Here is a 111,711-nt window from a genome sequence, read left to right as displayed (position 1 = left end):
CTGATTTTATTAGACTTATAGATTCTTTTAACTTAGTCCAACATGTAAAAAATCCAACCCATAGCAGAGGACATACTCTTGACCTTGTCCTCTCCCTGGGAGTTGACATTGATAATGTAAACCTCCTGGATTTCTGTGTCTCTGACCATAAGGGTGTCTCATTCAAAACTAACTTGCATTCTGCCATACAAAAGCTTACATCAAGCAGCCGTACTCGCAGTTTCAAACCCAACTCAACAAACATTTTTAGCACCATGTTTCTGGCTGCATCGATTAGCAGTGTGCAAACAAATGTGTCATCAGTAAATGAGCTCCTAGACAATTTCAATAATACATGCCAGGAAATTCTAGATACTATTGCCCCGTTTAAAACAAAACCTATCAAAAGGAATTTCCTACCCTGCCTTAATCATCATACTCTGACTCATCAAGACTCTGGTCTGGACTAGTTGACCAGAGTCTTTGGATCTAAGAGCTCTGCTAGGTTTATATTCTCTGAACATATCACAGATGTATTCTGGGCCTAAACCATTCTGGGATTTGTAAACAAGCAGAAGGGTTTTAAAATCTATTCTGTGACTGACTGGAAGCCAGTGTAAAGATTTCAAAACTGGTGTGATGTGTTCAGATCTCTTAGTCCTGGTTAAAAGTCTAGCAGCAGCGTTTTGGATGAGCTGCAGATGTTTAGTGCACTTTTTAGGAAGTCCTGTTAAAAAACCATTACAGTAATCCAGCCTACTGGAGATGAACTTTACAGTTAAACTTACCTTCTTTCACTAGCTTCCATACCTTTTGCCGACATGACATACATTGTCAGAAAAGCATACCATTACCTTTGCCGACTGGGTTGTTTGACAACTGTGGGGAGCTGCATATGATTGGTTAAGGAAACAGGAAGTAGAAAAAAGCTTCACAGTGCATCGAAGTAGTCTGCCATGGAACTCTTATTTTGAAAGGATAAAACTTGACAAAAACCATGTTAGTGTAGAGAGACAGATTGTTTATAGGAAAGCTTCCTCACAACAAATGAGAACATTTTAAATTATTTTTACAGAAAAAAAGTTGAATTATTTAGCCTTTAGTGTTGTAGGGAAACACTTGGTTGAACTTTTGTTTCACGCATCAGTCACCAGTGAAAAATGCAGTTTTTTTGTTTTGCTTTTTTTTTAATGTAGTCCACATGCTCTGGGACATTTTCACAAATAGCTTTAGCTTTAGTTTTTCCACAGGTTACCCCTTTATCTGTTGGTGAGTCTTTGTAGATCCCCCAGACAACTTCCATAGTCTAAACTACTGTATGATTGGCGATGCTGGACGGCGTGTTAAACTTTACAAAGTTCTGCAGCAGATATATTGTCATCCTGGTGAGATGTATCTTCTTGAAAAAAGAAAAAAAGTGAAGTGGTGCACAGATTTTGATTGTTGCTCTTGTGCTTCTCTGTGCTAGCATGTCGATCGATGGCGCTTTTACCTTTGCGTTTAAGTCCACATCACAATGACACAGCATAAAACATGCATTACAATCATCCTTCCTACTTTTGGAGATGAATCCATATTCCTTTGTCCATTCATGATTTAAATGTAGTCTTTCGTTGAGGCATTTTTGCATTTTGCAGGTGAAATGGGTGAGCTCACGTGATCTACCTGGCTGACCTGACATCAATTACGTCCACACAGCTAATTTGATTACGTTCAGCACTGTTAGCCAATAAAATGTCTGATATTTATTTTACACCAATTTCATCCAATAATCTGTCACAAAAACATTTTAAGGGGATGCCCTCCAAAGCTGGCCTGGCTACTAGCATGCAAGCTAGTCTTTATTTTTATTTATTCTTTATTAAATTTATTTTTTTAGGTGCATCTACTTTTTCATTAGAGACCTTATGCAATGTTTAAAAAAGATTATATCAGAAGGAGGACAAATGAGCATTTGTCTCAAGGTATTTGTCTCTTCCTTTTTATTTTTAAGTATGAAGCTGCTCAAAAAATTACTGACCATCGAGCACATTGAAACCATACAAACTGTTTTCTGCAAGTTTGCTCATCATCAAGCTGAGATCAAAATAAATGTCGCCCTCATGTGGTAAAATACTGGCATTGCAGCCTTACTGAAGAGGAAAACATCTGAGTTGAGTTTGTATGTGTTGTATTGGCCAAAATAAGTAATAATAACAATAAAACTGTAAATGCGTATTTTATTTTAGTGATTTTTTTCTATGATTAAACTATCCATTAATTTCTCCTTTAGGTTAATAGGCAGCCATAAATGACCTTTTTTAATGATAATTAAGATTCTTTCTTTCAAGATGTGTTTTTTTTTTCATACATAAAGACCAACATATGCGAAACTACAAGTCAGGGAAATATTATCACAGTATATAAACATCCTTTGTTGCATTATATTCTCCTGTTTGTGGTAATTATGTTTTCTTCCCCTCCCCCAAACTAATTCCTGCCTCACATGTTTGGCTCACGGCATGACACAAGGTCTAAAGAGGACAGGCTGATAATCCTGTCTTTCACAGGCCATACTAAGTCAGGCCACATAAATGCACATATAAATCATGCACACTCACCTTTTCAGAGTTGGCTCTGTTTGCTTCGTTTGCCAAGAAAAAAATATATAAAGCATTCATAATTGGATTATTTTCACTTACCAATGGCAGCGATTAATTCCACTTCCAAAATTACAGTTAAACGTGTATAGGGCTGGTAATGTTACCACTTTTTATATAAGAGTGCATAATCCCACTCTGGAGTACTGTTATTAATTTATATAGTATTTTAAAAGCTCTGTGACGTTTTCAGCTTTTAGTAACACACCTACCTGATTGTGTGAGAAGCTTTCAGCTTGTGTCCAAATGAAAGGATAAAGTGAAGGTATTAAAAAGTGTGTGCACACAGACGTAAATCCATCCATCCACCAAACCATCTGTTATTTGTTTTTATTCTGCTATTTATTTACAACCACATCATATGAATAGAAAGTGAAACCACATACAGATTTACATTTTTATGAAACATACAATAATACACAAACACACACGCATCATTAAACACTCACATCGCAAGCAGTATCCTTCCATCCAAACAAGACAAATCACTAGTAACTAGCACAAACATTCACCCAACAACTAAAAATTTGATTGGGAAAGTCAAGTTTTGATAGTTTATAAGATAAGTTATAAGGGCAAAGTAAAAACTATTAGGTCAAAGGAGCAAAAGAAGCAACACATTGCAGTTTAACAACATTTTTTAGACCAAACCAAACAGAAAGTATTAACACATGTTTCTACTTTCTTTCACTTGAAAAGGACAAAAAATTAGTGTGGCCTTTTTTTTTTTTCCTTGTAACTAGCTAGTAAGTTAGGCACTTACTAGCTGGTTACAAGGCTACAAAAATGGACCATACTAATTTTGTCCTTTTCAAGACCAACAGAAAGTATCAACATGTGTTTCTACTTCCTTTCACTTCAAAAGGACAGAATTAGTATGGTCCATTTTATGTAGCCTTGTAACTAGCTAGTAAGCTAGGTACTCACTAGCTAGGTACTTACTAGTAAGCTATTTACGTAGCTTACTGGCTTGGCTGTACAAACAGACAAGCTATAGGCTAATAAGACAAACCATGAGGCAAAACTTGATCCAGTTTTGAAACTTGTGTAAGGATTCATTTAAATTGACAATTTATCTAATCTCATCTGTTCTGTTAACATTCATTCCACAAACTGTATAATTTTGGGGTTTTTGACTCAATCACAACATTTATTAGCATGTTTTCCTAGATTTTAGAAGGATCAGATAAGTGCATCTCAAGGCTCTTTCTTAGATGAACCTCTCTTAGGGCCCTGCTATATTAAGCTGGTAAAAACAAAACCTAATGAAAAATACTTTCAGACACACAATCATTTTGATCAGACAATGATAAGAAACATGCCAACAACTCTTGTTGGTGACAGATGACAACAAATATCCAGCTTACATTGAATAGTCAGGAGAAGAAAATTATTTTCTGCTCTTTTTTAGAGAAATACTAACAAATTTTAAAAAAAGAAAAAAGTTCAAATGGTTTGATATTTTAGTATGTTGATGCCTTAACTTTGTGGCATGACAGAATACCCCTTTTGTATATTTATTGTGTCACTTAATTAGTCACTGGAAGTGTGAATGAATATTAATTCGCACTATGTTTAAACAAGTGTGATGCATCTGCAAAGTCCCCATTATGCAGATTATGCATTCAGTACATAGAAAGCACATTTTCATACAAAGTGAAATCTTACAAAAGGAAAAAAGAACTGTGTGAAAATAACAACGCATATTGAAAGTTTCTATTCAAGTTAAATGTAATTTAATAAAACCTAAAGTTGATTTATTTCAGTATTAAACCAACCACATAACATAATTATGCATGTCTGTGGAAGTGTATTTAGCGGATGGGGGCCTTGAGAGCAGCATCCACCTCCTCCTCAGGCAGCAGCGTATGCCACTGGGCCACTGGACGTCTGGGATTGGCCAGCATGTCTGACCAGTGGCGAAGGCCAACGCCAGAGGCACCGTAACCGATCCAGCACTTGCCAATGGGGTCATTGCTGCCCAGTTTGTCGTAGTCATACACTGTGATCAGCACCTGTACTTTCTGTGTAAGGAGAACGAAACGAGTCAAATGTATTCCTTGTACACGTTGGTGAATTTGAAGGTTTTGTATAAGTTGGTAAAAGATTTACTGAGGGGTGTGTTGTTTTAAGCCAAATATGTATGCTAACCAAGAAAGTGCTTGTCAGCATTACCAAGGAAATCGAGGTAAGAAATTGTTTTTTTCAATCACGCAGTGTTCTCATTGTGCTATCATTAAAGCTTCTACCATTGTTATGTTTAATGTTTTCACCTTATTAGCTTAGCACGTTAGCATACAGGTGTTTGCTGTTAGCACTAAACACAAAGCACTGTGGTGGCTGTTGAAGAACTTTTTGTTTTGTTCAAAATGTATTATTAACATCTCAGCCAAATTTCATGACTACAGCTGAAAACTAATTTTAAACAAAAAATAATAACAAATTTTACTTTGATAATCAATTATAACCACAAACAGAGTAACGGTAACTGTGTGACAGTCATTTTGTAAGTGCTAGCACAACCAATAAATCCAACTTCAAAATATACAAACCTGAATCTGAGAGAAGGGAATCTCAAAGCTAAAGCTTTCATTGAAATAAGGATTCAACGTGTTTTGTTTGACTGATGTCTTCTTCTTCTTGAGTCGCTTTCCATTGTGTTGCAACACCACCTTCACAAAAGGATCTGGGACAGAAAGACATCATATGAGACAACAGGTCAGCAGAACTGGCTGTTGTTGACATTCACCTCTCTAAGTATTCACCTGACAGTCCTCCGACGTCCATCTTTTTCAGATTCTTGGCTTCCATGATGTTAACAGTTAGCTTGCCAGCTGTTGGGACGTAACGCAGCGAAATACAGATATCACCCAGCTTCTCTTGCTGGCAGGAACAGAAAATACATGTTATGTTATGTTACTGATTTAAGTTACAATTATATGTTTGCAATGGGAAAAAAGTGTACCTCTTCTTTTTCTCCTCCAACCAGATCCTTCCATTCATGTATTGGTTGAGCAAGGTCTATAGAGTTCATGGGGATCTTAATTTCACCGATGACATCATGTTTACCAAAACGGTCGAAGTCAAAAACTTGCAGCACCAGTGTCTGACCACCCAGCTCACTATATGGTATCTGGAAAGGGGAGTACAATAAAAAGTAAAAGTTTTACTATAACGTGCTTGAAACTCTTTTTAAAAAAAGGTCACAATCTGATGATAATAAGAAAATGTCTCTTGTAAAATTATCAAAACCTTTCCACGTACAGACCTTAAAGGTAAAAGTCTCATTGAAGACAGGGCAGAGGTTCTTGCGCTGGATTTTTGTCTCAAATTTCTTTTTCTTGTCTGGCAACATGTACACTTTGACATAGGGGTCAGAGGTCCCACCGATGTCCATAGCTGGAAGGTCCTGAGCTTGGAGGATGCCCACAATGAGCTGGAGAGGGAAGGAGACAGCAAGAGATGAGTTAACCATGACATCTGACACATTCCCTTGTAATCTAATGTAATTTTAATCAAAGCAATCTCATTGCTGAGCTCAACAGATAATTACTTAAACATAGGGGTGTAAGCATTGTTGTTTCACAACATCTTACTAAGCAGGTTCAAAAATATGGGTCTTTCAGATGAACACCTTCCATGCTTCAAAAGTATTATCTCCAGCCATGTGCACTTAGTGCAAGCTGGGGGTTACCAATCTAATCCTCTGCCCCAATCTATGGGTGTTCCTCAGGGGTCAACTTTAGATCCATCCCTAATAAAGATTCATATAAAAACATTGTCTATGCTGCTGGCAGTTCTCGTATTCATTTATATGCTGATGACACAATTTTTTAGATTTTACAATTTTAGTCCCAATCTGAATGCTGCCCTGACTTCTTTGCAACACAGCTTCAACAGTCTCTAAAGTTCTCTCTCTATTAAACGCAATTAAAACCCAAATTCATTATTTTTCTACTGTAACTCACCTCAGCCTGCCTGTCATCTCAATATCTCCTCGTTGGATGGTTGCTTGTCAGATAGCTCACTTCCCTTTGACATTCACATCAGTATATTACTCTCAAAAGTTAAATCAAGAATCATATTCCTGTACCAAACAAATCATCCTTTATCCATTCTGCAAAGCACACTCTGCTCAAAATGACAATACTTCCCACCATAGATTATGGTGATATAATCTACAGGACTGCCTCAAAAAACCCTCAAATATAACTGGATGTTATCACATTTTAATCTCTTTTTACACTGCAGAAGCATTTTGTGATCAATTAGTTTTATTCTTTCTACTATTAATTTTAAATTAGTAATTAATTTTAAAACCAGTTTTCTTTTCTGTGAAGCACACTGAGCTGCAGTTTTGCTTGAAAAGTGCTATATAAGTAAATAGATTACTTTACTGGTGACCATTTCGTCTCATCATTTTCTTTACTCAGTTGTTCCCTCCATTCCTGCAGGCTGTTGCATTGGTAGCAGTTAATTTATAAAAGATCATTTGTAAACCTTCTGCATCTTGTCTACTAATTAACATTTCCAGCAACAACCACCACTTAAGGTTCAGTCATTTTAAAATATGTAAATTCACCCCTCTTTTGGTTTTTATTCATTTCCGTTTTCCACTTCTAACAACTGGAATCTGTTACCCAACACATTTAAACTTTGCACCTCGATCCAACCATTTACTTGAAATAATTTATTGAAAACAATAGTTTCTGATCAGTGAACCTGCTTTTAACTTGTGATGGGGTTATTTTGTTGTTGTTGTGTGAGTATGACTATGTTTTCAATTATTTTTATTAGGTTTTTTTTTTATATAATTCAAGTTTTTATTAACATTTTTGACATAAATGGTAAATGGTCCGTATTTATATAGCACTTTTCTGTACCTGGGATGATACCCAAAGCGCTTTACATTATACATCACATTCACCCATTCACACACACATTCACACACTGATGGCGGAAGCTGCCATGCAAGGCGCTCGACCACAACCCATCAGAGGCAATTAGGGGTTCAGCGTCTTGCCCAAGGACACCTCGACATGAACTCGACTTGGCCGAGGATCGAACCGGCAACCCTTGGGTTACAAGACGACCGCTCTACCTTGCTGAGCCACGCCGCCCCTACATGACAGAGTAACAAAACATTCTGTTGAACATCTTTTAACATTGGAGAGGTTGACATAAATTGACCTTGACATATGAGGCGCTATCGCGTATAAAGTATAACACAAATATATAAAACATAAGTAAATAAATAAATACACATGGGGTGTGACAATAGCTACCAGATATAAAAACATGAGACAGTCATCAGTAAGGGAGCCTTCAGGAGTTATCCTGTTGGGTGGCTGTTATAGTAATATGAGACCAAAATGGTCCCCAGACTGGTGCGATAGTGTTGTCCCTGCTATTTAGTTTGTAGAGCATACACTCATATGAGGCCATTTTAACCATCAGGTTGACCCATTCCTTAACTTGTGGGGTTTTTGGAGTTTTCCAGTGTTTAAGAATAACCCTGGCTGCTACAGAGATCCCAACTATAATAACGGAAAATGTCCCTTTTGATACATGAGACATCGTCCTCTATCACCAAGCAAACAGAGTCTTGGACAGAGTGACACTGTTTCACCCAACCAATCACTCAGGATTCGTACAATAATCAACCACAGGGGTCTTATAACTGGACATTCCCACAGACAATGTATCAGTGTACCTGCATCCTTTTGACATTTCCAGCACATAGTCAATTTAAGACCCATTCTATTCAGTCTCACTGGTGTCCGGTAATATCTCTGCATAATTTTGTACTGTGTAAATTTACCTTTACATTCCCTTATGTATTTTCCAGTCTGTGAAACAATTTTCATCCATTCCTCATCGCCGAACACGTACCCAATGTCCTTTTCCCACAAAACCTTTAAATTTTTACAGTCACTGCTGAGGGCGTAGCTGATTGTTCTGTAAAAAGTGGAAGTGCGATGATGATGAGGTGGCCTTGTAAAGTAATCCAGAATGAGGTTTTCTTCATTTTGCTGTTTGAGTGACATGACACAGTTCCTGATCTGCAGGTATTTCCAGAATTTTTATTTTTTTAGTTAATTTGTGAGACTGTATAATTTGCTGCTGCCTCTTGGCCATGTCTTTGTTGTCAATAAAAATTATTTCTCAGTTAACTTACCTGATCAAACAAAGGTACGAATTTGAGAAAATAAAATAAATCAATAAATAAAAATCATAGTGTACCTGATTATCAGTAAAGTTATAATCCAGTGTGTACTCCAGTTTGCCAAAAAATTCCTTCTCCTCCTCCTTTTCTTCTTCCTGGAAGAAAAAGAGTCATTAGTGGTTAATGGTGTTAATGGTGATATTTCTAACCTCGCACAGTTTAAATTTATTCTCCAGTGTTTGTGCAAAACCTTCAACAGGCATCTTGACTCAAAACAAATTCCAGGAAATATTCAATAGAAAATATAAATAGACGCAATTTTCTCTCTTCTATAGGGTGTTTTTTATGAGTTATGTTTTTATCCTCATACCTTTATTCCCCATCAATGCTTGTAGCTGCGTCTCCAAGCTGCATAATAACAAGTGGACAGCAGCTCTGACTCTTTCATTATCTTCTTTGTTTGATTTGCCGTGGTGCACTATAGCTGTTGTGCACAGTTTAAACATTGATTTCAGTCTTAACCTGGATGAAAGCCAAACAGCTGTGGACAGTTAAGCAGTGACTACAATCTGATGCAAAGCACAGCAAAGCCCTTGTTGCAGCTACCTCCACTTGCTGACTCACAGAGGGTGAAGATAACATCTGATGTCCTCTTACTCACCTTAATGTTATATTTTAACCCACTCAAGAAAAAGCACAAAATTTAAAATAGTACCCATATTATACCATCATTGTTTTCTTGCAAAAAGCATAAGTTTTGTCATTGCCCCGTTTAGTATATTGGATGATAAAACAGCCAGAAGTTGTTGTCTTAGCACAAATGTTATAAATTAATGATAAATGTCAGGCTAACAGCCCTTTTGAATAATATCAGGCTTATTTATTTCACTGTAATCGTCAGGCTTAACTAAAATATTTATGCAAACAAAATGGTGTAGGAGGATATCTGCTCCATTTTTTATAACTAATAGGATTAAACTATGTGTATACTTTCACCAGTTCTTTTTAATATGTACATGGATAATCTTTCTATGACACCAAATAAACTGGATCTAAGGTGTGCAGATGACTTGGTCGTTCTTTCTACTGATAGTGCCAGTAGTAACAGCAGTTGTTTAGAGTCTGTGCAAGTTATGGTGTACAATATGACATCATATTCAATACTAGAAATAGTGTTGTTGTGATTGCCAGAACCAAGAAGGAACAGAAGTTAAAATTTCCTTAATTTTATTTAGCAGGCCAAGTGTTAAATATGTTGAACAAAGCCAGATAACAAAGTCAGATGTGATGATGATTATGTTCTCTGTCAATACTGTAAACTATATGCACAAGCAAATATGCTGGTGCAAAGGTTTTATGGGTTTGTTTTGGACCACAGGCTCTGGACACTTTGTAGTCACTGAGTGGATGATTCTAGAGTCAAATGTGAAACCATCTCTCTGACAGCTACAGCTTAGCTGAAACAGGATAATGCAACAGGATTGTTTTATTTTTTTCATACAAGCTAAGCAGGAAAGTATTTGTACTCATGACATCTTCATTGTAAACAAAACCCATCACTCATAGAGTGAATCTCTAACTTGGAGCTCAACTGATTATTTTCATCAACATAACTACTGCACAAATGGACAACACAGCCTCAGATACAGCAGTGTAATACTGTCCAAGCATTTCAGATTTATAAAGCAGCTTATATTATTTCTCACCTTCTTCTCTTCTCCATCCTCTCCTTCTTTGTCCTTCTTCCTGCGTCCCCGTCCACCTTTCCTTTCACGGACCTTTTTGGGCTTCGATCCCTTATTGAAACACTTCTTGTAGATGCAGAATCCCAGGCAGCCTACAAGAGCAAGGACCACTACCACGATGGCTCCCACGGCCCACATGGGCACTGTGAAGAGGTGTGAAAGGAATAAGAAAGGTCGGCTAGTGCTGCTTTACCTGATGACTTAGCTGATCCTGATACATTTTCTGTGAATACAGAGAGGTGTTCTTTTTTCTTTCCTACGTATTTCTTACATATTTTAGATATTTGTATTTTACTTATTTATCTATGCTTAAGCCAAGAAACTTTTCAAAATTTCATTATATTTCAATAATGACAGTAAAGATCTTGAATCTTTAATCTATCACTTATGCTATGTGTAAGACCAATTACGAACGTCAAGTGAAGTTTGGTATATTTTTCTGTTTCCATTGGATTCCCTCAAAGTAATTATATTAACTTTGGCCTTTCTGTATGTTTTAAATTAAAAAGTAATTCTCAGTCGGCTAAATGGAAGCTTATTTGAAATGCTAACTATCGTTTCTTAGCCGGCTGAGTTAGCATGTTGCTGCTGGCTTTATCAGCTCAAATATTCTTTTACAGAAAAACATGTTTCACAAGTGATTTGTGGTTTTGCACATGTGGAACATGTGGATTTGGAACATTTTCATGGTAATAAAATGTAAATGCATGTAAATTTCCTAATTAAATCTTTATAATCTCATGTGAAAACTATGGGAATACATGTGGAACTCGTGTTTGGTCACGTTTCATGTTCGTTTCACATGTAAAACATGATTTCACATGAGAATATGTGTTTCACATTGGAATTTACATGGATTTCTTAGGTGATTATGGGTTGGACATGGGCTTTTACATGGGCATGGGTTCTATGTTACCATAAAAATGTTCCAAAACCATGCTTCCAATGTACAAAAAAAACACAGCATTTTGTTTTTTTTTTTCTTTAAGGGTTGACTTAAAACCAATGTATGTATACAGTGTGTACTGCTTCCTTGAATTTGTCAAAGGAGCATAAACAAGAGTGTTAAAGTTTATAACAAGTGCATTCACATATCACATTAATTTCTCTTGCAGTTCCAAAGCTCCCTCCCACAGCAGAAGAAAAACATCATTTCTGTTCTTGAAGGGTGGAAAATTAGTTGTATGAAAATGGACTTACTCTTGAGCTTATGATCTTGAAGAGAAGAGCAGTGGTCACATGAAGATGACATAAAAGGATGGAAAAATGAAATGGTAAATGAAGTAAAATTAAAAGACAGGATGGTTAGATGATGGCATGGTGTGAAACATAACAGGTCAGAGTGACACTTTCTTCTTTTTTACCCTAGTTTATATTCTTTCCCTTTATAATAAATAATTTGGCTAATTGTCTTTCTGTTAATAAAGTTGCTCCACATAACATAGTTTTACATTACAGTTTACATTACATAATGTCCACTAAGACTAGAAAGTTGGGATTTCCCTTTTAAACACACTGATTGAAACAAAATATTTTCTGTCTATGTTACTTGGTGCTCACTTGGCAGGTGTGTGAGCTCATTGAAGAACTTGTTTTTCATGCTTGCAAACTGGTGACTGGAGTGGTGTGTGGCGGGTGGGGGCGGTCGGGGCTCCCTCTCCTCCTCCTCTGCCGCCCTTCGGAACCGCGTCCCTGCAACATCGACCAGTCGCATCGTTGCTCTGAAAAATCAAAGAACACCAGAAGATGAATGGTCAGCAACATACAACTGTTTTCTCTTCTAGAAAGATTAGATTTGATGCACCAGGATAAAATTGCAATTAGGTCTTCTGTAGTTCACTCACTCATTCTCATTATTATATCCAACTGTCCACAGACACGGCCGCAGCCTTTAAGCTTAAAACACATTAACACCATCCTGTTTCTTTCTTTTTTCTTTCTTTCTTTCTTTCTTTCTTTCTTTCTTTCTTTCTTTCTTTCTTTCTTTCTTTCTTTCAGGTGCTTCTGCAAAACATCCTTTAATTACATCTTTCACCTGGCTCTAATCTTTTTAATCCTCTCCCTCCCCAGCTGAACAGTCATCAGTCCTCCATTTCAAGTTTCACTGTTTGACTTAAATTTGTAGAATTATGTCATATTCAGAAATGAGTCCAGTTACCTTTGATTCAGTCTCTTAAGCCAAAATTCTGTTTGCTGCATAGCCTTTACCCTCTTGTTTTGCTAAATCTAAAACATGACCACCCATAGGGGAAAAATACCTATGGCTGTCTCCACCTTATAATTTACAGTTAGAAATTGGAACACATGTTATTTTTCTATCCTATCAACAATCTTTTGGTAGATGAAAAAAAAAATGCATGGAGTGCTACTTGGGTATTAAAAATAGTAGTATTCCTCTGGTGCTCTGGTGCTTCTTTTTCAAGGATTCAGGTAAACTCATAGAAAGATTACTGAGGCACTCAAAGGTGGTTCTACATTCTGCTTTTAAAAGAAGGGCCCACATATTCACTGTCTGTACCTTCCATCACAAGGTCAGCTCTTTGCATTAGCTTGCTTATGGCAGATGGTTGCCCTTGCTGAACGTGTTTCCTTCCAATTAAAAGGGATTTGTTTTCTTTCCCACTGCTCCATGCATGCTCAGGATGGAGATTTTATGAATTGGCTGCATATAAACACAGTTATTATAAATTTGACTAGTATCATATCATATGGATCATATAATGGATGTTTTTCTTCTTATTATTGGCTAATAATTTGATTACAGTGAAATTTATTGAATAATATTTGGATTGGATTGTGTCTTTAATGGGGCCTTGTGATGGTTTTTGACATTACACAAATACAACAATCAATTTAATTCAAATTGCCATTGCTAGACTAGCTTTGCAGCTAACACTAGCTAGAGGAGAAGAGTATTTTTTAAATACAGGGCTTCAAAGAGCTTTGAAGATTTTTGTGGAAATTCAAGTATTTACCCAATGTGCACATTTATGCTTTAACCCCAATAAATTCCAGTGTGTTTGTTTCATTATTTTACATTTTTATATTACAAAGATTGTATAGGCAAATTTGAGTATCTGAGCAATTAGGCCTCCACCCACAGTCCAATATCATGCAAGTTGAGACATTTCCCAATTCTGAAGCAATTGTAGAGATTAATGTAATGCATGTTTTTCTCTCTCTCTCTCTCTAAACAGGAGAAAATGAGTTTAGAAAATGGTAGGTGAGTGAACAGGAATCAAAACCACTCATTTATTTCAAGCATAATTCAAAATATTTATAATCTTTTTTTAGCTTTTCCTGTTTGTTATCATCATCTTTCTGGTCATCATTTCATCCCTTTGGTATTTCTTTCCATGATATGCCTCCTCACCTGATATCTGCTGCTTTTGCACTTTAAGATAGCAGGTCAGATAAAGGTACATTTTTATACATGGTGTTATAGACTGACTTCCATATGCAATATTATATACTCTTAAATTTGTCCTTCTCTAAGATGTTAAAGTTCAGAACTTTAATCAGAACATTGACAATGAGCCTGTTTACATGTACACAAGAAATCTGATAATGTTCTGATTTCTGGAGTTGTCACATTATTCACAGCATAGACAGCATAATCTGATATCCTTTACCCGGTAATGGCAATTAACTGATTATGAGAAACTGGATTAATAGATCTAGATTTCTCCCTAATCTTCCAATGTTGTTGTATCTGTAGAGCCATATATCTGATTTATTTAGTCGTTTTACATCTGCACATACGCATAAAACGGTGTCGCATCTCTTTTCAACATCTTCTAAAACAACAGGAGCAACACTTTTATAACATGAGCAGAAGACAAAAGAAAACTTGATGCCGAGCAGCAGTGGGAAGCTGGAGAACAAAAAAGTATAACATTTACATGTAATCTATTTACAGGCTTGTTAGCGCCCACATTAGCAAATAACACTAGACTGTGGGTACTGCCATGTTTAAAAAAGACCAGAGTTTTAGAAAATAACAAGCAGTTATGCCACTACGTTTGTATGTACTCCGAGGGAAATACGATCATGGACAGGAAAATGTTGCGCAGTGTTATTCAAATATTGCATTTTAGAAGTGCATGTAGACTCATCTCGTCAAATAATTACAGTTGAATCATTACTTCCCAGGTATCATTCATTGTTGATATCGTTTTGGATTATTTCTTATTATCTATAAACATGTTTTACGATTTCTTGTATTTGATTATTTATAAAAATTTGGCATCTGGGAGTAGTGATGGGCATTTCAATACTCTGGAATCAAGTTTTAAGTTAATTTTATTTTTATTAGATTTATTCATTTATATTTTTTATTGAAATTTTAAAAACATTTATTTCAAGTTTTTTTGTTCATGAGTTTTACTTTTTGAATTTTGCAGTATAGATAATAATGCTCACTGTACAACAGTATGACATTAAGTATTGATATTAAAAAAGTTTGATAATCTAATGGGATCATTTTGTAAGGATATCACTGTCTGTTCAGTTAAATACATTTTATATCTTCTTATGCACACACAGCCATAACAAAAACAAATAATTAACATGGCTAATTCCTGTCTCATTCAGTTTAAACCAGGCTTAACAGTGTGTTAATAAAGTGAATAGAAAACTTGATTTACCTTTTATTTTTGTCCCAGTAGGAAAAATGGAATAAATTGGTTCTTATACATCAGTTTTTGATTGTCATGCCTCTAGCTTCAGGATGTTTGCGCCCTATAAAGAGGTCCAGCTGTCCAGCTAACACTCACATGCAAACAGTGGCATTTAAGCACCCCCCTCCCACACTCGGCGCCCTCGCTGCTCTGCAATGTAACAAGATTAATTGCCTGAGGTAATCCAAAAATCCTGGGCTTAAACAAATCAAGGACAGTTTGCAGCTCTGGGTTTCCTCCCTTTTCCCCGCCCTTCCTGCCACCATCTTCTTCTCTCACCTCTTCGTCCTCTCTCACTTCTTGACTCAAACCTCCATTCCTGCACAAACAGATGCAGCATATTTCCAGAATTTGATTTGATTTAACTCTGCAAGATTTGTAACAGTGCCTCTTGTTGCCCCCAGATTGAATATGCAGAGGATTAGAGGGAATAAATGCCAGATGTTTCTCTTTCCCAGTAGGCTATTTTGCATCTAAATTCAATTTCATACAACTACTCCTTTATTATCAGATGGAAGTTGTAACTTTACCAACTGAAACTATAGTTAATTAAGTTGATAAATAAATTCATACCTCAGCTGATGCTTCACACATTTGTACATCAGAGGTCAATCACATCAAAAGGCTAAAACCTGAAGTCACGTAAATGTCCACAATCTGAGTCAGCTGATAAGTACTTTAGATAAAAGCATCCTTTGAGTCCTGTGTCGTACTTTTATCATCATACATACTCTGTGCTGCATAAAGACCTTTTAACCGAAGCTTTAAACACCCCGAGATCTGGATGATAACTCCTTGTCATTTCTGGGTCACAGCAGATTTAGGCTGAACTCCGACCGAGAAGTCAGAGTAAAGTCACGCGGATCAGGACTGTCTCTGACAGACAGGCGACCTGTTTGAAAATTAAATGCAGACTGAAGCAAAGCCAGGAAGACATTTTAAACTAAATGAAATCTGCATAGTCATCAGCTTCTTCTGGTACAGATAAAAACGTCTTACCAGCAGAGGACTGGTTGGTCAAAAAAACTTTGTATTTATTGTGCACTCTCATCTGGCATATTAAATGAACCAGATCAGGAACAATAAAAAGTGTTATTGGGTGGTGAAGAACCACTAAAGTCTAATCACAAGAGAAGACAGCAGTCAGTTTCAAAGAATTCAACAAGTAGCTTTTATATCTTTTTAACATTTAGTGTAAAAATAACAATCTTCCATAAAGAAGTACAGCTGTTTTAAAAGCCATGTTTCTACAGATGCTGCCACTTGCTCCGATGGTAGGATGTGCTCAGATCAATGGTGACCCTATCAGGTTCGAAGGTGGTCCTTAAACATTTTATTAGTTTTCATCTTCAGGTTAATGACAGACTAAGGGATGGAACCAGAGGAGCACTGGTCCCTGCTGAAATTTAATTCTCCCAATAAGTAGATGTTTTAATAAAAACATCTTACAATGAATAAATTAAATGAATGAAAAAATACTTCATTAATCCCTACAGGAAAATTATAACAGGTATGACTTATGTATCATTTAAATCATAAAAACTACTACAGTGATGCCGTAGGAAATGAGACAATGAAAGAGAAAAGGAACTAACTTCGATATTGAAAAAATTATTTATAAATCAGAAATTGTGAGACAAATGCATCAGTGTGGAATGGTCTGGAAGGTATCATGATGGTGCATTTTTGGTGACTTAAAAGTAGGAAATTTGGAGTTTATATATATATATATAGATCTCTGTTGCCACATAGACACAGAAAGGCATTGGTAAAGGTACCAGAGGAGCAAAACACTAGCTGCTGGTTGACAGAACTGTCGCCCAAGACTGCAAAACCAGACAGACAAACCTGTGCACTTCCTGGATTGTTTGTCAGAAAGCCTATGACTCAATGCCACATACATGGATCCTGGAAAGCCTAAAGCCATATAAGATCAACAACACTCTAAGAGCCTTAATTGCAAGCTCAAAGAGGATGTGGCAGATCCCCTTCGAGGCCAACTTCAAGCCAGTTGCACAAGTCTCTATCAAATGTGATATATACCAAGGAGATGCTCTGTTGCTACTGCTGTTGTGCTCAGGCCTGAACCACTTAAACCAGGGCTACTCAATTCGGTCCTACAAGGGCCGCAATCCAGCAGGTTTTCCATGTATCCCTGCACCAACACACCTGAGTCAAATTAATGAGTCATTGTGTAGAACCTGATTGGCTGTTAGAGCCACCTAATTTGACTCAGGTGTGTTGGTGCAGGGATACATGGAAAACCTGCTGGATTGCGGCCCTCATAGGACCGAATTGAGTAGCCCTGCCTTAAACAAATTAATCAACAATACTGGCTATGGCCACCGACTCAGGAATGGGGCCGACATCAGTCACTTCCTCTACATGGATGGCATCAAACTGTACATTAAGAGTGAGGAAGACATTGACTCACTGAACCACACCACCAGGATCTACAGCAGGGACACTGGAATGTCATTCATTCATCCACCAACAGACAGCTGAAGTGGCAGAAATGAACAAGTCCTACTAATATCTAGAGAGGTCTGAACTGAAGGACAGCACAGAGGTGCTAGTCATAACAGCACAGGAGCAAGCCTTGAGTACCAGGGCAATCAAAGCCCAGAACAACCACACCAGGGAGGACCCCAGGTGCAGGCTGGGTAAAGTGGCCCCTGAACCAATCCAGGACCTCACAGCACGGTGTAAGATACTGGCACACAAAGAATACATGGAACACCATAACCAAGTAGCTGGCATAGTGGACAGAAACATCTGTGCAGAATAAGGACTGGAGACCCCATAATAGGAAACACCTCCCAAGGTGTGGAAGAATCAGAGGGCTGAGATCCTGTGAGACTTCTAGATTTAGACCCATAAAATGATGGTGGCCAACCAACCGGACATTGAGAACATGGGTAAGCAGCAAAGGAAAGCCGTAGAGATGGTTATAGCCATCCCCAATAATGGAAATGTCAGGAAAAAGAAGCATGACAAACTGGAGAAATACCAAGGACTTAAGGAAGAACTGGAGCACGAGTGTGAATGGTTGGATGTCTCTCAGTGTTGGCCCTGCAATGGACTGGTAGGCCACCAGTCCAGTCCAGTCCAGGGTGTGGACAGCAGTGTTTTAACAAGAAACTAACTACAATCTTAAAAACTAAATCTATTAAACAAAACATAATACGTTTCCCCAGATAGTGTCATTGTGTTTATATAAGGTTAAATAAAATATATTAGTATAATAAATAATAAAAATAAAGATGCAGTATTGTGTGTTATTAAGGTGGGCTATCCAATAAAAAAGTCAAATTAAATCTTTCCTCATATGGACCACAGTTATCACAACTGTATGAAAATAATCCAGCTTTAAATGTTGCAGCTGCAAGGAATCATGGGACAGTTATTCCCTTTTATCTGCCGAAAAAGATGGTCTGTGTTTAAGGAAAAAAACCTACATGCCACTCAGATTCATCAACATTTAACATTAGAGGTTGATTTTGGATGGATCTCTGAAAATGGGAGCTATGTTTTCTGTATGTACCCTAAATGCTGGGATCATGTTTTAACTCGAAGCTAACGGCACTTGTTTGCTACAGTCTGCTAAAAAAACAGTTGTGATCCTCATCAGTCAAAAAAGAGATTAGACATTCTCTATTGAACGTAACACAACCAGTACTCAAGAAGCTGCAGCTAATTTCCTCGATAAGCGCTCATAGTAACATTAATATTTTTATGTTTCTTTAAAACTACTCATGGCTTATACATGGTTCATTTTAAAGTTTAATTAATTCATTTCAGCTTCATGAAATTTAATTTTTACTGAAAAAAAGTAGTAAAATATAAAAATATATTATCTATGTTGGGTGTTTTGTTGGTCCAGCAAGAAGTTGAATGTTTTTTTTTTGGGGGGGGGGGGGGGGGGTTGACATTAGATTTTATCTTTAACTATTTAGCTTATTCATTTATGGCAGTCCCGCTCCAGAAAGCATAAAACTTATGTTGGTTCACAACTCAAAAACTTCCAAAATTTCTACACCTTTGGCACTTAACAATCGTAGTGTGGCTCTTTCTGCCTTTTTAAACCCCAACACGCTGACCTCTTTGTTTTAAATAAAAGTGTCATGTAGGATCAATAATTCTATGTCGGTTCCAAAAATGTTAAGATCATATTTTTCTTTGCAAATCGTAACATAGCTTCATTCTGCACAACATAAAACTGCTACGTTCAGAGAGGTAGGAGGGGTGGTGGTGGTGTTACACTGCTGAAGCTTCACACCAGAATACCGAGTTTGATCCAATGTTCTCCAAGCATTTCTCCCTTTATGTAATTAAAGTTAGACATGAAAATATATTTATGTGACATTTCTGCTGCTCTATACAAAACCACAGTAAGTAAAATGTTACCATCTCGTGCTAATATTTCTGTGCTTTTAAGTTGTGATACTACTATATTTTAAACACAAGTACAAACAAAACCCTCTTTTAATTCCTTTGGTCAGACTGGGCTGGATTTATTAAGAAAATAATCTCCAGATGATTTTAAGTTATTGCTTTCCTCTCTGATTTGTTTCAAGCTCTTTATTTTTCCCTGAATATTACACATTCAAAACAGAGATATAAAGTTATTTGCCTTGAATATTTTTACATCGCTACAACATCGCTGCAACATCCATTTTTAAATCTCCAGTATCCATGTAATAGAGCTGCAGACCAAATAAAATAAAAATGCTTTATTATTCATATATTAATGCAAGGTCAGACATTTGATGCTTACAGGCACACAAATGTTAGTCATTTTTTCTGCTAATTCAGTATTAAACTACATGATTTTAGCCAGTGCAAGTTTATAGTAAGTGCAAACAGCATGAAATCAGTGGAATTGTTTCTAATAAAGTCTGCTCTTCTGTTATTTACTTGTATCTCAGCAGCAGCAGCAGCGAAGACTGATTAAAACAAGCATCCAGTTTCTAGGCTTTATTCTACTGTAATGCAGGTGGCTTCACATGAACACAGACGCTAGAAATAGAGGTGCATTAGCCTCCAATAATCCACTTAAACTAATCTCTGCCACTTTGGGAACATCCTAACACAATGAGTAAAATCAAATGTTTCTCCAACGGGCAAACTTTCTCAGGAAAAGACGTAGAATCCCTTCTATAAAAGCAAATATTGGTATTTAAAACTGAAACATTGACCTGTGGTTGTTTTATCATGGCTGCTTTGCCACAAATTTAATGCAAAGCTGAAATACTTCTATAGTGAGAGGAGGAGTCATTTGCAGAAATATTTAGAAAGAATACCAAATATTTCCTGGTCACACTTAATTCAATGCAAAGCATTTATGTTTTTGTGCATTTCAGATTCAAAATGTGCAACTTTATTCACTTTTCTTGCTGTAATGTAAGCAGTTTTATCACAACAGTTTTACTTTGTTAACAATAAGGGTGACATCATGTAAAACAGCCATAACACAGAAGAAAAACTCCATTACTTACCTGATTTAGTCCTTCTTGTTTCTTCCTCCTTTATTTTTTCCTTTGCATGCAGATGTCCTCCAGCACAAATCCACCGTCACTGACTGATTGGAAGTTGTTGTGTACAACTCTCCTCTCCTTCTCCCCCTCCCCCTCCTGTGTTAATCTTCACAATATCCCTCACTACCAGCTACTTACTGTCCACTCATGTTGCCAAAACCTTGTCTTTTACAGCATATTTGTCCACAACGGAAGCATCAGACTTGTTTCTCTGCCGCAGGACAAGCAAAGGTATCCTCCACGTATTGAAGAAATTATTTAAATACACAGCAAAGGTGTTGCACTGAGGAAAATCTTATTCTTTTATTAGAGAAAAATTATGTCTGAGTGGAGCTTCAGCTCAAAGAAACTGTTGATTTTTTCTTGCAGCTGCTACAAACAGTATGTATGGTGTGTTGCTGCATCCTTCAGGAGCATGGACAGAAGAAATCTGCTTTAGCTGTCAGGATGGGTCTGATCTTAATTAAAGTCTTGACCCAAGAATAAGAAGACAGGAGCAGAACTGTGCAAATGGGCCTTCAGCTGCTATTTTTAACATGTCTTTAAGGCTCCACTTCATGAAATCAGGGATGTGTTGCTGTACTAAAGGTACAAAGAATTGACTTCCAAAGAAAATTAGATCTTATTGTTGAGAGAAGATTGTGTTTTATTGTTTTAAATATCCACAACTGCCAGTTGACATGTTAAATAATAATAATAATGATAACAATAATTATTATGGGTAAGGCGCTGGACCCTGTTAGAACTGTTGTGGAGCAGCAGATGAGGAGGAAACTGCAGGGCATTATAGACAATAATAAACACTCCCTCCATATAACCCTGACAAGACAGAACAGTGAGAGGCTAATCTCACTCCACTGCAGGACTGAGAGGTTCAGGAGATCCTTGATCCCCACAGTCATCATTACATTGGACAAAATTGACTTCTTAAATCTTTGATATTCTTATTTAATTTATTTTAATTACTTATTGTTAATACATGTGTGTATATGTAAAATTCTATCTATCTATCTATCTATCTATCTATCTATCTATCTATCTATCTATCTATCTATCTATCTATCTAAGGAATATTGTTTAAATTATTTATATGTATTTCTTTAAACAGTGAAATGTGATGTTATTCAAATCGAATGAAGCTGTGGTATTTGAATAAGGTTTATTGAAAAGGCAAAGATGCAGAGAATCTGCCTGATATGTGTAAAATAAGTCCATAAAGTATAAACATAACAGCATAATGTATCAGTTTAATATAGTCATTGAATTTTACAACTGCGGTGTCTTGGTGATCAAACTGTCACTAATTCACGCACCCATCAACAGCCTGCAAACAGCCTGCAAAAATGACTCTATGTGGATCAACAGGCTGGTAGTCGTCGCTGTTGTTGAGTTTTTAAAGTTTGTTACTTGCAAGAGCAGAGGCCTTTTTATCAGTAAGATGAAGAAAAATGAGCATTAGCTTTGCACATCTACATGCCGTTCACACCTCGCTCCGCTCCTTGTGAGGGGGGTGCTTTTCATGGCAGGGGTGCTTTTTTTGGCACAACACGGGCACTGCGATCCATGGTGCTGGTACATTCAAAATACAGGGAAGCTAAGGGGAGCGCGGTTCCCCTGATAGGCCGAGAAGCTCCCCAAAAGACTTTCAGCTGATACTTTAAGAGGAAGCCCTAAAAATAGTCCACTTTTAGGTTACATTTCATTTGTCAAAAAGATTCCTGATGTTTATTGAAAAGAATAGCATTAATTTGCCAGGGCTCAATGTTTATTTATTCATTTATCTTCATTAGCCAAATAAAATCTTCTTTATTGAAATTAATAGTATTAATATGTCAGATTTGCGTGTTTTAATTTAATGTAATTAAATCTTCCAAGCGATGTACTGAAAAATAAAACCTGCACAGATGTAAATGTAACTTTATTAAATCTGTGATGTTGACAATAGAGAGCCACATTTTTATCTTTACATTATCATATCTTGTTTTTAGATGAAAATAGGCAAAATTTGTTTTTTTTTTCCCTAACAAGATGTATCTTCAGAATCCCAGGCAGTCTTCTTAAGTTCACTCACACAACAAATAATGACCTTGTTGTAGCTACTCTGTTTTGATTTGATCGTGAAGTGGGAGGAGTTACAAGTTCCAGGCTTCTTTAAGCAGGCAGCAGATGTTACAAATGATTTGGAAACTAGTATTTCTAAATCATTTGAAATACTAGTCAAACAAATATATTTATACCCAGTGTTGGACTAGGGGGGTATTGTTCAGAGTACATACTATTATCTCCCAGTTAGCAGACAGTGTCGGGACCTTGTCCATCTGTATTTTCAACTCTTCAGCTCCATGGCTGAATATCATGACACATACTGGATTGTCATATAATTTGCTGAGTTACTTATGTTTCCCATGGTATGGTCTCTCCTAATGAAATAAACTCTCCTAATGAAATAAACAACTATTTGAGTTGATATTGTAGTGTTCTGAGCTAACACAGCCGCAAAGGCTCATGGGTAGGCATGTCTTAACAGGAATAGCCCTTTGATTGATTGTTCTTAGCAGTTAAGTTCAAGGGATGTTATCAAATTACTTTTATCTATTGTTTATCAAAGTTCGTGTTAAGTTTCGCTTGTAGCTCTGGTTTCACCATGACTCTTTGGAGATTGTACCAAGATAGACTCCCCCCTCTGCTGTTCTGTGTTGGTGTTCAATAATAAAGGACTATTATGCTTCAACATCAGATTGTTGTCCAAGTTGCTCCTTACACTATGTTCAGGATGGAGCAGCATGGCTCTGTCGGTACAGTGGTCATCGTGTATTCTGAGGGATGCTACTTTGATCCTGGCCTGGAGAGCTCATGTTGTGGTGTCTCTGAGCAAGACACTGAACCCCACATTGCTCCTAATGGGTGAATGTGGTGTATAATGTAAAGTGCTTTGGGGATTGTTTCAGGTACAGTAAAGTGCCATATAAATGCAGACCATTTACCATAAGGAAAAACAAAGTTGATCATTAGAAAGTGTGAGTAAATTTAACTTTAAAATGACACTAACACATTTGGAAAAACAAGTAGATCCCACTTAAATAAGTAATATTGAAATTAAGAAAATAATGTAGGTTTCAATTAAAAATAGCTCATTCAAACTTTTAAAATTAAGTAGATAACACACTCAAAAAATGACTAGAGGACTGATTAAATAAAGTTGACTTTACTTGAAAATTGATCTTTTGTGTTAAAAAATTAAGTTGTTTATACAACAGTTTGACCTACATAATAATTTGATGCAAAAAGTTGCCTTGATTTTATTAAGTAGATCAAGCAGGAAATTTATATCAGTGTAGCTGCGTTTCCTTCAGCACGTGGACAGCAGCATCGTTGGTTTCCTGTGAGCCTGCTCCACACAACAAACACTTGATATGCTTCCTTTTGTGCTTCTTTAAAGAACATTCCCTGTTTCAGATTAAACAAGCTGCACACAGTAGGAGAGGGTTGTTTTCGATAGTAACTATATTTTTAACCGCGCAAGACTCACCTGAAAGCCTTGGGATAATTTGAGCACTGGTTAAGATTATTAGACTGACTTTGCTAATCATGTTAAATGTAAACTTTCTTGTTAAATCTGTCCGGTTGCAGCTGATATCAGCTGGATCCAGTTTTATGTTGTATCGAGGCCAGTTTCCCCGCGAGATCTGTTCCCCTCCAGCTGTTGAAGCCTAATCCCATCCACAAGCGGAAAAAGTATGTTCTCGACAAAAGGACTTTATGTTTATATCTCAACAAACTTGTGTCGTTAACGGTAACAAATACAGTAATCCAAATAAATAAATAAAGCCTTAATAATGGTTTGAGTTTTTAATTTGAATAGTTTTGAAGTAAAAATGATTGCTTCATAAATTGCATATAATTTTAAAATAAAATATAATAAAAAATGTTGTAACCTTTTTAGCAATTATTTTACTAATAATTTGCTCATTTGATACCTTTTTAATAAGGAAATCTGACATTTTTGCCACTCTGAGTCATAACTGGTCAGGGACAACACACCCTATAAGCTCTTGATGTTCTGTGGAGTCTGCATCCATCTCTGTCATGTTTTCCGGCTGTGACTTGAGCAGCAAGTGTAGTACGGGAACTAAAGCTTTCCATGTAATCTAAAATAACATAAATGTTCACATCAACTTCATTTGTTCCTTACACTGAAATAAAAATAGCTTCTTCGGTGACAGGAGTGAAGCTTCTTTCCTGTGCAGTACCGAGCTTCTCCAGCAGATGGCAACATTACATCACAAAACCTCCGAAAATAAACCAGCAATGTCACAAAAACAAACCTGTTAGTATCTACATGTCACAATGCTTTACGACGTCGGAAAGTAGTTGCATTTACCGGACTTATGAAGAAATTCAATTATTAACTGTTTTCAGTTTTGTTTCCCCCAGTTTCCTGAATCTTTTAGCTGCCTTTGTGTATTTTACTTTTTGTAAATATTTTCTAAATTCACATCTGATGTTTAGATTCTTTGTTTAAAAGCTACTTTTAACTTCCTGATCAAAAAGCCTTTTGCCAGGCCACAGTTGGAAAAGATTCTTAATCTGTCTTGCATGGTTAAATGCATGGTGATTTTATAGGTCTACATCTGCTTCACCCAACTTTGTAAGAATTTGTAAACTTTCCTTTGCACCATCTGGTATACAATTACTTTAAATATTTAGATTAAGGGCCAACTATAGATTTACAGTCAGCCCTTAAGAACATTTACAGAAACAGTCAAGTGCAATAACAGGAGTGATAATTGGTAACGCTACCATGGCTCCACACCACTTATAAAAGATTACAATTTGTTAGCCGAGTAGCATAATTGCCAAACTCATGGGACTAAATTGTGATTTCTACCTGTACTCAAATATAGCTGCTGATTGTACATCATTTAATAGGACTCAGGTCACTAAGTCCCAATTGCAAGAGTGAGTGAATTAAAGTTTTGATTCAAATTCTTTTAGACAGCCAAGAATCACTAAAATGTCAGAGCTACCTGCATGGTTTAACTCTTCAAACAGACATGAACAAGAGATCAGAAATCCAGCACAAACTGTTTATTCAGAACAGATCAGAGGTCACAACAAGCGTTCACATGACATGTAGTTGCCACCAGATCTTCCAAGACCTTATGATACAACTTCTTTAAAAATGATCAGTGATGTGAACAGCTGGACCAGAAAGGAGTTCCTTCTAAAGCCTGCAGATAACATGTAGACATTTAGCTCTTGCCATCCAGGGAGTGTTTGTCAAACAGGTACTCCGCCATCTTGTTGTTGTGGGCATCCATGCGGGTCAGGTTAGTGATGTGATCACCAAGCTTCTTGATTGCTTCCACTTGTTCATTCAGGTAGTGGGTCTCCAGGAAGTCACACAGCTGAAAAGACATGCTTATTAGATGGTATTAAGGAGTTATTAGACTTTACTTATACCCAACTTATTAATACAACTTACATGAGGGTCTACGTGAGCAGAGGCCAGCTTGTGCAGATCCAGCAGGGCCTGGTTGACGTCCTTCTCCAGCTGCAGGGCACACTGCATGGCCTCCAGACCGCTTCCCCACTCATCACGCTCGGGTTTCTGCAATTTCAAACAACATTTAAGTCTCAAGTGACACATTTCCACACTGATATCTTTCAAAAGTGTGAACGATACATTAAATCATGAATTTGTGCCGACCTTCACATCCTGGAGGAAGATGCGCCCTCCTCTCTTGTTTTGGAAGGAAAGCAGCTTCTCAGCATGCTCCCTCTCCTCATCACTGTTCTCCTTAAAGAAGTGGGCAAAACCTGGAAGGGCCACATCATCACGGGAGAAGTAAAAGGCCTGCAGGAGGGAGAGGAACAAAAGCAGACAAGTAGTTATTAGGACACCTCAGCCATCATTTAGCTATAAACAGTAATAGACTCCTCGTCTGGCAACCAACTAATCAATAACAAGTTACTTAATGGCTCACAGCCAAAAACAATGCTGCTGTCCATGGTGCTGAAGGAAGCAACAGATCACCTGCGTTTGGAAGATTTAATTTAATTAATAAGAACACAAATCTGACTGATTAGCTATATTCTTTCCAATAAACAGGAACCTTAATAAAAAATGAAATGTAACCTGAAAGTGGACTATTTTTATGGCTTCTCCTTAAACTATCAGCTGAATGTCTTTAAGGAAGCTATTCTACATTTCAGGGTAGCTCCCCTGTAACTGGAACCCTGGTCAGCTTCTTACCATGGAGGTGTAGGTGTAGGAGGCGAACAGCTCCATGTTGACCATCCTGTTGATGGCGGCCTCGCAGTCGCGTTGGTAGTTCTGACGTACTTGGGACTCCATTTCGGCTGGCGGTTTTTCTGCTATTTCTTAACAAAAACGGTACAAAAATAGAGCTCTACGTCGACTTAATTAGTAGTGTTCAAGTAGAAAAAGATTTACGGATGAAAAAATGCTGAATAGTCGAGAGAAAAGCGGGTCGAAAGAGGAAGTTCCGTTCAAACACTGTTGAAGCAAGAACTCCTTGTAGATTTCTTCCCCGGTGTGAGGCGGTGGTTGTTTGTTGTCCTTATTTATACGCAGACCTCGTGACTGACGCAACGTCCTTCGGCACGTTTCGGCCAATCAGCAAGTGCAAAGGACACACAGGAAAAAAGCCACGAGGGATCGTGATATCTTTTTTGGAAGGTGTAATGTTCCATCAGAGTCATCAGGTGACAGTCAAGCACAAACAATGACGAAGCATTTTTAGTACATGAAGATTCAGTAAACTCAACTATATATATTGTAGATATGAGTCTATCATACATGGAAAAATGCATCTAAATTTCTTAATACAAACAAAAGAACCGTCCAAATTTTGAAATTCGGGAAAGATATTCACAACTTTCTAAACACAATTCTTTATATTTAGTCTGGGCTCTACCATGGTTAATCTCCCAAAATATATAAGATGGCTAATGTTATTTAAGTGGAAGGATAAGAGACCACCAACTACAGTCACTGGGTTGGAAAGCGAATGCAGATGTTACATCTGGTGAAAAGTACAGTAGATTCACTTTGAGAGGTTCTATTTTTATAAGACCTGTCAACCATTTTTCTTTTTTTTATTCTCTCTGTATATGATCTCAATATTGATGGTAAAAATAAATGTTGTCTAATAAACATCTTTATGTATTTCACTGTACAATAAAGCATATTTAAAAGTATAAAGTGTTATATAATGGTTTATATATGAGTATGATACACGTATCTTAAAACAACCTCAGTAAATGTTCTCGGTTAAGTTGCACTACGGGTTTTAGAAGTTATTAGTGTAATCAGTTAAATTCCAGGTAAGTTATATGATGCAGGTGCTGCAAGGAGATTAATGGTGACAGTCGTAGATACACAAACTCCTCAGTATGAGCTCATGATTCTCTCCACACACCTGGGACAGTGGAAGATAAACATGTGCCTTTAACTGGGCTTTACTCCGTTTTCCCACATATTCTTGAACTTTTGAACTCAAAGTGGCTCAACAGTTTCCCTTCTATCTGTGCTGTGTCATGTTACACAATTAGCCGTACAGAATTAGCATGAAGCTCAGTGGAGGATTGTTCTGTGTCATTGCTGTGACTCAGCATTTCTTTGTTCCTGTTTCCTGTAACTTTGTTCTGCTTTCATGGAAGTGGCAGTGAGACCGAGGACACTTGTGGACACAGATATGCTGACCTCAGCTGTTGCTGGCTGGAACCACTTTGTGAAGATAAAAAAAACAAGGAAAGGAAACAAGATCTGGCTCACTGAGAGTGTGTCGTGACAGAAGTGTACTTCAAAATTCCTGTTTCAGTGAAGAGCTAGTATAACCAGGTTAGACTGCATTACATTATTTAACATGAACAAGTCCTTTAAATATTGAAGATGAGAGAACATTTCTGATCATGTTTATTCCAGCATCCGACATGCAAACAAACCTGTCTCTGTTCCCCATCTCGGGCAGTCAGACCAGCGTCCTCTGCTCCTGTTTCCAGCATATACCACCATCAGAAAATGTTCTAAGACAACTAAAACTACCTTCACAACATGGCCTGAGGAGGCTGTATCACAGCTTCAGGATTGTTTTTATAACATGATGGAACTTGTGCCACTATGACCAAGTTCATGGACATGTATTAGTGTACAAATGTTAACAGCTGTTAGGATGTTTAAATTGGGTCATTATGAAATTTAAGTTTGGGCTGATTTGACATCAAATTATTTTAGATAAGTCAGAACTGATACAGATGTTTGCTAAATTCTAAATTTCAACCCATAATTCTTTGCACAGCATCTGCTTGGAGAATGGTGTTCCAGAAAAACATAATCTAGCCAAATCCCAGCAAATATGCCCCTTTCTAACCCGAGTTGGGACCATAGACTGTATATAAAAGGTGGATAGAGCCTCCGTGACATCACCCGTAGGTTTCTGAAGAGCAAAAGTGAAGCTCACTGGGCGGTTCCCACCATCGCCATCTTGTTAGCATCACGCATGCTGTTAGTCTCGGAAAATGGGCAAAGAGGTCTAGCTAAGAGGGGGACTGTGAAGGTGGGGGTGGATGATTGACAACCATAAAACTCCGAGCTGCCTGTGGCTAAGAGCTAACCGAGCTGACCCCGAGAAACGGTAGCTAACCGGCTAATGGAAGTAGGCAGGCTAAAGCTAAAGCACGCTGTTAGCCAGCTAAAAAATGCGGTTGTGCTGCACTGTCCCATCTTTCCGAGGATATTGGATACCTGTCATTTAAAAGGACACGGCTTTAATTATGCCTAATTCAAAGATTAAATAACATCCAAACGGATGAGTTAGAAAACAAAAAACACCCCCCTCACAGTAGTCATGAAGTCAAACTTGACCTGTTAATCCTAAAATGTTTTTTGTACCAGGCTTTAAACATGTTTATTTCTGCTGTGAAGTTGGTCCTTTTAACATTGGTGTCTATGGGGATTTGCTCTGTTTTGGAGCCAGCCCCTAGTGGATGAGGGGTGAACTGCAATTTTTGCACTTCTGCATTGGCTTCCCATTTTACAGGTGGAGGTTGCCACTTGGTTGGAACCCACATTGGACAGATTTAGCTGAAGGTGGCGATCCTTCATCCATGCAGAGATATCAGCAAGGCATGCTGATATTCGCATTGAGACGGTTGTGTCGTCAGGTGGGAAAGAAAGGAAAAGCTGAGTGTCATCTGCATAGCAGTGGTAGGAGAAACCATGAGAGCTAATGACTGCACCGAGTGAGGAGGTGTATAGTGAAAAGAGAAGAGGGCCAAGCACCGAGCCCTGAGGCACCCCTGTTGTCAGCCCATGTGATCTGGACATTCCCCCTTGCCAAGATACTTTGAATGATCTCCCTGTGAGGTAGAACGTAAACCACGAGAAGACAGATCCTGAGATGCCAAGCTCCAAGAGTTTGAAGAACAGTATATGATGGTTGACTGTGTCAAAGGCAGCAGACAGGTCCAGCAGTATAAGGACTGAGGATTGACCAGTGGATCTGGCAAACCATAGGGCATCAGTAACTGACAGGAGAGCAGTTTCAGTAGAGTGACCTTGCCTATAGCCAGATTGATATGGATCAAACAGGTTGTTGTCTTGGAGGAACTGTGAGACCTGACTGAAGACGGCACGCTCTAGTAATTTAGACATGAATGGAAGCAATGAGACTGGCTGGTAGTTTTCATCCTGGGCTGGGTTGAGTGTGGGTTTCTTCAGCAGCGGGCTAACCCGAGCTTGCTTGAAGGCAGAAGGAAAGACACCGGATTTAAGAGAGGAGTTGATAATATGAGTTTCTGCAGATTTGACTGTAGGTAAAATGCTCTGCAGGATGTCAGAGGGAACAGGATCAAGAGGACAGGTTGTGGGTTTTGAGCTGACTAGAAGTTTAGAGACTTCGTCCTCATTTAGACAGCGGAAAGAGCAGAGTGAGGCACCAGTAGCTGGTTTGGTAAGGCTGAGTTGGTCAGGCTCAGTGAATTGGTTACTGATGGTAGCAACCTTTTCAGTGAAGTAGGAAGCAAACATTTCTGCAGTCAGCACAGTGGGAGGCTGAGCAGGTGGTGGCGATAGAAGAGAGTTAAACACCATGAACAGTTGTCGTGTGTTGGGAGCATTGCGGATCTTGTTCTGATAAAAGGCTATCTTGGCCGCCTTTAGGCTGAATGTGAAAGTTTCAAGTTTTTGCTGGTACTCAGACAAGTAAGTGTGCTCTTTTGATTTGTGCCACTTTCTTTCTGCAGCCCTGAGTCCGGCTCTGTGCTCCCTCAGAACCTCTGTGAGCCATGGACTGGGAGGGTTTTGTCTGGCTGGTTTTGACACCAGAGGACAGACTTGTCCAGCGAGGAGGCGAGAGAGGAGCAGAGTGTTTCTGTAGCCTCATTAACAGACAGTAAGGAGAAGTCTGAGTGGGAAGGGAGGGTAGAGTAAACCTCATCAGACAGCTGTGTAGGTCTGAGGGATCTCAAGTTTTTGCGGTAGGACACCATTTTTGGAGCCGCTTGATTGACATGAGGAAGGAAGACAGAGAATTTAACCAGGAAGTGGTCTGAGAGATACAGCGGGGTGACGGACAGGTTGGCTGTGGAGCAGTTTCTGGTCAGCACCAAGTCAAGAGTATTGTCAGCTTTGTGTGTTGGAGGAGTCTTTACCAGTTTGACATTGAAAGAGTAGATGAGAGCCAGAAAATCAGTTGCCTGTGGTTTGCCAATGTGAATGTTCATGTCTCCCATGACAATTAGCGGTGTGCCATTATCAGGAATGTCAGAGAGAATCATGTCCATTTCAGAGACAAAGTCATCTATACTGCCACCCGGAGGGCGGTAAATGACCAGAATGTATGCAGTAATGGGTGTAGAGACCTTTACTGCATGATACTCAAGTGATGAGCAGTTAGCCATAGGACGGACAGAAGTAAAGTTCCACTTCGTAGAAATAAGAATGCCCGTTCCACCTCCTCGTCCAGCTGAGCAAGGTGTTTGGGTAATTCTGCATTGACAGAAAGGGCAGCTGGTGTAGCTGTGTTTTCTGGACGGATCCAAGTTTCAGGCAGGGCTAGGACCTGAATGTCAGAGAGATTTATCAATGAACTGATGAATTCTGTTTTGTTCACTGCAGACTGACAGTTCCAGAGACCAAAGGTAACAGAGGGTGTGGCTGACGTGCATGCCATTGGAAAGGACAGGTTTTGCGGATTGCGGTGTCTATGGGTGACACGCCTTGGTCTGTACCCATGTCTGATAGGGATGGGTTTGAAGCACATTGTGCGTTAATATAGTTGTGAGGAGGTTTGAGCTCATGCCTTTACTCGGTGGATTTGCAGGTCTTTACCCTTTGTGATCTTTACCCGACGTGGGCTGACACCTCGCTGACGATTAAGCGCACCATGTGTAGTAAAGCACCTGGAGCTGACACAGCTGAGCTCACTTTGCTTGATTCCAACCGGCTAAAACCACCTCTATCTGCTTTGCCCTGAGCAGTACACAGTGGGTGTGACCTGCATCACGGCCTCAACTGGTTGAAGAGAGAAGGTGCTAACGACAGAGCCCCACACCAGCAATGTAAACAATAACCCGAAACCAAGACAGAAACTCAAGCAGTAAACTCACCTAACTGACTGTACCAACCCTGACTGACATCAGTGCTTGTTCTGCTGAAGTTAAACAAATTCTCTCTTTTATACGGGATTTTCCTCAAAATCACCGCCTCTATCTGCTTTGCCCTGAGCAGTGACATGACATGAAAATATATTTATGTGACATTTCTGCTGCTCTATACAAAACCACAGTAAATAGTAAAATGTTACCATCTCATGCTGATATTTCTGTGCTTTTAACTTGTGATACTGCTACTTGGTCAGACTGGGCTGGATTAATAAAATAATCTGCAGATGATTTTAAGCTCTTGCTTTCCTCTGATTTTTTCCAGCTTTTTGTTGATTTTTTGTTTTTATTTTTCCTGCGTTGATTTACAGAATATTACACATACAAAACTGAAATTTACATTAATTTCCCTTGGATATTTCTTTTACATCGCCAGAAAAAAATTTACAAATGCAACGTCCATTTTTAATCTCCAGTATCCTTGTAGAAGAGCTGCAGACCAAAGTGGAAACGTATCACTGAGCATTTCCTCATTTGTTAATTAAAATGTTGTGATTGGCCTATCCTGCTCAAGTTAAGTGGGAATTTAAAGCAAATGAAGGACCAAACTATTTACAATGCTTTAACAAAAAAGAAGATATAAGCAAAAATGTATCAAAATATAGGAAAAATATGAGCATTAACATAAACAGATTAGTCTATATCTGCAGGATCCAGAACCAGTTAGTGTAGTAGGGGAACTAAAGCTTCCCTAATATTCTAAAATATCACAAATTTTCACGTCAGCTTCAGTTGTTCCTTAAACGCTGAAATATCTTAAGACAGGAGAGAAGCATCTTTACTCTGCAGTACCGAGCTTCTCCAGCAGATGGCAACATTACATAAAACCTCAGAAGAAACCCAGAAATGTCACAAAAACAAACCTCTCAGTATCTACATGTTAAAATGCTTTACAGCACTGAAAAGTAGTTGCATTCACTGGACTTTTGAACACTGCTTATAAACAGTTACTACTTTTGTTTCCCCAAGTCTGCTTATTTTCTTTCAGCCTCGGTATAGTTTAGTCTTTGTAATTATCTAAGTTTACATAATCTGAAGTTTTTTGTAACACTTGAAGCCTTTTGTTCTCTATCAAAATGCCATGCCTTTTACTTTGAATATACAGATTAAAACTTCCTGTCAGCGCTTGCATTTTCAAGGTCAGTCCAGCGTAACAGGAGTGATGTGTTTCAGTGGTTCTCCAAACCACAACTGCCAAATGTCAGACACCCAGTTGTAAAGTTGATAAAGCCCTCAGAATAAAATAAAATAAAAAAAATAAATAAATAATAAAAAAAAACTCATTTCATTGTGAAATGAGTCATCCCACAAAACATTCTGGCCTCTGAAGCGGATTCCTTTCCTAATCAACTTACAATTACAGTGAGTAAATTAAAGGTTTGATTCCATTTTGTTTAACTAGCTGAAAAATCACTAAAATGACAGAGCTACGTGCATGGTTTAACTCTTCAAACAGACATGACCGAGATCAAAATTGTTGATTGTGCAGCATTGCTTATTAAACCTTAGAATAGGACTTAGTCATTAAGTCACAACTGCAATGAAGAAATAAAAATTTTGATTCAGTTTTCTTTTATCCAGCTGAGAATCACTAAAATGCAATCAGAGCTACCCATGTGGTTTACACACTTCAAACAGACATGACCAAGAAGCCAAAATTCCAGCACAAACTGTTTATTCTGAACAGATCAGAGGTCACAACAAGTTTTCACATGACATGTAGTTGCCAGTAAATCTTCCAAGACCTTATCATTTAACTTAAATTGAAAATGCTCAGTGATGTGAACAGCTGGACCAGAAAGGAGTTGCTTCTAAAGCCTGCAGATAACATGTAGGCCTTTAGCTCTTGCCATCCAGGGAGTGTTTGTCAAACAGGTACTCCGCCATCTTGTTGTTGTGGGCATCCATGCGGGTCAGGTTAGTGATGTGATCACCAAGCTTCTTGATTGCTTCCACCTGCTCATTCAGGTAGTGGGTCTCCAGGAAGTCACACAGCTGAAAACACATGCTTATTAGATGGTATGAAGGAGTTATTAGACTTTACTTATACCCAACTTATTAATACAACTTACATGAGGGTCTGCATAAGCAGAGGCCAGCTTGTGCAGATCCAGCAGGGCCTGGTTGACCTTCTTCTCCAGCTGCAGGGCACACTGCATGGCCTCCAGACCGCTTCCCCACTCGTCACGCTCGGGTTTCTGCAATTTTAAACAACATTTAAGTCTCAAAGTTCACATTGCACACTGTTCTGAACCATTTTCTTAAAGTGTGAAGGATACATTAAATCATGAATTTGTGCTGACCTTCACATCCTGGAGGAGGATGCGCCCTCCTCTCTTGTTCTGGAAGGAAAGCAGCTTCTCAGCATGCTCCCTCTCCTCATCACTGTTCTCCTTGAAGAAGTGGGCAAAGCCTGGAAGGGCCACATCATCACGGGAGAAGTAAAAGGCCTGCAGGAGGGAGAGGAACAAAAGCAGACAAGTAGTTATTAGGACACCTCAGCCATCTTTTAGCTCTAAACAATGATAAACTAGTAGACTACTCATCTGGCAACCGACCAATCAGTAATAAACAAGACACCAAAATGCACTGAAAATCGACATTATGCAATATTTCTTATTAAACACTGACTTCTGAACAAAGCACATGCACTTAGACAATAGTCTAAGACAATAGACCTTAGTAGGAGGCCTATTTTCGAGTCCGCATGGCGACTTTTACACTGCACGTGCGTGCGCACATATCTATTAGTGCACATTGCATGGTCAAAAATATAGTTACTACTGGGAGGAAAAAAAATCTCTGCAACTGTATGTAGCGCGTTTAATCAGAACCTGGAAGCAGTGATGTTAACGTCTGACACAAAAGCCCCAAAGCCTGCGTCGAGTAAAGGGGGCGTGTCCAAAACGAAGCCAACGTCTTCTGCGCTCTGCGTAATTCCAGGTGACAGCGAGGTGATACAACACATTCAGCACAAACTAAAACAAAATACATCAGCAGTTTGGTAATGATTGTATATGATACATTCCAATAATATAAGATTTAAACTTTAAACTGCTGAAACGATAGATAACTTTATATATTTATAGATTTACAATACAGTTGCATCATTGTGTTTACATTTCCACCGATATGCAGTTTACAGACTGCCGGACATCAAATGACCAGCAGATGTCAGTAACACCAAATGAGCTGTTAAATGGTGCCTCGAGTAATAACACACTGTAATAACACGAAGCAATTGTCCAGAAAGACTCAACACATTCACGGGGCTTCATGAAACCATCACTACCAGGGAGGGAGTTATTTAACGAGCACAAAAGGCAGCACATCGAGTTTTTGTTGTTTGGACTCTCGCAGCACAACAAACAAAGCTGCTGTCCACGGTGCTGAAGGAAACAAATAGTTCTGTGTCACTGGTAATATTTAATTAAATTAACACACAAATCTGACATATTAACGCTATTATTCAATAAACAGGAACCTTTATGAAAAATTAAACGTAACCTGAAAGTGGACTATTTTTATGGCTTCTCCTTAAACTATCAGCTGAATGTCTTTAGGGAAGCTATTCTACATTTCAGGGTAGCTCCCCTGTAACTGGAACCCTGGTCAGCTTCTTACCATGGAGGTGTAGGTGTAGGAGGCGAACAGCTCCATGTTGACCATCCTGTTGATGGCGGCCTCGCAGTCGCGTTGGTAGTTCTGACGTACTTGGGACTCCATTTCGGCTGGCGGTTTTTCTGCTATTTCTTAACAAAAACGGTACAAAAATAGAGCTCTACGTCGACTTAATTAGTAGTGTTCAAGTAGAAAAAGATTTACGGATGAAAAATGCTGAATAGTCGATAGAAAAGTGGGTCGAAAGAGGAAGTTCCGTTCAAACACTGTTGAAGCAAGAACTCCTTGTAGCTTTCTTCCCTGGTGTGAGGCGGTGGTTGTTTGTTGTCCGTATTTATACGCAGACCTCGTGACTGACGTAACGTCCTTCGGCACGTTTCGTCCAATCAGCGAGTGCAAAGGACACAGGAAAAAAGCCACGGTGAATCATATCCTTTTTTTTTTTTTTTTGTAAGGTGTAATGTTCCATCAGAGTGATCAGGTGACAGTCAAGCACACGCAATGACGACGCATTTTAGTACATGAAGATTCAGTAAACTCAACTATATATATTGTAGATATGAGTCTATCATACATGAAAAAATGCATCTAAATTTCTTAATACAAACAAAAGAACCGTCCAAATTTAAAAATTCGGGAAAGATATTCACAACTTTCTCAACACAATTCTTTATATTTAGTCTGGGCTCTACCATGGTTAATCTCCCAAAATATATAAGATGGCTAATGTTATGTAAGTGGAAGGATAAGACACCACCAACTACAGTCACTGGGTTGGAGAGCGAATGCAGATGTTACATCTGGTGAAAAGTACAGTAGATTCACTTTGAGAGGTTCTATTTTTATAAGACCTGTCAACCATTTTTCTTTTTTTTTATTCTCTCTGTATATGATCTAAATATTGATGGTGAAAAGTAAATGTTGTCTAATAAACATCTTTATGTATTTCACTGTACAAAAAAGCACATTTAAAAGTATAAAGTATTATATAATGGTTTATATATGAGTATGATACACGTATCTTAAAACAACCTCAGTAAATGTTCTCGGTTAAGTTGCACTACGGGTTTTAGAAGTTATTAGTGTAATCAGTTAAATTCCAGGTAAGTTATATGATGCAGGTGCTGCAGGGAAACTCCTCAGTATAAGCTCATGATTCTCTCCACACACCTGGGACAGTGGAAGCTAAACATGTGCCTTTAACTGGGCTTTACTCCGTTTTCCCACATATTCTTGAACTTTTAAACCCAAAGTGACTCAGCAGTTTCCCTTCTATCTGTGCTGTGTCATGTTACACAATTAGCTGTACAGAATTAGCATGAAGCTCAGTGGAGGATTGTGCTGTGTCATTGCTGTGACTCAGCGTTGCTTTGTTCCTGTTTCCTGTAACTTTGTTCTGCTTTCATGGAAGTGGCAGTGAGACCGAGGACACTTGTGGACACAGATATGCTGACCTCAGCTGTTGCTGGCTGGAACCACTTTGTGAAGATAAAAAAACGAGGAACAGAAACAAGATCTGGCTCACTGAGAACGTGTCGTGACTGAAGTGTACTTCAAAATTCCTGTTTCAGTGAAGAGCTAGTATAACCAGGTTAGACTGCATTACATTATTTAACATGAACAAGTCCTTTAAATATTGAAGACGAGAGAACATTTCTGATCATGTTTATTCCAGCATCCGACATGCAAACAAACCTGTCTCTCTTCCCTATCTCGGGCATCTTGGGCTGAGTTGAATATACTCAGACTGTGTTATTAATGCTGCAGAGACAAGAATAGCTGCCAATAAACAAAATGATTGAACCATTTAACTGCATGTTTTCTTAACAGAACTTCATGGACATGTATTAGTGTACAAATGTTAACAGCTGTTAGGATGTTTAAGTTGGGTCATTATGAAATTTAAGTTTGGGCTGATTTGACATAAAATTAATTTTGATAAGTCAGAACTGATACAGATGTTTGCTAAATTTTTCATTTAGACCCAGAATTAGCATCTGCTTGGAGGATGGTGTTCCAGAAAGTTATAATCTAGCCAAATCCCAGCAAATATGCCCCTTTGTAACCAGAGTTGGGACCCTCATGGGGCATCAGGAGAAAATCCCACAGTGGCTGAAAGTGGGCAGGTAGGGAACTCAACATACTGACGGGGCTGAGTATAACGTGTCCCATTAGGGCCCCACAAGTGGCCCCATTTTGTAACAGTGACCCGTAATTGTGTCCTTTCTTGACCCAAGATTTCATGCTGGCAGAGGGGCCCACAGCAAAGGAAACGCTAGATTGGGGCCAGCTACAGTCCCACAACATACCCTTTGGTCTACATATGGGGTGTCCCACTTGGGCCAGTTTGGTTTGCCAACAAAGGGCCCAACATTGGTTTTTACGTGGGTTTGTCCTGCCCACACTGCCCTACAGAAAGCCCACCACAGCTCACAGGAGGCATGTTTGCTGGCACAGCTATCTATAATGTAACCACGTATAATCTAACAAGAGTACTTTCTGAATTAATTCTTCATCTCTCCTTCTAAATGTATATTGTACAGGACTTTTTATTCTCACTGTCTCTGTACTGAAAGCTGTGGGAATCCAGACACACATGTTTTCCAGAAGAGATGCTGAGTACAGTCCATCGTGGGACAGAATTATTTCCTTTTATATTACTCTTTGATAAAAGATTGTGTGTATGAAAGGAAAAACCTACATGCCACTTACAATCGTCGACATTTAAGATTACAGGTTGATTTTGGATGGATCTCTGGAGAGAGGAGCCATGTTTTCTGTATGTACTCTAAATGTTGGGATCATGTTTTAAGTCGAACGGTGCTTGTTTGCTATAGTCTGCTAAATAACAGTTATGATCCTCATTAGTCCATGAGATTAGATATTCTCATTTGAACGTACCCGACCAGTACTCAAGAAGCTGTGGCTAACTTCCTCGATTAAATGTCTTATGTACATTAATATTTTTATGTTTCTTTAAATCTGTTCATGGCTTATACATGGTTCATTTTAAAGTTAAATTCATTCATTTCAGCGTCACAAATTTTAATTTTTACTAAAAAAAAAAAAAAAAACTGTGATTTTAATAAAAAACATTATCTATGTTGGGTCTTTTTTTAGTCCAGCAAGAAGTTGAATGTTTTTTTATTTTGTTTTGATTTTTTGTTTTTTTTTGACAATCCTGATTATTATAGATTTTATCTTTAACTATTTAACTTATTCATTAATGGCAGTCCCGCTCCAGAAAGCATAAAACGGTTGTTAGTTCACAGCTCAAAAACTTACAAAATTTCTAAAACTTTAGTACTTAAAAATCGTAGTATGGCTCTTTCTGCCTTTTTAAACCCTGACACACTGACCTCTTTGTTTTAAATAAAATTGTCATGTAGGATCAATAATTCTATGTCAGTTCCAAAAATGTTATGGTCATATTTTTCTTTGCAAATCGTAACATAGCTTCATTCTGCACAACATAAAACTGCTACGTTCAGAGGGGTAGGAGGGGTGGTGGTGGTGTTACACTGATGAAGCTTCACACCAGAATACAGAGTTTGATCCAATGTTCTCCAAGCATTTCTCCCTTTATTTAATTAAAGTTAGACATGAAAATATATTTATGTGACATTTCTGCTGCTATATACAAAACCGCAGTAAATAGTAAAATGTTACCATCTCATGCTAATATTTCTGTGCTTTTAACTTGTGATACTAGACTGGGCTGGATTAATGAAATAATCTGCAGATGATTTTAAGCTCTTGCTTTCCTCAGATTTTTTTTCCAGCTTTTTACTGATATTTTTATTTTTATTTTTCCTGCGTTGGTTTACAGAATATTACACATACAAAACTGAGATTTACATTCATTTCCCTTGGATATTTTTTACATCGCCAGAAAAAATTAACAAATGCAACGTCCATTTTTAATCTCTAGTATCCATGTAGAAGAGCTGCAGACCAAAGTGGAAACGTATCACTGAGCATTTCCTCATTTGTTAATTAAAATGCTGTGATTGGTCTATTCTGCTCAAAGTAAGTGGGAATTTAAAGCAAATGAAGGACCAAACTATTTACAATGCTTTAACAAAAAAGAAAATATAAGCAAAAATGTATCAAAATATAGGAAAAATATGAGCATTAACATAAACAGATTAGTCTATATTTACATGTACAGTATCCTGTGCTAAAAATTTCTGTAAAATCAAAAAGATCTTAAGCATGTGAGCATTAATTTGTCTATGACAGAAGCTCTTCCAGTGACGTGCTGTGGCGTCGTGCCTGCATCCATCTCTGCTGTGTTGTCTGGCTCAGTGTAGTAGGGGAACTAAAGCTTCCCTAATAATCTAACATATCACAAATTTTCACGTCAGCTTCAGTTGTTCCTTAAACGCTGAAATATCTTAAGACAGGAGAGAAGCATCTTTACTGTGCAGTACCGAGCTTCTCCAGCAGATGGCAACATTACATAAAACCTCAGAAGAAACCCAGAAATGTCACAAAAACAAACCTCTCAGTATCTACATGTAAAAATGCTTTACAGCACTGAAAAGTAGTTGCATTCACTGCACTTCTGAACACTGCTTATAAACAGTTACTACTTTTGTTTCCCCCAGTCTGCTTATTCTTTTACCTGCCTTGGTATATTTTAGTCTGTCAATATTCAAGTTTACCAAGTTTCTTGTATTAAACACTTATTTTAAATCTTTTATCCTCTATCAAAATGCCATACCTTTTACTTTGAATACTCAGATTAATGCAAAACTTGTCAGCAATTGCATCTACAAGGTCAGTCAAGTAACAGAAGCATTTTAGTGCTTGTCCAAACCAGTTAGCCAATTGTCAGACACCCAGTTTTGAAGTTGATAAAGCCCTCAGGGAATGAAAAAAAAAAAAAAACAAAAAAAAAAAAAAAAAAAAACACACACCTTTCATTGTGACACGAGTCATCCTGCAAGACATGTTGGCCTCTAATGCCGATTTCTTCCCTAATCAACTCACAATTAGTGAGTAGATTTGTTTGGTCCAGTTTCCTTTAACCTGCTGAGGACTAAAATGTAATCAGAGCTACCTGCATGGTTTTAACTCTTCAAACAGACATGACCAAGAGATCAAAATTCCAGCACAAAATGTTTATTCAGAACAGATCAGAGGTCACAACAAGCTTTCATATGACATACATTTGCCACTAAATGTTCCAAGACCTTATGATTTAATTAAAAAAAAAAAAAAAAGATGCTCAGTGATGTGAACAGCTGGACCAGAAAGGAGTTGCTTCTAAAGCAAGCAGATAACATGTAGACATTTAGCTCTTGCCATCCAGGGAGTGTTTGTCAAACAGGTACTCCGCCATCTTGTTGTTGTGGGCATCCATACGGGTCAGGTTAGTGATGTGATCACCAAGCTTCTTGATTGCTTCCACCTGCTCATTCAGGTAGTGGGTCTCCAGGAAGTCACACAGCTGAAAACACATGCTTATTAGATGGTATCAAGGAGTTAATCGACTTTACTTATACCCAACTTATTAATACAACTTACATGAGGGTCAACATGATCAGAGGCCAGCTTGTGCAGGTCCAACAGGGCCTGGTTGACGTTCTTCTCCAGCTGCAGGGCACACTGCATGGCCTCCAGACCGCTTCCCCACTCATCACGCTCAGGTTTCTGCAATTTTAAACAACATTTAAGTCTCAAAGTACACATTGCACACTGTTCTGAACTATTTTCTCAAACTGCATGATACATTAAATCAAGAATTTGTGCTGACCTTCACATCCTGGAGGAAGATGCGCCCTCCTCTCTTGTTTTGGAAGGAAAGCAGCTTCTCAGCATGCTCCCTCTCCTCATCACTGTTCTCCTTAAAGAAGTGGGCAAAACCTGGAAGGGCCACATCATCACGGGAGAAGTAAAAGGCCTGCAGGAGGGACAGGAACAAAAAGCAGACAAGTAGTTATTAGGACACCTCAGCCATCATTTAGCTATAAACAGTATTATAACTGGTAGTTATGTAGCTCTCCAGTCGTCAGGGACATGAGTCAAACAAGTGGCCTGGACTTGATGACCAGTTGGCTAATGTGGAGAGAAGCAACCTAAGCATGACACAGCACTTTTTCAGCAAAAAAGGATGGGCGGCGGCGGGGGGTGTCAGTGTTGGTTTCTCTCTACTCTGGCAAAAGACCAGTCAGCGATAAACAAGACGCCCAAAAATGCATTGAAAACCGATATTATGCAATATTTTTGTTGTGAAACAGCATTTCATCCCAATAACGGCCTACTAAATAAAATTAAGCACACGACACTAAAATTACTGACTTTGTTAGCTTCTTACCATGGAGGTGTAGGTGTAAGAGGCGAACAGCTCCATGTTGACCATCCTGTTGATGGCGGCCTCGCAGTCACGGTGGTAGTTCTGACGCACTTGGGACTCCATTTCGGCTGGCGGTTTTTCTGCTATTTTTTTAAACAAAAACGGTACAAAAATAGAGCTCTACGTCGATTTTATCGGTAGTGTTCAAGTACAAAAGATTTACGGATCAGGAATGATGAATAGTCGAGAGAAAAGCGAGTCGAAAGAGGAAGTTCCGTTCAAACACTGTTGAAGCGAGAACTCCTTGTAGATTTCTTCCCTGGTGTGAGGCGGTGGTTGTTTGTTGCTTGTATTTATACGCAGACCGCGTGACTTACGTAACGCCCTTCGGCACGTTTCGGCCAATCAGTGAGTGCAAAGGACTCAAGGGGGAAAGCCGCATGAGGGACCATGATTTTTTTTTTTTTTTTTTTTAGCTACTGTGTTCCATCAGTGTAATCATATCACCTGACAGACAAGCGCATGCAATGACGAAGCCTTTTTAGTTTATGAAGATTCAGTAAACTCAACTTTATATAATGTAGATATGATTCTATAATACATCTAAAAATCTAAATGTCCGAGGACAAATACAATAGCAGTCCAAAGTTTGCAATGTTAAATTTAATCTGCGTAACCATTTTTAAGATATATGAAGATGAGCAGCTAATGAAAATACTGCAATGCAAAATGACCTATAAATTCTGGTTCTGGTTCATCCTCCTGATATGTGATTAAAACCTTATGGGAAGACAATTCAAAACCATGGGTGACAAAATTTGGGATATGACTGTGAAGGGTTCATTCTCCCCCCTTGAAATGGGATTCTACAGGTCAAGTTCTTTATCATTTATAGTGTACAAAAAGTAATTAGTCAACATTTATCTTGATATGAACACCATGGTCCAAGGTGTTAAAAACAAGTAGGAACCCTATTTCTGAACACTTTCTGGGCCTGCCCCAGACTTTCTGCGTACCGGGGAGAGATATTCACAACTTTCTCAATGCAATTCTTTCTAATAACTTCGTTATGTAGCCCAGTAATGTATACACCCATCCAGTAGTGGATTTGCTGACACTTTGACAGGTTCGTACAAGGCAGGACTGATTTTCCTAAACTGCACCTTGTTTATCATCCTGCAAAGCTGCCATAAAGAGAAAACTGCTTCTAAAAACTGCTGACATGCTGTTTGCTACCAGTGTGATCTTTTTATTACTCAGCGCTGGAGTAGTGTTGCAAGACATTCAGTAAATGCTCTCATTTAAGTTGCACAACAGGTTTTGGAAGTTATCAGTGTGATCAGTTGTTGTTTGGTGAATCATGTTGGCTCTCAGTGATCAGCTGATAAGCTTTTCTGTTGCTAGTACGTCTCTCTTGTTGCATTTATTTATTTTTTATTTTACTTGCATTTTACTTATTGAGAAGGAGGAAACCTTGTGGTTCACACTGGTACATATTTATCCCTAAGTATTGTTTTTGGCAGGACCCTCTCTGACAGGTGACAGGTGGTAGAAAGGTTTTATATTTCAGCTATGCAGCGGCAGGTCTAGGGAAGTTTTGATGGGGGTCCAGGCAGGGGTAATGACCAGGGGAAGGGAGACTGAACCTTTATTTTTAGGTCTAGATTTTCATGAAATATTGAACTGATTATGACAACTAAAGTGATCATCCAATGTAAAAAAAAAAAAAAAAGAAAGAAAAACCTGTAAAACAAACAGCCAATTTTACACATTTCTTTATCAGAAGGTGTTTACTTTGGGTGATGCTGCTGTAGGACTTTTATCACCACTCTTCAATGATACACACTCACACTTGATAAAAGGTAAATGTGTTTTTAGCCAGATCATCAGTTTTACTAGAGTTTCTTCATCAATACTGGCTGTTTAATTTCAATGTGGTGGTTTTATGACAGATATTCACCATGGAGACGGTTTGTGAGATGATGCTGGATGAATTCTGCATATATCTTATGACATAGAACATAGTAAAGATAATACAAAACAACATTACATGGTGCATTTACTGACCCTTGGACATCTGATGTTTACCCGAGTGAAGGTCAGTCAACATTAAATATTTGTATGCAATGGCTCTTTCGGTTGATATATTACAGTAAAAACAGACATATGTCAGGCAAAGTTCCAAAAGGTGATTAATCATCATTAATAATTTGTAAGCTGTGATTAATCTGGTTAAAATTTCTAACCATTTGACAGCCAATAAATATAATATATAAGGACAAGGGAGCCTGCAGAAAAGTGGACCTCTCACCTCAGAAGACTGTGCGTCCCAGGAATAGGGTTGTGCTTCCACATGAGAAGTCAAGTCTAATAAATGTGGTTATTGGTTGTTTTTGTATAGCTCAGGAGGGAGAGCAGTCGTCCACCAAATGGAAAGCTGGTGGATCAATTCCAGGCTTCCCCCATGCCGAAGTGTCCATGGGCCAGACACTGAAGCCCACTTTGTCTCCCGATGTGTCAATCGGGGTATGAATGGATGAATGTCATATGTAGTGTAAAGCGCTTGGAGTGGCCAGCATGACTGGAAAAGAGCTAAGTACAGTCAATTTTTATTTTTTATTTCACTTTAAAATATAGCATATAAAAGAAATGTTTTCAGTTAAGTTGCACTATGGGTTTTACAAGTTATTAGTGTAATAAGTTAAATTCCAGGTAAGTTACATGACACAGGTGCTGCAGGGAGATTAATGGTGACAGTCATAGATGCACAAACTCCTCAGTATGAGCTCATGATTCTCTCCACACACCTGGGACAGTGGAAAATAAAAACGCACCTTCAACTGGACTTTACTCAGTTTTCCCACATATTCTTGAACTGTTAAACTCAAAGTGACTCAGCAGTTTGCCCTTCTATCTGTGCTGTGTCATGTTACACAATTAGCCGTACAGAATTAGCATGAAGCTCAGTGGAGGGTTGTGCTGTGTCATTGCTGTGACTCAGCATTTCTTTGCTCCTGTTTCCTGTAACTTTGTTCTGCTTTCGTGGAAGTTAGAGTGAGACCGAGGACACTTGTGGGGATAGAAATGCTGACCTCAGCTGCTGCTGGCTGGAACCAGTTTGTGAAGATTAAAAAAAACGAGGAACAGAAACAAGATCTGGCTCACTGAGAACATGTCGTGACTGAAATGTACTTTAAAATTCCTGTTTCAGTGAAGAGCTAGTATAACCAGGTTAGACCGCATTACATTATTTAACATGAAGAAGTCCTTTAAATATTGAAGACGAGAGAACATTTCTGATCATGTTTATTCCAGCATCCGACATGCAAACAAACCTGTCTCTGAAGATCACTTAACAGATAATAACACTTGGTGGTTATTGCAGGGCCTACAGCAGATCGCCGAGGTCAAGAACAAGGTAAACTTTATTATCCCACTAAGGGGAATTCATGTGGTCGTTCCACTGTACAGGGGATGACCACATGAATTGAACTTGTAGTATTATGATGGTGCTTGCACTCTATCAGCTCTAACAGTGATTAGATATGATCATGCAGGATCATACAGGCAAAATCATTATTCACGGGCTAGATGTGGCCCACGGGCCTTGAGTTTGGCATACATACACACATATACATATATATATATATATATATATATATATAGAGAGAGAGAGAGAGAGAGAGAGAGAGAGAGAGAGAGAGAGAGATGCACTGTGGAGGGTTAAACATGCAACATAGATTTATTTCTTGATCAGCTGTTATTCTACTTTTCTTTTTTTATTTCAAATAATCTGCTGATCTGACTTAAATAAATTAGGACTGCAAATTACTTTGTGCTTGAGTCTGTTTTAAAGTTTGTACAACACTGTAATTAAGTTATAAGGAAATGAATGGGTGAATTTTTAACAATATTCTTTAACAAAAGTAACTAAAACGTTACTTTTATTGTAATACATTACTTTTTGGTGTAAGTAATCAATGAAGTAACTAAGTTACTTTGTAAATGAAGAAACTATTAACTGTGATTTTCTTTTTTTTTACTGTAAGAAATATAACACTGTTCGTGCCACAATTTTCAGTAAGCCATATCTTTATATGGTTCCTTTTTGAAAATGTTCTATCCTTTCTCCTATTTTATTTAGTTATTACTCTATTTTCTTATATTATTTTCCGTGGCCTTTTTGCACAGTTGCTTAATTTTTCTGGCATTTAATTTGGTGTTCTTTTATTTGTTTACTTCCACATACTGTGAAACAGATAATTACTCTCTGTGCCACCAATTGCCCGTCATGGACAAATAACAAATTAAATTGAATTGAATTGAAATTGATTTGATTTGATTTGAATTTAATTGAATTGAATTAAACTGCACGTTTGTTTTCCACTGTCCCAGGTGTGTGGAGAGAATCATGAGCTTATACTGGGGAGTTTGTGCAACTATGACTGTCACCACTAATCTCCCTGCAGCACCTGCATCATATAACTTACCTGGAATTTAACTGATTACACTGATAACATCCATAACCTGTAGTGCAACTTAACTGAGAACATTTACTGAGGTCATTTTAAGATACATGTATCATACTTGTGTATAAACCATTATATAATACTTTTTACCTTTAAATGTGCTTTATTGTAAAGTGAAATATATAAAGAAATTTATTAGAAAGCATTTACCATTAATATTAAAGTTATATGCAGAGACAATAAAAAGCTGTTTAATATAATGTCAAAAATAAAGTTCCATTCAAGTTTTTGGGTCTTTGGTGTCACAATTCAAATGTGTAAAAGTTCAACTTTAGTTGTTTGTTTTCATATTTATTTAAACAAGGCAAATGCATAAAATCCTATAAAGTAAAAACCAGTCAAAAGCTTCACTGAAATATTCTTTCTCCCACTCTTTAGCAAATAGAAATAATTGTGGTAATCCTAACTGAACTAAAACAGGAGAGGTTTAGTCTGATTTCATTTCCGACTGAGAAAAAAAGGTTTATGTATTTTATTTACATTGTATGTAAACTTCTGGTTTTAACAGTAGAAAGAGGTGTGTCTTTAAAAGGAATCACTGTTTTTGGTAAGGAACTTTAAATATCACAGCTGGCTGATGATACCACCATTTTTTTAAAGAGTGAGCTGCGTAGCTGCTTCCGTATAGGCCCTTCCCCTGTTCAAAAGCACTCAAAAGCCTTGGTCCTCACACAGTATCAGCCCCAGCTCCAGAGCTGGAGATCTTCATCTTTGCTCCATGACCAGACTCATAAGCTGCTGGCTGATCCCACCCTGGCTTACAGTCAGATATTAATGCCTATTAAAGGTCCCATATTATACATTTCACATGGGTGTCAAAGGTCCAACAACATTGTTTTTAATGAGCATTACCTCAAATTCAGCCTTGGTCCCTAATTTCAGCCGTTCCAAATGTGGCTCTAGTGAGCTCTACGGAAAACGGGCCGTTTCTGTGTCTGAATCTTTAAATGTTCATGAGTGGTGTCTTTCCACGTCCCTCTCTGGAAGAAGATCTGGCTTTTGCTGGCGCCCGCTCGGTTATTTTAGAGAACAGACTCAGCTAGCTGTGGGATGGGTCAATGACAGTATCCACTACCGGGGGTAGTGGTTATTTCCCTTCGTGGGATCACAAAGGTAAAGATCACAGACTCACACATTTGAGCACACATTCACTAAAAAGTGGAGCAAGCAAGAGAGAGAGGAGACAGAATTTTCTCATTTCGGGCCTCATACACAGCTATGAGGACACATGTGACTGAAAACTTTTAGAAAGTAAATTTTGCACAATGTGGGACCTTTAATGAAGAGTGTGGACAAAAAACATCTAAAAATTTTGCAGCATGTTGTAGACTTTTACTCAGCTGGAGCTATTAAAGCACATAAAATGGTATTTTAACTTTAGTCAGAGGTGTTTTCTATTTCTTTTCCTACTTATTTGAAATGCATCACAAGAGCTTGAATTTACAATAGTAATCTCTGTGCTTTTAAAGGGAACTATTGTTATGCAATTAAAATGCGATTAACTGAGATAAATTAATTATAAAGCCTCTAATTATTTAGATGATTTTTTTAAATTGACTCCCACCCCTATAAAATTTAGATTATTTTTTATGTTCAGCAAGGTTAGGACTACTTAAAGTTGTTTTTTTTTGTTTGTTTTTTTTGTGATGTCTTGCAACACTACTCCAGTGCTGAGTAATACAAATGATCATACTGGTAGCAAACAGCATGTCAGCAGTTTTTAGAGGCAGTTTTCTCTTTATGGCAGCTTTGCAGGATGATAAACCAGCTGCAGTTTAGGAAAACCAGTCCTGCCTTGTACGAACCTGTCAAAGTGTCAGCAAATCCAGTATTGGCTGGGTGTATACATCACTGGGCTACATAACGGATTTATTACTGGGAATATTTCTAACACAGGCATATCTTAGCTTCTTCATCTTCATTAAATTAAATCCAGTTTGAAGTTCTCAACAAAAGAGATAGAGTTTGATAAAACCTATAAACTATCAGTAGAATCTCTCAAAGTCGTCACTCAGTCAAAGGTTTGGATCGTCTTCCATAAGTTTTTAATCACACATAAGGAGGATGAACCTGAAAAGGAAATTATTTATGGGTCATTGTGTAGACCATTTCCCATTAGTTGCTCATCTTCTTGTATCTTAAAAAAAGAAAAAAAAAAACAGCTTTTAGAAGATTTACAACTGAATTACACATTGTGAAATCCGAACTGCCATTCTGTTTGTATTCAGAAATTTAGATGCATTTTTAGATGTATTATAGACTCATATTTACAATATATACAGTATAGTTGAGTTTATTGAATCTTCATAAACTAAAAATGCTAGGTCATTGCATGTGCTGTCACCTGATATGATTGCAATGATGGAACATTACAACTAAAAAACAAAACGATATCATGGTCCCTCATGCAGCTTTTTTCCCCTTGTGTCCTTTGCTGATTGGCCGAAACGTGCTGAACAACATTGCGTCAGTCATGAGGTCTGCGTATAAATATGGTCAAACTAACAACCACCACCTCAGACCAGGGAAGGAGTTCTTGGAAGTTCTTGCTTCAACAGCGTTTGAACGGAACTTCACTTTGACCTGCTTTTCCATCGGCTATTCACCATCCCTGATCCGTAAGTCTTTTTCTACTTAAACACTACTGATAAAGTCAATATAGAGTTATATCTTTGTCTGGTTTCATTAACACAATAGCATAAAAACCGCCAGCCAAAATGGAGTCCCAAGTGCGTCAGAACTACCACCGCGACTGCGAGGCCGCCATTAACAAGATGGTCAACATGGAGCTGTTCGCCTCTTACACCTACACCTCCATGGTAAGAAGTTAACTAAGTGCAGTATATTTAGTGTATTAAAATAATGCACGATGTATATATTTAATGCATTCCGGTGTCGTGTTCATCACTGACTAGTCAGTGGAGGAGTCCCCCCCCCCACTGCCCAAACCATTATACTGAAAAAGTGTTGTGTCATTCTTAGGTTGCCTCGCTCCACATAAGCCAACTTGTTATCAACTCCAGGCTATTTTTTTGACTCATTTCCCTGACCATTGGAGAGCTACATAACTACCAGTTATAGTACTGTTTATAGATAAATGATGGCTGAGGTGTCCTAATAACTACTTGTCTGCTTTTGGTACTCTCCCTCCTGCAGGCCTTTTACTTCTCCCGTGATGATGTGGCCCTTCCAGGCTTTGCCCACTTCTTCAAGGAGAACAGTGATGAGGAGAGGGAGCATGCTGAGAAGCTGCTTTCCTTCCAGAACAAGAGAGGAGGGCGCATCTTCCTCCAGGATGTGAAGGTTGGCACAGATTCTTGATTTAATGTATCGTTCAGTTTGAGAAAATAGTTCAGAACAGCGTGTAATGTGAACTTTGAGACTTCAATGTTGTTTAAATTGCAGAAACCCGAGCGTGACGAGTGGGGAAGCGGTCTGGAGGCCATGCAGTGTGCCCTGCAGCTGGAGAAGAACGTCAACCAGGCCCTGCTGGATCTGCACAAGCTGACCTCTGATCACGTAGACCCTCATGTAAGTTGTATTAGTATTAAGCTAGGTTTAAATGGAGTCTAATAACGCCTTGATACCATCTAATAAGCATGTCTTTTCAGCTGTGTGACTTCCTGGAGACCCACTACCTGAATGAGCAGGTGGAAGCAATCAAGAAGCTTGGCGATCACATCACTAACCTGACCCGCATGGATGCCCACAACAACAAGATGGCGGAGTACCTGTTTGACAAGCACTCCCTGGATGGCAAGAGCTAAAGGCCTACATGTTTATGTTCGCTGCAGGCTTTAAAAAAAAAAAACACCTTTCTTGGAAGATTTGGTGGCAACTACATGTCATGTGAAAGCTTGTTCTGTTCTGATTAAACATCTTATGCTGGATTTTTTTTTGTCTTGGTCATGTCTATTTGAAGACTGAAACCATAAGGGTAGCTCTGACTACATTGTAGTGATTCTCAGCTGGTTAAAGGAAATTGAATCAAAACTTTAATTCACTCACTCCTTCAGTTGTAACTAAATTACAACTGGACTGGTAAAATCTCTCATGAGCCATAAAGTCCCAACATAATTACCTTTCACAGGGGGGCTCATTTCACAAAGGTTGGTCAACTTCACAACTGGGTATCTTTGGCATTTGCTGGAGAAGCTCAGTACTGCACAGTAAAGACTCCTCACTCTTGTCATGTAAGAGCATTTTTAATTTAGTGTGTAAAGAACAAATGAAGCTGATGTGGAACTCTAGCTTTCTGCCTGGAGCCAGTGTTCTAACATTTCATCCTACCCATCATAGTGAAATATATAATAAGCAATCAGAAAATGCTATTATTTAAAGGTTGTATTGCTGCTGACAGCATTTAGAAGTCTTATGGCCTGAAGCTGGTATGAAGCTGTCCCTGAGCCTTGTGGGATGGGCTTAGTGCTTCGAAACCGTTGGTCAGATGGTAACAGACAAAACAGTTTGTGACTGGGGTCCTTAATGATTTTGGTGGCCTTCCTCCTACACCGCGCGGTGTAGAGGTCCTCCATGAATGGCAGGACCGTCCCGGTGATGTGCTCAGCAGTTTTCACCACCCTCTGTAGAGCCTTGCAGTGGAGGGCAGTGTAGCTGCTGATACCAGGCGGTGATGCAGCCAGTCAGGATACTCACTATGGTGCATCTATAAAAGTTGCAGAGTATCCTTGAGTCCATGTTGAACCTCCGTAGCCTGCGGTGGAAGAAGAGCCTCTGTCTGGCTGACTTTGTAATAAAGTCAGTGTGATGAGTCCAGGTAAGGTCTTCACTGATGTTAACCCCAAGGAGCCTGAAACTGTTGACTCTTTCCATCGTAGCCCTGTTGATGGAAAAGGGGGTGTGTTCCTCCCTCTGCCTCCTCCTGAAGTCCACAATCAGTTCCTTAGTTTTGTTGACGTTAAGATGTAGATTGTTGTCCTGGGACAAAGATGTCAGGCCTCTGACCTCCTCTCTGTATGTCATCTCGTCATTACCAGTGATCATGCCAATGAGGTGTCGTATCGTCAGCAAATTTAACAATGGTATTGGAGCTGTGGGTCACTACGGTGTTCAGAGTCAGGGTGAAGGATGTGGTGCCGCCCATTTGCACAGCCTGTGGTCTGCCTGTCAAGAAGTTCAGGATCCAGTCATAGAGGGTGCTGTTAAGCCCAAGATCTCTGAGCTTGGTGACATGTTTGGAGGGCACAGTGGTGTTAAATGCTGAGCTGTAGTCAATAAACAGCATTCTCACATATGTGTCCATCTGGTCCAGATGGGGAAGGGCAGTGTGGAGGGTGAAGGCAATGGCATCTTCAGTTGACCTATTGGGCCTGTAGGCAAACTGAAGTGGGTCTAATGAATGGAGGTAGTGCTGAATGATTTGACTAGTAGGATACCATCTAAGGGGCCGCCTTTCATTAAGAGCAGGTACATGCTTGCAGTATCTGTGTACAGAATGAAAGGCACTGAAAAGTGAGCAAAAGCAAGTAAAGGAGCTTTAACCAGGGCTTGTTTCAGGCCCTAAAATGGCATTTCCCACTCTGTGGTCCATTTGGTCAGCGGGATGCTGGTTCTGTGTTTGTCTCTGGGGGCACCCAACCAACAATGCATGCAGTGGGGCGGCTACCATCGAAAAGTAAAGTAGAAAGTCGCAGTTGTAGCCTATCAGCCCCAGGAAAGCTCTTAGTTCTGTCAGTGACTTTGGTTAAGGCCATGCTGTCACAGCTTCCACCTTCAGTTGCCACAGGGGTGATGCCCATCTCCAACACCACATGACCCAGGTACAGGACAGAGGGCTGGAGCAGGTAATATTTTTTGGGCCTAATGGGAAAACACCTGCTCCAAATGCTTAAGGTGGGTGGTGTGGTCAGGGGCAAAACATTGATGTCATCCATAGCCCCTCGTAGGAACCTTTCGCAGTTCCTATAACCTTTTCGGGAACCAGGCCGTTTTTTCGCGCATTCTGACATATAGGAACTAGGGCTAAAAGCCCTCAGTTGCAGCTGCGGACAACAACAAAAAGAGCATGCGATACATGGACCGACAAGGAGGTCAAAATTGGCTTCCGACTGTCTACGCCACAGAGGATATTCAGATAAGTTTTAAAGGTTCGCAGCGGAATATAAAAATATTTGTGACGATCCGTTCTCAGTCAGAGCACGGGGGGATAACGCAAAGCAGCGCACGTAGAAAACTCACACAAGACTACAAAAAAATTAAGGACAATGACAACTGGAGTGGGACGAACTGAAAAAACTGTATATTCGACATCTTGTACCACCAACATGTCTACTCAGGCAACGCCGCAGCAAATGACTCCTGCGTGCAGAGGCGATCATTCGCAGTGAAAACATCTTCAGAGGAGTTTGAAGGTTAGTAAACAGGACAGAACTTCTCTGTCTGAATGCGCCTCATGTAAATCAGAAGGGGCTCAAAGTTTACCCTAGGCGGGCCTCCATCAGCGGCTGGAAAATGGCTGGGTTGTTGCATACTCCAAATGTCATCTGGTTGAACTCATACAAGCCCATAGGGGTGGTGAATGCAGTCTTGTGACGATCTTTTGGGTAAATGGGCTCCAGCCAATATTCACTTGCCAAGTCCCAGGTGGAGAAGTACTTGGCCTCCAACAACATAGGGACTCTTCGATTTTTGGCAAAGGCAAAGCATCTGTAGGGGTGATGGCATTTACTGTCTGGTTTTTGTTTCCATTCATACTATACCGTTCAGTCATCTCAGCAACTCTGCCTTGATTGCTCTTGGATTGGGTCCATCCTTTTCATGATCAGATTTTTTATTTTTATTATTATTATTTTTCCTTTTTTTTATTTTATTTATTTATTTTGAATTATGGAATTTAAGTGATCTTGCTAGACTTGACAGGAGGGGACAGAAAAAAAGAGAATAGTGAACAGATGTAAGAAGGAATGTAGATAAAAGAAAGAGGAGACAAAGATACAACAGATAAAAGGCAACGACCCTTCAATCCAAATCCACACCAGACAACCAACAGCTAAACCTGTACAGAAACATAACAGAGAATTTCCTCCAGCTTTTACAAGAAAGCAAAGCTGACAATGATCAGAACCTCCTAAAATAAATAAATAAATAAATCACCAAAATATCAAATAAATAAATAAAAACAAAAAGCAAAAAGCAATTGATTATGACAACCAAAGTACCAGAAACAGCCCAAAAAAAAAAAAAAAAAAAGTAGCTCTCAGTGTATAAACCCACTGGACAACTCAGTGACTGTGACAGCATGCAGAGTATGAGGAATGAGGAGTGATCAGAGATGAATGTGATTGTGCAAATCTGACCATGCCTCTATGGAGGCTAGAGGCAGACTAGGCCAGCCCAGAGACCTGGGCCCTCAGCAGCAATCCCGTAGCATAAACCCAAGCCACCCCACCAAGCAGACAATCCCAGACCCACCCAGAAGGTGGCAGAGGAAGGCCCCAGCCAGAGCCCCCCCTGACGGCCACAGGGCACAGACCCCGGCGGTCCAAAATCAGCAGCCACCAACCCCGCTAGGCACTGGCCATCCAGGGGAGCCAGAGTGAAGGGCCCAGGGCCCCAAGAGCCCATAAGCAGGACCAGGCTCCACCTCCCAGACAACCACCCAATGTTCCAGATGCATACACCGGGACCTAGGGCACCATCAACCACTTCCTCCTTTGTCCTCTCACCCACCCCCATCCCCTCTCTAAAATACCCTAAAATACCCTCCACCACCCCACCACCTCTCCCAGATGCACCCCACCCACCCCCAGGGTAACACCTAGGCCTGCAGAATGCTATTTTAACAAGGTGGTGCATTTCAACAGAACACCTGCTTCCCAGGGCTGTGTGTTGAATCCTCTCTTCTATTCCCTCTGCCTATGCTCTCCTGCCCTCTCAGCCAGTCACATCATTAAATTTGGCGATGACACAACCATCATCAGGCTCATCTCTGGAGGGGATGAGACTGAGAGACTGTCAAAGTGGTATGTGGTAAATAATCTGATCCTCAACACCACCAAAAAAAGGAGATGAAGAAGTGTGATGCACCACCTCCTCTCTACATCAACGGTGTGGGCATGGAAAAAGTTCAGTCCTTAAAATTCAGTTTTCTCCATCTCCAATCAGTCTACCAAACAAACAATAACCAACTTGTGACCTCTCGCACTTTATTAGTACAGACTGCAGTTGTACAAGCACTTATATAGCTCTGTACTTATTTTATTGATTTACTTAGGCCTATTTTAATAAACTCCTGTCAAGCTCATTCACTAATTGAAAACTCTTGGACTTGATGATCCCATTTGCAAATGGATTTTAACCTTTAACTTGCAGACCGCAGAAGGTCAAAATTAATAGTTGTGTCTCTGATGAACTTTGTGTAAGCTCTTGCTCCCAAGGTTGTATTTTAAGTCCTTTTCTTTTCACTTTGTACACATATGACTGTGCTGCTACTCATCCTAACAATCTGATTGTCAAGTATGCAGATGATACCACTGTTATCGGTGTGGTATCGAAAGTCTTTTTACCAGCTTTGTCACTGTGTGGTTTGGTAATCTCACTGTGAAAAGAAAAACAGTGGTTCACTCTGCTCACAGGACAATAAGCTGTGACTTACCAGTCCTAGAGGACATTTACAAATCTAGACTTTTAACAAGAGCTTTACAGATCATCAATGATCCCTCTGGCCACCCTATGACAGAGATGTTTGACCTCCTGCCCTCAGGGAAAGGATATTGCGCTATTAAATGCACTACATCTCGTCATATTAAAAGTGTTTTTTTTCCACAAACTGTCATGATTTTGAACAATGCACTTTGAAATACCTCAGACATGCACCTCACTGTTTAGTTACCTCTTTTACTGCTATTTATTTATACAGTGATTTTATTGTTTAGTATTTATGCGTTTTAGGTTGTGTCCATGTGTTGTATTTTTTAGGCTTGTGTTTTGTCTGTTTAAATGTTGACAGTGCACTTTGCAAATGTTTTCCAATGTGTTTTTTCATACTGCAAATGGCAAATAAAGTGACCTGAACTAAACTTGATTTCAATATGTGTCTGTACTATTGTCCTCGTGTGTTGATATAAACTGAGAGCCCAGTATTTTCCTTGCACTATTATGTGTAATGACAATAAAGGCTTTGATTCTCAACAAAAGGAAAACATTTTGTACTTCAACAAAAACAGAAAGGGAAAATGTGTTGTATTAGTGACTTTCTTTCAATTTCTTTCAATTGCTAGCAATTCAACATTTAGATTACTACTAGCAACCCGTTTTGTGATAGTCTTAAACTCAATTTATGAATCATGTGACCCAAGAAAAAACTGTAAATACCAAAGTAAAAGAGGTGTTTGTGGTTGCATTTCACTATTTAGATAAATGTTAGCCTACTTGCCCAGTCAGAATGTAACTGTAGGGTTTTCAGTTTAAGCTCATATCACACTTATCCATGCTAGCAACTGTGCTAATAGTGATATACACTAATAGCTAACATGCTAACAGTAAATATAACTGCAATAGCAAAGTCATTTTGAGTTTATCATTTTAGCATGCACATATTCCCAAATAAATAATAATTACAGAGTACAGCTGCCAATAAACACGACTAAACCATTATACTTTATATTGCATGTTTAATGAACAGAACCTGGGAGACATGTATTGGTGTGCAAATAATAGCTTTTAGGGTGCAAGTCTTTCTGAAAGGGAGGTGAAAGAAAGTATTTACATGATTAAATCAGCATCTTTTATTAATGGCTTTTAGACAAAGAAACTCGGCACCTCTCTGAAAAAAATGTAGGTTCAAATTACAATTTTAATAACAGGAACAGAGACTTGCAGATTTTACAGGGAATGTTTGAACTGCATAGTAAGTGACCATTTAAGCTACCCCTTACAGTGTTGATGTACAGTAATAAAGATAAACACAGAACAGTAAATTTAAGTTTGGATGATTTGGCATTAAACTAATGTTGATAAATCAAAGATGTGGGCTCAATTCTTAATTCAGACCCATAATTCTTTGTACAGCATCTGCTTGGTGTTCCAGAAAGTTATAATTTAGCCAAATCCCAGCAAATATGCTCCACTGAAGCCCGAGTTGGGACACACATGGGACATCAGGTGCAAAGCCCACCGTGGCTGAAAGTGGGCAAGTGGGGAACACAACATACTGAATAGGCTGAGTACTGAGTGTCCAATTAAGGCCCCACATGTGGCCCCATTTTGTGACAGCGACCCTTAATAGGGCTCACAGCAAAAAGAACCCCAGATAGGGACAACTATGGTCCCACAACATATCCTTTGGTCTAAGTATGGGGTGGACCAGTTTGGCTTGCCAACAAAGGACCCTAAATGGGGTTTACGTGGGTTTGCTCTGCCCACAACACCCACAGGAAGCATGTTTGTTGGCACACAAAGACAAATAGCATTCAACCTGTGAAGTTTACACAAATTACAAGGAGCAGGCCTCTGACTGAAACATGTAGGCAACATGGAACCCACTAGACTCTCAGTGTGTAAGGCAGTTGGCTTAAAAGCTGCAGATAAAAAATAATCAATGTTAATGACAGAAGATCAATAGAGTATCAGACATAAATACTTACTTTTCGGTCTATATTAATAGATGTACGATGACTATCATAGTTTTAGGTAAACAATAAAAAAGACTCTTGAAAGTAAAGGCTGGAACTGTGTTAGATTTTTATGTTTAATATTTTCTGTGAAAATGACCAAAGTAACAAATAGTTTGTGGACTGCGTGTCAACTAATAAAAATGCATTTAAAGACCATTTTGTTACATCTCAGGGAGGATTTGTTTAGTCATGAAGAAGGCATCCCATGTGTTTGTTAGGTGTTTTGCTGATTTTTTTCTACCACTACATGGTATGTGACACAGATAAGGTTTTGTGTTTGTATTGCACTTGTTACTCTGATATGTGAGGATTTACTAGTTTTGATAGTCTTCATCACGGCTGAAGGATGTGTAGTAAATACCGATCTCCAGGCTGTATGTTTCCCACTTTTATCAATCATCTTTTATATCACCAGTGATTCTACCTCCATCAGAAATAATGAATCTGCTGCCATCGGCTTCTAACAATAATACTTTCTGAATTAATTTATTAATCTCTCCTTTTAAATGGATGTTTTCCAGGACTTTTAATTCTTGTTGGCTCTGTATTATTATGTTGTGGGGATCCAGACACTCTTCCACTGGACGGCATTTCTCCACATGTCTTCCAGAAGAGAAGGATGAGACTGAGTCCAGTCCATCCCTCCATCCTTGCCGTCCTGGATGAAGAGTCGCAGGGTTTTCAGAGGCCTGGTGCAGGTGTATTGAAGGTACTGACAACCCTGCAGTAGGAAATCAGAGATCAGGAGTAATGATCAAATGTGGTGAAGCTCAGTAATGAGTATATAAGTACTTCAGTTATCCTCACCTCAGCACTGCCCCAGTACCAGATTGCTTTGATGACACTGTGAGTGGCGAGAGCCACTGTCAGCTGGTCTCGACTTCCTGTAACGATGTTAACCAGACCAGCCGGCAGGTCTGAGGACTGGAGCACCTGAGGACAAGGAAGAGGAAATCATGTAGTTATGACAAAATATGACAAATATGTAAACAGATATAATCAGGAGCTTTCAGTGGATGTACTTGTTTTGATATCAGGGAACATCGTTTCTATAGTTAGATGCCTGTGAAGGCCCATTTATGCAATGCAATTAGGTAAACTACTAGTCAAAAGTTTGGACACTTTCCCAGTAAATCTAAAGGAAAAGTATGTTCAAACTTTTGACTGGCAGTGTAGATCTATTTCAAACATCACTGCTCTTTCATGTGTCCCATACGTTAGCATGGAGCTTAGTTAATACATCCACCAGAGGGCAGTGCGGAGTTCAGAGTTCACTTCCGAGTTTCAACTCAGTTTCAGACAATAACAAACATGGCGACTGTGGGGAGATCATGATAATGTTCATTCTCAGAGAGACATAAAATGAGGCAGCACAGTCTATAGTGGTCTGTGTGGCCATGAAATACAGTGAAGCTTCCTCCTCTTTGTTCCATTTGCAGGTCACACATCAGCTATACTTCTCAACACTGCCCCCACATTTCCTGGTGGTCATTGCTTTCTTTGCTCCATTAGGGGACACATCCGCAAGGAACCCGAAAAGAGACCAAATTAGGCAAGGATGCAGAAGACAGACTAAATTATCCATATCCCTCTTTTGCGTAGAGTATAAATAGACCTTTAGACCTCATCCCAACTAGAGGAGTTCTACCTTTTATCAACTAGTGATGTCACGACTCCTTGATTATAATATACTACAATTATTTAATCATAAAGATCCCTCAGTACTGTCCCGTTCCATAAAGGACTATCTCTCAGCCATATTAGCAGATCAGCGCAACTTCACATGGAATAAAAAAAATTACATGAAGAGTTATTTCTTCCATAAACCAGATAAAGACATCCTTGTCAGATTCTTTTGATTATAGAAAAAAAACTAACAAGATGTCACTGTGGCGGCCGGCTCACGCCTGTAAAGCATGACATAAAAAGCTGCACAGAAAGGAGGAAATATAATTCAATTCACCACCAGCTTTTTACGCTAAATTAATGTTCAGTATCTGTGTTAAATGAGATTAATGTTAATGTCATTTAACTCTGATATGAAATGTTATTGTGTAATGTGCAATTTCTTAATTATGTATGATTCAGGGTGGACTTAAAGTTGAATGTGACAAGTAAAGCTGCATTCACTGAACTTTACATTATATGGACGTGAAAAACCTAAAATCTTTTTTAAATGGATAGTTTCACTGTTTAAACATAACTGACTCGGAGTGACGTTGATGCTTCGTTACTGTCATTAGTGTACAACAGCTGTAGGAGAAACGAATTCATTTCAGGTATGTGGTCGTGTTTATTTATTTCCATCTTGGGTTGTTTTATTGACATAAACAGATGGAGCTGATTCTCCAGCCAGGTTTTGTTACGACATGTGAAACTGAACATCTTCATATTTACCTGAATGAAAGCCAAAGCAGGAAGTGGATGCTTCTGACTGGGGACCATTATAACTGCGTTGCCTGTGGCGATGGCGGCCCCAAGGAGTGTTACCATGGAGAGGACGGGGTTTTTGTCAGGAAGAACAACCCCAACAACTCCCAGGGCTTCGGGGAAGGAGAGAGCAGAACCAGACTGTGGCATGGGCTAAAGGAGGAAAATGACACTTTGAGATGAAAGGACTCCACTGTTCCTCCTGACTATCGTCTGTTGTTGCTCGGTACTGTAATACTACTGTCATGTCTCCGGGGGGTGGGCCTCACCAGGGATCCTCCTTGAACTTTGTCACAGTAAGCCGCCCAAACATTGAGCCTGGTGACGCTCAGCTCCACCTCTCTGTCTGCCTCGTCCGCTGAGATGCCCGTCTGGCTGCTGATTGACACAGCTAAGTCCCGCCTCTTCGCCTCCAGGCCTTTGGCAAGAGAGTAGATTGACTGAGCGCGTGCAGATGGACTCTTCTTCATCCACCTAGAGGTGGGGGAGGAATATTCAGAGAAATAAAATTAAATGCTTGTCAGAAGACCTTGTTGTGCATTAAATGGCTTGTACGGGCCGACAGGATGAGCTTTGTTTATCAGATTTTACTGCATTCAGCTGTTATTGATTACCTGTGTACTTTGGTTATATGCAGCACATGACCCGGCTGAACGGTCCATCAGCTCAAAGTCTCACTGGACTCAGACTGATGATTAACCAAAGAAACAAAAGATTGAAAAATAATTCTTAATGACTCAGCTTCCTGAAATCCAGCTATCTCTGCTAAATGTTTTATCTTTGGCCTGAACGTTGATTTAAACCAGCCCAACACAAATTCATGAAAAGGATCAAATTGTTTGCTTTAGGCTTTATTTCAAAGAGATCTGGCATGTCAGGGCTGATTTCACACAACTACAGTGATAACTTTAGATAAGGAAATCAGAGTCCAAGTTTAAACTGAAGTTTTAAGAGTTTGGCAAGTTAAACACAGTTTAGCTGAAGCTTATGGATAAAAAAATGTTGTGGCACAAACTCCCAGCTTTTTGCATGTAGAGGTTTTTCTTACAGTATAGAGAATGGTTTCCTAACTGGCAAGTTAGACTAAGAAATAATAAGGGAGCCATGGGTGGAGGGATTTTTTTGCAATTAAAATAATCTTAACGTGGTGTTAGGGTTAGTTTGCTGCTCCACTCCTGCATTAAAAGGCTTCATGAACTTGGTTGACATAACACAGTTCATGTTGCCACACAACAGCAGGGACTAAATAAACAACTGTCCGATTCAGAGGTGACTCGGTGGAAAGATTCACAACAAAGGATTCAATAAAGTCTGATAAAATTTCCCAGCTCCCAAGCAGGTCACTCTCTATATGCTTCGCTTTCTAAACAGCTGTTATCTTGGACATCGTATCATGTAGGACCCCACGCATTCCTCTTCTCTCGAAAGCTCTTTGTGGCACAAACAGCTTTTACTCAGAGGTTGTTAAATATTACGTTATTACATAATATTCATAAGCCATATTATTATTTTATTATTTATATTTATAATATAAATAATAGCTCCATAGTATATCTGTCTATATTGTTATACCTTTCTGGTATACTGCATATATCCGTGATTACTTCTTTTTTAATTTTTTTTTCTTTTAGGAATTAGGTTCTTTCAGGGCAGCTTTTTAAAGAGATCATTGACCTTTTCCACATTTGATGGCAAATTTACTGCCTGGAACAAACAAACAAAAAAGTCAAATACTAATATGATGTTGGATAACTTTTAGCTTTAAATAGAGAAAATGTGTTGGTGTGTTTTTTCATAGCTGGCAGCTCAGTGTGCTGTTTATTTATTTGTTCATGTGGAAAAGCCCTCACCCTGGCTGGACTTTGATAGCAGCCTCCACAGCGTTGCGAACGTCTTTCCGGCCTCCATCTGGACAAAAAGCTAACACACCGCTGCCCCCTGGTGACTGCACAGCCACACTGCAGCCAGACACTGATTTACACGCTTTACCACCAACGAACTGTGTGTAGGACAGAGGAGAACTGGAAGGACATTAAAATACAAAACAGGATGCAGTCTTTTAAATTCTCCATTGATGACTCTTCAGCTTTCTATCTTGAATTGTGGAGAGGGTTAAAACCTACCTGCTGGGGTCCGAAGTATCAGGAATGACAGCTGGAGACGCTTCTGTTCCAAACTGCGAGTAGTCCATGGAAACGGGGGAGCAGCGAAGAAGAGGGGAGGTTGAACAGGACGGGCGCAGAAACTGGTACAAGCCCTGAAATAAAAGAGATGATGTGATGATAAATAGAGGTTATTTAAAACTAACTGGAGGGGCTACTGTCTGTCAAAACAACATATGGATCAAGTTTATGAGAAAGTTTAAAAATGGAAACATTGTGGTAGAAAGAAAACTAATCATTATTAAATGTTTTGGGACTTTAATATTAACCCTAAATGCCACATTTAAGACTCGGATAGCTCAGATTTTTACACGCTACCAAGGTCATGTGCAGGACACGGATATAAAGCTGCTGCCTTGTTGATGGAAAACAAGAAATCTACAGTGAAGCCAGTTCCTCCTGGATTACAATACCAGCCCGATATGATACAGGAAATGTACAAGATGGAAACAAACAACTGTATTTTAGATTTCAAAGGGTTATATTTAAGAAGACTTAGGACAACTGGACGGTAAAACTCCACCGTGAGCAGGCTGGAGGTGGCTGGGATAAAATACATGTAAATAATGCCGACGCTATTTTTTATTTTTAGAAGAGAAATTTTACACAAACAGAATTTATTCTTCCTCTGCTCTTTCTTGGTTATCACCACAATATAAAAATTAGGAAGGCTTATCGAGTACACAACATAAAGGATCAAATAATTTAAAATAAAAAGTATGAATAAACAAACAAATATAGAAATACATGCTTACTTTTCCAAGATAATTATTCCTCCTGCTTGTAGGAATTGACAGTCAATCGCTTTTATTTGTTTTTATTATGCTATTAAAGTCTTTGGGGTATATTCCAATCAAAGAAGTCTTAAGTTTTAACAGAAAATAATCTTTAACTATTCAGGATAAACACTCATGCCTGGGACACTTCCAGGACCAAAGTGCTTTTCCCATTCCCAGATCAGGAATATCAGGAGTTATACAGACTACTAACAGGTTTAATTCTTTCAGAAAATGTGAATTTAAAGAAGCTATTTAATTTGAAATAAGCTCCCAGACTGATACACTCTGATAAAAGGCTTATATGTTTCCAACCCAAATGATGAATGAGTATGAATGAGAGAGGCCCAAAGGATTTACACACCGAGGACTGGTGGTGTGTCTGAGGCTCGACCTGAAAAATGGACTTCAGGCTACTGTCTCATGGATGGCTCTGTTATGTTGTTAAAAAAAAAAAAAAGGAAAACACAGAAGAGAAGTTTTTTTGTGTTTATTTAAATGTTGACCTGTTACCATAAAAGAAATAAAGACATGATCGTATTAAACACCTGTTTTTGAAGTCCTCACTTTTCTTTCTCTTCCTTCTATCAAACATTTAATTCGGTCCCCAAATCATATTTTACAAGATAAAGACGAAAGTCCTGACATTTCCGTCTGTGAGAAACAGATAAAAACGGTAAAACTCACCTCTCGTCCTCCGTCGGTGCAGCTGCCGCTGTCTTTGTGACCAGACACAGGAAGACAAGGGTCACACACCAAGCTGGAATTAACACAAACTGATCCAACCGATAGGCTGCAAAGACAGGAGGAAAGGGCCGTTTTTAATCTGCCTGCAAACTGTCTTTACCAATAAATCTGACAATGAGCAGAAGGATTAGTAAGCAGACCGAGTGGAAACACAGACACTACAAGTTGAACATGGGACAGAAAAACAAAGAGAGGACAAAGAGGATGAGATGAAGAAATGCAGGACTGAACCTCTTAGCTGTCTCCAGAGCCAGGGTGAGGTCTTCGGTCCAGATGGACGCTGCGTGGCCATGAGGACTGTGGTTTCCTGAAGAAATCAGAGAACGTTGACTGTAACGTCCAGAGAAGCAGATCTCAAAGTCTGAGACAGTCTGCAGATACCGTTCAGAGCAGCGGTTCTCAACCCGCCCCCCAGTTACCACAAAACACCAGATACCACAAAAGTGGTCTGAGCAATCAAATCTCACATCCGTTTTTTTAAATGAAGGAAGTGCCTTGCTAATCAGTTTTAGGGAGATTTTGTCAGCCGGAGCTTTTTGTTTTTGAAAAAAGAAAAAAAATGTTCATTTTTTCTTTTTACAACTATGACAATACTATTCAATCAGTGCATTAAAAAATAGCAAATATTTATTACAGTCTAAGGAGTCTAGGGCTGGGCGATATGAACCAAATCTTATATCTCGATATTTTTTTCCTGAATCACGATATACGATATATATCTCGAAAATTTTTTTTGTCAAATAACCAAAAAGACAGTTCTAATTTACAGCCTTTAGGGCCAAATATACTTTTATTAAGGATCAGCAGCACATGTGCATTAAAACAGCTGACTGAAGTTACAGTACCTTTATATTAAATTAAATGCTCCTAAAACAAAATAAATTTAAAATACTTTTCAATGACCATAATAAAAATACAGCTGTGCAAAATGCAAAAGATGCTTTTAACTCAAAACAAGTTATCTCAATATAAACGATATTGTTTCCTTCTATATTGCGTCTGATAAAGTCTCGATATATTTGAAAATCTCTAAATATTGCCCTAAATGAGTCGACTATTAGCCTGTTTTCTACTGCGTATCTCCTAAAGAACATAAATAAAGAAGAACAAGCTCAACAATTATTAACAGTTTTGGTCAGAAGGTGTCACAACTTTGAACTTTCACACTGACACTGTTTGGTCTACTTTAACGCCTAAATCGGGTTACAATTAAATATATATATATATATATATATATATATTCTAAGGCTACATGGGGACAAAAATGCCCGAATGACTTTATTTATTTATTTATATATAAAAAAAAAACATATGTAAAAAAAAATAAAAACAGGAAAAAATAAATAAAGGAAAAAAGTTAAAGATTGGAATAAAATAAAATACAATTACATATAAACTAAATAAATATCATAAAGAAATAAAGATAATTATTTTCTATACTGCTTAGAGCTGCTTCACCTGCTGCTCGTACTGGACAGATTCTTGTAGCGGTAAATAAAACTACATAAAAGACTACATAAACAAAAAAAAACGGTCTCCTTACCCAGAGCCACAGCTTCAGTGTTGCTTCTGAAAGTCAGGAGGGGCAGCAGTGGTCCAGGAGGAGGGGTGACCACATATGGTGAGGAGGGGGCCGCCCCACAGAGCACAGTGGGAGGATACTGAGCACCAGAAGGGGGGGCAGCACAGGACTGTACCAACTGTAGGATGAGAGATTTAGATTTAAAACAAACTATGGATCCTCATGTACTCCCAGCTTTCTTCAAGTCTTCTAACACACCGTCGCCCCCTGCTGCTGAGCCTCCTGTACTGCAGCGTCCAGCAGTGCTCGGTCTGCGTCGCTTCGCAGAGCAACACACTTCATCCCGGCCATACGCAGCCTGAGACGGGCCACCACACTGTCCGACACACTCTCCTGAACACACAGCACCCAGTAGACCTGAAGGCAGAGAGGATGTTAAACAACATGGTGGATGTGATGGTGACATCATCCTTGTGCCGGGTATTCATCACTGCGTCGTCACCTCTTTCTTCTTCTTAAAAGCAGCCTCCATAACTTCGTCCACGGTGCTGTCGATGTCAGCTGACTCAAAGATTATAAAGGGACACGTAGCACCTGTGCACGGGGAGACGGACACGGGAGCCCCCATCCCTGCTGAGGCTTTACACAGCGTCACGCCGTCCTGACAGAGCACAAACCGCCGCTGTAAAATCAGCTCTGTATGCACGGCTTCGCTCTCTACTTCATCTTTTAGAAAAGTGATGCTCACCTCCTTGTTGCCACTGTAGGTGACGTAGCTGATGATGGGGTTCTGGGCTACTTTGGCGCCCAGCGTCACATCACTTCCTGTTAAAACATTGAAAGCCCCAGCAGGAAGTCCCGCTCCTGTAAACAGCTGTGCCAAAAGGAGTGCTGGAGGGGCGCAGCTCCGACCAGGGACCACAATCACAGAGTTACCTAAAAAAAATTTTAAAAAGCAAAGTTCAGCTATTACTCATGAATTAAAGGCAGCTTCCCGCCTATCGCGCTCCACAGCATCTTCTCTTCACGTCTGCTAGTATGACGACCAAATAAAGACAAACACAGCGATTAAAACTCAAAGATTGATGCCCCAGTTTGATTTAATTTTCTCAAAATAGCTTTTCCCCGCAAACTTTTATCAGATAACTGGTGATGCTCAAACTACTAATTATCTCATAATGATAAATATGGTGATTTCCATCAGCAAACCAGCTTCACCATAAACACACCGGAGATCGTCGTGGTGTTCTTCAGGGTCTTCTAATCCCATCCCATCTAATTCTCTTTAACCCTTTTTCAATGACAATAATGAATTCTATTTCACTTGATTTAGGTCTGTAATGCCAAACCTGTTGTCTCGTTACTGTTTCTAATTTTGATTATTTTCTTATTTTAACTATATTATTAACTCGTTTAATCCTAAATGTTCCCTGCAAAATAAATACACGTATTTCATAACACATAATGTGTACTTTTTTCATGTCACGTTGGTTTTGTTAGTGAAAAGGTAGGTTTTATACTCATATACTCTAATAGTGTCTGGTGAAAAACCACGTAGTCCAAATTTACACCAATTCTTTCATTTGAAAATAAGAAAAACATGTATAACTTTGCATGGTTACAAGTGAGTTCAAAGCGTTTTCAGATAACACAAAGATACGGAGACGGTGCAGACTAAAGGGAATCACCAATGACAACCATGTGATTTGTGTATTCCGACTGGATCTAACTAGTTCTAACTGGATCTAACTCCATCTAGCACGGTCTCCTTGGTTACCAGGACTTGTTTTTAATTCACATACTAAATGTGTCTCTAGAGCTTTATTGTTTTCATTTGTACAATATTATTAAAGATCAAAAGCATCCTGTTCCAGAGAGATGCTGAGAACCTGGTTCAGGCCTTCATCGCGTCTGGGAGTAGAGCTCTTTGCTCCTGAATGCCGGCCTAGCAGAGGTTAGATAATCCAAGTCCCAGAAGGAGGCCGAGTTTACCGTTCAGGCTCCTTTCTGCAGAGACTGTTGATGGTTTTAAAAACAGGCTCAAGACCTTTCTTTTTAGTTTAGCTTTAAGTGAATTTTATTTGTTATTGTTCTAGATTTTCGCCTTTTTTTTATCATATATTCTTCTATTATTTTTACCACCTATTTCTGTATGGATGAATTTATCTATTTCAAGGTTTGCTTTAGTTGTGATGGTTCAGGTTAAACTGTAAGTAACAACAAATTTAGTCAGTAGGACACAAAGACACCGAGGTGTGTGTTTTACCCATGGCCAATGCTGGTAGGACTTTGAGCATGAGGGAATAGAGGGAGCAGTCATCAGAGGTGACGATGGCCACAACACCTGGAAGACAGTAGGTAAAAAAATTAGAAAAACGTTCCTAAATTCAACACTAAATGTTTCACAGTAAAAACAAGCCGCTACGTCCGTACCAAGAGGTGTCCAGTCGCAGATGAGCGTGTCTCTGAGCTGAGCCCAGCTGCTGTAGAACTGCAGCAGCCTGACCAGCGAGGATGGCGAGCAGGGGGCCTCACACAGCTCGCACAGCTCCGACACACACTGGCCGTGCAGCCCGAGGGCGCTCGCCAACCTGTAGGAGGAGGAGAGGCAGCACAGACATGAATGGAAGAAACGGAGGTGGCCAGAGGAGTCCTGAGGCGTGTGTTCTGTTGGACCTGAGCAGGACTTTAGCTCTCTGGTTGCAGGTCAGGCTGCTCCAGGACTTGAAGCTGTTGGCGGCAGAGGAGGCGCACTGGGAAACATCACCGGCCTCAGCACATGCTGTGCTGCACACGACACCACCTGGTAGACAGGAAAAGCAACATGCACCGAGTTACGTTCATCACAGTCGGTGATTTAAATCTCAGGTTACATGCTAACGCGTCCATCCAGACCTTTGGAATCAGCCAGGGAGCGGCTCTGTCGCTCTGCTGGCCGAACAAACTTCCCATCGATGAAGAAGCCCAGTGAACGGGAATGATGATCCAGCCAGGCCTGATGAAGAAGAGGAACAGACAGACGCTCATCCTACTGAAACGTCACCTCAACAGGACAAAGCCCTACTGAAGAACTCTTAACTTCATAAATGATGACATTTAAGGAAACTTTGTATAGTTAAAAATTAATATTTACAAAAATACACCTAAAATAAAGACATTACTAACCTGATTGCCACAAAAAAAACCTATTAAATTAAAAAAAAACATTTTTAGTACCTGCTACTCAAATGCAAGAATTTATCATTATCTTATTATCTCTATAACATCTGATCCTTTTCAGTTCTTAAAATGCGATCAATTGTCAACACATGACAATAAGTTTATATTTAGGAAAACCACCTTTAACACTAATAACCTGAAGTAACTATTTTCTGTATGATGTCGTCAGTCTGCCAGTCCACATCATTTAAACCAGGACGAGGTCTGGACTTTGACTGGATCATGTCAACACCTTTATTCTTTTCATTTTCAGTCATTCTGTTGTAGATCCGCAGTTGTGTTTGGGATCACTGTCCTGTTTTACGGCCCAGTTTCAGTCAAATTATGGCTGTCAGACAGATGGCCTCTTGGGCATTTGACTCTATAACACTCTGGCATCCAGAGGAGTTCATGATCCACTCAATGACTGCAAGGTCTCCAGGTCCTGTGGCTGCAGAACAACCCCAAATCATCAGCCCTCCAACACTGTGCTTCATTGATGTGTGACGTGTTTGTGCCGATATGATGCGTTTAGTTTTCTCTCATGCAGCGTTGCACTATGACTATACCTCTCCACGTTGGTCTGTCCACAGGACATTGTTCCAGAAGTCTTGTGATTTGTTCAGATGCAACTTTGCAAACCTAAACTGTGCTATATTTAAAACTGTGGTCTTTTAAAAAATGATCTAATTAATTAGAGGCTTTGTAATTAATTTGCCACAAAAAACATTTTTTCTTTATTTATTTATATAGATATTCGTGGATGACTGAATCAAACAACAGACACAGACATTAATATTGTAAACTAAAGTTCTAGTAAAGTCTGAAGAAATGCATTTAATTGCATTTCAATTCAGAACAGTAGGAAAGGAAATATAATAAATTCCCTGGCTAAAATAGAACAGACCTAAAGTTAAAGTGTCATTTTAAGCACTTCAACAGCTCCAGCTGTTCTCTAATTAAGAGAATAAAACATTTTACAGAACTCTTTACTTTTTAAATGTTTTCGTCCACATTCTTCATTATTAGACACTAATATCCGACAGTAAGCCAGGGCGGGATTAGCCAGTGGTAATTTTGTACGTTTCACTTTTATTCTGGTGAAGAAGAACATTTCCTTCGGCAACCGGACCTGATGCATAAGGACCGAGCTTCTTCTATGTTCTTTTGGATGGGGTGGTACTTGCCGCAGTGCCCACTCCTTATTGAGAAGAGTAAACTATATGTTCATTCATGTCAGTCTCCAAAAGTCTCCAACAACACAAGAAAAAGTCACTAGATTTGTCGCTAATCGCCTGTTTGAAATAACGCAATTAAATGCTCTGATGTGTGCATCAGTTTATCAACTTTTTATATTGCCATTAACTTCATCATTTAACATGCAATAAGAAGTCTGAAGAGTCTGAGACGTAGCCCTTGTAGAGATGAAGGTTTATCACAGTTTGAGTATTGCATGGTCTGACCTTGGGCTGAACTTGCTGGGATGTCAACTCCTAAGAAGACTGACAACCGTCTTAAATGTTTTCCACTTGTGAATAATGTTTCTTATGGCATAATGATGGTTTGAAAATAGTTTGGAAATTTCATTATAACCCTTCACAGGTTGATGGGAAGGAAAATTTACTTCTCTAACATCATTGCTTATGTCTTCCTTGGCATTGTGTTAACACACACCTGAATGCTGCAGAGCAGCAAAGTCACCTAAACACTTCTGCCTTTAGAGAAGAGCTCAGACTGATGACAATCAGTTACTAAAGTGCATTTGATCAGCAGGACTTGGCTACTCCTGACCCTTTTAATTCACATTAAAATAGTAAAAGTGGACTTGTTTATGCATCTTGGTTATGCCTTTCATTAAGTAACATTTTTATTAGTTTATTCGGGAAAAAAGAAACACCTAAACCAAAACTTAAATTTGATTGGTCAGCAATGTGCCGCCTCTACTGGACAGTGACCCAGTCAGTTATATGAATTTTGTCAAATATTTACAGACAGAAGACCAAAGTACAGAGCTCGACATCACTATGAACCACTTACTGAAGCTTCTAAAGCGCCTTTGACGTGCAAGTTGATTTTTCTTGCTTATTTATTCTCATATCAGTCAACACTTTAGAAGCTGATTCTTGGAAAAACGGTGATATTCTAAGCCCATTCCGATAAGATGTAAGGTAGCATTAAATTAATTGAAAATAAAGCAGAATGAAACCAACACTTCCCACAATGCAACTCTAAAGCATCTTCCATAAAGCAGCTCCGAATGCTCATATGTTTTAAACTGCATCTCTAGTTTTTAACACAGCCTATATAATCAAAGCCTAAATAACAGATCTACTGTGACTCCTTAAGATAAAACCTATGATTATATATATATATATATATATATATATATATATATATATATATATATATATATTTCCTTTCATAATCTCAAGTTTCGAGTGGGTAGGTTTACCTTTCCAGTGTTATCACCAGTTCGGTAACCAGTATAAATATGTCTATTTAGCGTTCCCCGTAACAGGTTTAAACTAACTTCTGTACAGCCAAGTTCAGTCACATGTTTGCCTTGTGAGTTACAACCAGCTCACATTTAACTAATTTCGCATGGGTCCATTGCAGTGCTACCAAGTCAGCTATTACAAAATATTAACATATAATAAAAACAAAAATTATTCAAAAATCAGACTGAAAACCATACCTGTGCAGTGGCAGTATTAGAAGTTGAGGCTGGTCCGTGCTCCATGCTCTGGAAAATTTCGTACACTGTCTTGGTGGTGCGACTAGCCATAATACAGAGGACTCAGTCAGTTAGGGGGCACTTTGCGCCGTTGCTTTGCCTTAATTTTGGGGTTTATTCCAGAGCGAATCTCTTTATTTTGAGGTCTGCAGGTCGAAATCTGCCCAAATCTTAAAGAGGAGGTCTCAACAGGAAAAGCTCTGTAACAAGACGTCAAATGCAACGTGAGCGTGCTAACTTCCCTCCTACCGTAAAACACCAGGTAGCGCTACTACACGAGAGGCTTCGCTCCCACTTACTTCCGGTTTTGTGTCCGTTTTGGAAAAGGCTCCGGTTTCAATAATAAAGTATTGACAGTTTTTAAGAATCATCGTGGGTTAAAAAATAAAAAAAAAACAATAATAATCCTATATATTTAAATAGTCATAAAATAGAATGCACTCTCTGACAATAATATGAGAATACGTTTGTTTTTTAAAAGTTTATTAAGATATGGGCTTTATACATCTACACGGATGTATTTTGTCAACGGACCTGCATAAAACAACCGAGCTTGCGCTGTACTCACAAGGAAGCGCGGAGAAATATATGCGCTTCTTTCAGCTAAGTTGGTTCATGTCAACTGCAGTTTATTTGTTGTTGTTACAATTTATGTGTAACCTTAAATAGACTGTTCCCGAAGTACGGGATAATAATCTGCCGAAGGAGACGGATCACTTCTTTGAAAATGCCTCGAAGAAAGGTAATGACAACGGTTACGAGACTAAACATAACAGCATCACGTCATTGCTAATGTTAGCTAACGAGAGGTTAGAATTAACTCTGTGGGGTAAAATAACGCATATGGGAGTTCGGGTGTGTTTCTTCAAGAACATGGCAATAATTTTCTGCTTTATGGAATGATGGAAGGACGTAACTGAGTTGTTGGTTTGTGATGTTTCTATTAAGCTAAGCTAGCTACTGTTTATTGCTGAATTGCAAAAACATGTTATTGTCCTCGTGTCGCTTTTCGCTTAGAAAGTTTTGGATTTTGTTATTCTCAATCAGATTTCAAGCAGTTGATAGAGAGAGCAAAAAGTCCCCCCGGCACCCCTACGTCCTTAACGTATGCCTCGGCTAACTGATCATAAAGAGACACACTGTTCTTTTGGGTGCGAGGAGCGTTTGCACCAAAACAACACTGTGATTGGACAGACTCGAGTCGAGCGTTGCGTTCATTGGGTGGTTTATCTTAATGCCCTCCCATTTCTTAATTTAATTGGTGGTATGCAAATTAGCACACAGTCTCTTGTTATGAAGTTGTCAAACGTCCCGGCTGTTTGGTAATTTATGTTTTTCTGTGCGCCTTGTTTTTCCGCTAATGCACTGCTTATTTTCGCCTGCCATTGTTTTGGGAAAGATATAATTAAAAACGCAGTTAGCCTTTTTAAAAGTTATTTACACGCAAAACACGTTTTTTTGTTGTTTTTATTTTTGTTTGTTTTTTTGCTGGCTTTTGGATTTTATTGTGGGCATTCTTCTGAGTTTTGATTTATACTGCATTTATAATTTATCGCATTGTCTATTATGCGATACATACATACACACATTAACTATGAAATGTTAGAGTATGGCAAGTATCATATTTTAAATTTTGTTATATCAATAAACGTTATTTTATTTTATTATTATTATTTATTTAAAAAAAAATCTTATTTAATTTCGAGTGTTATCTAGAAGAAGGTAAAGGCGTCCCCATCTGTTGATAGTTTTCCCCCTTCCCCCACCCGGTGGGAATTTGTAGCGCTTCACCACCTTTATTCTGCGACGTAAACAGCCGGGTGCAAGTTAGTATTTTAGACAGATGGGCTACATATTTTCTAAGAAAAAAATATATAAAGAAAGTGGAGGAAGTGAACAACTTAACAAACTGACATTTTTTTATTCACGTGGAGGATGAGGCTTCATTTATGTGTTTATTTATTTAGCTTTGCTAACAAGTGTTGCTTTTTTCAGAGGACCGCAGGCAGCAGCTCGGACGGGACGGAGGACTCGGACTTTTCCGCCGACCTCGAACACGCCGACGCTCCCGAGAGCGCGCACAGGCGCAGTAGCACGCGCCTAACTCGCGCTTCCCTGCGCCTCAGCCAGAGCTCACAGGGTAAGGAAACAAATAACAAAAAACCGCATTCAGTTTAGCGCAAAAAATGTATTAAATTAATAAATAAATACAATTTTAAATATAAATGAATTTTATATATATATATATATATATATATATATATATATATATATATATATATAAACACACACATCTATCTATCTATCTATCTATCTATCTATCTATCTATCTATCTATATATATATATATATATATGTGTGTGTGTGTGTGTGTGTGTGTGTTATATTTCCAGTAGAGAATCATGTCTGTTTTTATTGGAGTGCTGTCTGATAGTGTGAAGATCATGAAAATCTTGTTTTGACCTCTGGTTTTGTCCCATGCTCACAGAGATTCCTCCTGATTCCCTGAATGTTGTAATGATATTATACACTGTAGATGATTGGATCTTAAAAGTCTTGACAATTTTAATTTGAGGAACATTTTTCTGAAACTGTCCCACAATTTTTAGACTCAGTTTAATGAACCTTTGTCTATCTGCGACTCTGCCTCTCTGAAAGGCTCCTTTTATATCCAGTCACGTTACAGACCTGTTGCCAGTTTACCTGATTTGCCATCTTTACTCTTTGGCCTTTGACACATTGTGAGATGTTGATTTTATTCATTTGTTTATTTTACTGTATGTCTATTTTACTCGTAGATTTTTGTCTCTTTGAGCTTAATGTACTGTTTCATGTTTTTTTGTCTTGTGTGTGTTTTGTCTTTTAATGCAGCTCTGTGCAGCGTTTTGTTCTCAGTGTTTGTTTTCAAGCGCTAACTAACTTGGTTTGGATCCAGTTGTTTTTGATGAAAGTACTTTTTCTTTTTGTTGCCCCCGTTCCAACTTTTCGAGGATGTGTTGCTGCTATCAAATTCTAAATGAGCTGATCAAATGTCTCAGTTTAAGCGTGTGATATGTTTTTTACGTTCATTTTATTGGGTTTATAGGATTTTTAAATCATTGGATTTTGTTTTTAATCTATATTTTACCAAGCATCCCAACTTATTTAGAATTGGGGTTGTGTATATTAGTTATCGTAAAGCAGAATTTCTAAGGTAGTAAAAGTAATTTCACAAATGACTGAAGAGCTGTTTGACAGTTACATCATCCATTCAATGTGTTCACAGCATCAACGTGCATTTCCCAGCCTAACAGTGCTTATTTAATTATATTTTTGTTCTTCATTTGCTGTAAAGTAGACCGTTGCTCAGAGTAATTGCATGTTTTTTACTATTAAATCAGTGTTTTAGAACATTTTCTTTTCAGTGTAACCTTATCAAGGTTAAATGTAATGAGTATGAACTTGGTTGCGCCAGCATATTTATCAGTTTTGTTTCCCACTTTCTGTAGGGACTATCAGTTGATTCTCTTTATTTATATGCATGTCATCAGACTTGAAATAAGAATTATATTTTAGGACGTTGCTGAGATGGTTCATTTAACTCATGGAGGATGTTTTCATTCAGAAAGCACAGAGAGACTCCCGACCCTCTTCATTTCAGCCGCTCAGAAGCAGCTGTTGTATCTGGGCAACCATAAAGTAGGAATGGATTCAGACAGCCTGACCTCCCCCACCACACACACACACACACACACACACACACACACCCATAAACGCATAAACCACCCCCTGTGTGACCTCCTTCTGCCAGAGGGGATTTAAAGCAGAAAAAGAAAGATCGACGCTGCTTTTTGTTGACGTTGTCTGCGCTCCTCTCGTCTGCACACATGCCGAGAATCGTGTAGTATTCAGAAAGAAGTGGTTTCAGAGCTTCCATCATCTTTTCTGTGACAGGATCAGTCTCTTCACGACCACTTCGGCCGATCTCAACAAGTAACTCTTGTCTTGTTCTTACAGTTTGTGCTGGGAGTCGGTCTGCTACAGACTGCTGATCTGGTTTTAACCAGTCTGGCTGTTTGGTGAAGTTTCAGCACTTGCATCAGGCTGCTATCAGTCTTGTTGTTTTATTAGTCGATTATGTTGTGAATTTATTGTAAAGTTGGATCAGATTCGCTTGATAATCATTCCAGACAAGGAGCTGCAGGAAAACAGTTTAGAGGCTGCCGGAAAGTTCAGAGGAAAAGGGATTAAGTTAGTCGTTGCTTTTATTTCTCTGTTGAGAAACAGTTTATTACATTTTGCTTTAATGTCTGGAGTCAAAGGAGCAGTTGGAATTACAGGTTGAGCAATATCAGAAGTATTGTCAGTAAACTGGACAAGTGGTCCTTCTTGGTTTAAAACAATAACTTTTTTTTTCTTCTTATCAGACTGTTCCTGTAGGGGGGGGGCAGTCATGAAAGAAACCAGAAATAAAAAACCTCATTTTAAGTGACAGTTTTATACAGACCAGTGGATAGTTGTCCCACAAAATGAACTCTTCTTTCTCTTCTTGTCCAGAGAACTGCAGCTCAGTCCGCTGCAGCTCTCCTGCTGCCGCGGGTCCTGACGAAGGCCTGGAGTCAGCGGCAGACTCTGCAGCAGCGGCGGTGGCGGCAGCATCCGTCTTCACCTCCGGGCGCAGGATCACTCGCAGCCAGCAGGGGGCGCTAAACACCACAGCCAAAAAATACCCGCTGCGTCAGAGCAGGTCATCTGGCTCGGACACTGAAGCTAATGGTAAGACTGGTGGAGCTCCCCGTGTGTCCGATAACAACATGTGTTCATGTTCTTCCTGTCAGCTGAGATGAGTTATCTGCAAAAGATATTTGAGACTTTTTTATGAATGAAGGGCTGCAGTGACATGAGAAAAGGCTGGGAGAAAAGTGAGAAGTGAAACAGTAACATCAGGAAATGTTTTGTTTGATGCAAAAAGCAGAGAGAAGAGTGAAGATGAGGAGGAAGGTTTGTGTGTTTCAGGCTTTCTTTGTGCGATCACGTTGTGTTCCTGAGATGTGTCAGCTGATATAACGTCAGTGGACTTAATGAAAGTCTTTACAGAAACCACAAACTGTTGTATGACTTCAGACACTTTAAGAAGTGATGATATATCTATCCAAGCAGATAAATCTGAACTTGTATTTGCTTCTTATTGGATGGAATTGGTTAGTTTTCATTGTATCCATGTGTAAGTGGCAAACTGAGTTTTGGGGGAACTATGACATTTCAGCTACTCTGAGATGCACATGTCTGAGAGACAACAAAAATGAATCCCATGTACCTTTTTGTTTGTTTATGTGTGGCTCGCTTTGCCTTGACATGCTTTTGTTTTTCAGTCTCGCCATTACACGTGGGCTGTATGGTAGAAAGGTTTTAGATAAAGGATTGTGGGGAAAATGGTTAACAGTGTGTAAAAGAAAACAAGTTACCATTGTTTTGGTTTTGAAGTCCCCACCAAAGTAGATTTGGTTCACTGGCATGCTCAGAGCTTTTTATTTTGATGCTGAAGGGATGTCCCCTTTATAGATTTTCTTGGTACAGTTATTGTCAAAATACCACATTTTCCAGACTATAAGTCACACTTTTTGTCATAGTTTGGCTGGTCCTGCGACTTATAGTCAGGTGTGACTTACATATATAATTTAACATGTTTTACGTGTTAATTCATACCACCTGACATGAACCAAGGAGTAAACATTACCGTCTACAGCCACTAGAGGGAGCTCTAGGCTTGTAATGACTACTGTATTTTCTGCTCCTCTAACACTGAAACTTAGCAGGACTGAATACAAAGAAAATCCTGTTCTGCAGATTACAAAGTGCAGGTAGTAAAATACGAAGCTGAAAATCAAGCTGCAGTTGGTGGAGTTGTTCAAAAGCGACACCAAGGATGAAGAATTTAATGGATTTAGTGATGTGGAATAAGATCGGGAGCTTGGTGAACTCGCTTACAGGGTACTTGCTTGTTGGAGTGGCTGGCTTTTTATAGCCTATTCAGCCTCCCGGGTATGGTCTTTATGCTATTGTGAAGCTGAATGTGTTTAGGATTTCCTCTACATAAATGATCGTGGCGCACCGTCACGGCAAAATAAAAGCCACCATGCCTTCAGAATTCAGATTTATTTTTTTTAGATGTTACGAATGGAAATTATCTTGTATAAATGGATCCATAAGAACATTTACAGACCATAATAAGAGTGTGAAATTGTACTCAGGAAATGTGACACTGCTCTGCTAATAGTGTATTTGTGAAAAATGAATACTGGCGTCTCAAACGGGGTAGGAGGAAGCTAATGCTGCGCTAGTCTCACCCTCATTTAATCAACAACAACTTTCCAGTCATTTATAAATTTAATAAACAATTAGTAAGATTTGAGGACAGAAAGTGATTCTCGATGTTCATCTAAACTGTCTCATTAGACGTGAAGCAGGGGGCAGACCGAGACGAGACCCCACCTCGCACCCCGACAGGCAATGCTCCGTCTTCCGAGTCAGACATCGACGTTTCCAGCCCGAGCAACGACCACGTGTCTTCAAGCAACGATATTATAGTTTCTCAAGAGGAGGACGAGAGGTTGGCCAAAGAACTGTCGCTCAAAGAGGCCGCGGCCCACGACCTCTCCCACCGGCCCAAGCGACGGCGTTTCCACGAAAGCTACAACTTCAACATGAAGTGTCCCACACCTGGATGCAACTCGCTGGGTGAGACACGCTGCTGCCACATTTTCCTCTGCTTCAGAAGCCCTGTCAGCTCGATTAGACCAACTTCTTCTTCTCTGATTTTCCCTCAGGTCATCTAACAGGGAGGCATGAGAGACATTTCTCCATATCAGGGTGCCCTCTCTACCACAACCTTTCAGCTGATGAATGCAAGGTACACACACACACACACACAGCGTTATATCAACAGGGATTCTAGGCTATTACACAAGTGTGAAACAACGAGACTGCGAGCTATTTTCCCCAAAAAGAAAAAACTACAGAAAGCTGTTAAAGCTGCACGTGCTCTCTTTCATCCTCAATTCAGGCTTATTTTTCTTACAGTCATCAAACACCTTGTGGTGGAAATAACTGGAATTTAGTTGTTCCTCCATCTACTTTTTCACTTTGTGTAAAATTAGCTGCTCATCAAAGCAGTTTCCCAGTCTGCCATCACGCTGTGACAACACGTCCAGCGGAGGAAACTGCAGGAAAACAGCAGAACTAAATTGAAACTGTCAAGCTGCTGAAACATGGAGGAGGTTGCTGTGATGTTTTGGCTGCGGGGGCCGCTTGTGAGTCGTTGGTTGCAGACAGTGTTGATGTCTCGTCAGGGCAAGGCATCCACACGCGACAAGCAGGCCGAGGAAAGGACGCTGTCACACCGGCAGGACGAGAACAGACACTCCACAAGAAACCAGGTAATGTGGTCAAACACGCTCTCAGACGCTGGTGTGTGACGTTACAATATTAACACAGAAAACAGACACATACATGTGCACATACACTGATTTCTGTGTACACTGAGTGTGTGAATGTAGTTGTGGACGGACATACAAGTGTGTCTTTGTGTTTGGACGGGATTTCCCCCACAGCTCGACCTCAGATCACACTGCAGCCAGTCAGTGTATCAGGGTCAGAGTAAAAAGAAGTAAAGCTCCTACTTTTCTGAAGTAACCCACAAGACAAATATGACAGACACACACTCATTAAATAACTTCTTTACATCTGTCCTACCTGAGCACATTTCAAAAGATAGATACTGTTTAAGGCTTTATTGGAAAGACAAATGGATTCTTTAACAGATGAGGTTTGAAACGTAACGTAACGTAAGTGGGCCGGACCAGTAAAATAACATCATCTATAAATAATGAAAACTCTAAATGTTTCTCCTTTTTTTATCCTAAGAGGTACATATAAATTATTAAGATGTTTACATTTAATGAACTATCCTTTTCGACATCTGTAAGTTATTTTATGTGTACATACGTGTACATTTCGTCATCTGTGTGGTAATTCTGACCACCTGAAACGACTCACAGAACAAACTGAGGTCAGATCTATTTAGTAAGAAGGACATAAAAGTTATAACAAGTTATATTAAACATAAAAAATGCAATCTCACATAAATAAATTAGGAATTAGTTATTTATTTTTTTTAAAAATTCCAGTGAATATCTTCTGTGGCATTTTTACGTTTACTCAATTCATCCCGCAGGCCAGATTGGACCCTCTGGCGGCCTATTTGTGACCCCCGAGCCATATGTTTGACACCCCTGCTTTAAAGTTTTTGCCCGTATGAGAAATAAATACAGATATGATTTAAACCAAACTGATGTAAACTTTTAGAGTTGAGGAAAATGAATTTAGTTTTTTTTGTCAGTTATTAAACTTAAAATAAAATCATCTGATCTCTACTAGGTTTTAAAATGATGAAAACGCAATCCTGACTAAGAATTCCTGACATTTTACTCATCATTATTCTGCCAAAATGCAAAAGCAAGAGGTGAAAAATTAAGTACAGTATCTCATAGAAGTGAGTACACCGAATATCAAACTATAGAAACTAAACTTGCGTGTGTAATCATTGTTTTGTTTGTTTTTAATTTTTTCTAAGAGGTTTTTAATAAAAAAAAAACCTCTTATGTTCAGATAAATGGACGCAGTTAAACATCATTTCTCTTACTTTGACATGATGGTAAAATATATCAGAAATGGAAATAAAATGCATGTATTTATGTGTCCTTCATGCCCCAGTAAAAAGAGCATCATTGATCGTCTTTAGCTACGTTTACTTGGACAAATATGTCATCGATCTGATTGAAATCAGTCTGATCTGAGATTCCAGCTAAAGTCTGATCAGTTGTGTTTATGTAATGGAAAGATTATTTATACTCGTAATGCTTTTGACATGCGCAACGTGGACCAACTCTGAGGAAGAAAAGAGGTTTTTAAATTTTTTTGTTATAATTTCCAGCCTTTCAACCGCTGAGATGCTCTAAACCTCAACTCTTTTAGTTTCTAACGGTGTTTATCCACAACAGTCCAGGTCTGTTTTCCTGCTGTCACTTTTCAAGTTTTCCCTGAAACTCATGACTGCATCTAATCCCAATATGGTTTAAACACACACAGATACCACATGCACCATAGAAACCTTCATAATGAGAGGATATATGCCCCCCCCCCCCTCTCGATCGGAGTGAAAATTCTTCCCGATTGGATCAGCTGAGGTGTTTACATGACTTTTTTTTTTTTTCTGATTGGACATTTAATTGGCTCAGAAGGGCTCCATGTAAACACAGCTACAGCATTGTCACTTTGACACTTCTTTAACATTTTTGCAAACCAGTCAGATCCCACACAACCTACAAGACCCCACGACTCACCGGACATAAAGGATCGACTGCTAACATCTCAGTACTGAGCATCCCGACATCCTCAGTCCACATCCTTTATATTATCCAAAGCCTTTATATTCAGAAAACAACAGTAGTCTCATCATAGATCCATGCTGAACACCAGTAGAAGACCTTCACGTATTTAATCAGTTTTAAAATGTCATTGTACAGAGATAAGTATCAGTATGCCGTGAATGAACATAGTTTAAGAAGAGGTTAGAAACATCGGTGTTAAATTGTTTGGTCTTTCAGGCCCCGACAGACCGTCAGCTGCGCTACAAAGAAAAAGTGACAGAGCTGCGGAGGAAGAGGAACTCCGGCCTCAATAAGGAGCAGAAGGAGAAGTACATGGTGAGGCGAAGAACTGAGTATGCAGGGATATGTGCTGTCCACCGTGCTGCTGTTTACCGTGGTCTGCCTCCTCTCTGCCGTCAGGAGCACCGTCAGAGCCACGGCACGAGCCGAGAGCCGCTGCTGGAGAACATCACCAGCGACTACGACCTCGAGCTGTTCAGGAAAGCGCAGGCACGTGCCTCGGACGACCTTGTAAGAGAGAAAACTCATCACCACCTCCCTCTTTTACTCTTTTTTTCCCTTCTTTTCTACCTTATTCCTGTTCTTCTCTGTTGCAGTCTGCAAACCCTCCTCTGCAGCCGCAGGAGGAGTCAGAGATATTTTTGGTAGTTCGGAAAATCACTTCCTGTCATTCTGTTTCTTTTTCACTCTTCAGATGAGACGGCATTTCTCCTCAATCACTTAGACTGTTCTGCATATTTTGCTCTTTTAACTACAAATTGATTAAACTTTGTTTTATCTACAAGATTTAAATGAATCAGAAGTATTTTTTCATTGTTTGTCATCTTAAGTGAAAGATCCAGAACTCCTAGAAAATGATTCTCATCCCGCCATACTGAGTCTTTTCCTTTTAGTTCTTCCTACATATTTTTTATTTTCTGACCAGTTCTCTCCACTGAGGTTCTCCTTGTTTGTGGTCTTTGGCTCAGCTGAACCTCTTCCCTGAATAACTGAATTTTTTTTCCCCCACCTGTGTTCCCCGTCACCCTCATCCTGCCCCTCTCTTCTCGTCCTCTTTGCTCCTCGTCTTCCTGTCCCGGCGGTGCAGGAGAAGCTCCGTCTGTCCGGTCAGGTGTCAGAGGGCAGCAACATGATAAAGACCATTGTGTTTGGCCGTTTCGAACTGGACACCTGGTACCACTCGCCGTACCCGGAGGAGTACGCCCGCCTGGGGAGGCTCTACATGTGCGAATTCTGTCTTAAATACATGAAGAGTCAGACCATCCTGCGCCGGCACATGGTGAGGGGTTTGTAGGCGAATCAAAGAGTTTAATATTTAGTGTTTACTTTATAATGCAGTTCATCAAGTCTTTATTTTTGAGTGGGTTCTGCAGTGATGGACATTCCTGATTCTTATTTGTAGCATTGCAGCCCTCAGTAGAATGTGTAGCTACAGCAGAGCTACAGAACCTTTACTGGCTTTTAGAGTTTAGAGCCGGGATCACCAGCTCTGGACCTGACTCAGATCAATGGGTCATTAGCAGACTTGTACAGAGCTTAATAACAAGCTGTTGGAGAACCACTCCGTTTGAGCCAGGTGTGTTGCAGCAGGGAAACATCTAAAACCAGCGGGACTCTGGCCCAGAAGGTCCAGAGTTGGTGAGCCCTTATTTAGAATTTATTACAGATAAATGAAATGATTAAGAAAATGCACATACCAGTGTTTATGGACCAGCTTTGACTTATATTTATTATTCTATTTTTTCTGTTACGTATTTATATATTTATTTTGATTTATTATCATTATATATTATCATATATATCAGCAATTATTCTCAGTATTAAATATTGTTTTTTTTTACTAATAAGCACTGATTGATATTAAAACATAAATAAGATAATAAAAGATAAAATAATACAATAAAACAAAAAATATAATATAAGGAATAAAATCAAATTAAATAAAATCCAAATTTTTATTTTGACTGATATTTTTTATTTAATTTTTCATTTATTATTATTATTATAATTATTAAAGTATTTCTTTTTTCACTTCATTGCAAACAGTTTGAACCTGAAATATAATTTTTTAATCTATTAACAATTAATTCAGTTCATTTGTTAAAAACCTTTTAAGCGTTTGCGCTGCACCACGTTCTGTAAAACCAGACAGAAAATCGTTTCTGTTCTTTCTAACGTTTAAATGTGAGAATAAAATCAGAAGTTTGCACTGAAACGATTTCCATGTTGAGACAGTTTTTGCTTCCGATGTGTTTTATTGAATCGTGGAGACGAACTGTTGAACTGTTTCCTTCTTTTCTGCTCGGGTGCATGAGTGCAGGTCTGAACGGCATCTCCATGCTGTTTTTAAGGCTGACCAGCAATCAGCTACACACTGCTGCGTCTTCGTTGCTGAAGTGTTTGAATGTGCAGAGCTACAGAGGGATGCTGGTGTTTTTCCCCTCACATCCCATCCACATGAATCGTAGACCATCCTAATGTTTGTGCAGATGAAGAATTTTTAGTAAATAGATTCCAACATAATTCTTTAAGAAATATGTTTTTAGTGCATTTGCTGAATGTATCCGGTCTTCTTTGTTTTTAAAGATGTGTTTTTATTGAAGATAAAATGTCCCTATTTGATAACAGTTTTCATTGAACTTAACATCCCAAGGCTCCTCTGTATTGACGTTGTCCAAACTTTTCAAACTGTCGTAGTAAGAAAAGAGAAACATAAGAGCATGCGGCTAAACATCTGGGAACTACATTAAAAAACACACTTACAGGGGAAATGATGTATTTAATAAAGATTTAATTTTAGCTTTTTTACTAGCAGGTGTATAAAGGAATTTTACGCATTTTGCCAACTTCTTTTTCTTTGTTGTCTCACCTGAAGGCCAAGTGTGTGTGGAAACATCCGCCGGGCGATGAGATCTACAGGAAGGGGAACATTTCTGTCTTTGAGGTGGATGGAAAGAAAAATAAGGTGAGATGACACATTTCAAATGGATGGACGCTGCACATTAGCAAAATAAGCTGATGAAATTCTACATTTAAAGTAAGCAAATCAGTGTTTGGTGGATTATTTCCATGTTGTAACAATGCTTCTTGGCAATAAATCTTACTTTTTGGGCTGAGTTTAGTTTAGTTTGCTGCCTCAGATAAAAACCAACTTACAAAACGTTAAAAGATGAACAAATTGGTGAGTCAACACAAAAGAGGTTAATTGGTTTCCACAGCAACTCTTAACAGATAAAATAATGAACCGGATGAGCATAAAGAAAAGCAACACTGCCTCTTATATCAAGCAATTTGATTGACAGGTAGTCAGACATTAGTTGTGACCTATTTCTATGATCTGTCAGCCTTATGTACCCCTCAATATAAAGATATTTTAAACCTTTTTAAACATTGACATTCATGGTTAAAGGAAGACAAGAAGGAAGGACCCAAATGCAGGACTACGAGGCAGGAATTAGGCAGACATAGGTATTGGATTTATTTATTATATTATGTAGACATAAATATAATTTTGCTGCTAAGATAAATTTGAAATAAAAAATGTCTTCTGATGGCAGTGGAAGTGTCCATATTTGTTCCAGTTACAGAGAATTTGGTATAATGGTGCAGGCAACCAGAAATATGATGTCCACATATGTTGACGCCAGGTTGTAGGAGATTAAAAAAGTTACCAAAACCAAATAACTAAACTCATAACAAACTACAGACAAAGCTAGAAGGACATAAAGACAAACTGGTTCAGGATAGATGAGGATCCAGTCTTTAAACAGGAAAATTACAAATAAAAATCAGATGCGTCAGTCAGAGCCGAAGATCTGCTGTGACAAGAACTTAATTCACGGGGGGGCAAACTACCAAATAAACCCGCCCAGAGGAACAAAACATAATCTGGTTCATGAAACAGAAACAACCTGAATCCATAAAAGTCTAACCAGAAAACCAAGAACCAGGCTGAGGAAATACTCCCCGATGATGACAAAGAACTCAGAAGTGCTTCCAATTAAAATCAGTCTTTATGTTTTTCATCTGTCAGATTTACTGTCAGAACTTGTGTCTGCTGGCAAAACTCTTTCTGGACCACAAGACTCTGTATTACGACGTTGAGCCGTTTCTCTTCTACGTCATGACCGAAGCCGACAACACAGGCTGCCACTTAGTGGGATACTTCTCTAAGGTAACACAGCGGCTGCATATTTTCAATGGCTTTGTCATGTCACATGTCCTGTCACATGCTTTGATTATGTTTATGATAATAGTAACTAACACTGACATTTAGTGGGTAAGTCGGAGATGGCTGCTATCTGGATATTGTTTGCTCACTTTCCTGCAACAAAAGGCGTCTGTAACTGGAGAACTGGGTCCCTGCTGTGGATAAAATAAGCAACTTTGACTTCAGTCAGCAGATCTTTGTTGTTCTACAGCATTTTTCATCTGGAAAAATCACATCAGTGTTTATTATTGTGTCCGTCCTTCACCTCTTCTTTACAAGCCGTAGCCTTCTTTTCTCAAATGTGTTCCCTAAAACTTCTCCTCAAACAGCATTTGTGTGTTTTCTTTGAAAAATTAACCAGCTTATTAAGGCAACCGAATGCATTTAGTCATACATGTTTCTTTATATTGTTTTTAATATAGAGCCTTGGTTACTACCAATGATTTCCTCCTCTCTGCTCTCTAAACACCACTCTTCTTCCATGTGGTTTTTATAGCAGCTAGCATGTTAACTATGGAAGATGCCCACACAAATATGGCCTCTCTCCCATGTTCATATTCCTGCCGATTTAACAAAACATAAAAGATAATTCTGCATAGTGTTTAGATATAAATAAAAACATATTTTTCTGATGTCATGATTTTTCTCATACATCTCTTATTGTTTGTCCACCTGTTTAATTCATTAGAAAAAGTGGGAACCACAGCATTAATCAAGCTTTCACTGACAGATTCTCACACTACCCTCACACAGTTTGTAATGTCAGTTGGTATTGTGCTGCTTGTCTTTCTAAAAACCCGGCCAAAATACCATTGCTTAATGTTGTGGGAATGGATTTCCTCTTCCTCCACAGGAGAAAAACTCCTTCCTTAACTACAACGTGTCCTGCATCCTCACCATGCCACAGTACATGAGGCAGGGCTACGGCAAGATGCTCATAGACTTTAGTAAGTAACCACATCTGTTAAGCTAATGCTACATTTTACCTTCACACACAGCAGCTACAGTCAAATCAAGTCAACTTTATTTATAGGCACATTTAAATAGCAACTAGTGTCGACCAAAGTGCCGCCCCAGGTATAAAAACAGTAGAAATACAGGTCAGTTACAGATCAGTAACAGCAGAATTAGAGGCCCTTAGTACTGTAAAGCTAAACAGCTCTGTTTGATCTGTTCCACCAGGCTACCTATTGTCCAAGGTGGAGGAGAAGGTGGGCTCACCCGAACGCCCCCTGTCTGACTTGGGACTAATCAGCTACAGAAGTTACTGGAAAGATGTTCTGCTGCGTTACATGAACAACTTTCAGGGCAAAGAGATCTCCATCAAAGGTCAGAATTTAACCACATATGTCAAAATGCTTGAAATCCAGAGTGGGAGGAAGAAACCAATAAATGGGAAAAAATTAAAGATAAACAACTGGATGGAACTGCACATCCTGGATTCAGGCCTCATTTGATTCATTTTTCATTTGTGTTTGACCAAAGTTTTGGTTTGTCTCAGTAGATAAACATTTAAAATCCCTTTTAATTTCAGAAATCTGTGTGGCCTTTGATGACCTTTAAAATTTGACATCCACCTTTTCTTTGTTTTTTGTCAGCGTGGTGAAACTGATCATATGAACATGCACACTGCCTGGCCAACAAAAAGTCGTCTCCAAACAAAAAAGGTCACAAACTCTATTTGGTTGTTCCGCCTTTAGCTTTGGTTGCTGTGGCACTGTTTCTAGAAGCTTCTGCAGTGTCACAAGATTTATTTGCATTAATTTTTCACCAAGATCTTGTATTGATGATGGAGAATCCAACCACTGCACAAAGCCTTCTCCATCCCACCCCAAACATTCTCAGTGAGGTTCAGGTCTGGACTCTGGTGGCCGATCCATGTGTGAAAAGGATGTCTCCTGTTCCCTGAACCACTCTTTCACAATCTCAGCCAAATGAACCCTGGCATTGTCGTCTTGGAATTTGGCTCTGCTGTCAGGAAAGATTGAGTAAGCTGCTTATTCAGTATATCCAGGTGGTCAGCTGACCTCATTCTTTGGACACGAACCTAGACTTGACCACCTGCAGCAACCCCAGATCATAGACTTCCACACAGGCTTTGTACAGTAGACACTAGGCACAATGGCATCACTTTGTCTGCCTCTTTCTTCTTACCTCGATGCTCTCATCACTCTGGAACAGGGTAAATCTGGACTCATCGGACCACATGACCTTCTTCCATTGCTCCAGAGTCCAGTCTTTATGCTCCCTAGCAAACTGAAGCCTTTTTCTCCGGTTCATCTCTCTGATTAATGGTTTTCTTATGGCTACTCAGCTGTTCAGTCCCCATCCCTTGAGTTCCTTCACATTGTTCATGTGGAGATGTTCTTACTTTTACTATTAAACATAGCCATGAGTTCTGCTATTGTTTTTCTTTGATTTGATTTCACCAAACCTTAAAGTGTTCAGAGATCACCATCATTCCAGATGTTTTTCCATCCACATTTCTTCATAGAAGACGATGGTTCCCCCTAACCTTCACATTTTAAATGTGTTGGACAGTTCTTAACCCAATTTTAGTAGTTTCTGCATCTCCTTGGATGTTTTCTTTGGTTGATGCCAATTATTTGACCCTTCTTGCAGACTAACACCTTTTCCATGACCACAGGATGTGTCTTTCCACATCGTTGTTAAAGAAGTGGGAAGCAACCATTGCATCAGTTAAATGTTAAAACTGAATCCACCCTACAAACCTGCGCTCCACTTGGCCTGAAGCGAAAGGCTGCTGCTGGTGGATGCTTTGCGGTCTGTTTTCTCCCAGAATTCATTTTGCACAAGATGACAGAGAAAGAGCTCCGAAGAGTATGTTTTTAAGTTTATATTGTTTACTTCACCTTAGTGGAAATGTGGCAAAACCAAGTACATAAAAAAACATGTTTGTTAAACATTGGCTTTAAAATGATGTAATATTTGGAATTTCAGGATCTTTAAGCGGTTAATGAATTGTCTACTGGCTGGAAAACAACATATAATTCTTAAAGGAAATTAAAAATGACTGTAAACGATGTGACGTTCAAAGCAGGATTAAAATGAGAGATTTTGACACAGAAAATGCTTCTTTTTTTGTTTTTTACATTATTCAGGTAAAAAGGTAGGATAGAACCAACTCTGTTGGTGTTAACATTCACTAAAGTGTCCTGTGATATGCAAAAATTTATTTATTATTTAGCAATAATCATGTTAATTTAATTATAAATTAATATAATAATAACAATATTATGGTGTAATTAGCCTAAAATTAATTCAATATAAAATTATAATTATTATAAACTAGTATAACAACAACTTTCTATAATATAAATAATTGTACACATATATAACTTTATTATTATATTTAATGATTAATTTAATGTTGTTAATAATAACACAATCAATAACAATAATAGATCCGTAGTGCATAGACCAGGATTCTCCAACTCCGGTCCTCGTGAGCTACTGTCCTGCAGGTTTTGGCTTATACCCTGATGCAACACACCTGACTCAAATCACTGGGTCATTAACAGGCTTGTGCCGAGGTGTGTTGTAGTAGGAGACATCTAAAACCTGCAGGACAGTAGCTCACGAGGACCGGAAACCCCTGGCATAGACCCTGAACTGGAACAAAGCTAAGGTCTGACGTTTAACGTCGGACATGCTTCATCTGGTAACTGAGCTACACACCTGGACAAAACAGTTGGTACCCTTCGGTTAATGAAAGAAAAACTCACAATGGTCACAGAAATAACTTGAATCTGACAAAAGTAATAATAAATAAAAATTCTATGAAATTTAACCAATGAAAGTCAGACATTGCTTTTCAACCATGCTTCAACAGAATTACTTAAAAAAATAATTCAATGACATTTACCTCCAACTTCTCTCATTTTTCCAGAGATCAGCCAGGAGACGGCTGTGAACCCGGTGGATATTGTCAGCACACTGCAGTCCCTCCAGATGCTCAAATACTGGAAGGGAAAGCACCTGGTTTTAAAGAGACAGGTAAGAAACAAATCCAGATGTTTCTTCATGCTTCGCTTTACTTCTCCTTACTTAAAGCTGGCTCCTTCTCCTCCTGAAGGACCTTATTGATGACTGGAAGGCCAAGGAAACCAAGCGTGGTAACAGCAAGGCCATCGACCCCACAGCCTTAAAATGGACCCCACCTAAAGGGACATAAATGAGCTTCCTTGAAACCCCCAAAACACTCACATGCATCCACACACAGGTTCTCCTCCGTACACTGGCATGCTCATTAACCCTGAGCCTAAACCTTCACACCTGCAAGAATTACCGTCAACCATTTGTTTGGGTTCAAACAGTGACTGAGTTAAATCCAGCAAAAGGAGATTTATCCTAATAATAATAATAATAATAATAATAACAATAATAATAATAATAAACACTTTTTTAGGATATTTTGCAAAATAACAGTAAAAGGAAGGAAAATGAACTCGTCATGAAAACATAGTGGACTGAGACGTTAAAATGAACGGTTCACTTATGTGACTGATTGATCCAAATTTAAAAAAAAAAAATGTGTCAAATAGTTATAACATAGATGCATTTAGAGAAAGAAGCCTTGTTAGAAATATTTGATTCATTAAATTTGGCGACAGTTGCGATGGTAGTGCTCAGTCCCCCTCATTTAAGCTTCGATGACAAGATGTTCTGTAAAATTCAGAAAATTCAGGTTCAGTTCAGTTTCTATTGTTTATTCAGTCAATTCAGACATGAATTAAGAGTAAAGTCTCAAAACTTTTTACTGTTTTAATTTCAGGACTGCATTAAGATTCAGACCAACAGAACAGATAAATGCAAAAAGCTAGACGCGAGCTGGTGGGAACAGGAAAGGCTGCCAGTATCTGTACATTCGTTTCCTGAAAAGTAACTAATTTTTTTTTTTTTTTAAGCGTCATTAGCTCACCTCCTCCCTGGCACTTAATTAGCGAGGGCACCAGGCACCTGCTAATCCAATCTGCAACAGCCAGCATCGAACTGGTGCCGCTTTTCATTCTTCTTTTAAGATGGCTGACACTTCGCAGGCCGGCAACATGTTGATAAACACAGACCAGCCGGTTGCCATTAAACAGGACTGCCTGGACGTCCACCATTTCTCTTATACTGAAATCGGTTAAAATAAAATTAACTCACTACTAACGTCACACACGAAATACAGAGCTGTCACACAAGCTCCAAAAGTAGAATTGGATCATTGATCATCATTGGTGTACTTCGATCAATGCAGCCATCGTGTATACACCCAGTGCGTGTATTGCTGAGTTTTGGCTTTAAATGAATGCAATCATTTTGTCAGGAAACCAGGTGATGAGTTTCGATGATTTAATCTTTTAACTTGTTTTCTGGCTAAATTCTGATGTAAGATGGAAGAAGCAACACCAAGCAGTGACTGTTTGAACCCAGAGCAACATCACTCACTTCACTTGGCTTCTCTCATGCAAACGAGCACTTAGTGTCTGGTTTTTAACTGCTGTCAGCAGTCAGTCAGTCAGTCAGTCAGTTAGCTGGGAAGCTATAGCTGCCACTGGCCATGTTTGAACTGTGTTGGGTTATCAGGCAGGGACCTGCTCTTTATGTTTGTTTCCAAGTGTTCCCATTTTTCTCCGTTGGTCTCAGCTGTGTCATTTCCTTGTATGTACAGTTTTTTTAGTGTCTTATAGCCTGAAAACATGCTTGTGTGACTGTTATTGGGTTTTAATTTCTCAATTATATTTATACTTTTTTGATCTCTAAGGTGTTACCACTGTCTAAAAGCTACAACACCTCATTTTAGGCTCAAGTTCGTTTTGTTTTTTACTCCGTTTTTCATGATTTTTAAATTTAGAAAAGCACGTTGTTGTTGTTGTGGTTGTTTTTTTTTTTTTACCAGATTTTCTTTTGTTAAAACATGCCTTTTATATTCTAAATAAATATATTGTAACTGCGTTGAGGGTGGAGGAATGTCTATTTTGTAAGACTGGGTCCCATGTTCATATATTGAATGTATTTTGAAGCTCTTGAAAGGTACAGGAGGGAGAATTTCAGCTAATGCCCACCCCCATAACTCCCTAGCTAACACTGACAGAAGTCATTTACATTTCAATAATTTTAAGCCTGTGATCACAAGTGGCACAATTGAGTCAAAGCATATAACTTTTGCACATTGTCAGGCCTTATTACTGCTGTAATCACTGCTGTAGGCACTCAGAAATGACAAGGATGGATGGATTGTGTAAGCTGAAAAAGGCTGGTAGCTTAATGTTACTATTTCAAGTTGTTCTGTGTTATTGGCAATCTTTATATTTATTGATGTAGTAAAAAAAATAGTTTAAATCTTTTGGCGAATAATTAATTAAGCATTCCGAATTACAAAAAAACAAGATAAATATAAATAAAGACCATGTCTTGTGATAAACACAAAAACGTAATAATTAGCTAAGTAATTTCAGATAAAAACATCTAATCTTTGAAACACTGAAGCAGTTTGGCAGCAGTTCACTTTGCCTGATGACTCATCTTTTATTTTTACCCTTTTTTCTTGTAATGTGTGTAAATGTGAAAAAGTTTGTTCTTTCGTGCTTTTGCCTGACCCGCCAGTTAACATTACATGTTTTGTTTGTTTGTTTTTCTGTGGTGGAAGATGCGCAGCCTTTAAAGTACATATGTTTGATGGTTTTCTTCTATTAGTTTTTATCCTTGATTTTCTATATATTTTTGTTTCCTTTTTATGCCATTTTCCTTTCATCAGCATTTTACAGACTTATATTTGGAGTAATTCTATGGATTCTTTGCATTATGAGGAAAAAGCGTCTACAATACTTTGAAGAGTATAAATCTATTCTAAGGTCATGTTTTCAGAGAACAACATTTATTCTGTTCTTACAGCTTTAGTTAGTAAAATGATGGCTTTTTATGTTTGTGTGTCCACGCCTTATTTTTGCCAACTTTTACATGCATTAGAAGGGAAGTGTACTTAATTTGTGGATAAAAATCACACTTAAACATGCTCTCATTGATGGTGTTTCATTTAAACCTCACACTCTGCTACATGGCTTCTTTTTTTAATTTTTGGGAGGCCGCTCATATTTAACAGTCAAATATAGGGACTTTGAGTTTTAGATTCAGTAAAAATTCCATTAAAGGCATTTTTTTTTTCACCTCAATATACTTTTGGCCTGAATCTAAATTTTATTTTTACTTGATGTAGGACTTCTTGCTTAAAGGGGAAAAACAAACTCTGGAGAGTGCCTTCAAAGGCACTCTCCAGAGTGGTTTTCAAACTTAAAAGCCTTCATGGCAATAAGATAAAACAAAAGGGCTCGATTTTCATGTCCAGGTTGGTCAGAAAAAAGTTGAATAAAAACAGAAATGACTTTATTCAATGTGTTCAGTGTCATAACAAATCATGTTGAAGTATCCAAACCTGATATTTCTTTGGTGATTATTTTTGTTTGATTTGATTTATTTGGGTAATTTTGACTTTATTATTATTATTTTTCTTCTTTTTTTTGTGTCCTCTTCATCCTGTTGCCTTTTTTTTTTTTTTTTTTTTTTTATGTGCCAATGGCAGCTATAGATGTGCAGCTTCGGATCCCTTTGCTAGTTACTAACCCTCCTGAATAGGATTACAGTTACTATGAAAGCATCCCATCACCATCCATAAGTCACCAGCAAGCTTTTGTAGTACTGCTACCTTATTACTCACACAAAGCAGCAACACACACACACACACACACGTCGTGTGGTGTCAAGATGTAGCTCAGTTGTGCTTTTGTACTTGCTTCTCTCCTTCTGCCCTCCTCTTCAATAAACACAAAAGGTAATAAAACACTGAACTGTGTGTGATGCGTTGCTTGTGTGTACACAGGTTTGGTCACTTTGTGTAACAGATGACGGAGGTTGCAGTACATAATAATTCAGTTTTGTACACAGAATTCAAATTTAATATTTTATAGAAAATTTTTACTCTTGCATTTACAGAAATAGAAATTTAAGAACACTTTTTTCTGACAATGAGATTTAAGAAGACTTGAAGGCGATTTTGTAACAGGTAAGCAAAAAGGGGAGACCACCGTAACTCAAATTATTACTGGTTCCAACTAAAGTCTGCAGAACAGCATCTCTGAACATACAACACATCCAACCTTGAAGCAGATGGGTTACAGCAGCAGAAGACCACACCGGGTGTCTCCTGCCAGCTAAGAACAGGAAACTGAGGCTAAAATTTACACACACACACCAACACTGGACAATAGAAGATGGAGAAACATTGCTGGTCTGATGAGTCTCCATTTCAGCTCCACATTCAGATGCTAGGCTCAGAAATTAGTGGAAACATCATGAAAACATGGATCCATCCTGACTTGGATCAACGTTTTAGGCTGTTGGTGGTTTAATGGTGTGGGGGGATATTTCCTTGTCCCACTTTGGGCCCCTTAGTACCAACATAGCCTGGTTTAACCACCACAGCCTACCTGAGTGTTGTTGCTGACCATGTCCATCCCTTTATGACCACAGTGGAGCATCTTCTGATGCTACTTCCAGCAGGATAATCCACCATGTCACAAAGCTCAGATCATCTCCAGCTGCTTTCTAGAACATGACAATGAGTTGAGATTGAGGACCAGATCTCAATCCAGTAGAGCAGCTTTGGGATGTGGTGGAACGGGAGATTCTCATCATGGATGTGGAGCAACTGGGATGCTGTCATGTCAATATGGAGCAAAATCTCTGAGGAACATTTCCAACACTTTGTTGAACCTATGACATTAGGCAGTTCTGAAGCACAGAGGGGGTCCAACTCAGTACTAGCAAGGTAGACCTGATAAAGTGGCAGGTTGTGATTCCTTTTTCTTTCAGTCACTTGTTGTTGTGTTTGGCATCATTTACCAGTTTCATAACCCAGATCCTCACCCCAACTCTAACTGTAATTGTTATTAGATGGATGAGCAGCAATGGTTGCTTCTCTGAAATCAGTGCAGACATTTTTCCTGCACTGCAGGATGAGAAGCTAACATAAATTAACATGGCTGCACAATTACCTGCCAGCACTGAATGTGACATCATTAGCTCAGTTGTTGCCAAGCTAACAACCGTTTCAACCACACCACTCTCTCCCTGCTACACATCAGCTTAATGACTCAAAACTAATGAGTAATTATGCAGAACTCGATAGGCTTTTGGATCCATTTAATTTGAGTCTAGTGTGTTGGTGCAAGTCTACAATGAAAACCTGCAGGACAGCAGTGCCCAGAGGACCAAATTTGGACACCCCTGAAGTAGATTGTCAACTATTTTTTATTTATCTGTTGCTTTATTGTAAACTTTCTGGTGCATTTTATACTGTAACAATATTTTCTCCAATTTAGTGATAAATAAATGATCGTTTTTCAGTTAACACCTGAATGCTTCAGAGCTGCAAACTACCTAAACTGCTGCTTTTAAAGAGAAATTCACACTGATTATAATCAATAAATCGAGTTCAATCACCAGCGCTGGGCTGCATACCACCGCTGCCCCAGCATTTATAGAAACAAGGAATCCCGCATTTCTGTAAGATAATAACAGAATAAAGGAATCAATACATTTTGATGACTTTTGTCAGACTTTAAAGATGGGAGAAGAATATTTCTACTGTTATGTACATGTTCGGACTTCCTTTATGGAGGAAACAAAGCTTCCTAACTAAGGTGTAAAGCCAGGGATAGTACACTACATAATGGCTGCTTGTTAAGAAACAGACGGCATCAAAACCGTGGGAAAAAAAAAGCTAATATAATATTTAATAAGAAACACGGCTGCAACTTTTAAACATCTACTAGAAATTCTTTATGATAGAAACACTTTTGCTGTAAGAATTTAATCAAATTCTTTTTAAATCCAACAACAGAAATCAAGATTAAGAATTCTCTTGCTGAAAGGAGAGTGGGGTCGTCTCTCCAGACCATTTTCATGTTTTTTGGTCCTCTGTGAAGCTGAAAATCTACTAAAAATAAGTCAAACGAACAGAAAAGGAATACAAGTTCTTTATAGAAATTATTAACTTTATTCACTACATGGAAACACAGACTTTTCCACTACAACTTTAAAAAGAGAAAAATTCATAAAAATATGTATGTTACCTTCGGTCTATCAGACAGTCCAGGTACACGGTCCAGAGAGCTATATGTAGTGCAAAGAGACAGTACAGGGACAAAGTGGAGTCTTTTTACAAGGACTCCAACACCAGGAGCACGTGGGACGGATTAAAAACTCTTACTGACTACAGAAAGAAGACCAGCAGTACTGAGGTGTTGTCTGTATTTCTGCTTGAAGATCTGAACACCTTTCATGCCCGATTTGAGAGCACCTCCACAGGTACTGAGGTACAAAAGGCTCAGGAGGACCACTGCCCACCTGTGATAACCAGGGCAGATGTGCAAACCTTTAAAAGGATTAACACACATAAGGCTACTGGACCTTACGGCTTCCCAGGCAGAGCTCTCAAGGCTTGTTCAGACCAGCTGGCAGATGTCTTTTTATATGTCACTGCTCCAGTCTGTAGTCCCCACATGCTTCAAGGAGACCATCATTGTCCCTGTCCCCAAGAGAACCAAAATCCCTTACCTGAATGACTACCGCCCAGTAGCACTCACTTCCACCATCATGAAGTGCTTTGAGCGGTTAGTCAAATCATTCATCACTTCCTCCATCCCGGACTCATTAGACCCACTTGCCTACAGGCCCAATAGGTCAACTGAAGATGCAATCGCCTTCACCCTCCACACTTTCCCATCTGGACCAGATGGACCCATATGTGAGAATGCTGTTTATTGACTACAGCGCAGCATTTAACACCACTGTGCCCTCCAAACATGTCACCAAGCTCAGAGACGTCAGGCTCAACAGCGATACGACCGTCATTGGCATGATCACTGGTAATGACGAGACGACCTACAGAGAGGAGGTCAGAGGCATCTTTGTCCCAGGACAACAATCTACATCTTAACATCAAGAAAACTAAGGAACTGTTTGTGGACTTCAGGAGGAGGCAGAGGGAGGAACACACCCCATTTTCCACCAACAGGGCTACGATGGAAAGAGTCAACAGTTTCAGGTTCCTTGGGGTTCACATCAGTGAAGACCTTACCTGGACTCATCACACTGACTTTATTACAAAGTCAGCCAGACAGAGGCTCTTCTTCCTCCGCAGGCTACGGAGGTTCAACATGGACTCAAGGATACTTTGCAACTTTTATAGATGCACCATACAACAGCTGCACCACCCTCCATTGCAAGGCTCTACAGTGGGTGATGAAAACTGCTCAGCACATCACCGGGACGGTCCTGCCATCCATGGAGGACCTCAACACCACGCAGTGTAGGAGGAAGGCCACCAAAATCATTAAGGACCCCAGCCACCACAGTCACAAACTGTTTTGTCTGTTACCATCTGACCAACGGTTTCGCAGCATTAAGCCCATCCCACCAGGCTCAGGGATAGCTTCATACCACAGGCCATAAGACTTCTAAATGCTGTCAGCAGCAATACAACCTTTAAATAATATCATTTTCTGATTGCTTATTATATATTTCACTGTATAACTTATTTGTAGTATTCTTGCTTTTTGTGTTCAACTATTGGTTTATATGAGGTTTATATTCTGTTTAACATTGTTAGGAGAGCCTGGGATCTAAGAATTTCACTGACAATGATTACTGATGTAATTGTTGTGCAATGACAATAAAATTCATTCATTCATTCATCCAGGACTGGTCGCTGACTGCTCCTCTCCTCTGTGGCTGGCCAATCCTGAAGGATCCTAACTATATAAGCTCCTGATCGCCGTCATTCTGGGCAGCTGTGTCAGACTGAAGCACAGTTTGCCATTGTGGGCAAGACCTGAGTGTTTTTACATCTCAGCGTGCCACTGAGAACTGGACTTTGCTGTCTTGGAGCTTGTTACTGCAGACTTACAGATCTGTGTCTTTTGTTTCCAGTATACTTGCTACCTGCCATTTTGGGCCCTTTAACTCTTGTCAGAAGACACTTTGTGTTGATTGCTATTTTGTTTTCGGAGATTGTGTTAAGTTTAGTACACAAACTTGTAACTTGTGAATGAATCTGAAACTTGTCATAAATCATATATATATATATACATATATATATATATGTATATATATATATATATATTCACACACACCTTTTATAAATGACTTTGATTTCATTGTAAGTGTCCGTCTCTGCCCGTTTGTGTTGCCACCCCTTTTCCCCTGGACTCTGTAGGGGTTGTAACAAATATAAGTGCAATATTTCACAGGATAAAACATGGACAGAGAAATATATGACCAAAACAAGGTTTTATTAATTTATCTGCAACATTACGAACATTACTTTACACTTATAAAGTGAATGAAACATGATTTTATTTTTTAAACCCTAAACAATTAAAGATGTGTTTCAAACAAACACTGAATAAACATCCATGCTGCTGCAGCTTTCCAAAGCAATGCTGATCTTCAACGGTAACAGAACAAAGGATACACGCCCAATTATAAATGATGTGGCTTAAAAAAAAAAAAAATAAATAAATATTTGCATGGATTTCATTAAAATATACATGATCAGTGACATCATACAGTAAATTAGAGATGGAGAGGTAATGAAGTGCAGAAGTTTGCATTTGTTTCAGTTTTCTAGACAGTTTTTCTTGGTCACAGTTTGTCACTATGTCCTGTTGATCAACAACGTGGGACTGAACAGGGTTGTGTTTTTTTAAATGGAGCATTAATAAGGGTTGTCAAGAGTTTTCTGTTTTCTTTTTTCTCCAGTTTTTTTTTCTCTTTAGTAAGAGTCAGAGTCCCACTCTTCTTCCATGTCTGAAAAACACAGAGAAAGACAGAAAATATTCCAACCACAGAAGAGATATTTCTATGAGAAAACCACAAAAAAATCAGATTATTGACCAATCTGGTTGCCATCGAGGATGCAAAGGGAGATTAATCACCAGTTTCCTCTTCATACACAAGAAAAAGCATCCGCACTAAGCACACATTGATTTTACATTACCTCCTCCTGAACTTCTTCTGCCCATGAGTCCAACAAACATCTCCCCTTTATTGTTATTTCCTAATAAAAAAGAAACATAAAAAGCAAAGAGAACAAAGGATTTTTACAGAAAGAGATAAAACCAAACATCTCTCTGAGAATGTGCTCATACTCACTTTTCCTGCCCAGTCTCACAGGTTGAGACGCACCTCAAATGAACCAGGAAGAACATTTTTTTAATTAAATGTTTCATTACAGCAACGTGCAACAAGTCAGCTCTGAACACTACATAAAGTACATTTATACTCTTGTTTGTTTGTTTACCTGGGCTTCTTCCCATCAGGCCGTGGAACTGCTGAGCTTTGGAACGCTTTATTAGGTCTGCAAGCCGGATGGTTATTCCTCTCTCTAGTGGGTAGTCCTGCACACACACACAGCCGATGTGATAGTTGAATGGGGAGTTTATTCCTCATGTAAATGATCCCTGCTGTCTGCTGATTCTGTCCATGGTGCTGAACTTGAATGGTTTCTCTAACACTTTGGGCTCTCCTGAGCTCATGCAGGTAAATAATTTCTGTTGATGCAGCAATTCACGTCCCAGCTGTTTTAAAAAGCTTCTAACCTCTTCACGTGCTCAGTTAAAAGCTTAGAAATATTGTTTTTATTCAGTTTTCAGTTCAACACTCCACTGGAATGACTTTTATGTTGTAACAGCAAAGAAAATGACTAATGATACTTTGTCAGATCTTTAGATATTTAGATAACTTTACGTTCATTTCGCAGGCGCATAGATTATCTTTGCGTCATAATTCGCGTGAGGCTAATAGTTGTAACTGTAAATTAGTCAAATTTATACTGGCAACAATAGCAGCTATTTCGGCTGCACGTGCCCGCGCTGTAGGTTCGTGCGCAGCTGCTCGCCACTCATCGCCTTTGTTCCAGTTCTGCACTGCGGGCGAACTCTTACACATGAAGTATTTTCATTTCTAAAGCGGATTTTTGTCGACTTCTTCAACCGTGTCAAAATTGTAGACAAAAGGAAATTTTATCACGTTATGAAAAAGATAAAAGAAAAAAAAAAAAAAACATTCAAAGTGATTATTTGTTCATGTTTCATGTCTGTAACTGACCCGCAAAATGTAGAGCTGCACTTAAGAAACTTTAGATGAATCCTTAAGTTAGTTTCTGACAGCTTGTGATTTGCGTTTCTTAGTTTATGATTTATGAAACCTTTATTTTAACTTGGGGGTGCGCTAATAATATGAAGGTTTCAGAATAGTTAGATTTCACAAATCAGAAACTTGGTGGTATCGATATGCTGCTTAAAATAATTCAGGCCAGATACGAAGAGACCTGGTCTGAGATGAACCTGGATGCCAAATGATCAAATAAATTTACGCTTATTTGCATCTTCACAAATATAATAAAGGATTCACAAATCCAAATCAGGGTGGACATTAACCTAAATCCTCTACAGAATAATTTTGTGAAAATGTGAAAATCCTTTGTCTTGTAGTCTGTGGGTAGGATCTAGTCTAATGTTGTGGTCTCCTACAAAAGCTGCGTACTAACTGCCCTAACGAGAGTCAGGAGCTCACTTCAGTATTTTGGTCACTTTTTATATAACATTAACTACAATTTAGAGCATATTGGTAATTGTCTTAAAATGTTTTATTTATTTTTTTTTTTTTTATTAATTAATTAATTTATTTATCCTTCGAAAAACTCATGCCATGTATAGAAACCAGTTCATACACCCTGCCGTTTACCTGCCACTTCTCCACCGTCCACACCTCTCCGCCCTCACCGTCCTCCCCGGAAAGCGGAGACCCCAGCGCGCCGAAAATCTGCACGAACACGACCACCAACAGCACAGCCACACATTTCACAGCCTCCATAATCACTTATCGGACTCAGGAGCCACAGCAGATGATAAATTATCAGAAATAACCCTGATGTAGAAGCATGCGGAGACTAAATTTAGCCTCTAAAAAATGTTTCTTCTTCACTTTGTGCGTTAAATCCAGACTGAAGGTCTCCTCGTGGTCTTTTAAACTCCTTCTAACTCCTCCCCTCTTCATTTAGCCTCACATACATCCTGAAGGTCTGATTTTTTTTCTGCTCTTTTCTCTGACTCATGTGGCATTGGCAATGAGTAAACACCCTGAGTGGAGCGAGCTATCCAAACTGTGAAGCGCGGACGTGTTGATTTGTTTCTTTGGCTGATGCATGACACCTTTTTACTCATCAGATGTATGATACAAGGTGGTGCAACATTCAGTATGCCAAACTGCATCATGATTAGATCTGACAGGTTATATTTTTCACTTTCAGGCCTGTCTTCAGACCTAGACCAGATCACCATCATGTTCTGTGTCATCTTTAGGGTTTGTGTCACCTTTTTCTGCAGTAATTTGATTCCTGGGCTGTGATGTACCTTACTATTCATGATTTGTTTGTGTGATTGCAGGTGGGTGGCACAGTCGCCTGATTCATTTAGAATTTAAATAATCAGTTCTTGACAAAAGTCTGTCTCTTGTGCATCAGCATGATTCACACAAATCTACGTTTGAGGCCCTCAGAGTCTTGCTCTTCTGTCCTTGATCTTCTGTTTCTTACGTTTATCCCGTTCCTAGTGTGTTTCTTCATTGTGGGTTTTTCTGTACTTCTTTATTTTTTCAGGGGCAGTGCACATTTAGCAGCGTCAGTAAATGCCCAAGTGTTTTCCAAATGGCTCGAAGTTAACTGATGCCTCTTGGCCAGCATGCCAGCAGCTAATGTGATAGTGTAGAGGGAAATAGTAAAACAAAGAAAAACAAAGATTTAAACAGTAAGGCAAGTAGCATGCCAAGGGGAAAAAACACCATAAAAACCATTAGATGTTAGGAAGTTCCAGTTTTAAAATCTAAAATCCCATCATTTCCATTCCTTCATTCCTTTATTTGTAACATCAGCTGGAGCAAATGCTGCATCTATTCTTCCACATACAGCATACATAATACAGCAAAACAGCCTACATACAAGAAAACAGCTTACAAAACACAGTTAATATAAGTGTAATGCATGTATTTGAATGGAAAGTATTCCATAATCCACAATTCCTTTATATTCATCAATTAGTATTAAAATGTGTTTTTGGTTTTTATTTAAGTAATTTAACTTAAACTTCAACTACCAAACAACCAGTATAGTCTGTAGGGGCTCCTCCATGGATGATAGTGTTTTAGGAATCATCAATATCTTTCTTAAAGAAAAGAGCAGACAGGACACTCTTAGTTTGAAGAAGGTTCTCCGATGGGTAAAACAAGGTTAAAAACGACTCAGAACAAGACCATTTGAAAATTGGCTTATATTTTCTTTTCAAGCCTCATAGTCGTCTTTTTATTTATTTATTTATTTATTTTTTATCAGTGGTCAGTATCTTTCCTGCAGAAAACAGAAATGAAAAAAAAAACTCTAATTTTGGAGAATCAGAGGTTTCCTGATGAGCAAAACAAGCTAACAATTTCTCAGAAGGGGGACCACACTTCAGTTTTTTTTTTTTTTTTTCTTCTCAATTTGAAAGAATTTAACCCTCAAAAATTTCACAGTAATTGACGGGAACATTTAGACAACCATGAAATGTTGTGTCTAACTAAATTACTGAACAATGTAAAATAATCTTTGAGGTTTGATTTGTTTTAGATGGCAAAAAATTCTAATCCACACTTCCACTTACAGTTCAGAATTCTAAGTTGTAATGTTTTGTTTATTCATTAGTTTTTAATAGCTGTTATTAAATCTATAAGAACCTACATTTAATGGGAGAGTAGGTAAATGAATTCGATTTTTTTTGTAACTATGAGTTTTATTGTATTGGGATGTTTGATGGCCTTTATATTGTTTTAATTTGACTGTATTTCTTTGTTTATCTGTCCTGGTACCGTGAATGGAAATTGGTTAGTGACTAAATCTGGTGCAATGCATAATTTCTCCTCTGAGATTATGCTTTTTGTGCGTGGTCCCTGACAAATAAAAATAAATTAAATATTAATAGTCTGTAAGCTCAAAACAACACTGATAAACGTTGGCTGACTTTTACAGTGACATCCCTCTAACGACGTCTAATTCAGCGTCCATCTTGCATCCTGTCATTTCTCTGAGGTCTCTCCAGCAAGTAAAAGTCAGTCTGATGTTGTTGCATGTCCTATATCTTGCTCTCTCACTTCTTTTTTTCCTCCAATAACATCCTCTTGAGTTTTTTTTTTTTTTTTTTTTTTTTGCTGAATCAGACATGGTGGGCATTTAAAACAGCCAGTGTGTTGATATCCAGTTGCTAGCATATGTTGTGTGCTTAAGGTGAAACGTAGCTGTGATATGATGCTCCTGGACTTGGTGTCCCAGTCTCAGGGCGCTGCAGGGCAATGATGGCTCCAGGAATGTACATAATAAATGTCAGTGTGCCATCATAATGAGCCACAAGCTGAGTTTTAAGAAGGTTGGAAAGTTAAGTAATGTTGTTTTAAGGTTTAGCCACAGATTTGTTAAATAAATTATTGAAGGGGGAGCACCATTACCTCACATCAGAAGGTTCCTGGTTCGAACTCCAGCTAGGATCTTTCTGTGTGGAGTTTGCATGTTTTTCCCATGTATGCAAGAGTCTTCTCTGGGTACTCTGGTTTCCTCCCACAGTCCAAAAACGAGCTTGTTAGGTTGATTGGTGTTCCTAAATTCTCTGCAGGAGTGGTAGTTTGTCTTTTTGTGTCCAGGGTGGACCATACCTCTTGCCCAGTAGCCTCCAGACCTTCTGAAACCCTGCACTGGAATGAGCAGATATAGAAAACGGGTGGATTTTTTTCAAGCCTTTGTATTCTGACTTTCTGAAATAATTGCAACATGTTGCTGGGCAATTCACTTGTAGTTATCTGTTGTACTTAAAATGGAAAATTCTCATGACTTTTGTCAGAAATGATCAAACCTTCTGATTTTATTCAATCAGCTACAGGTCACATAAACAAGATGCTGGTCAGTGTTTTGCTTGTGTATGTAAATAAGACCAAAAAATGAACAATGTAGCCTCCAGCTTTGAGGCACACAGGAAAAGCAATAATGAGAAACCATCTTATTCTCAGCCTGGACGCTCGATTTTCTGACTCTGCTGTTATGTGTGGGTGGTCCCTTCATCACCCCTTCCCAGCGCACACCTGATGCCCATCCACTCTGGATCTTGTAGATTTATGCTTTTTCTTTATGTGACAGGGTTTATCTTGTATTGATTTTCAGGAGTGTTGCAGGAATGTTTCACTACAGATTAGTGTATTTTGGATGCAAGGTCACTTTAATGGAAGTGGTAGCCTAGTGGTTACAGAGGAGGGCTTGGGTCTGGAGAACCCAACTGCTCCCTGAACGCTGGAAACAAACAGCAGCCTAGTGTAAGTAGTGATGGATTAAAAGCAGAGGACTAATGTTGGTGTGTCCCGTAAGATACTGAGAAAAGTAAAAATTTCTTCTTCTTAAGACGAGCAACCATATCAGTACTGAGTTTCAGCCTTGGTCTGTTGCATGCAGGGCAGGAAAAGAGAGATTCTTTGAGAATGAACCAAGCTTGTATGACAGGAAGGAGTTTTTAACCTTTCTCTTGTGTTTGGCTCGGAACCACATAAATATGTCGATTGAACTGAGGCTTTTTGATTTTGTCATGAACGTCTATTTCATCAAAATGAAAAATAAATAAATAGATAAATTTTCTCTAAATTATAAAACGGCCTTGTTGAAATTCTAACCTTTGTGTTGTTGGTCGGTTTTGACCCAGTTGTAAAAATGAGATTATAAAGTATAATAATATATAAAGTGTACTGCCATCCAACACATTGAAAAGGCTGCTCTTTTGCCAGTCATTTGAGCTTTAGAGGATCCTCTTTGGACATTGTTTTCCTGTGAACCTGCACACAAAAAAACAAAACTAAGCTGGGCATGTCCAGCGTTCAGCATGGAACTGATGACTTGCAGAGTGCACATCTCCAATTTGCAGTATGTAAAAATGAGAAGAACATTTTAGTGAGCCAAGTTCTGGATATGGATAAGTGGCTTTCTGGGAAGGAAGACTATGTGGGGCATCATCTAGACCAGCGGTCCCCAACCCCCGGGCCACGGACCGGTAGCGGTCCGTGGGTCATTTGGTACCGGGCCGCACAGAAAGAATAAATAGCTTACATTACTTCCGTTTTATTTATTTCGGAATCTGAAAGATGTTTTATTTTGAAAAATTGTCCAATTCTCCATTACATCCGTCGACGTGACTCTTGACGCAGGCCAAGGCGCTTCTCGGTCACGTGATATGTTACCGCTAAAATTACATATTTAGAAAATACCACAGTTTTCATGCAGGTCATATCATATTATTTTGTTGTATTTATCCGCCACACTTTAAAGGCCGGTCCCTGAAAATATTGTCTGACATTTAACCGGTCCGTGAGGTAAGAAAGGTTGGGGACCGCTGATCTAGACGACACATCTGATGAGGAAGTTAGTGTTCGTGAAGTTGCTACACCTGAAAGATTTGAATCCAAACCTGGTAAAATCTGCTGGAGATCAGAACCTCATCGTGGACGGATGGGAATGCCACCAGTATGACCCCTGGAACAAGAATCTGTGTTGTCAAGACAGGTTTTTACCTATTTATGCCAATTTCAGTAAAAAAGAGGCTTCCTTGCTTTGAAAAACCGAAGGAAAAACAAAAAACCTGAGCGGTAACACCATAGATGTTACTACAGTTAATAAAAACAAAAATAAAAAATAATTAATCAAATGTATTTAATATATGTGTTCTAACAGCCCTCAGTAAGAGTCAGGTAACGCAACAACCTTTTATTTATTTATATGATTCTCTTGAGGTTTATTTTGCCTTCGTTTTTTTAGAAACTGAGGGGCACACTGACCAAAAACTGTCCTGGAGGTCCACACCAAAAACATTAAAATCAATACTTTCATGAATAATGAAGCCTAACAAGGTAACCATGAGATAAGAAAGGATTTCGATGATAGTTAATAGTTTTTTTCCCCCTAATTTACAGCTGATTTAAGACACGGGCCAAACCAACAAATTAAAGTAAGAGATGGTAAGAGAAAACTAACATGAGAGGAAGGTTCCTCATGAAATTGGGGTGGAGCTATAATCACTTCTGAAATTTGATTGGACACCCCATGTTCTACATCAGGTGATTGACAGGTCACAGACATGAACAATTCACCAGTTTCCCTGCATCACTTTGAAGTTGATTCTAAAGTAGTTTCCTAATAACTCATCTTTTAAAAATATGATATTTAAAACAGGATACTTTTAAAAGTAATACTTAAAAAACATTTGGACAAATATTTCTAGAAGAGATTTTGTCCCTGTGCAAGTTCAGCTACTGATGTTATGTAAGGCTATTAACCTTATTTTGAAAAGGAATGGAGAGAAAGGGAGACATTTTTTTTAAAGAGGAGGGGCACAGTCCAGGCAGTGGCAGAACCCGACCCCAGGATCAGCAGTCCGATGGCTCCCAACGTCCAGCCACCAAGTCATTGTGGTCAGACATGGATCCGGTCTACCACCACAGAACCAAAACTACTAGAGGAGAAGGTAGTGATCTTCCTACTCCACATCAAGAGTTTCAAAACAACCAACCAACCTTTCTACGGACCTTTTTGAACTTTATTTGATAATCTATTCATTGATGATGGTAATGTGGTAGTTTTTTTTTAAAAGTTCATTTTATTCCAGATAATCAGTGCATTTAGCCACAAGCATCCTCAGCTGCCCAGATCAGCGTCACTGACTCTTAACCTTTAGATGATAAGAGAGTTTCTGAGCATCAGACTCCCTCAGAGGGTTGCCTCACTGCCTGTGATTCAGGGTTGAAGAGGGATTAAAGAAATGTGATCGGAGTCCAAACACACACAGTGTGGTTGGTTCGTACAGATGCAGCATCTTCTCTAACACCTCCTCATACTAACTATGAAAGCTCCGCGTGCATATGTCAAACAGATAATAACAAAGAAGTATTCAGTGACATTAGAACTTTCTGATTAATCTTCGGTACAGAGTTGTTTCAAATGCTGAGGGAAAGATCATGCATGGAAAGCCAAGCTGGTTTTTAGAGACAGACAAAAAGACAACCAGTTACTCATCACTGTTTTATAGTCAATAATGTTTCTCTTCATTCTCTGTAAACCCCAGAGATGGTTGTGTGTGAAAATCCCAGTAAACACAACCATGCCACGTTCAAAGTCTCTTAAATCCTCTTTCTTCCTCATTCTGATGCTCAGTTTGAACTTCACCATGACAACATGACTCAATGCATTGACTTGCTGCCATGTGATTGGCTGATTAGATATTTGCGTTAACAATTAATTCAACAGTGGACACTAAGCATAATGCTTTTTTAGTCTTTAGGATTACTTAAATGTATTTTATAATGATCTTATATTTTACCTCTGATGTTCTAATGTGATGATGACTCTCATGATGACGACCTTGATGAAGGCAAAAAGCCTAAACACGTCAGTCTGAGGAAAATTCCCTCCTTTCTAGGTGTGACCCCATGAAACACTGTGATTAAACAGAGGAAATATGTCATACTTGCAATTTTACAAAACACCTGCAGAAAGCTTTACCTGAGAATCTTTAACTGATTCTTTGTGTATTATTTCTAAGTATAGACTAATGCCAGATTAAACAGCATCATGCATCAAACAGGAGAAAAAAAAAACAACAAAAAACTAACACCCAGAGCTGCTATTTTATTCATCTACAGTCCTGTTTGGGGTCACCACCTGACCTTCAGTCAGACTTTAAACAATTGAATGGCTGATCAGTGGACCAGTCATTTGTGTATGGATGCCTAACATCGTCTGGAGTTTTTGCACTTTTCACTGTTTTGATTGAGGCTTCTTCAATAAGACTGGGTGCAATCAGTCTTTTTTCAATCAGGATCTATTGAGATGTTGCCCTTTGATGTCACCTCACTCATCGTATGTATGCTGATCTCAGAGGCCATGAGGTCTGACAAAAACCGGCTGCAGCAAGATACTTCTGATTTGATCTGTGATACTGGATCTCCAGTGTCCCCCATCATAGCAAACATCTATATGGAAGAAGTAGAAAGAAGAGCACCAAGAACAACACCAAGCCACTGGTTCAGATATGTAGATGACACCTGGGTAGGAGGTGACGCTCAGGAAATAGAAATATTCTCAGAAAACATCACCTCAGTGGACAGCAGCATCACGTTCAGAATATTCATTAGATCAACTGGATAAGGGTGCCAGGTTTGGGTATAAAAGGCACTGTGACATCTTCGTTCTGAAATACAGCCGCAGACAAAATTATATACAGCATGTAAAAAGTCAAGTTTATTTATAAACATCTTTAAAATAATAGACATTGACCAAAGTGCTGTACAATTTAAAAGCAACAAGAAAACAACACAAAACAGATGTAGACAAATACCAGAAAATAACACCAAGGCCTAAATGTAAAAAACTCAATCTGAGTTAAAGCCAAGGAATAAAAATTGGTTTTTAAATAAGTCCACTGTTGGTGAGGTCCTGATGTGGAGAGGAAGCCAGAGAATCAGCTCACAATGCAGCTGTTATCATCGATGATGCCTCCTGGATAAAAGCCACAGAAAACCCGCTCTGAGTTCTGCATGCAAGAGTTTCAGCCTCAGACTTTTAAACTTCAGAAGAAGAAGAAATGAGCTCTTCTCATTGCTTCATCCTTTTTATAATCTGTCAAGATTCCAGTTTGAATCCTGTTCAAAACCAAGGGAGCAGTTCAGTCTAATTAAAACAGTAAACTTCATTCCCGCTGTCACCTCCTTCTCTGAGGAAAAGCAGAGGAAATGCTTTTAAATGTTTTCTTATAATCTTTTTTGCTTTAATTGCTAACTACTGGACTGGATTGTGCCACAGAGCCTCGTTGCATCTTCTCTTTCCCTCAGACGTAAATCAAATTACACAAAGGGATGCCATTAAAACAAAAGACAATTTTTCATGTGGCCCCTGTGTTGATGATTTGTGGCTGGCCAACATTCAAATCAACACAGGTGACAAGGGGCAGCTTTATTCATGCTGCCAGCTGCAGATCCAATCAGCTATCAATCCTCACAGTGACTCATCTCATCCTTTTCTTCATCCCTGACCTTATTCAACTTTTGATGTCTCTTTGTCTAAAAGTGCCCCTGCAAACCTAAATGAGGAGGGAACCTCAGAGCTAGATCAGAATAGAGGAAAATAAAATGGAAACCACTGTTTAACAGCTCCTGCCTCTGTGTGTTTTTACAAAAAGCTTTTTCTTCTCTGTATCTGCTTTGTTTTATTCTATTTTTTTAAAAAGTAAACAGATCAAGCTGAACATTTTTCAAAAGTGGTTAAATTGGGTAAAATCCCAATCTGAGTCAGGGACCTTCACTCTTCCTGCACCTGCTACAGTTCTCTGTCAGGAATCAGGAAGGTAATGGAGCTTTCCTTTAATCAAACACTAGATGCAGTTCAGGTATGAATAAAACAAATAACCAATAACAAAAATACTCAAATTTCTGCCCAATAACATGAATGAAAACTAAAGAAAAATCTTATGTATTTATGGAAAGGAAAGAGGAATGTCTAAGAAAAATCAGAAGCACATTTTTTTTGCACATTTTCCCATTTTAAACCATTTGAACTGGACCGATAGCAGAACAGATCCTATGTGTGTGTACTTGTACTCAGTATTCATAAAAGTATTCCAAAACTACAGAATACCGATACCAATGTGAACCCACAAGGTGGGTGAAACCGGGAAATCTTCTTGATGAATTTCCATTTGTTTTTATTAGTTAGCAGTACAAAATGTTGACTTACTGGTTTATATTAATTGTAAATATCTTTAAGATAACTTTTTGTTAAATTTGTGCTATATAAATATGAAAAACAGATTTGAAAAGAAATTGGATCTCTGTATAGAATCAAGCTGCGAGTGATGATGCTGCCAGTCCGGCCTCACATGCATGTAAATGTATGTAAGTATTTGCTATTCAGTATAGGGAGAAAGCAGTTTCTCCTCCACTAAATCAGGAAAGATGTACAAACAGATTGAAGGGTTGAAAGTTTAGCTTGACTTTCTGTTCTGAGTGAGTTTAAATGAAGGATGGCAGCCTTGCTCTGAGACATTTAGACTGATACTGAAGGCTATTGCAGACATTTAAACAGCAAATCACGGGATCCAGGGGTTAGTGTCCATAAAAACATGCACGGCCCCTCCGAGCTGAGCTAAACAATGGAGACATGAAGTCAATGAAGCAGAATAAACAACTCTGTGTGCCAAAAATTTGATTGAAAATGTAATATGGATGCTGGAAAACTTGAGTTAAGTGGCTTGCAAAATTATTCAGTATTAAAAGGGGCATAGAGGTGAATACATATACATACATTACTTTAATTAACGTTTCACTTAAACAGGGTGAAACTTGTGAATTGCTCAAGTGAGGTGGTGACTTGCCTGAATTAAATCATTAACAGAAACAGGCGTCATGGCGACGGCCACCTTTTAATATGATTTTAGATAAGTAATTCCAGGTTTTTGTTCAGATAATGTCCATGTTGATTTTGTACTTTGCTGTAATGCTTTTAACCCCTTGAAGCCTGGTGTTGCAAATTTGCAAAAAACTCCTTCTTTCCTTTGTTTACTTTATTTCTTTTTTTCACACTGATTTAGTTTATTGATCTATTTGCTATTACTTACTCTTATTTATGTTAATTCTTATTTAATTTATTTATTAATGGTTATTAATGTATTTAATATTTGATTTTATCCAGTCTGTTTTTTGTTCTGAGTTTCTCTTTTATTTCTTTTATTTTTTTATATTATTGTAAATAGATTCAGGCGTTAAGGGGTTAATGTTTAATGTAAAACACTTTGAGCTGAACATGAAATGTCCTATAATATATGTGCTATATATATTAAACTGGACCATTTTAGTCATTTTAGCTTAGTAAGCATTTAAAATAAAATAAAACAAAATAAAATAAAATAGCAAAGAACTGGATAAAAAACACAAAAGGGGTAAATACAAGACAGTATCATTTATTAACTAACTAATTGATAATTTTTTTATCTTTTCATTTCTTCAAGCAAAATTTCGGGATGAGATTCAACTACTTAAGAAAAAAAAATTATATTTATCTAAAGTGTTTCTGTGGTTTGACTCCCGTCTTTTGCCACCTCAGTTCAGCCAGTTCCTGAACCGTCTCCCTGAATGTTGCATCATGGACACTGCTGGTGTTTCTTTTATTTCTGCCCTCATCTTTTAGCCTTAGTAGAACTACAGATTTATTAAAAAGGTAAACTCCTAAGGCACAATACCAGCAAAAACAGCCTTCATCCCAAATGTAGCTCAGACGCTTTAATCCATAGCACTTTAATTTGTTCCATATGTTACAGGTCTCTGCTGAAATCCCTCCCCCTGAGCAGCACCAGCACCACAGGTGATGAATAATGGTCGTAAACCTGACTGGATGTTTTGCCTCACTTTATTATTAGATTGATCAATCATTTGCTGCAGGGATGTTTGCCATGCTAGGTGTGGATGGTTTTTGACAGCATTTTAATGCTTTTTAATAGTTCATCTTTGTTCTAAAGCCTTGTGATTGACTGCATGCGGAAACTTGTACCTTATTTATTGGAGCATGTGTGTGGAGTGTGTAGAGAAATTGCATCCATGTGTTGCTGGACTGAAACGTGGCCTCTTAAATGCAGCTTCAGTCCACTAAGACGTGTGCACTGGATTGGTGTTAGAAGCAGAGATGCATGGGGTTAATTTCCTCCTTGCTACATGAATGGGATAACTTCCATGAAACAAATGCAGCTTTGTTTCTGTTAATTATTCTCAGAACTATTCAGAATTAATGTTAATCTCTACAGAACAGAGGCAAATAAACAAGTAGATACATGCATATATATATTTTTTTTTTTTTTACTTCGTAGAGTTTACCTTTTTGTATAATGCTGTATAAGACAACCTGTTGCTGTGCATTAAGTAGCTGTAAATCATTTTTCTGTCCAAACTTTCCCACTAGCATAATGGCTAGCTTTTTGTTGTTTACCCATGGCACTTTTACAGAAGGCTTTTTGCTTTTGTTTACTCCAAAACTGATTTGAGTGTGTCGGACAGATGGCTTAAAACAGAAAATATGCTGCACTGACAAAAGTTAACCTAGCACCTTTTTGATTTGATAAGTAGAAATTTGTTTTACATGCACATACTGTGTCCAATCTAAATGTTCAATCTATATTTTCTTGTTGCTTTTACTTGAAAATTTGAATAACTCGATTAGCCTTCTTCAGTCCAAAAAAGGATAGTTACTTTACATCAAAACTCTTGTGTAGTGATGGGATGCACTAAGTCTGGGCCTTTTGCTGCAGGCTGCCACCTCAACAGATGCTGCAAAGCTGATTGTACTTTCTACAACAGACTTATAGAAGATATTATAAACCATCTCGGTGCAGAATTGAGTTGAATTCTTCTGTGCAGCACTTTGGTTTACTGTGGTCGTTTTAAAGTGGTTTATAAATAAAGTTGGATTGGATTGAATGATCTCATCTTGATCAAGAAGTAGAGTGCTCCGTCTCCTCTTGTAGATGCTTCTGGTGCATCTCCAGTCTAGTCTGTTGTCCAGCTGAAATCTGAGGTACTTGTATTCCCAGGATGTGGATATCCTTTGTTTACTCCTGCTCCTCCAGAAGTCAACATTCATCTCTTTTGTTTGTGTTGAAGATGAATCACAGACTGTGTACAAATTCATGTGTGCTATGACCAAATTGTTATCATCCAAAAGATTATTTTATTGAGCAACCAACTCTACAAACACTAAAATGTTTTGTGTTACTGATGTTGGACTTGACTTCAGTACTGGATTGGTGTATCAGGATCTGCTTTCGAA

The 111,711-nt window shown here is 38.8% G+C and overlaps 8 protein-coding genes and 1 long non-coding RNA gene across 11 annotated transcripts; 2 read left to right on the top strand and 7 right to left on the bottom strand.

Moving 5' to 3' along the window:
• Positions 1-340: 340 nt before the first annotated feature.
• Positions 341-12,283, bottom strand: LOC121630320. The gene is made up of 3 exons (XR_006008513.1): positions 12,270-12,283; positions 3,599-3,609; positions 341-419 (listed from the first exon to the last, which is right to left on the bottom strand). It is a non-coding gene; the product is annotated as an uncharacterized LOC121630320 (long non-coding RNA).
• Positions 4,433-20,780, bottom strand: syt5a (synaptotagmin Va). The gene is made up of 10 exons (XM_041970555.1): positions 20,707-20,780; positions 12,090-12,250; positions 11,730-11,744; positions 10,491-10,672; positions 8,862-8,939; positions 5,887-6,054; positions 5,584-5,751; positions 5,384-5,501; positions 5,171-5,304; positions 4,433-4,642 (listed from the first exon to the last, which is right to left on the bottom strand). Exons 2-10 carry the CDS (start codon positions 12,241-12,243, stop codon positions 4,433-4,435), a joined length of 1,227 nt encoding a protein of 408 aa, XP_041826489.1. The 5' UTR covers positions 12,244-12,250; positions 20,707-20,780.
• Positions 20,781-25,818: 5,038 nt separating this feature from the next.
• LOC121629217 (ferritin, middle subunit-like) lies at positions 25,819-27,321 on the bottom strand. Its single transcript, XM_041968828.1, has 4 exons — positions 27,002-27,321; positions 26,456-26,602; positions 26,231-26,356; positions 25,819-26,153 (listed from the first exon to the last, which is right to left on the bottom strand). The coding sequence occupies exons 1-4, from the start codon at positions 27,101-27,103 to the stop codon at positions 25,998-26,000; spliced, it is 531 nt and encodes a 176-aa protein (XP_041824762.1). The 5' UTR covers positions 27,104-27,321; the 3' UTR covers positions 25,819-25,997.
• A 6,770-nt stretch (positions 27,322-34,091) lies between these two features.
• On the bottom strand, positions 34,092-36,380 carry LOC121629208 (ferritin, middle subunit-like). The gene is made up of 4 exons (XM_041968821.1): positions 36,058-36,380; positions 34,737-34,883; positions 34,506-34,631; positions 34,092-34,428 (listed from the first exon to the last, which is right to left on the bottom strand). Exons 1-4 carry the CDS (start codon positions 36,157-36,159, stop codon positions 34,273-34,275), a joined length of 531 nt encoding a protein of 176 aa, XP_041824755.1. The 5' UTR covers positions 36,160-36,380; the 3' UTR covers positions 34,092-34,272.
• Positions 34,092-42,703, bottom strand: LOC121629197 (ferritin, middle subunit). 2 transcript variants are annotated; one of them, XR_006008347.1, is made up of 5 exons: positions 42,377-42,703; positions 41,816-41,962; positions 41,587-41,712; positions 41,296-41,509; positions 34,092-34,214 (listed from the first exon to the last, which is right to left on the bottom strand). XR_006008347.1 is itself a non-coding variant. In XM_041968807.1 (4 exons), the coding sequence occupies exons 1-4, from the start codon at positions 42,476-42,478 to the stop codon at positions 41,354-41,356; spliced, it is 531 nt and encodes a 176-aa protein (XP_041824741.1). In that variant the 5' UTR covers positions 42,479-42,703; the 3' UTR covers positions 41,166-41,353. The 2 variants fall into 2 exon arrangements, 1 of the variants encoding a protein (XP_041824741.1); XM_041968807.1 differs by lacking the exon at positions 34,092-34,214 and having other exon boundaries at positions 41,166-41,509.
• Positions 42,704-49,346: 6,643 nt separating this feature from the next.
• On the top strand, positions 49,347-50,774 carry LOC121629188 (ferritin, middle subunit-like). Its single transcript, XM_041968796.1, has 5 exons — positions 49,347-49,502; positions 49,582-49,703; positions 50,041-50,187; positions 50,290-50,415; positions 50,496-50,774. The coding sequence occupies exons 2-5, from the start codon at positions 49,602-49,604 to the stop codon at positions 50,649-50,651; spliced, it is 531 nt and encodes a 176-aa protein (XP_041824730.1). The 5' UTR covers positions 49,347-49,502; positions 49,582-49,601; the 3' UTR covers positions 50,652-50,774.
• Positions 50,775-56,615: 5,841 nt separating this feature from the next.
• On the bottom strand, positions 56,616-71,364 carry aldh16a1 (aldehyde dehydrogenase 16 family, member A1). Its single transcript, XM_041968784.1, has 17 exons — positions 71,049-71,364; positions 68,051-68,150; positions 67,832-67,958; positions 67,589-67,746; positions 67,422-67,499; positions 65,904-66,091; positions 65,658-65,816; positions 65,414-65,572; positions 65,177-65,333; positions 63,865-63,940; positions 63,574-63,679; positions 62,072-62,205; positions 61,799-61,969; positions 60,218-60,422; positions 59,916-60,101; positions 58,326-58,451; positions 56,616-58,239 (listed from the first exon to the last, which is right to left on the bottom strand). The coding sequence occupies exons 1-17, from the start codon at positions 71,136-71,138 to the stop codon at positions 58,069-58,071; spliced, it is 2,391 nt and encodes a 796-aa protein (XP_041824718.1). The 5' UTR covers positions 71,139-71,364; the 3' UTR covers positions 56,616-58,068.
• Positions 71,365-71,631: 267 nt separating this feature from the next.
• Positions 71,632-92,575, top strand: LOC121631698 (histone acetyltransferase KAT7-like). Of its 2 annotated transcripts, none has more exons than XM_041972727.1 (15): positions 71,632-71,829; positions 73,083-73,227; positions 75,624-75,842; positions 77,523-77,804; positions 77,894-77,976; positions 78,416-78,502; positions 80,732-80,830; positions 80,915-81,004; positions 81,603-81,794; positions 83,391-83,480; positions 84,549-84,689; positions 85,579-85,672; positions 85,908-86,054; positions 88,636-88,742; positions 88,822-92,575. In XM_041972727.1, the coding sequence occupies exons 1-15, from the start codon at positions 71,815-71,817 to the stop codon at positions 88,918-88,920; spliced, it is 1,890 nt and encodes a 629-aa protein (XP_041828661.1). In that variant the 5' UTR covers positions 71,632-71,814; the 3' UTR covers positions 88,921-92,575. The 2 variants fall into 2 exon arrangements, with proteins under 2 accessions (XP_041828661.1, XP_041828652.1); XM_041972718.1 differs by having other exon boundaries at positions 80,915-81,025.
• A 4,489-nt stretch (positions 92,576-97,064) lies between these two features.
• Positions 97,065-99,817, bottom strand: LOC121631789 (tachykinin-4-like). The gene is made up of 5 exons (XM_041972862.1): positions 99,537-99,817; positions 98,092-98,188; positions 97,944-97,976; positions 97,789-97,848; positions 97,065-97,598 (listed from the first exon to the last, which is right to left on the bottom strand). Exons 1-5 carry the CDS (start codon positions 99,663-99,665, stop codon positions 97,564-97,566), a joined length of 354 nt encoding a protein of 117 aa, XP_041828796.1. The 5' UTR covers positions 99,666-99,817; the 3' UTR covers positions 97,065-97,563.
• Positions 99,818-111,711: the final 11,894 nt, after the last annotated feature.

This window comes from Melanotaenia boesemani, chromosome 2 (assembly GCF_017639745.1).
Source record: "Melanotaenia boesemani isolate fMelBoe1 chromosome 2, fMelBoe1.pri, whole genome shotgun sequence".
NCBI lineage: Eukaryota > Metazoa > Chordata > Actinopteri > Atheriniformes > Melanotaeniidae > Melanotaenia > Melanotaenia boesemani.
The sequence above is the reverse complement of the archived record's forward strand: the minus strand, read 5'-3'. Positions and strand labels throughout refer to the sequence as shown.

Coding starts and splice junctions, on each gene's coding strand:
- LOC121629188 (XM_041968796.1), top strand. CDS start 49,602: ATGGAGTCCCAAGTGCGTCAGAACTACCACCGCGACTGCGAGGCCGCC. Junction 49,704..50,040: donor CTTACACCTACACCTCCATG/GTAAGAAGTTAA, acceptor TCCCTCCTGCAG/GCCTTTTACTTCTCCCGTGA. Junction 50,188..50,289: donor TCTTCCTCCAGGATGTGAAG/GTTGGCACAGAT, acceptor TTTAAATTGCAG/AAACCCGAGCGTGACGAGTG.
- syt5a (XM_041970555.1), bottom strand. CDS start 12,243: ATGCGACTGGTCGATGTTGCAGGGACGCGGTTCCGAAGGGCGGCAGAG. Junction 5,752..5,886: donor ATGAGACTTTTACCTTTAAG/GTCTGTACGTGG, acceptor TCCCCTTTCCAG/ATACCATATAGTGAGCTGGG. Junction 5,305..5,383: donor GGACGTCGGAGGACTGTCAG/GTGAATACTTAG, acceptor TTTCTGTCCCAG/ATCCTTTTGTGAAGGTGGTG.
- aldh16a1 (XM_041968784.1), bottom strand. CDS start 71,138: ATGGCTAGTCGCACCACCAAGACAGTGTACGAAATTTTCCAGAGCATG. Junction 65,334..65,413: donor CTCAGCAGCAGGGGGCGACG/GTGTGTTAGAAG, acceptor CTCATCCTACAG/TTGGTACAGTCCTGTGCTGC. Junction 62,206..63,573: donor GCACCGACGGAGGACGAGAG/GTGAGTTTTACC, acceptor CTTTTATTTCAG/GGCTTGTACCAGTTTCTGCG.
- LOC121631698 (XM_041972718.1), top strand. Junction 83,481..84,548: donor TGGATGGAAAGAAAAATAAG/GTGAGATGACAC, acceptor TTCATCTGTCAG/ATTTACTGTCAGAACTTGTG. Junction 88,743..88,821: donor ACCTGGTTTTAAAGAGACAG/GTAAGAAACAAA, acceptor CTCCTCCTGAAG/GACCTTATTGATGACTGGAA.
- LOC121631789 (XM_041972862.1), bottom strand. CDS start 99,665: ATGGAGGCTGTGAAATGTGTGGCTGTGCTGTTGGTGGTCGTGTTCGTG. Junction 97,849..97,943: donor TGTGAGACTGGGCAGGAAAA/GTGAGTATGAGC, acceptor CTTTTTTATTAG/GAAATAACAATAAAGGGGAG. Junction 97,599..97,788: donor CAGAAGAAGTTCAGGAGGAG/GTAATGTAAAAT, acceptor TGTGTTTTTCAG/ACATGGAAGAAGAGTGGGAC.
- LOC121629208 (XM_041968821.1), bottom strand. CDS start 36,159: ATGGAGTCCCAAGTACGTCAGAACTACCAACGCGACTGCGAGGCCGCC. Junction 34,884..36,057: donor CCTACACCTACACCTCCATG/GTAAGAAGCTGA, acceptor TCCCTCCTGCAG/GCCTTTTACTTCTCCCGTGA. Junction 34,632..34,736: donor TCCTCCTCCAGGATGTGAAG/GTCAGCACAAAT, acceptor TTAAAATTGCAG/AAACCCGAGCGTGACGAGTG.
- LOC121629217 (XM_041968828.1), bottom strand. CDS start 27,103: ATGGAGTCCCAAGTACGTCAGAACTACCAACGCGACTGCGAGGCCGCC. Junction 26,357..26,455: donor TCTTCCTCCAGGATGTGAAG/GTCGGCACAAAT, acceptor TTGAAATTGCAG/AAACCCGAGCGTGATGAGTG. Junction 26,154..26,230: donor CTGCTCACGTAGACCCTCAT/GTAAGTTGTATT, acceptor ATGTCTTTTCAG/CTGTGTGACTTCCTGGAGAC.
- LOC121629197 (XM_041968807.1), bottom strand. CDS start 42,478: ATGGAGTCCCAAGTGCGTCAGAACTACCACCGTGACTGCGAGGCCGCC. Junction 41,963..42,376: donor CTTACACCTACACCTCCATG/GTAAGAAGCTAA, acceptor TCCCTCCTGCAG/GCCTTTTACTTCTCCCGTGA. Junction 41,510..41,586: donor CTGATCATGTTGACCCTCAT/GTAAGTTGTATT, acceptor ATGTGTTTTCAG/CTGTGTGACTTCCTGGAGAC.